Raw genomic sequence first — 144,179 nt, 5'->3', positions numbered from 1 at the left:
TAGTGGTTTCATATACTGGAAATGTAGTAGTTTAACTGTTTGTTTGGGGAGGGAGAGGCAGGATTGGGGTTTAGTAAATTATGATCCCTTAGGCTGTGGCTCAGGAAATCATCTAAGCACACACTTGAAAGCACATGATGAATAGGGATTCTCTTTTTGATATATGTTGGAACTATATCTTGCATTTAACAATTAAGGTGATACCCAAAGATCATGGGAAGACACTCAAGATTCCATTGAACAACACAGATATGTAACACTGGAGATTATTGTTACAGAATATGGAAGATTGGATAATGAGGTCAGCAATAAAATAGCAAGAGCCAAAGATGTATTCTGGAAGAAAATATGTATCTGGATCATACATCTGAAGACAAACTTCCAACTCTTAAACTTATAGTGGTCTACATTAAATTATGGCTTTGAAACATGGATATTAAAAATAATAAAGAAATTAGAACTCTTCAATTTATGGTGGTAGATTGACCAAATAATCAATAGAAAGATATTGGAGAACATTGAAATTCAACAAATGCTAGCCAGAAGTTTGACAAAACAAGATTTGATTGCACGCCACAGAACTTCAGTCTCTTGAACAATGGAAGAGAAAGTTGATTGTAGAATAGAAGTAAGAAAAAAAATCTTGTTGGGATAATATGGTATCCTGTGTAGATCAGAAGAATTATTCATCCATAAAGATATTAGCATATGATTGCACCATGGCTGAAAACCTTTAGTAACAGAAATGGCACATAAGAAGGCAGGGACCTCCTCCAAATCCTGTTTTGAGAAGGAATTTAATCTGTGGACCTGAATCTCCTTTCATTTTACACAAGTGTAAGTCAGGCGTTATTCCATTTCAGTCATTGGAGATAGCACTGTAAAGGAAAGCAGAAAGAATATCAGTTTTGTATTTGTTATTAGGATGAATAGCAGAAACTGCAAGGCTCAGATCTTTGGCCAACCATGACATCTGTGTTTTCGCATTTCAGGATAAGGAAATGTACCAGCCAATTTATAAAGCTTAAATCCAAAGTACCAAAATCTGTAATGATTTAAATCCAGGGCAGAGGTGAAAGTAAATGGGTGCATCTTGGTGCTCAGCTCCAGCAAGAGCTGGCTGACCTGCAGCAAAGCCAGCAGGGAGCTATTTAAACATCTGGCAGGGACCTGGGTTGCAATAGGACAGCACCTGTAAGAAATTTTAAGTTACTTTCAGCGTTGATCCAGGGTAACTCTATTGACATTTTTGCAATCAGTCCCAAATGTAGCTAAACTTTTTTAATTAAGGAAAATGTGCACATGGAACTGCTGTTACAATTAACGAGAAATTAGCACAAATTAAAAACCAAAGGCCTAATGAGAAGATGCTGCCAAGATAAACAAAGAGCTACTTTCTTTTCTGCAGTGTCATAAGTTTTTCATTAAGTTTTTCCAAAACAAAGCTGAGAGGGAGATGACAGGCTTTCGCATAATGCACAATAATAAATTATGTCATATTACAGGACATATTTGTTAAACAAAAGTCTATACCTGCACTAGTGGAATCTAAATAGCTATGTGGGTTTCAAAACTAAAGCTTCAAAACTAAAGATTCACTTTAATCCTGATATTTGTTCTGCTAAGTCAAGGTCTGTATGCTGGTCCTGCACCTTTATGGCCAAACCAAAACATGACAATCTGTCTCCTCAGCCATGGTCCAAAGGCAAAATTCAGAGGGATGACCTGACAGTTCAGAATAAGTACCAAGGGACACTCCATCTGTGGTACAAACCTGCCATTTTTAAAAGCAATTTCAGCTACCATTAGCACAATTGTGCCATGTGGGGATGTGAAAATGGGGAGTGGGGTGGGCAAAGGGGCAACTGCCCCAGAATCTAGCAATGCAAAAGAGCCCAGGGCTACTGGCTACTGCTTGATACTACTGCAGCAGCAGTGCCACATGTAGCCCTGGGGCCCTTTACATCACTGCTGGAGCTCCACGTAGCCTTTATGGGCAGCTAATTCCATATTTTTTCACTATGGGGTATCTTGCACCTTCCTATGAGTCATCTGATAGCGGACTGGAATGCACTGGAATGATAGAACCATTTCTGTGGCAAGATATGTTCTTCAGAAAGGGCACAAGATGTACAAAGAAAAAAAATGATGTGCAACCATTTTAGAACTCATTATCTCAATAAATCCATAAAGAGATTAATAATCCAAGTAGAAAAACTAAAATCCAAAATTACAAAGTTGTCATTCCATACTTAAAAATATGAAAATACCCTTCCCCTAGAGATCTACTAAAGATATATATTTGGGAGCATCCTAATAAAACTAACCTTTAGTGTCACAGTTGGTGGGTCTTGCTCCTTGCACTGAAAGTATCTTGTTATGTTGACATTTTTTCTAAGAGGGTTTTGGAACTTGGTATGTTCTTAGGGAACGCACAATTATATGTTCTAAGCAACATGATAGGTCTGCTAACCAACTCTCCATCTCAAAGGGCATCACATTCATTCTCATATAACACGAAGGGGATCCTTATGAATGAATCCATACATTTTAAGGAAGTAGAAATACATAAGCTAGATGTGAACAGAGTCTACAGAGAAATACAGTTGTTTATAGCAGATGCAATAAAAGCCTAACTACAATTCCTCTCATTTCTATGCATTCTGTGAAAAGAGCAGTGATGTTTTCAGGTGGAAAGATCATAATGATCTCCTAAGGACGTGTGTAAGGCTACTACAGGGCCTTTTATCACCTCGCTCTCAAACACGAAAGATTTGACATCCTCACTAATGCTAATCCAGCATTTGGAATAGAAGGATATCAGGGCACAGGGTGCCCGAATAGTCCTTATGTTCCTTTTCACCTTCCATGGGCAAATTGAATGTTTTATTAAAAAGCATGCTGAAAAATTATTTTGCCTAGCTCCATAATCCAGAGTGCATGTTGTTATAATACTGTGCCCTGTGCCTGCCATCATTCTGTATATGGAACATTCAGTGTTCTAGTGTCATATAATGTTCCTTCCATTTTCATACAAATACTGTCTTCAGTATAAAAATCCAACAATTTTTATAACAAATAGTTGATGATAATATGGTAAAATAGTTGTTGTAATTAAAAACAATATTAAATTAAAATCTCCATCATTTTGGTTTCTTGTTTTGAAAAGTAACCCACATGCCTGGGGGGAGGAAGAGTTGCATCTACTGTTGCTTTTTACTTGCTTTTTTCTTCATTGTGTTCTAGCTTGAATCAATATATGCTTTAAGAACAATTAATTTTTATTACAAATAATTATGAAAACAGTTTTTCTTCTTTCCAATACAATTTTAGTTAAAGACATCCAACAAAGATGTTTCTAACCAATATTAGGTACCTGTATCCCAGCTGGTGGGGAGAAAAATAAGATATCTTCTGTGATTTTTCTTTTCTATTTAAAAAGAAAAAGCCTCCTTCTTTCATCTTGGGATGCTTCCCTACAGAGCTGGCATTGATAATCCTGTGGCCACTGGTTTTATTTTTAAATGATTATTTGTGATTTTCTATGTGTTTGCTGAAGAGAGGAATCAGATAAACCATATATTGTATGCATAGAACCCAATATTTCATTCTTGTACTTCTGGAGTGACGTGTCTGTATGGATATTTGGTTTAACTTGCAGGTTTCATTTCAAGTTAAAAGCAATGACAGATTATTTGCTTTTTGTCTCCTCTCTTTCCCTACTAATATTATTTATTCCTTCTATTGCGGGAATGACTTCTTTGTTTCGGTCTTCACCGAGAAGTCTGGAGGTGTGCCTAACGTAGTGAATACAAGCAGAGAGAGGATAAGTTTAGAAGATAGGATACACAAAGAACAAGTTAAAAATCACTTAGGAAAGTTAGATGTCAGCAAGTCACCAGGTCCTGATGAAATGCATCCCAGGATACTCAAGGAGCTGATAGAGGAGGTATCTGAGCCTTTAGCTATGATCTTTGAAAAATCATGGAAGACAGGGGAGATACCAGAAGACTGGAAAAGGGCAAATATTGTGCCCATCTATAAAAAGGGGAATAAGAACAACCCAGGAAACTACAGACCGGTCAGTTTAACGTCTGTCGCAGGGAAGATAATGGAGCAGGTAATTAAGGAAATCATATGCAAACACTTGGAAGGTAATAAAGTGATAGGGAATAGCCAGCATGGCTAAATTTGTTCTTTTTGTGAAGAACAAGTCGTGCCAAACTAATCTGATAGCTTTCTTTGATAGGATAACGAGCCTTGTGGATAAGGGAGAAGCGGTGGATGTCATATACCTAGACTTTAGTAAGGCATTTAATAAGGTCTCACATGATATAACTTAGATAGGGCCACGATAAGGTGGGTGCATAATTGGCTGGATAACCGTAGTCAGAGAGTTGTTGTTAACGGTTCTAAATCCTGCTGGAAAGGGATAACAAGTGGAGTTCCGCAAGGGTCTGTTTTGGGACCTGTACTGTTCAATATCTTCATCAATGATGTAGATATTGGGATAGAGAGCACGCTTATTAAGTTTGCAGATGATACCAAACTGGGAGGGGTTGCAACTTCTTTGGAGGATAGGGACATAATTCAAAATGACCTTAGCAAGTTAGAGAAATGGTCAGAGGTAAACAGGATGAAGTTTAATAAAGAGAAATGCGAAGAGCTCCACTTAGGAAGGAACAATCAGTTCCATAAGTACAAGATGTGAAGCGACTGTCTAGGAAGGAGCATGGCGGAAAGGGATCTAGGGGTCATAGTGGACCACAAGTTGAATATGAGTCAACAGTGTGATGCTGTTGCAAAAAAAGCAAATATGATTCTAGGTTGTATCAACAGGTGTGTTGTAAGCAAAACTCGTGAAGTCATTCTGCCGCTCTACTCTGCACTAGTTAGGCCTCAGCTGGAGTACTGTGTCCAGTTCTGGGCACCACATTTCAAGAAAGATGTGGAGAAATTGGAAAGGGTACAGAGAAGAGCGACAAGAATGATTAAAGGTTTAGAGAACATGACCTATGAAGCCAGGCTTCATGAACTGGGCTTGTTTAGTTTGGAAAAAAGAAGATTAAGGGGGGACATGATAGCGGTTTTCAAATATCTAAAAGGGTGTCACAAGGAGGAAGGAGAAAATTTGTTCCTCTTAGTTTCTGAGGACAGGACAAGGAGTAATGGGCTTAAAGTGCAGCAGGGGAGGTTTAGATTGGACATTAGGAAAAAATTCCTAACTGTCAGGGTGGTCAAATATTGGAATAAATTGCCAAGGGAGGTGGTGGAATTTCCCTCTCTGGAGATATTTAAGAACAGGTTAGATAGACATCTGTCAAGGATGGTGTATACAGAGCTTGGTCCTGCCTTGAGGGCAGGGGGCTGGACTCGATGACCTCTCGAGGTCCCTTCCAGTCCTATTATTCTATGATTCTATGAAAAACCAGGCCCTGTTATACTGCAAGAAACAGCACAAACCCATGGAAAGTATGGCATCAACCTCAGCAAGTTTAAAGTTTAATTTAATTTAATTTAATTTAATTTAATTTAAATATAGAACCAACACTTTTTGTGTCTTTTTTTTTTTTTGTCTGATTATGGCTTCTAAAGCCATAGGATGAAAGTTACCCAGATCAAGGAGCCAGAGACGAGAACATTTTAAGCCGAAAGACTATGACACTCTCTCCCAAAGACCATATGTTTTACTCTTCCACACATACTTTCTCTTCACTAGGAAAGAAGGTTGATTTTAGCTCAATCTTAGCTAGTGTACGTCAGTTGAGCTAGACATAGGTCCAGACAAGGCCAATAATGAACATTCTAAGGTTGATAAAACTACTGAATTGGACAAAGTCTATTGTTTTACAGTATATAAATACAAAATGAAGTTTAAATTTCAAAGTGTATACAATTTTGCTGTTTAAACAGTTTTTAAATACATCTATAGTTTGGAGAGTTTAATACAGTTTGCATTTATTTAGAGGGCAGTAAATACGGGTGGATAAATTCCAAACTATTACAGGAAAGTTTGACCCCTTACAAACTGTTTTAAACTTGTGGATGCATTACTGATAAGTCACTTTCCTGCTGTGTGGAGAAAACCATAGTTACTTAGTCATCTGAGGTCTGGTTCAGTTGAAATGTAAAGATGTAGATTTTTGGAAGATAAAACATTTGAGACATTTCTATCAGTAAAATTTCTTCATGCAAATATTGTTGACAAATGAATATGCATGTGCTTTGCTGAAGTGAATTCATTTAAACATCCCTGCTTCTTTTTTTGCACTATTCACATAATTAGATCAATGTTTCTCAATGAGTGTAGTCCTGAGCAGCGTTTGAAGAAGTAGTTGGGATGGAGCAGAGATAAACTGCTCATTCTCCAGACTCTTAGTTTACAGTTGATTGGGTATTAAGGTAAGTCTTTAGCTTTTATTACTGGGGGAAAATCCCTTCAAAAGATAACCAGAGAGCAACCAATACTTGAATTTACAGAAAGAGAGAAACAATAGCTCTAAGTGGGATTTCCATGGAGGATGCTAATGATATATGCAGTACGCAATGCTGTTGTAGTTGTGTTGAGAGAAGGCTGGTGAGGTAATACCTTTGAGGGATACAACTAGGGTGCGTCTAGACTGGCAAGATTTTGCTTTTGCACAAAAACTTGCCAGCTGTCTACACTGGCCACTTGAATTTGCGCAAGAGCACTGACTTTGTAATATACAAAATCAGTGCTTCTTGCGCAAATACTTTCACACTCCCGCTCGGGAAAAAGCCCTCTTGTGCAAGAATACTTGCTCAAGAGGGCCAGTGTAGACAGGGAAGAACTGTTTTGCACAAAAAAGCCCCGATGGCTAAAATGGCGATTGGGGCTTTCTTGCACTTTTTGTGCAAAAGCATCCGTGCCAATCTAGATGCGCTTTTGCGGAAATACTTTTAATAGAAAAACTTTTCCACTAAAAGTATTTCTGCAAAATCATGCCAGACTAGACTCAGCCCTACTGTTGGTGAGGGACAAGCTTTCCAGTTTACACAGAGCTCTTTTTCAGACTAATGATTTTACTGCTCATCAAGGCATGTAAGAAAGAAATGGCAGCATCATTTTATGAAGATGTCAGCAACTTACTCTGTATGACTATCCATTTGACCAGGCCAGGTTTGAAGGGAGGTCATTTTTTTTTCATTTTCCTGAAAGAGGACCTATCTTTCCAAAGTTCGGAAAACAATTAATTAGCTAATGGCTTGGTTCACTATCATAGGCTGAACTCAGACAACTGGCCCATCCAGGGAAGGTTTCTGTACTGCAAACTACCTGAAACTTGTGCTCCATTCAAGACTTTTGAGCTAAAGTACTACTGAAGAAGTATAATTAATTTTGTAACTGACATATGGTGCAAGGTTTTCCCTGACCCTCTCCTGCATTTATTTTCTATTAATCTACATTGTTTCTGCAATGTTCATTCACTCTCTCACATTTCATTTAGCTATTTTTATTCTCAATAACCTTTCACATGGCTCAAAATAGTCTCAACTGAATGAGAAAGAAACAGCAATTTATAAAACATCAAGGCACATTCCATGCTTCTTCCACATACATTCAGCAAAATCACTCTTTTCATAAGTAGGTTCCTTTGAAACCTTTGTTATCATATAACATGCTTGCAGAAGTCCTACTAATCAAGTCACAGATTTCATCCACATATAATTTACTTTCCATCTGTGGTTGTTTTTATTGACATACTATGGTTGGCTTTTGCTCATTAGACAATGTACTTAAAGTCCCTGGGATCCTATTATATTCTCTGTATTTCAGTTCATATTGTTTTGAAGGATATTTTTAGATATACTTCTGGAATCAGATTCACAACTACTGCTTCATTTTATTTGTGGTAGCCCCAGTGGTCTAATGGATAAGGCATTGACCTCCTAAATCATTGATTATGGATTCACCTATCTGGGGTGATCAGTTCTGAGCTTTGCTAATAGAGAATTTCATGAGGGAGTTCTCCAGGTGAAGGAGGAGTGATTACTGGACACTTGCCGTAAGTGGCTATCTGTAGTGTTTGTAGGCTGGTTGCCAGAAAGATACTGTGTGTTGAGCTTTAGTTTGTTTGGAGATTCATGTGATGAGCTGTTTGTTTGAAGGATCATGTGCTGAGGCCAGCAGCTGAAAGCTGTGAGCTTCTTAATGAGGTTTTGAAATCTAGAACCCTGTGTTCATTGGTCAAGCCTCAGCCAGTGGGTGGGGTTTTCAGGAATGCTAGGACTTTATAAAGCCTGCAAGTAAGCAACCAGGGAGCTTTGTGACCCGGGGCAGCTAACAGGGAGTTCATGAGGGAGTTGGAAGGGGGCTGGATACCTGTAGCATTCTTTAAAAATTTTAAACTAAGCTAAAACCAAAACCAAACCTGATTTAATTAAAAATGCTATCAAAATTATGTGAGAAGATATGGGTAGTCAGCACACAGCCCTGCTTCTACATACAGAAGTCAGGTGGCTATCACGAGGAAAAGTGCTGGTTGGATTATTTGAATTGCGTCATGAGCGCTCCGCAAATCTGATGGATCACAAATTCCAACTGTCTGATCGTTTAACAGACTTTTTGTGGTTATCTAGAGTTGCATATCTTGCAGACATCTTTACAAAACTAAATGAAGTAAATCTGTCGCTGCAAGGAAAGAATGTAAGTATTTTTAATGCAAAAGACAAAATTTTGTCATTGTCATGGAAGCTACAGTTTTGGATCTCATCTGTAGGATGAAATGATTTGGATTGTTTACCAACTCTGAATGATTTCCTTGAAGAAAATGGATACAAACTTGATGAAGATATTCGCAGCAACATTGCAGATCATCTCCGCGATTTATACACGAACATCATTAAGTATTTTCCAAACATCAATGACAACAATAACTGGATTCGAAATCCATTAAGTTTAACAGAAAAGCCAGTCAGTTTTTCTACACAAGATTATGAAAACCTAATTGAAATTGCTTCAGATGGCCAATTAATACAAAAATTTAAAGAAGTTTCTCTGATTACATTTTGGAGTGACTTATGTCAAAGTCAAGAATATTCATCTTTATCAAGATGTGCAATTCGTCAGCTGTTACCCTTTGCCAGTACATACTTGTGCGAAACTGAGTTCTCAAACTATGCAGCAATGAAAACGAAATACAGAAATCGACTGAATGCTGCGCCAGATATGCGAATCCAACTTTCTAGTATTAAACCAAATATAAAAAGAATTTGCCAAGAAAAGAAGAAAAACCACTCTTCGCATTGAAAACTCTGAATATAATTCATATTATTTGATAGTTTTATCTTTTGTACATATTTAATATGATTTTTGTTGAATTGAATTGAAATGAATGGTGATCTCATGACCATATTTAACATCTTATTACTACCAATTGTGGTGTACTGGCAGTCTGTGTGTGTTTGGGTGTGTTCTTTTTCTTTTGCTCGACAAACTTAATCCCTGGCTAGCGGGTTCCTTGAAATTTTTCTGAGTTTGAAAGGATTCCATGGTCAAAAAAAATTGGGAAACACTGGCATAGAGAATAAGACAGAAAATATCTTATTGTCTCTATATAAAACCATGATACGTCCACATCTTGAATACTGTGTACAGATGTGGTTGTCTCATCTCAAAAAAGATATATTGGCAGTGGAAAAGGTTCAAAAAAGGGCAAGAAAAATTATTAGGGGTTTGGATCAGATCCCATATGAAGAGAGATTAAAAAGACTTGTACTTTTCAGCTTAGAAATGAGGAGTCTGAGGGATATGATATAAAATCAACACTGGTGTGAAAAAAGTGAACAAGAAAAAATTATTTATTTGTTCCAATAATATAAAAAGTAGGGGTCATCAAATGAAATTAATAGGTATCAGGTTTAATGCAAACAAAAGGAAGTTTTTCTTCACACAGAGCACAGTCAACCTGTGGAACTCCTTTGCCAGAGGATTTCAAGATTAGGAATTTAACTGGATTCAAAAAGAGCTAGATAAATTCATGGAGGTTAGGTCCATCAATGGCTATTAGCCAGGTTGGGTGGGGGTGGTGTCCTTAGTCTCTGTTTTTCTGGAAATGGATGACAGGAAAGAGATCACGTGATGATTACCTGTTGTGTTGACTCCCTCTGGGGCATCTGACATTGGCCACTGTCAGCTGACAGGATATTGGGCTAGATGGACCTTTAGTCTGACCCATTACGGCCATTCTTATGCTTGTATTATTTACAGGTTTGTATTAATTGTAGTATAACGGACAGACAAACAATGTATAGGATTTTTTCTAAAAAATTCCAAACCCTCTATTTGGTTCTCTACACAATTGTAGAGGACTTGCAATTTATTTTGAATGGGTGAACTCCCTTTATTCACAGTGAGATGTAAGTTCAAGGTCTGAGGACCCTTTTTATTTCAATGGAATTTTTGGATATTTGGATATAAGATCAAGAACACATATTCCTGCGCATCCAGAAATATAATCTACGCTATCATGTGCCGAAAGTGTCCGTCTGCTATGTACATTGGACAAACATCTCAGACACTTCGCCAAAGGATTAATGCCCACAAAACAGATATCAGACAAGATCACAAAGAGAAAACAGTTTCTTGCCACTTTAACCAGAAAGGACACTCTCTAAATGACTTAGCCACCTGCATTCTGCTACAAAGACCTTTTACATCTGCACTTGAAAGGGAATCCTCTGAACTGTCATTCATGTTAAAATTCGACACTTACCAACAAGGACTTAACAAGTCTTTGAACTTTCTCACCCATTACCAAGACAGTTTCCCCAATTATCACCTGTAATACCATTAACTCACAAACATCCCACTCTCCCTACTTTTAATATCAGCAATTCACAGACACTTACCTTCCTTCCTCCCCCTTCCCACCCCCCCGCATCCCCCTTCTGTTCTGCAATGTGATTTGTCCTTTTCATATTTGTTCATTTTTTTTAAATTGTATCCTTTGGTATATATGGTTGTGACTACTTTCTTCCACTATTTGATCTGAGGAAGTGGGTCTGGCCCACGAAAGCTCATCATCTAATAAACCATCCTGTTAGTCTTTAAAGTGCTACACTGTCCTGCATTTTGGATATTAGAGAATGAGTCTTTAAACCTGTGGCAAAGACAGCCACACTAGACAAAGGATTGTGGTTTTCCATCTGGTACATTGAGAGACAATGAGAATACAATTTAGAAAGAAAGCATGTATGCATGTATGTATGTATGGACTGAGCTGTTCATCTCATCCAGATCTCATCTTCTATGTGGTGAGTGACTAAGCCAATCCTTGATTAGCAAATCTGATGACAGATGTCACATAAAATCCACCTCCTTTGGGTGTTTCACATTCTTTTTGGATCCTATGTTTTTCTTGTAATGTCTAGATACATACATTCTTCAAGCATTTGAGAGCTTGTACAATAGTTTGCCGCTAGAACAAGCTAGTCTAAGCTATGATTTCACATTGGCCTTTAAGATATCTTTGTAACACTTATACTGACCAACAATAGAGTACTTTCCACCAACAAGCTGACCATAGAAGGCCATCTTCAGTATCCATGTATTATCCATCATTATAACATGACCAGTCCAGTGAAACTGTTTCTTCATAAGCATTGCTTCCATGCCCATGACACCACACAGCTTAAGGACCTCCGTGTTGGGATTTTTATCCCACCAATTCACATGAGCAATTTTCCTTGAGGAAGCACATATGGAACTGATTGAATTTCAAAACATGATGGCGAAATATGGTCCATGATTCTGAGACATACAAAGAGATATTCAGGACATCTGCCTGGTAAACTGTTACCTCCATATGAAATTTAACACAATTGTTATTCCATAAGTTTTTGGTCAGTCTTCTGAAGTCAATATTGTCTTTAGCTAGTCAAGCAGATATATCAACATCTTTATGCTGGAGGACTGTAAGCTTCCAAGGCAGCAAAACTTATCAAAAATTTTAAGGATTTTTTTAAATGAAATGTCATATGATAACTAAAACTGAATACCCACCAACATTTGTTTATCGATGTAGTGATTTCTGTGCTTTTCCCATATTAGTTCAGCAAAGTTACTTACAAAATGCAGAACACTCTCTTTCTGAAATTTGCTCTTTTGATTCTTTCATAATAATTTCCTTGCAGAATTTCTAGTTATCTATTATATATTTTGAAGAGTTTGTTTGTGGATTTGTTTGTGCAAAATTAAGTCATACTTCATGATTACCTACAGATACCAAATTTTGAATAAACAATCCTGCCAGTTAAATTAGCTGAATGCACTACTTTTTACACCAGAATATGCTGGGTGAAAAGTTTAAATAATTATTTTTTGCTTTTCATTGAAGAAAAAAGCCATGACTATTATGATTAGAGTTAATAAAAATATTTGCTAACAATATTAAAATTGAGTCACTTATGCAACTGACATTTTAGTGCAAAGAAAATTTTTACTATTACAAATCACAAAATAATTCAGATTAGTTATAGAAAGAGTAATGGAAGCTTTACAAGTTTCCGATTCAAATTTACTATGTATGGTAATTATTCAATAAAATTAATAATGTTCCAAGTTGAAATCCTACAAATTTAAAACTTTTACTTCCCTTTTGCAAGCACATTAATAAAAAAATCTATTACATATATTTAATTTCTTGAACTTTCCTATAAGTGTAATCTATGCAAAATGACTTTTCCCGGTCAATGACAGGCCTCAACTCCTAATTATTAAAATTTGTTAGCTCAGCTGACAACATATTTTTCAACTAAGCAACTCTTTTCAGTCAGATAAAATTATAATTCATCCTGTACTAGCTTTTATTAGGATATCGAAAGTGTTTTAGTATGGCAAAGTTATTATCATTTAAAAACTGGCTAATTAGCATGTACAATAATTTCTTTTTATAGCATTTTTAATAATGTGTGCTTGTCCATATTAACAGTGTAACAGCTCCATATTACAAATTGAGGCAATGTGGTACCATTATGAGATATCATGTAAAATCCATGTAATGACCTATTCATAACACAGATGAATACTATAGCTCATAATACTTCAGAAGAAGCTTTAGCTATTATGGGTTTTAATATTCTATGTGGCAAATTTTAAAGTCTATCAAAATTTCCTATGCACAATAGAGACTCCATAATCTCCCATATAAATAAATTATATTTTGAAAAGTCTCTAAACACATGCTTTTCAGAAATGGCTGTTATGGTTATTTATAAAAATATGTACTCTCAGCATGTGGAAATCAGAGACACTAGAAATCATAAAAAAAAATTAGAGCTGGATTTAAAAAGCAGTAGGACAATTTTATAACCCAAACTAATACACATATATGTAACAGTTGTCACACTAAGATAAGGTCACCACATTATAGCAGAAGTGTACCAGATGATTTATAGATTTTAAGGACAGAGGGGACCATTAGAATCATCTTGTCGGACTTGCATAACACAGGTTATGGCACCTCCCCCAGTAATTTCTGCATCATACTCATAAATATCAATGTGAGATATAACATGTATTTTAGAAAGTTATCCAGTGTTGATTTAAAGATTTCAAATGATGGAGAATCCACCACGTCATAGGTAACTTGTTCCAACAGTTAATTAGCCTTGCTGTGACAAAGTTGCAATGTATATCTTCTGAATTTGTCTAGCTTCTGCCTTCTGGGGTTGGGTGGAATTATTTATGTCTCTTATTGTGAGATTAAAGAGCCCTTTATTAGCAGAAATATTCTCCCCATGTAGGTACTGATTAACTGTGATCACCTGTTAAATTTCATTTGGGTAAATTACACATGTTGAGTTTCTCACCATGAGGTGTGATTTTGAATGCTTTCAACATCCTTTTTGTAATGAGACTACCAGGACAGGTCGGCTGCATCTAGACTGGCATGATTTTGCGGAAATACTTTTAACGGAAAAGTATTTTCCGTTAAAGTATTTCCACAAAAGCGTGTCTAGATTGGCACGGATGCTTTTGCGCAAAAGCATCTGTGCCCAGTATAGATTCGCTTTTGCGCAAGAAAGCTCCGATGGACATTTTAGCCATCGAGCTTTCTTGCGCAAAAAATTAAGGTGCCTGTCTACACTGGCCCTCTTGCGCAAGTATTCTTGTGCAAGAGGGCTTATCCCTGAGGGGGAGCATCAAAGTATTTGCGCAAGAAGCACTGAATTCTTACATTAGAACATCAGTGCTCTTGCGCAAATTCAAGCGGCCAGTGTAGACAGCTGGCAAGTTTTTGCACAAAAGCGGCTGCTTTTGTGCAAAATCTTGCCAGTCTAGGTGCACCCATAGTGTACAAGAGGAGATGGACTTTCAAAGGCTAGATCTCTCTGAGGGTGTCCACCTGAGTTTCAAGATGATTGTAATGTATAACTTACCCTTCTACAAATCAAAGGTTTGTGTGGGTTTCTTATTACAGCGACTTGTGTTTGGTGAATTCAATGTCCCTGTAGATCATAGAATACTAGAACTGGAAGGAACATCGAGAGGTTGTCAAGTCCAGTCTCTTGCACTCATGGAAGGATCAAGCACAATCTAGAAGATCCCTGGCTAATGTTTGTCTAACCTGCTTGTAAAAATCTTTAATGATAGAGATTCCACAACCTTCCTAGGCAATTTATTCCAGTGCTTCACCACTCTAATGGGAAGTTTTCCTAATGTCCAACTTAAACCTCCCTTGCTGCCATTTAAGCACATTGGTTCTTGTCCAATCATCAGAAATTAAGGAGAATAATTTTTCTCCCTCCTTTTTGTAATAGCCTTTTAAGGACTTGAAAGCTGTTAATGACTCTTCTAGATCTGCACAGAGTTTGTGCTAATTGTAGGTTCCATTCATAAGGCTGAACACATACTGCATCTGATGTTTGGATTCAGAGTGATGGTGAGGGAGACTTATATCTCTGCCTCTGCCATGTAATGATCATTGACACTTTTATTTTGAGGTAGTCATGCATTTGTCCCACTAGTGAAATGTTTTGATAACTTGTCCTAGAAATTGACAGAACCAGAGAGCTTCCAGTAATTTGTTCAAGGAAGGTGTCATTCATCTGACTGACAACTTTACTGAAAGACAGGATTTTATCATTAATCTTTTGTCCGCTGCTACTGGTATGGTTGGTGTTAAATACTTTCTCCATAAGCTTTGTCCTCACAGGTCACCAGGGCTCACTTATGGTCTGCGGCAGAGGAAAATGAGAGGCATATATCTAGAGCTCCAGTTGTAGAAGTTGTGAGTTGAATTTGAATTATGGAAACATACAGAATTTTAAAGATCATACATATACTGTTGTTGTGCAGCAGGCAAGGAAAAAGGTCTTTAATATAATCAAAATGTCTACTGTCTTACACAGTAGGGTGATTCTTGCTGATTGATAGTTTGGTTTGATAAGTACCTTGAGTTGCTGTTGCTGTGAAGATGCTACTCTTAAAGAAGCTATTTGGTGAATTTGTGAGAGGCCTCCAGAAGAAACAGTAGTGTGCAATTTAATGTTCCTACTTATTGGAATGTGCTCATCTTTTGAAACTAAGGTGCCCAACTAAATCATGCACTTCTCCTAGATACCCAGGTGACAACTGTGAAATTGTAATCTTTTTTACTCCAGTACTGGCCTTGTCACAATTATCTGTGTCTCTGTCAGTTGGAGATTAGATTGCTGTTATGTGCTCTGCATACCGAGAACACTTGGAAACGGAAGCTAATACAAAATGAGTTGTCCACTTAAATAAGCAGAGTTTCATGTTAGTAGTACATTATGCTAGTGCTCTGGGATCCACTGGCTGCCAATAAGTTTCTCGGTGTATTTAATCTATAAAGTCATAAATAGTATTAGATCCATTTACCCGAGAGGCCTCACCTCTCTCTTTGTCATAGTGCTGTAGTTGGTGGAGATGCCTCAGCTGGAGCTCTCTGATGAAATGGCAGCAAGCTGCCTATAGTGTGTTCTTATGAGGGGTTCTGGAGTTTGAAAGAAAGTCTGTCTGCCAGAATCCTGTTCTATTGATTTTCAAGGCACGTGACAAGATTCATCCGTTTGACCCAGCATGTGGGGTCTGAAAAGACTGAAAATTAGAAAGATCATGTGGTTTGCTGTGTAGAAAGTATGTTATATCAGGAAGAGCGGCCTACTCTAACTGAGGTTTTGACATTGAACTATACCCTACGTACCCACAGCTTGGTATAGACACCTGCTAACATTTTTAAAAATTTGAAAAATTAAATTAATAAGACTCTGCAAATTATAATAGAAGGGGACTTGAGGGCAGGCTCAGTTTGAAGTAGCACAGTGGCCATGACTACTACTTATGTCCTGGGGTTATAATAGTGCTATGTTAATGAGCCACATTACTGGGATGAATTATGCACTCACTCACTCTCCCTTACGAAATTCCCCTAAAGGAGATTTATGTATCTGGTGTTTGCAGTGGTTCAGGGATTTGGTCCATAGTAGCTTCTTTCTATTTACTTATACTAGGTCCTTTGTTAAGCTTACCTTTTTAGCTATTCTTAGAAGTCTGTGTGGTTATGGAGATCTTGACAGTGAAAAGCTGTTATCATCATCTAAAACTTCACATAGTGCAGGTGTATGGCATGCAAGCTTCACCTCATTAATTTTTCAAATAACCTCCATTTAGAGCTGTAATTTATACAGCAAAATTCCAGACCTGGGCTTCTACTGAGCTGACCCAGTTGTGTCAACATTTGCAAAGCTATGTCGTGGTTTGGTGATGTGGACATATGTTCATGGGTAACTGAGGAGTTCAGAAGATCATTTCCATTTGTTACCTACTATAAATCATTACATGAGTCAAAATTTTGTGAGGTTATGGGCTTATGGTTCAGAAAAGGGCAACAAAAATGATTAGGGGCTTAGAATGGGTCCCATATGAAGAGAAATTAAAAAAACTTGGCCTTTTCATCTTCGAAAAGAGGAGACTAAGGGGGGATATGATAGAGGTCTATATAATCATGACTGGTGTGGAAAAAGTGAAAAAGGAAAAGTTATTTACTTGTTCCCACAATATAAGAAGTAGGTGTCACCAAATGAAATTAATAGGCAGCAGGTTTAAAATAAACAAAAGGAGTTTTTCTTCACCTAGCACTCAGTCAACCTGTGGAACTCCTTGCAGAGGAGGTTGTGAAGACTAGAACTTTAACAGGGTTCAAAAAAGAGCTTGCTAGATTCATGGAGGTTAGGTCCATCAATGGCTATTAGCCAGGATGGGTAGGAATGGCTCCCTAGCCTCTGTTTGTCTGTAAATGGGTGACAGGAAAGGGATCAAGTGAGGATTATCTATTGTATTCCCTCTCTGTGGGGCATCTGGTATTGGACACTGTCTGCAGTGTCTGGGCTAGATGGACCATTGGTCTGACCCAGTACGGTCATTTTTATGTTCCTATGTAATACACTAACCCACAGTGATAAGTGCTAGTTTGCTAGTAGTATTAAAATAAGCAATAAGGAGCATATCTTGTACTTGCCCAGCTGTTTGGTTCTAAATGGAATTATTGGTAGGAGTTTTGTCTAAGGGAAAAGGTGAAAATAACTCCCTGGTCAGCTGAAATGTTGTTCAAACAATTTATGTGGTTCTCTTAATTTCTTAGAAAAGAACAATACACGATGTATCAGAAACTCTATAATGTGTCATGTTTTCCTCTTGTTTCTACATGTTATTGCAGTAGGTAAATATTTTATCTCCATTCTTTCACTTACCATCCTATGGATTGCTTTCAAAGAGATGTCAAAAACCCAGTCTATCACACTGAATAAGGGTATGTCTACGCTACAAAGTTAGTTCGAACTAACAGACGTTAGTTCGAACTAACTTTCATAGGCTCTACACTAGCGCTCCGTTAGTTCGAATTTAATCTGAACTAACGGAGCGCTTAGTTCGAACTAGGTAATCCTTATTCCACGAGGATTAAGCCTAGTTCGAATTTACTAGTTCGAATTAAGGGCTGTGTAGACCCTTAATTCGAACTAGTGGGAGGCTAGCCCTTCCCAGCTTGCCCTGGTGGCCACTCTGGCCAACACCAGGCAAACTCTATTGCCCCCTTCCCGGCCCCGGAGCCCTTAAAGGGCCACGGGCTGGCTAAACAGTTTGTGCCAGTTGTAAGGCTGCCAGCACCCGTGCCAGCACACCCAGCAGCTGATACCCATGAGCCAGCCACCCGATGACACCCAGCCCTCCCCCTCTTCCCGGGACCAGCCTGGCGGCTCCCAGGACCCTGCCCGGGGCCGCAAGAGGTGGGCGCCTGCGTGGTCTAGTGCGGAGATCGTGGACCTCATCGAGGTTTGGGGGGAAGCCTCCAATGTCCACGATCTCCACACTAGCCACAGGAACGCAGCAGTCTACGGCCGCATGGCTGCCAGCCTGGCCGCCAGGAGCCACCAGCGCAGCCGGGAGCAGGTGCGCTGGAAAATCAAGGACCTGCGGCAGTCCTACTCCCGGGCCTGCCTGCCAGGGGCTGACCCGGAGGCGTGCCCCCACTTCCAGGCTCTGGACCACCTCCTGGGGGCTCATGCCGTCTCTGCCCCCCGGGACGTGATAAACCCCGGGGCAGAGGGACCGCTCCAAGAGACGGAGGAGGAGGAGGAGGAGGAGGGCTCCGAGAGCCAGGAGTAAGCACTAAACTTCTATGTGTTCAATTGATATTTTTGTATCAGATCCAAATGAGAAATTACTTCCATACAAACCAGAAAATTGTCAATAAGCACAGAATTTTATTCACCTTCACTGGACAGTATAATTTCTTAAATATTTCAAATATTGCCTGATCACAGTAATAAATTGTTTATCCTTTTGTAACAAGGAAAGGTGCTTTAACTGATTTAGAAGTTGACTCGGAATGAGTGTTGGATAACTTGTTAATACAAGGCACGTATGCAAAATTAAGCTGAATGATAAAGAACATTCCTAGACAATTTCAAATGCCTGAGCCAAATGTGTGAGGTATTAATGTTACCTAATGAGAAATTCTATTTGCTTAATTAAAATACGATGCTTGTGTGCTAATACAAATGAGAACAGCCAATATGTAGCTAGAAGGCATAAACAAAAGGGGATTACTTTACCTCAGAAAACAGTTACCTTAATTACGGCACTCAAATTCTGAATTATTTTCATATGAGAGAACTTTATATTAAGAATTGGAGTTTGCATCGTATTAATGAGATTTATTTAAAATATTAAGCTTCTCATGCAATGACAGTGTATTTTCATTGCCATTCTACTCAATCTAAAAAATGCTGCTTAGGAAATTTTATTAGTGATTTTTTAAAATTATGCTTTAACTTTTATCTAATTTACTTATACAGCTACTCATAGTGATTCTCAGGGGACAAGAAAGATTGTCCTGTAATTTACTCTAATGAGACCAATAATAGAATGATCAGTGGTCTGAAAGGGACAAATTAATCCAAATCTGCAGTCTGGTAATCAGCAGGAAACACAATGATTTGTCTTTATATAGAAAGTAAAAGTATGGTCCTTTAGACTCAAATGGACCCTTCTGAAGCATCAACATGGAGAGGAAAACATATTTTGGCATCAGCATGTCAGTGGTTTTGATGTTCAGTATGAGAAGGTATTTCTTCTGAAAGTGACAATTAATTTCATACAGGTATACTATATATACTATATATTTTTGTTAGTCTCTAAGATGCGACAGGACTACTCATTTTTAAAGTTGCAGATTAGCATGGCTACCCCCCTGAGACTTTATATATTTTTCCACTGTGAACAAGTACTGGAGCTGTTAAGAACCTACATCACCCTGTTTGTGAACTTGTGTATATTCCCACCTTGGGAAATGTGTAATGTTCTTACAAATGCTTATAGAATAATGCTTTCACATATATGCTGTGTTTTTTTCTAGGAAATATATTTATTAGTTGTCTTGGAAGAAGTGAATGAATACTTAGGTGAAAGAAGAAATGAATGATTATGCAGGATTCAACAATTCAGGGCTTGAGCTAAGAGTAGGAGAATTGTCTGATTCTACCCCAGGGCAGGTAAAAGCCTTTCATCCTATCCATGAGGGGCAGCTAGCCCTGCAACCATGACAGCATGACTAGTGCCTCATGCAGACTCTGGATCCCACTGATATGAATTAAAGCTGCTGAAAAACACTTTGAACTTTAGGCAACATACATTTATAAGCCTACATATCGATTTAGGAGACTAACATTGGCTAGATAACCAAGGTTAGAATTTTAACTTTAAATCTTTTTTTAAAGTCCATATCTGTTAGAAAACACTCCTAAAATGGTTTAGTGCTGCTTATCCCAATGAAGATTACTTAAAAACCTTTCTAAATATGATCTGTGTTAGTGTGTTTGCATCTATTCTCAACCATTTAAAAATGGGTTGTGCATACATTTAATTGAGATTAAGTGATGAATATAATTGAATACTTTAAATATGGTCACTAACATTAAGGTAAATCATAGATTCATGGAATCATAGAATACTCAAAATGGAAAGGACCTCAAGAGGTCATGAAGTCCAGTCCCCTACACTCAAATCAGGACTAAGTATCATCTACATCAGAGGTGGGCAACAATTTTTGATGGGTGGCCACTCCAAGATTTTGGTAAGTGATCAAGGGCCACACTTTTCTGTGGAGGGGCTCTGGGGTCTGGGATGGAGGTTAGGTGCAGAAGGGAGTTTGGGGTAGGGGATTGGGATTCAGGAGGGATTGTGAGATCTGAGAGGGAGTTTGGGTGAAGGAGGAGGTTATGACCTAGGGTAGAGGATTGGGGTGCAGAGTCTGATGGGGGTATGGGTGTGGGAGATGACTCTGGACTGGCAGAGTGATGTAGCAGGGGATGGAGGGTCAGGGGAGAGGAAGAGTTGTGACTTGGACATGAGGAGGGTGCAGAGAGAATTCTGGGAAGAAGTTGGGGAATGAGAGGGGTTGGGGTGTCAGAGGAAGACTCTGGCTGGGAGCAGCTCCTGGCCAGCAGCACTCTCAGGCAGGCTTCCCTACTAGCAGCCCCAGACTGATTGCTGGCTGGGCACATGGCTCTCTATGAGGCAGGACAGGGTAGAGAGGGAGAAGTTTTGCGTACTGCCCCTACCTCACCCAGCAAAATCTATAAGATCCTCTTGGCCAGATACTGTTGGCTGTATCTTGCCCGCCCCTCATCTAAATCATCCCTGACAGATGTTTTATCTAACCTGCTTTTAAATACCTCCAGCGATGGAGATTCTACAACCTTTCTACTCAACCTATTCCAGTGTTTAACCACCCTAACAGTTGGAAAATGTTTCCTAATGTTCAACCTAAACCTTTTTTGCTGCAATTTAAGCCCATTGTTTCTTTTCCTATCATCAGACCCCTAGATCCCTTCCTGCAGTACCCACTGGTCTGGCCCATGAAAGCTCATCACCTATTAAACCATCTTGTTAGTCTTTAAAGTGCTACATAGTTTTTCCTTTTGTTTTAGCAAGATCGGACTAACACGGCTACTTCTCTATTACCTTCCTAGACAGTCACTTCTCTTTTTGTATGTGTAAAACTGGTTGTTCCTCCCTAAGTGGAGTACTTTGCATTTGTCCTTATTAAACTTCATCCTATTGCCTCAGACCATTTCTCCAGTTTGTCCAATCTTTTTAAATTATAACCTTATCCTCCAAAGCACTTGCAACACCTGCCAGCGTGGTATCATCTGCAAATTTAATAAGCGTACACTCTATGCCAATATCTAAATTATTGATGAAGATATTGAACAGAATTGGTCTCAGAATTGATCCCCATGGAACCCCAATTGTTATTCAACCAGTTATGTACTCCCCTTATAGTAGTCCCATCTAGTTTCCCTAGTTTATCTATAAGAAGGCCATGGGAGAAAGTATCAGGTGCTTTACTAAAGGCTAGGTATACCATGACTACACTTCCTCCTTATCCACAAGGTGTGTGAGCCTATCAAGGAAAGCTATCAGGTTGGTTGGGCATTATTTGTTCTTTACAAATCCATGCTGGCTGTTATCTATCAACTTCTTATCTTCCAAATGTTTGCAGATGGATCCCTTAATTATTTGCTCCTTTATCTTTCCTGGCACAGAAGTTAATCTGACTGGTCTGTAGTTTTCTGGGTTGTCCTTATTTTCCTTTCTAAAGATGGGCACTATATTTGCCCTTTTCTAGTTTTCTGGACTCTCTCCTGTCTTCCACGACTTTTCAGAAATGATGGCTAATGGTTCAGGGTCTCCTCTGTCAGCTCCTCGAGCATTCTAGGATGCATTTCATCAGGCCCTGGTGACTTAAAGACATCTAACTTTTAAAGTAATTTTTAACTTTATCATTACATTTAACTTGTTCTTTTTCCTATTTTAACTTCTGATCTGACCTCCTTTTCTCCAGCATTCACTATTATAGGTATCCAATCGCCATCAACTTTCTTGTTGAAGACTAAAACAAAGAAAGCTTCAGGGGGTAGCTGAGTTAGTCTGTACAGGATAAACTTAAAAAACAACAAATGGTCTGGTAGCACTTTAAAGACTAACAAAACATGTAAATGGTATCATGGCATTTAGCACCTCTTCCATTTCCATGTTTTCTGTTATTGTTTCTCTCTCCTCATTGAGCAATGGGCCTACCCTGTCATTGGTCTTCCTTTTGCTACTAATATATCTATGGAATGTTTTCTTGTTACTTTTTATGTATTAGTTAGATTGAGCTCCTTTTGTGCTTTTTACTTTCTAATTTTGCTAATACATACTTCTGTTATTTGTTAACAACACTATAAATGTCATGTCAGAGTCTGTCATGGGGTTTTCCATAGGCCTCATGCCAGAGATAGTGAACAGCTATGCTACCCCTGAAGCAGATTATGACAGATAATATCTACCTATCTCAGGGTTTATGCTGGCTCTGGTTGCGATGTATCTTGTACTTCCTGCTGAGGTGCACATACCCTGGCATTTAATACAAGTGTGGTGCTTGGAGTCTGGCTGGTCTTGCCCACATGCTCAGGGTCTAACTGGGGTTGGGAAGGAATTTTCCCCTGGACTTAGAATGGTAGAAGTTTATCACTTTCCTCTGCAGCATGTGGCATGGGATCACTTGCAGGTTTAAACTAGTGTAAATGGTGCATATGCTATAATGTGAAGTTTTACTATCATGTCAGTAACTCAGCCAGAGGTTAGGGCAAAGAGAATGTGTGTGTGTGTGTTGAGGGGGTATGTGGGACTAGAAATTACTTGCCCTCCCTACTCCAGAGTTTACGTGAGAATAGGGGTGTGGCTGCTCCAAGCCCCACTGGGAATTTATGGAGGAGCAGTGGGACTGATGGGGGGGAGGGGAAGAAGAGGAGGAGAGAGTGAAGGTGCAAAGCCTGAAGAGGATAGTGAGGCGGGGAGTATGTAAAGGGCCAATGGATGGGCAGCAGAAGCAACATATGAGGCAATCATATGACTTCCCCAAACTTACAATTATGTTTCCCTCTGCTATTAACAGTTACGAGTCACCTCAGGGTTAGGGTCCATTACAGGAGGGCGTGAGTGAGGTTCTTGGCCTGCAATGTACAGGAGATCAGACTAGCATCAGAAATCATACTTGGCACATGGAATAACCTCAGGACCATATAGGTAGTATATTGATTGTGTGCGTGTGGGTCACATAACCAAAGGGACCTGCATACAAGACCCACAATGGTAAATAGGTTGAGAGCTACATGACTAGATCACAATGATCCCTTCTGACCTTAAAGTGTATGAATCTATGAGTGTTGTGGGGAATAGCTGCAAGCCATATCTCATTCCCTGCTCACTCTACACATAGGTATAGGAAGGGATGTTGCAGCCCCCACAGCAGCTGTCCTCTCCATGCTGTTGTCTTCAGTCTGAGTAAGGGAAGGTCTTATGCTTCCTTATTGGGTTTCATGGTCTTACAGGCTGGGCAGCAATGGGTCTTACTCTACCAATGCTGGAAAAAAAAATCTAAGCAATGATTTTTGCAGTAGTGCAGAAATGTTTTTATCATGCAATGCTATTGGGTAATTATTTTCAGTACTGATATAACAGACACACTGCTGACAACTATTGTCAGAAACCCATTACTGTGCAGGTGAGTCCATTGCCAGATTTCTGCCCTGAAAGAGAACTGCCTCCATCAAAGAGCACCTACAGTACTGCCCAGCTGTGTGTATTGCATGTGCTTTTAGTTGCAGTAGAACATGAGCCCAGAAGATTTGCAAATGCATCAAAGTCCATTTGAAACAAAACACTAACAGCCTTGTATTACCCGATCTTTAAATGAACATAAGTCTGTAACTGGTTCACACTCAGTGCAAACTTTTCACTCACTTGATATGATAATTACCTCTGGCTTGCATTGTTTTATCACTATGTTCTCAGAAAACAATCTGATTATTGCTTGTAGACTTTTAATAAATAGCTGCACACAAGGATCCATTGCATTTTAGAGTTCCTAGTCCTACACACTGTAACTCCTGAGTGTGCTCACAACTGATCTCATAGGTTGCGTTTACACAGCACCATAACTCGAAATAAAATACGCAATTTGAGCTAAGCAAATTGTGTATCTTATTTCAGTGCTATTTTGAAATAGCTTATTTAGTCATTTGGCTACACAGAGCCAGATTTTGAAATAAAGCACTATTCCAAAATGTCCCTTACTTCTCATAGAAAGAGGTTTACAGGGACATTGTAATAGCGAGCCCGAAATAATGGGATTGCTGTGAAGACGTGGGATAGCTATTTTGGGATACTCTGGTATCCCAAAATAATGTTGCAGTGTAGATGTAGCCATAGGGACCATGAATAGAAATAAGTACTTGTAATAAAATGGTCATGATAGAGTTAACTGGGGTTACCCATAGTATTATGAGATGAAGCCCTACTTCACTGCTTTCTGGCTTTTTCTGTTAGTGGGAATTCCCCGGCCCCACTCTTTAGTGATTCAGTAAATAAAACAGCAAATTCCCACCCTTCACTCTAGGAAGTAGCCTTTACTTTTGTTCAGTCCTTTTACAGAATTACTATAGATGGAAGTAGGATTATTGGAACAGGCCATGTTTGTGCTAGAGTTATGGAGTTCAGGAAATTATTATTTAATTTCAAGTAAAAACTTACTCTATAAAGTGCTACCAGACCATTTTTTTGAAGTTCTCTCAGATGAGGCATAAGATTGTCAATGTAAAAATATGTATTACATCAAATTTTAATTAATTCTGTTCATTTCTTGTTCTTTAACAATCCATACAATTTGTGCTAATTCCTATTCAAAAAGAAAAAAAACCCTTCTAAACCTTGTTGTTCAGTGCATCTTAAATATGAAGGAAATAGATTTTTTTCCTGTCTTTTTGTATGATTCCAAAAGAAAAAGATCATCTTCAAAAGTCATCCTGCAGAGTTTGAAAACTGACATTCCCCGATGTTGTCTTGAAATATTGAAAATCATTACAGGCTCCCTACACTAGGTCAATATTGTCCACAGGATTCTAAAATACTTTCTACCCACAAACCTCTGCCAACTGGTTTCCTTTTATATAGAATAGAATCAAAGCATATATACCTTTGCAAATATTTTCTTTCTTTCTTTCTTTCTTTCTTTCTTTCTTTCTTTCTTTCTTTCTTTCTTTCTTTCTTTCTTTCTTTCTTTCTTTCTTTCTTTCTTTCTTTCTTTCTTTCTTTCTTTCTTTTCATTCAACTGCAGTTTTAAAATCATCCCTGTCCCTCTAGTTATATGACTAAAATAAGTTAATATAGATAGTCTATTTACAAAACACACACACACACACACATATATACTAGAAGAACAAATATTGTCCTGTTGTGATTGATTTGATAGTTTACAGTATGATCTGAAATTGACATTAAATGACTAACCTGGCAGCATATAAGATGATACCAAGTAACTGAATGTGACGCAGGTTGGGTTCATTTTTGTTATTTACAGGAATAATGCCTCTGCTAGAGGGATTAGACTGGTTACTGGCAAAGTCTCATTTGTCTTTATAGTTGTGAATCCCCTTAATCCTTGCCCTTAAGTCCTTTGTGCTTGATTTGGTATTTCATGTGACCTGTCTTTTTGTTAGGAGTTATTTTTATGAGCTATTAATACCAATTTACTTTTTAATTTACTTTTCAAGTAACTTACTTTGAATTTTGTACAAACAAAGCCAGACCATAATTTCATATTTTCAACTAATCCAATTGAAATGTATTTAATATAGATGATATTACCCTTCTTGGCTTTTTAATCATACTTACCATGTCTTCATAGTTACAAAGTTCTGTATTCATATTAATTAGATAATTCCCCTGAGCAGAAATCAGAAAGGTTTCAGTTTTCAGTGCAGCATATTAGGGTAAAATCTTGGTCCCAGTGAAATCAATGGGAGCTTTACTATTGGCTTTAGAATTGGTTCCTAAATGTAGCTCTTTCTCTACTCTACAGGAGGTTGTGTGTCTTTAGATTCAGAGACTTTGGATAAATGGATATATAAATATGTATGTGGTTCTACTTGGAAGGAGTTAAGAGGTGGCTCCATACCAAATAGATGACCAGCTATACACTTTCAAAAGTTGTTTCAAAAGGCACCTTGCAGACCTTGAACTGCAAGACACACAATATATCTAGGGGCACTTGCTGATTCAGTGTGCTGCCACATCATTTACTTTTGAACACTAGGACTAAAAGTCATAACATAGTCTATCATCTTGGAATTTTCATCCTCTCACGCACATTTCTTATTAACTCTAAGGAAAGTGAATGTATAAGTGTTCAATTGTATTCTTGATAAAATAGACTCTTTAGGATAGAGTCAGAAAGTTTGTTTTGTATTTATATGATTATTTTCCTTACAGTCACCCGTAGGATTATCATGACTTGTTCTAAGCATACTATTATTGTTCAATATTTATAAATTGAGGTAGTGCCCAGATGCTCACAGGGATCACACTGTGATAAGTGATATACAAATACACATGCAGACATATTTACCATCTCAAATAATTGATAATCTAAGGCCCTGCAAACTTCCACTGATATTTAACTTTACACACTATGAGCAGTCCCCCTGAAGTTAATGAACTGTTCACACAATGGAAAGTTAGGCATGTGTAAGGGGACTGTTAGTTCCTTACTAAAACTCAGTGGGAGTTTTGATTGGCCAGCTCCCAATACCAAAATGGGAAGGGTCCATGAGAAATCAGGGCCCTGAGACTGACAGACCCCAGGGACAATGGAAAGAGGCAAACACTCCAGCTCAGCCTGACTGACAGGTTGGATGGTCCAATGAGGAAATTAGGAGGCCAGGTCCATCCTCCATGTGAGCTGGGATTTTCTGGGTCTCTCTGAGAAAAGGAGAGAGAGCTAAGAAGTAGACCTGCAGTGTCAGAGCCAGACACATGCAGCCCAAGGAGTGCAAACTGTGCTGAGGGGCAGTCCTGCAGTGTCTGAACCAGACACACACAGCCCAAGGAGCGCAGACCCTGTGGTGAGCCGCAGACCTACAGTGACCTGAGAGCCAAAGGTGTCAGAGAAGCAACACAAGTAGCTGGAGGCTGGCAAAGCAGCATAGTCTGCAGCTGGGTGTGGTGAGCAGCTGGGACCAGCAAAGTGTGAGGAGAGTCTCTGGGCAGGGAGACACCACCAGCCAAGAGGTCCCACAGGCCATACTTGGAGAAGGATTGTAACTCCAACTGAGAGAGGGGTCCTGCCACCTAAAGCCTGAAGTCGTGTGGTCACTGCCAGAGCAAGTGTGTCCAACCTGCAGCCCCCCTGCAGCACAGCCAGAGCCTGAGAAAGAGCCTTGGGACCTATAAGGAATAGACTGTGAACTGTCCTTACACTCTGCACACTGCTGTTTGTGATGTCCCTGTGCTTTAGAGCAGGACTATGTGTTCTCATTTAACCTTACTCATTTTTTCCTTAATCTTTTCTTTTTAATCAGTTGCTGTTTAATAAACTGTATTTGCTTTGAACTGTATGTAATGATCACTGGGTCAAGAAAACATCCAATGTGAAGAGAGCACCCCAGAGTGGGGACACCCTAGCCCCTGCCCCAAGTGACTACAAGGTCGGGGATTAAGCCCCAGAAAACCTGGGCCCAGCCTTGTTGGGATTTCAAGGACTCTGCTACTCAGGAGAGTGGAAGGGGAGCCCTCAGGATCAGGGAGGCCTTTGGGTAAAAGAAGTGGGAGCAGGGACTCAGATCCTTTCACTGGTCCTTTTCATCGGGGTAGTATAGAAGCCAGAAAAGTTCCCCACAATAGCGGGACCATTTCCCCGCTAACTCATGTGTATAAGATTTTGCAGGATTGGAGTCTAAGTATGTAAGAGACATATAAAGGATGAGAAAGGAGGAGTCAATCAAATGTATACAATTTTATACAAACAGAAATATACATACGTACATAAGTTTTTAAATGATAAAATAAAGTATCAAATATCATATCTGCTCCTCTTTCTACCCACCACTGTCAGAGTCCTTTAAAGGTGACACAGCAGAAGTGGATCTTGAGAGAAGGGATTTGAAAGAGGAAATAGCCTTGAAATGATTTCAGGGAGGGTGTAAAGGCCTATCTGAAAGAAGAGGCTGAGACATAAGTTGGAGAAACTGAGGAATAGACAATAGAGTTGTCTTAGCGGATGGTAGCATAGCCATCTTTGGCTCAAAAATGTGTCTCTTTCAATGCTAGTATTCACATTACAAAAGTACTGTATTGGAGGGCAAAGTGTCATCATATAAGGAGGAGTTATCAAATATATTAGCAGGCTGGGGGATATCTTCCCATGACCAAGAGTAGGGTTTGTCACAGACCGCTCTCATTGCCTCAGTCACTTTTTTTCATTCACGGTTTTATTTACGATATTAGTCTATATGGAAAGTAAAACATAATAATCATTCTAAGAACATTATTGGATTTGGATGTGAATGTTTCTCATTTTCCTTTTTGGCTGGATCACAACGCTATTTTCTCTCCATGTTCATTTTTTAATATCAAATTTTTATTTTCATTTCTTTTTCATGTGATTGTTTTTTGTTGTCCAAACCAATTTTATTTATAAAGTGGCATTCATCAAAATAATAACAAGCTAAATGTGTCCAATGAATGTAATAGAGCTAAGAGAAAACAAACAGTGGGATCATTATACACTTTAAGCACATTGAGGGCACGTTTACACTTCAGGGCAAAAGTCGAATTAAGATACATAACTTCAGTTATGTCTATTGTATATCTGAGGTCAAAATTCAGCTTTTGGCACTGTCTACATAGCAGGAAGTTGAAGGAAGAACACTCTTCCTTCAACTTTCCTTACTCTTCATGAAATGAGGGTTACAGGAGTTAAAGTAAGAAGTCCTCCAGCTCTAAATTAATTTGAAATAATGGCTTGCTGTGTGGATGCACACTATGATGTTTTGAAATGATGTCAGTTATTCCAGAATAATGCTGTTGTGTATACATACCCTTAGAAAGGAACATTTTGCTTATTTCTGTTATGAAACAGTCATTTTCTGATTTGTCGGGCTGGCAGAGATCACAGTTTTAGGCTTATCAGTTACAGTTCTCACTCTCAGCCAACAGACTGTCTCTTTGATCATTTGCTGGAACTTTTGAAATATTAGTGCAGACAGCCCAGAGGTATTCTGGTTGGTTCACATTGCCAGCTTAAAAATATCTTAGGCTCCTTGCTTAATGGTGGCACTTCAGTAATAAACAAGAAGTATGACAAATGCTTATGTCTGCACAGAAGATCTACTAAGTAATGCCTCTGTTTTACTGTCAGTAAACGTAAGAGTGAGTGTAAGCCTTTCATTACACATTATTTACCAGTTCTAGGCAGTCATAAAATACAGGGGCCCCAGAAGGAATAGGTACAGCGACAAGAATATTTAAACAACAAATGCTATTACCTCAAATAGATTTTATATCAATGAGTTTATGAAGGATCCTTCAATGAACTGTCTTGTACTAATATTTCAATTATTTTTATTGGCACCTGCCGAGTGCCATAAATGTAGAAAGTGCTTTACACAGCACATATGGTGATAAGAGGCAAGTCCTGAAGCACTGTCAGTCTAACTCAGACAAATTCAATAATGACCAATAGTTAAGATTCATATTTAGAAGCAGAAGTTGAAGAGAGCACTGAACGGAGAAAGAATGTTTTAAAGGTGTGCTTTGGATAATAACAATTGTTAACTCTGTATGGATAGTTATTAGTCAGATTAAATACCACCTGTAGACAGAAATAAGGTATTTCAATAGAATCCTGATTGGTAAAATGGCACATAATACTGTAATAGCTGTACATTTTGATGTAGAGTCCTATGGCATTAAAGATTGACAAACTTACTAGGGCATAAGCTTTCATGGTCTGCAGCTCACTTCTAGGACTCCTTGTTGTTTTTGCCGAAGAAGACTAACAAAGGCTACCACTATGAAGCCTTTTGATGTACAGGTTGAATTTCACCTTTGGTGCCTGGTGCTGAATCGGAGAATTTTCCAAACCACCAGAGGTCAATATTGCCTAGCAGAATTGCAAACACTTCCACTGCTTACTGGGCACTTAGAAGACATTTAGTGGTTAATTAGGGCTAAATAACAGCATAGAACACTGAGAGTCAGGACTGGTGGCTGTAAACAAAGATTGTGGAAGTGTGGGAAACTTGGTCATACCCATGATAAGTGGACATCCAACTAACTAAAATCATGCTAGAACATGGATGTTGCTGGACCCGAGAGTTCCAGACTAAAGAGTTTCAACCTGTATTTTCCTCAAGTTCCTGAGCCCTCTGTATCTAAACCTTCTGAGTCCTCATTAGGCTGGCTTCTAGCTTCCCAGAGGCTAGTTCCTGCACATATCCACCCCCATGTTCCCTGCTTCTGTGTAATAAGTCAGGTAATCACATTCCCCTTTAAAGTGTTCACCACTGTTTCTCCTGGTATAAGTATGGCAGGAAGCCAACACTTCCAAGACTGAATTTAGAAAGGACATGTAGTCTAGAAGCAGCCACCCAATTCTTGTATAGAAGAATATTCCCCTTCTCTCTGAGCAGATTTTGTGAAAGCAATTCTGGAGATTATCCCTATCATAGGGTACGTCTACTCTAGCTCGTTAGTTCGAGCTAGGTAGGGTAATTAGGGCAGGCGGAGTTGCAAATAAAGCCCAGGATTTAAATATCCCGGGCTTCATTTGCATGTTCCCGGGCACCGCCATTTTTAAATCCCCCTTAGTCCGAACTCCATGCCCGCGGCTACACGCGGCACGGAGTAGGTAGTTCGAATTAGGATCTTTAATCCGAAGAGTGCGCTTTCTCGGATTTCCTGCTGTGTAGACAGTGCCAAGAGCCAAAATAAGCTATTTCGACTTAAGCCACGCAATTGACATAGCTGAAGTTGCTTATTTAGGCTTATTTAGGCTTTAGCCCTGCTGTGTAGATGTGTCCTTACTGTTGTAATCCTCATGCTTTCCTACCCCTTTCCCTCTCTGCCAAAATCCCTTGCCTATAGAAGTCAGTCCCTTGTTTATTGCCATTCTATGTTAAATCACATTGATTCCTTAGACAGGAGTCTGTGATTAGGTGAAAGACCCATGTACACTGGTGACTCTCTGTGTAAATAATTGCTGTCTAATCTGCAGTTTTAAAATTAACCTTTATTTAGCATACAGTAGTCTGAGAGGATTCAGCCCCCAGATCAGCCACAGGAGTGAGGTTGCCATTTGAATGAGGACCCCAAGAAACACACAAGGAATAATTCAATGTTTATTTGCAATGTTATTAACAACCAAAACAGGGCTACACATTCTACAATGTAATGAAGGAGGCAGAGCTAATACAGAATATCCACTGCTTGCATTATTCCTCTCCTCCCTTGCAAAGATACCAGACAATCAGGGGGTTGTTAGCATGTCAATCACATCTTTCTCTGCTAGGAGTTATCCTTTACAACATTGATGCCATCTCTATTTCATTGATATTCACATATGTCTTAGCCTATTTTTCCTTATCTAAGCTTCTACCTGTTATAACTTTGGGGCTGACACTTTTATTTGGTTATTTACTTAGTGACCATATTTATATTAATTAGTTACCATGGTATTTTTGTGGAATTTCTGCAGATAATGCATTCCAGCTTTGGTTATAATTATTCCTTAAATTTACCCAATCATACAAATAACCTTTATTTTCTGATTTCATATTGGGGAGAGACCTTATTGCCCTCTCTCTGAATTGTGAGGTACTACTACACTCTCTTAGGTGGGCAGAGACAAACCTGCCCCATCTCCTTCACCACAAATACTAGGACAGGAAAGGAAGTAGAAAGAAGAACCCTACCCCAGTCCAGCACCTGAGTGGACCAATGCCTTGCTTTCAGGAGAAGCATATGAGGACCTGAGGACCTGCCAGAGCTATCTGTGACTGACTACCCCAGACTGTGGTAGGAAGTAATCCAGGGGGAACAGACTCTAGTCTGGTACTGCTACTGGAGTGTGAGTCAGAGTGTAGTATCCGGTGTTCCCAATGACCCAATGGCACATCACCCTAGCACTGTTAGGGCCCTGGGTTGGGTCGCAGTGGAATACAATGAGCCTGTCTCCCCCAACCCTCCTGTCACCAAATGGACACCTGGGATGGCAGCCTCCTCATAATAGTCCCTAGACCGGAGTGGGCAATAATTTTTGAAGGGGGGGGGGGGGAGTCACTTCACAAATTTCTGAAGGGCCCTTGGGCTGCCCCAGAAGGGGTGGGGCCAAGAGATGTGCCATGTTCTCCCGCCTACAGACCCTGATTGGGTTGTGTGTTGGGAAGTGTGTAAAGTTTTTGTCCCCTAACCCTCAGTGCCTAGAGAGAACCACCATCTGGTTTGAACAGCTGGCAGTTCACTCTAGGTGCCATGCACTCCTGGCAGTGGGAGGAGACTTTGTGTGCTTCTCCCACTCCCAGGCCAATCAGGGCCTCGGGGCAGAGAAGCGTGTGAAATCTTTGCTACCCGCACCCACCCTGCAAGGTTTTAAAGACCGGGCAATTCCCTTTGGTACTGCATGCCCCTGGCAACGGGGGGGGAGGAAGGGGAGAGGAGACTTTGTATGCTCCCCCAGCTTCAGGTCTCAATAGGCCTGAGGGCGGGGGAGCGGCAGGGTGGCTGCAGGCCAGATCAGCCCAATCTGGCACATGGAGGCTGTCTTGCCCACCCCCACCTTAGACTGAGTTGGTACTCACTTCTTGCTTGTGCCCCTAGACTGCATTGGTTCTCACCCCTTGCGTGTATCCCAAGAGTGAATTAGTGCTCACCCCTTGCCTGAGCCCCTGGAGTGTTTTGGCACTGCCTTAAACATAGGCCAGATTCTAACTGTTTGTGGCTTTGCCCTACCCAAATGGAATCAGAGCCCGGCTACCGATTATTTGTAGCTGTCTGCCTTAAACAAGTGACTGCGAGTTCTTTGTGGCTCTGTGCCACCAAGAGAGCCACAGGTTCCTGACAGCCTGCTAATTATACACTGTTAATTGTTGTCTGCCCTGGCCAGGTAGGGTACGTCTAGACTACAGGCTTTTGTCAACAGAAGTTTTGTCGACAGATACTGTCGACAAAGCTTCTGTCGACAAAGAGCATCTAGACTACATCCAGTTCTGTCAACAAAGCAAGCCGCTTTGTCGACATGACAGTGTAGACGCAAAGGACAGTGTAGATGCAATAACGCCTTCTGTCGACAGAATTCTGTTGACAAAAGGCATTATTCCTCATAGAATGAGGTTTACAGCCGTCGACAAAACTGCTGAGTTCTGTCAATGTTATGTCACCAGAACTCAGCGGCAGTGTAGACGCAGGTATAGTTTTGTCGACAAAAGTCCACTTGAGGCTTTTTGGCCACAGCAGGCTCCCGCCACCTGCCACCATCTTTATTTCTGCAGCTTTCATGGCCATTCTGGATGGCTCCCCTGCCCAAGTCAGCACAGGGAGCCAGAAGGAGAGGGCTGTTTTTGGGGATGTAGGGGCAGCTTTCAAGCCATGGGGGCGGGGGCTTTGCGAGCTGCACCGGGGAGATGAGCCGCATGTGGCTCAAGAGTCTCGGGTTGGCCACGGCTGAATGAGGGGGCTGTGATCCCTGATCACTATGCTCACCAATCCCCCTTTCTTTGATGGCTTTTGTGGCCAGAGAGTGTAAGAGTGTAATGTCATTCTGTCGCCTGGCAGGAAAAGCTTTTTCATATATATAGAGAGATAGCTATATTAATCCTGTGACTTTCTGCTACCTGCCTGTCAGTTCATCAGGTCAGGCTACACCTAGGCCTTAATTAGCACTGGTAAGCAAACTACCTTACAGGCCTACTTGTATTACATCATTAGTTAATATCTTAATAACTTCCATATATACAGTATTGTGATGGATAGGAGGAGTGCTGGCCAGTATTTGGTGACTAAAGGGTTAAACTCAGATAGCTAGCAAGGGTGTTGGCAGGGGGCCAGAAGAACCAATGGAATACGGTACTGAAACATGAATTGGATATAGATAACCTGGTCTGCTCTTCCTTTGTGTGAGTTCTAAGTTAAGGGCTAGAGGGAGCAGATGCAGTACTCAGACTTACCATGCCTATAACAAATATTGGACATGGGACTGATGTGGGTCTTGAAGTATGGATCAGCATGGATCATGAGTAGAGTGAAAGGTATATTTAGTTGCAATCAGGGTATTTTCCTTTTGCCTTGGTTATTTGGTTAAACTTCTCTTTGTGAATCCATGCCCTCCCTCCCCCATTCACTATCTACGAGCGTACCCAGAGATGTTCTCTGTGTTTTAATTTGTATTACTTAGTTGCTCTGTAGCACCTAGCAACCAAGTATCCTTTATCAAGTATATCTTTTTGTTTTGTTTAAAAAATCGCATTTTTAAGGCTATGATTTGATTCTTGTGTTCTGGAAAGAAACAGGAGGTGTGTGTGTGTGTGTGCATGTGCGCGTGCGTGCCTGCTTGCCTGCCTAAGACTGAATAGTCTGCTACCAGAGACTGCAGTTTGTTTTCTCTTTGTTTTTTTAGCTCTCCTTTGGTAAGGCTTGGAGGAACCACACTGGAAGTCCAAGTGCTTCCTTCCTTGATTCCAGCAGAAAGGGGTTTTCTTTTGTTTCACTTGGTGGTGGCAGCTACCCTCCTCAAAAAAAAAAAAAAAAAAGTTAGTGAATCTGTGACTCTGGGGAGATTTTGTAAGCAGAGCCTATCCAGGCAATGTATTTAATGTCTCTTGTGGACCCCCATCTTCTGCACTCAGAGTGCCAGAGTGGGGAACAGCCCTGACATATATATGTAGAAGGCTCAGTACTCATAATTAGCAGGTTGTGTGATTTAATCTCATCTTATGTGTGTATTGTTATGGTAGAGTATGTTTTCTCATTAGAGCTAGTATAATTAGATTTTGAGGAGATTCATTTCCCTGTTTCATTTCATTTCATAAGATCTCCCCCACTCCTTGTCCCAACAGATTGTGTGGTGCTGTATTATAATCACATTTCATAGTGGCATTATGCAAAATATTTCCTTATGCAAAACAGTGCCTAATTCTTTTAGCTATCTGGTCTTTAATGGGATCTGAAGAGAAGATAGGGTTACGCATATACAGAGGGTAAGGGATGTTTCATTAGCCCTTGGGCTCCCTATTTCATCATCAGCTGTTTCTTCCACAGAGCTAAGCATGACTGAAATGAATATTCCCAGATACCGTTACAAATGATGGCTTCTACTATAAACATTTGTTTCTGAATCCAATTGAATTCCACAGTGGGGCAAAAATCTTAAATCTGCTACAGATGAAAGCTAGGGTTTTAGCACAGAGAATTGCAATGTAACGAATTAATTTTGCTCTCTGTACAGAAAAATCTAATTTTACCCTTCCTACGGTTGATAAGTTTCCCCATTGGTGAAGATAAAGATACTCCCCGTCATGCTTTAAGGATTCATTTTACTTTTTATTCCTCTTTTTTTCAAAGTAAAGCAGAAAAGGTTCTGGTAGTCTCACAATGTTTGATTCTACTCGGTATATTAGAATGACTGAATGACTACATTAAGCAATTTTAGATACTGAGGAGAGAGATTTTTAGAACAGCAAATTAGATGTAACATTAAGTATATTGCAGTAAAACTATGTGTTTTTTTCACAAATAAGGTCTGATTCTGTCCCAATGCCACTCTACTGAAGTCACTGTCGTTATATACAAGGGCAGAATTTGTCAGCTGCAGGAGGCACGTTTAGAGTACTTATCCCTCATGATGCTGCTTCATTACTTCATTCTCTTTGGCTAGCCAGTTCTTCCTTTGGCTTCTGTGTTTATGTACGTCTCCACTTCAATACTCCCATTCCTCTGGCTTCTCTCCTCTGGGATGACCTGGCTTGGAAGTAGGGAAGTCTCCTTGTTTTTTCCCTTTTGCACCTGCACAAGGGCCAATGGCAATCTGAACCCATTTTTGCACATATAAACATTTGGTACATTTTATAAATTGGTTTAGGCTAACTTCCTTGCATTTTGTGGCTACACTGACTGAAATTCTGTCTGCAGAATTATATAGACAGTATAATAAAGCAGATGAGATGTGTAATTACTATATAAAATAAAACAGTAATTCTCCTGAAACAATAATCTGCCTTGGGGTATAGTTTAGGAGGAGACTGGATTGTCTGTAATTCACTCCAGTGTAGATCATTAGGTAGGTAGGATTATAACTAACTCATGTTGTTGTTGCTCAGAAAAAGTGTTTTCTAGTGATTTTAAACAGTATTCACACATAATTATTGAATGTATTCATCTTTACTCTTACCATGTAGCAAATCTGCAACAATCAAAAATCATGAAAAAGATTTCATGGAAAAAGTATTTTGTCTTGTTTTCTTTTCCTTGAGTTACTGCCACCAGTGCACCAGTGTTGGCTCAAATCATCTGTCACAATCTTGATTCCTCACAAGCAGAAGAAATTAAATTATGGTGAATAATGAAAGAAACTGAGGGTATGTCTACACTACAATGTTAGTTCGAACTAACGGACGTTAGTTCGAACTAACATTCATAGCCGCTACACTAGCGCTCCGCTAGTTCGAATTTGAATCGAACTAGCGGAGCGCTTAGTTCGATCTAGGAAAACCTCATTTTACGAGGCTTAAGCCTAGTTCGAACTTACTAGTTCGAATTAAGGGGTGTGTAGCCCCTTAATTCGAACTAGTGGGAGGCTAGCCCTCCCCAGGTTTCCCTGGTGGCCACTCCGGCCAACACCAGGGAAACTCTATGCGCCCCTCCCGGCCCCGGATCCCTTAAAGGGGCACGGGCTGGCTACAGTGCCCGTGCCAGGTGCAAGCCTGCCAGCACCCAGCCAGCAGACCCTGCACCTGGCACGGCACAGAGCCACCCACCCGATGTCCCCCAGCCCACCCCCTCTTCCCGGGACCAGGCTGGCGGCTCCCAGGAGCTTGCCCTGGACCGCAAGAGGCGGGCACCTTCCTGGGCTAGTGCGGACATCGTGGACCTCATCCACGATCTCCGCACTAGGCACAGGAAAGTGGCCGTCTAGGGCAGGAGAGCTGCCAGCCTGGCCACCCAGGAGCAGGTGTGCATGAAAATCAAGGGGGTCCACTGAGACCCCCGACCCTGAGCCCTGAGCTTACAATGGCCGTCCTGGGTCAGACCAAAGGTCCATCTAGCCCAGTAGCCTGTCTGCCAACAGCAGTCAACCCTAGGGACCCTGGAGGGGATGGACCGAAGACAGTGACCAAGCCATTTGTCTCATGCCATCCCTCTCCAGCCTTCCACAAACTTTTGGCAGGGACACCACTCCTACCCCCTGGCTAATAGCACTCCATGGACCCAACCTCCATGACTTGATCTCACTTCCCTTTAAACTCTGTTCTAGTTGTAGCCTTCACAGCCTCCTGCAGCAAGGAGTTCCACAGTTAATTATTTGCTTTGTGAAGAACAACTTTCTGTCACTAGTTTGAAGCCTGCTACCCATTCCTTTCCTTTGGTGTCCTCTAGTCCTTCTTTATGGGAACTGATGAAGAACTTTTCTGAATGCACCCTCTCCACCCAACCCCTGCTTTTAGAGACCTTTATCCCCTCCCCGCTCCATCTCCTCTTTTCTAAGCTGAACAGTCCCAGTCTCTGTAGCCTCTCTTCATCTGGGACCTGTTCCCAACCCCTGATCATGTTAGTTGCCCTGCCCTCTCCCAGCCTTTCTCTTCCCCTCTCCCACCTCCTTTTCCCAGTCTCCCCCAGTTTTGTTCAATAAAGACAGAGTCAATGTTGGAAGAAACGTTATCTTTATTTTGTACATCAATAAGAAGGGGGGCTAGGGAAGGGTAAGTGGAAGGAGGTGAGGGAGGAATGGGGTACGAGCCCCCGATGGGGAGGACTGGGCTGGCTCTGCGGGCTTCTGGGGGTGGAAGCTCTCCTGCAGCCCCCCAATTGCCCCCTCTCTCCAGATGGCAGCCTGCGGCAAGTGCAGCCAGGCTGATGGCCGAGTGGTGTGATGTGCCCAGTGTGGGTACTCCGGGCAATCCAAGCCAGGACTGCTTTGCAAGCGGGGCACCCCTTAGAACTGTCTGTCCGGGGTGGGGGTCAGGACCCTTTAAGCGCAGCCCTCGGCTAGCCTGAGACAGCATCTCCATGCTCTAAGTCCTCCTCTGATGCCCTGCCGGCACTGCTTCCGGCCATCCTTAAGCCCTGTTCAGGGTCCACTCAATGTGGACATGCTAGTTCGAATTAGCAAAACGCTAATTCGAACTAGTTTTTAGTTCTAGACACGTTAGTTCGAATTAGCTTAGTTCGAATTAACTAATTCGAACTAAGTTAGTTCGAACTAACATTGTAGTGTAGACATACCCCGATTGTTGGAGCACAAATTCCCATTAGGAATGAAACTCTCAATATGATACTTTAAAGTGAATTCAGTGCTTGTGAAAACTACTTTACTCCTTTTCAAACAGGACAGAACACAGATTTATATCAGGGCAGGTGCAGGTACACCTGTGCAAACTCTGTCTATTCTGCCGCTGTACTTTAACTGATCAGGAGCCCAATTCAATGAATGAAAAGGGAATTCAACCTCTGGTGTATTTGGCCTTGGTCTCTCTACTGAGGCTGCTAACAGGTTTTCAATTTGCGTCAACTGTCACAATTGTTTTTGTGATGTCAAACTATGCTTTGAAGAGCATTAAACAGGGCCAGTGTAGCTCGCAGCATTTCTGACCCCTGCTGCTACTGGTACAGGGAGCAGAAGGGAGTGGGGCACATATTCTCTAGAGACTAGCTAAGCTGCAGCCACATAGCTAGAGTGCCTCAGACTCCAAGCCCTGGCTGCTTCTGTTCCCTGACTGGTGGGTGGGAGGGGGATGGCTGGTCCAGTGGTTTGCAGTCTTGATCCAAGCAGCTAGTGGATCATGGCTCCCCCCTTACACAGTGTAGGGATGAAGGGGGGTGACAGTCATAGTTTTGCAGTATTCAGAAAATGATCAGACTCCAGGTAGCTGCCAGTCTGTCCCCTCTCTAATCTGGGAGCATAGAAGGGAGAGGGAAAACAATATGAAAGCAAAACCTCCTCTCTTCCCTCCAAGGATTTTGGCAGAATGGAAAATAAGGGCTGAAATACTGTTGGGAAAAGTGTGTTGATCTATAGATCTGTGAAACTAAGCTAGGTGGCATGTCAGTGTTATGATAGCTGTGATATCTTACATAGATTATATTTGATTGATTTGATGTTCTTGCAGTACAGGCAGTCCCCGACTTACGCGGATCCGACTTATGTCGGATCCGCAGTTACGAACGGGGCTGCCCCAGAGTACACGGACTGCGGGACCTCGCGGTCCTGCCACCCGTGTACTCTGGGGCTTTGCTCTGCGTCTCCCTGGTCTGCAGACCAGGAAGACGCAGAGCAAAGCCGCGGAGGGGCTCGGGCAGCGGGGCAGCCCCGCTGCCCGAGCCCCCCTCCCACCCGCACGGCTTTGCAAAGCGCGGGGAAGCCGGTGGTGGGGCAGTCCAGGCGCGCCTGGGGTGCCCCGCTGCCCGAGCCCCCCTCCCACCCGCGCGGCTTTGCAAAGCGCGGGGAAGCCGGCGGCGGGGCAGTCCAGGCGCGCCTGGGGTGCCTCGCTGCCCGAGCCCCCCCCCCCGCGGCTTTGCAAAGCCGCGGGGGGGGGGGGCTCGGGCACAAAGGCACCCCAGGCGCGCCTGGACTGCCCCGCCAGCTTCCCCGCGCTTTGCAAAGCCGCGGGGGGGGGGCGCTCGGGCAGCGAGGCACCCCAGGCGCAGCTGGACTGCCCCACCGCCGGCTTCCCCGCGCTTTGCAAAGCCGCGGGAGGGAGGGCGGGGGGGCTCGGGCAGCGAGGCACCCCAGGCGCGCCTGGACTGCCCCGCCAGCTTTTCCGCGCTTTGCAAAGCCGCGGGGGGGGGGGGGGGGCTCGGGCAGCGAGGCACCCCAGGCGCGCCTGGACTGCTCCGCTGCCGGCTTCCCCCAGGCTTTGCAAAGCCGCGGGGGGGGCTCGGGCAGCGAGGCACCCCAGGCGCGCCTGGACTGCCCCGCTGCCGGCTTCCCCGCGCTTTGCAAAGCCGCGCGGGGGGAGGGCTCGGGCAGCAGGGCTGCCTCGCTGCCCGAGCCCCTCCGCGGCTTTGCCCCAACAGATTCAACTTAAGAACAAACCTACAGTCCCTATCTTGTACGTAACCCAGGGACTGCCTGTATTTCAGTTTTTGGATGGTAAAAATGCCATGCAAGACCAATTGTTTTTTTTTTTGTCTCTTTGTTTGCTATTATAGCCCCCTTAATGGCCCTAGGGAACATTTTTTTTTAAAAGTTAGTGAAATATGTAAATACAAATATTAGATGCCATTCAGATACCTATTAACTCTGTAACTTTTTCCTAGTGCAATATATTGGGAAAGCATGTGTCTTCCTTGAATTCAGATTTTGACTCAAAGTGTGTGACATGGGAGTCATTATTTATTGTGAAAACTTACACTATGTCACAGGCATCTGATAAGCTGAGTAATTAAGCTAAAAAATAAAACAATACAACTTTGCAGCCACATTTAGGTGGTGTTAGGCATTCTCCCGTACTATAGTTCCCATCTGCGATGATAGTCCATGGTCATAGTTAGTATGAGGTGTCATTAGAGGATATTTTGGAACAAACTGAGAAATTAAATAGTAATTAGTTACCAGGACCAGATGGTATTCACCCAAGAGTTCTGAAGGAACTGAAATGTGAAATTATAGAACTACTGACTGCGGTCAGTAAACTATCATTTAAATCAACTCTTATACCAATGTGACGCCAATTCTATAGCTAAAGTGACACCAGTTTTAAAAAAGGGCTTCAGTAATCCCAGCAATTACAGGCCAATAAACCTGACTTCAGTCTCAGGCAAATTGATTGAAACTATACTAAAGAACAATATTGTCAGACACATAGATGAACATAATTTGCAGGGGAAGAGTCAACATGGTTTCTGTAAAGGGAAATCATGTTTCACCAATCTACTAGAATTCTTTGAGGGGGTCAACAAGGATGAGGACAAGGAGGATCCATTGGAAACAGTGCACTGAGATTTTCTGAAAGCCTTTGACAACGTCCCTCATTAAAGTCTCATAAGCAAAGTTAAGCAGTCATGGGATAAGCAGGAAGGTACTCTCAGGGACTGGAAACTGGTTAAAAGCTAGGCAACAAAGGATAGGTATAATGGCCAGTTTTCAGAATGGAAAGCGGTAAATAGTAGTGTCCCCTGAGGTCTGTTCTGGGACTAATCCTAATCAACATATTCATAAATGATTTGGGAAAAGAGGTAAACACTGAGATGGCAAAATTTGCAGATGATGCAAGAGTTAAGTCCCAGGCAGACTGTGAAGAGTTAGTTACAAAAGAATTTCTTACAACTGGGAGTCTGGGCAGCAAAATGTCAGATAAAATTTAATGTTGATAAATTCAAAGTAAGGCACATTGGCAAACATAATCCCAATTATGCATATAAAATAATGCTATCTAAATTAGCTGTTGCCACTCAAGAAAGAGATTTTGGAGTCATTGTGTACAGTTCTCTGAAAATATCCATTCAATGTGCAGTAACAGTGAAAAAAGTGAACAGAGTGGTGGAAATCATTAAGAAAGAGATAGATAATAACACAGAAAATAATATACTGCAGCTATATACAGTAAATCCATGATATGCTCACATCCTAAATTCTGTGTGCAGATGTGGTGGTCCTATCTCAAAAAACATACATTGGATTTGGAAAAGATATGGAAAAGGGCAATAAAAATGATTAGGGGTATGGAATGGTATTCTTGCAAAACATTTTGATTTTTATGAAACAATATTTTGTCATAGAAAACTAGTTCATTAGAAAGTATTCAACCAGCTCTCCTGACTAAGTTCACTCATGCCTATATCACTTTCCAAGCTGCTTCTTAACTCAGGAAAATGACTTTTTTGCCTTCTCTTGATGGCAGACCTACAAAGAGTGACAGAAGAGGTGACTTATTTATTGGCAGAGATTTTTTTCTCCTTCTTTTTCTGCTTGATCCTTGCATCGATGCCCATTTTCATAGCTTTCAGAAGCCAAGCTCTAAACAATAGATCACATGTATGGTAATTCAGGAGGATAATCTGGGCCATATGAAGTAAGGGAGCACATATGGTGAATAGTTAATGAAATCTGAATCTTGAACATGCACACTGACTTTCAATAACATTCCAAGAGGAGCTAGGCTGCTTAGTGCTTTTGAAAAAATTAGTAACCGTAATGGGATATACTGCCTCCCTAAAGTGTAGAGGGAGCAAGAGGAATCCATTCCAGGGAGTTCAACTGAGCAAAGGGCCAGAAAGTGGCCTGGTAGTAGAAATGAATGAGGGGAAAAATCCCAAAATCCAGAATCAGGGCCCTGGTAGATTAGATTAGGCTACCATATTTTCCCTCCAATTAAGAAGAGGAATCTAGTAGTGCAGCTACACTGCATGGCTTAACTCGAAATAAGCTATGCAAATTGCGTATCTTATTTCAAAATACATTATTTTGAAATAGGGAGCGTCTACACATCACTTATTTCAAAATAAATCACTCTTCCTCCGACTTCCCCTACTTCTGGAACTATGAGAGTTACAGGAGTTTGAGTAAGGAGTCCTCCAGCTTGACAGTATTTTGACACTCTTTTGAAATAACTGGCTGCTGTGTAGACGTAGACTAAGTTATTTCGGAATATCACTAGTTATTTCGAAACAGTGTTGCAGTGTAGACGTATCCTAGAAGAGGGCAGTAAAGAGACTGCCTTCACTCTTAGAACAAAGGAGAATTTACAGAGAAGAGGGAATGGGCAGTGACCACTTCCCAACATTAATTATGTAGCAAGGGAAAAGAAAATATTTAAGACAATAATAACCCTACTTGAATGCTAAAAAACAGCAAATCAGAACCTTTAAGCACAAAAGTGAAGAATATGTATGACAGATTGCTGGCTAAGCCAGAATTCTGCCTGGCTGAAGAGGCTGATGGCCACAGCTGAGCAAGCCCAGGCCTGAAGGGCTATTAGAAACAGCTGTGGGCCTCACTGGGTGAGGGCTATATAAGGCAGAGGAAGGAAGCCAGGAGAGGGCAAGGAGCCAGAGTGTAAATGAGTGTGCTCCCAGGTAGATGGAGGAGTTGGCTGACTTGACCGTAAACTTTGTAAATAGAAACTGGTGGGCACTGACAATAAAAGCACAGGTGACTGCACCAGAATGGTCTCTGGCTGATTTGTGGACCAGAAGGTGTCCCAGACCAAAAGGTGCCCCAGCCCAAGGGACCTGAGCGGGGACTCTGCCACATGTGGTACCAGGAGTGGGGTGCAGCGCCAATGAACGTGATTGGTTGCCCAAAAATGGAGGACACCCTGCAGTGGCTGGTCAAGCAAGTGCAGCAGGCCCTGAAAAGCTTCCAGCAGTCCCACCACACGAGAGGCAGGCTTTGCTAACCTGATAGGCAGAGCAGCAGCAAAGTCTGTAGAAATTTATAAAAGAGCAGTGCAAGGTGCAGCAGCAGCTCCTGAAAACTTGGTGCATCCTGGGGAAGGGGATGGTACCCGACAGCCAGGCCTGGGACTCTATAAAATGGGGCCAGCAGATGACCCAGATGCATTTTTGAGGACATTTGAGTGGGTAGCCATGGGTGCTGGATGGGACAGGGCTACCGGGGCCCTGCATCTGGCTCCCTGCCTGGCAGGAGAACCTCAAGTGGCCTATATGGCATTGAGGGATGCCAAGCCTGTACCTATGAGGCAGTAAGAGCAGACATTTTGGACCAGATGGGTCTGTCCACAGAGAAGTACCAGCAGAAGCAGGGCTGGCCTTACCATGAGGCGAACTGAGGTGGCTGCCTCAGGTGCCAGACTGTGGAGGGGAGAGGGCGGGCACCACTAGGACCCAGAGTGTAGAAAATTGTGTCTGCATCTGGTGCATATGTATTCTCTTTGCTCTAGATGCACAGAGATGGTGGAGTACATGAAAGGAGTAGAACAGGAAGAAGGCAGAATTGAGACCTTTCAAAGTTTTGGCCCAAGTGAAGAGCCATGGGGGCATCATTTGAGCTCCCCACCTCACGTGCCAAAATGTTGTGAGCCGGCCCTAGGCAGAAGTTTCAGTCAGTTTAGTGGACAGCAGCAGTAAGACCCCAGGCATTTGCCCGTAAGTTGCTAGACTGGATAACCTGTTGGCTGAGGCCAGAGGCATCGAAAGTGCAAAAAATACTGGATTTGCTCATTCTTGAGCAGTTGTTTCAAGCCCTTCCAGAGTATCCATGTGTGGGTCAGGCACCACCAGCCTGACACACTGGATGCAGCAGTCAGGTTGATGGAGGAGTATGTCGAGGCAGGGGTTCCCTAGAGAGAAGACTGACCTTACAGGGACAAGGAACCAGTGAGGAAGCCGGAGGAGCCCCTTTTTGGGAAAGGCCCGGAGAGGAAGGAGTCACCTCGAGGATCACCTGTGGGGGCTGGTACAATGACTTTCAGGCAATGTGGGAGGCCAGGGTATAGAAAGCGAGACTGCCCAAACAATATGGATTGTGGACATGTGGGGTTCTCTGGATTGACTCAGGTGGGACAGCTTGACAGGAGGCAGAGTCTGCCCACTGTCCAGATACGGGTGGAGAGAAAGGCCCAGCGAGGGCTAATGGACTCTGCATCGGCCCACTCGCTCATGCAGAAGGAGCTGTTGAGGCTCCCTGGAGTAAAGGTGGCACTAGGATGTGTCCATGGGGACAAGAGGTCCTACCTGGTAGCCCAGGTGCCTCTGGAAGTGAGAGGCCGGTTCCGGTGGAAGTGGGTGGGGGTAATGGACCAGATATCATACCCTGTGGTGGTAGGTCGGGACTGGGACCAATCTACCACAGAGAGCAAGAAGAGAGCCTCAAAGAAAATCAAGAGATACCCCCAAGGGAGACAGAAGCGTAGCCATTGGTGCTACGGGTGTGGGGAACTAGGACACATAGTTGGGCGGTGTTCCAACCCAGTGGGGACAGAAAGGTGGGAAGTGAATCTGGTGGTAATGGGTAGCCCTTCTCCCTCCCAGGGAGAAGAGGCACAAGTGGATCGCTCCCCAGAGCAGCTCCCAGAAGTAGAGACATCAACTCTGGTTGGGGAGGTGAGGGAAACTGAGGCACAGATAGTTCCATACAAAGTGGGGCCAGACCTTGATCCCACAATCCAGGTTGGAGTGGTATCAGAGGAAGGGCCCCAATGAGGATGAGGGGGGTGTAAGCACCTGTGGGCAATGCCTGAAGTATATGAGCCAGGCCCTTTCCCCTGTGAATATTGTGAGGAAGGAACAAAAGAGCTTCCTGGAAAAGCCCTGAGGGAGGATTTGGTCACAGGCAGGAATTTGTCCAGAAGGGACCCCCTTGGTAAAGACCTGAGTGGCCCAGGGTGGGTGGAACCCAAGAGCAAGGGACAGCTTCCCAAAGAGGACCCCAAGAAAAAAAAAGGGAAAAGTCACCCCCAGGGGCAGAGAGCGTTAGAGTGGCAGGCCGAAACTGGACACTTCATAAAGGGGGAGGAGTGTGACAGACTGCTGGCTAAGCCAGAGCTCAGCCACTGTAGCCTGGCTGAAGAGGCTGATGGCCACAATTGTGTAAGCCCAGCCCTGAAGGGCTATTAGAAACAGCTGTGGGTCTCACTGGGAGAGGGCTATATAAGGCAGAGGAAGGAAACTAGGAAGGGGCAAAGAAGATCAAGAAGCCAGGGTGTGGCTGAGTGTGCTCCCAGGTAGATGGAGGAGCTGGCTGACTTGACTAAACTTTGTAAATAGAGGGTGGTGGGAACTGACAATAAAGACATGGGTGACTGCACCAGAAGGCTCTCTGGCTGATGTGTGGACCAGAAGGTGTCCTGGACCAAGGGGCCTGAGTGGGGACTCTGCCACAATGTGAATGACCAGGGAACAAGGATATTGAGGAATTCTGTGATAATATTACTAAGGAAATTGGAAAGACAGCCTTCTAGCTACTCCTAGGATACCAAACCTAAATAAAGATAGAAAAAGTGTACTATATTGGAACAAGGTATGTAACAAGATAATTAAAGAAAGGAACAATGCATATAACTAGATAAAAACTGTACTGAATAGTGAGGACTTCATGACAAATAAAAAAGTGAAAGCTCATAAGTTGTCTCTTTGTTTAACAGAAGTTGGTGCAATAAAAGATATTACCTCACCCACCTTTGTCTCTAATATCTCTGGATGAACATAGCTACACCAACACTGCATATAAAAAATGAGACGTTTGCACAAAGATGCTAATAAAAGGGAGAAAAACAAAGCTGGAGGAAATATGGTGAGTAAGTAAATAAAGATATCAATACATCTGTGGCATACAAGCAACTTCAGACAATGAATGGAACAAAGAGTAAGCAGAATCCAATACCAAGCTTACAGTAAAAGGCTATAGAGAAATAAGCACCAGCAAAGAAAAGGCACCGTGTTTCATGAAGAGTTTTCAGTTTAGGGTTTTTTTTTCTTTTGCTTATTTTTCTGACTCCTGCCAGTTTTAAGAACATTTTTCCTGTGTTAATGAAACAAACAAATAAAAAAATTGTACATCACAAATCATACAGATGTGTGCTGCTGTGAATGGAGATCCATGTGCACTTAATTTTACCCAGTCCAATTTGTGGCACCTTCAGACATTCAAATAAAACATGATAGAAAGTAAATGAAGTTGACAGCTGTTTCTTGTGAATAATGACAACTCTGCTTTATCATCACTGGGTTTTTGGTGTGTCATCTGTATCATCTGTGGAGCTATTCCTGATTTACCATGGTATAAGTAGAAAGAGAATCAGGGCCTCTTGTTTCAAATGACAATATTTTCCCCCTACTTTCCTGAAAAAAGTTAACAGAAATTACGTTTTCTACACTTTTTGTCAAAATGTTTCCCTTTTACATTCTCTTCCATTCTTTTTCTTCTCCTACTCTTTTTCATTTTAGCAAATACACAGGCTTTTCAAAATGCACTGGTTCTGTCTCTTCTTTCAGTGCTATGGCTGAATTATACCATTTGAAACCACAATAGCAACACACAGGGTATGTCTACACCTGTAGCCTATTTTGGAATAGGGCTGCAAATGTAGGCATTTGGAATTGCAAATCAAGCCCGGGATTTAAATATCCAGAGCTTGATTTGCATCCAGGGGCAGATGACCATTTTGCGGGGCCCTGGGCAGCATAATTCCGCCCCCCCTTTGCCATGGCGTATGCGCAGTGACGCCATGCGCATGCGCAGTGGCGCCACGGCGCATGTGCGGGGCTTTTTGAAGCACAGGGCCCAGGGCGGCCGCCCCACTCGCCCTGCCCTATATCCACCCCTGTTTGCATCTTCCCGTCCGGGTGCCATTTTTTGAAATTTACAAGCCCAGAATAATTGCCCGCGTCTACACACGGCAGTGAAACAGGCGTTCAAAATAAAGCCCTATTTTGAACTACCTGTTAAACCTCATTGCAGGAGGAATAACAGGTAGTTCAAAATAGGGCTTTATTTCGAACGCCCATTTCACTGCCGCGAGTAAACGCGGGCAGTTATTCCGGGCTTGTAAATTTCAAAAATGTGGCCCGGCCGGGAAGATGCAAATCAAGCGTGGGATATTTAAATCCGAGGCTTGATTTGCAATTCCGAATGCCTACATTTGCAGCCCTATTGCAAAATAGGCTGCAAGTGTAAACATACCCATACTGTCTACAGATTTCATCCACTGCTTTGCTGTCATGCTGGTCTTTAAAATCAGTGGCACAACCCTTCCTCTAGTTATTGTTCTGTTTTTAGCTGAATTGGCATTTGCAACTGCACTTGAGTCTTCTTGTTTTGTTCAGTACCCTTTTCAAAGTTGGTGAAATTACTTTTAATTAACTCTACTGCTTTCTTTAATAAGTAGCCTTGATTAGCTCCCAAGGCCCTTATCTAATCATTCTGTGCTGGATTGCTGCTTCATTGTGTAGTTTGCAGAGAATAATTTTAAAATTTAATTCAACACATTTGTTTCTTAAAACAATATTTTAGTAATTCTGTCAGCTTTCTTGCAGCATGTTACACATTTAAGGTCATGCCTACTTTAAAATGACAATTGTGAACAAGTCCTTTAGCTAGATCTCTAGGGGCATGTCTACAGAGCAGAGTTATTTTGAAATAATTAGCTTTATTTTGCAATAACTATGTGAGTGCCTACACCACAAGCCTGTAATTTTGAAATAATTTTGCAATAATGGGCTTATTTCAAATTCTGTAACCCTCATTTTATGAGGAATAATGAATATTTTGAAATAGCTATTTCAAAATAGGGCATGTGTAGACAGAGCAGTGGGAATTATTTAAAAATAAGTGTCCTCCAGGGCTTCTCACAGGTGCTCCGCTAGCCACTCTGTCCATACTCATCAGAACTCTATAGTTCCCCTTCCCCTACAGCCTTTAAAGCCACAGTAGAAAGGGCTTGTGGCCCTGACAGCCCTGTGCCACATTGCAGCAGCCATCACAGCCATCCTTGCTGTTATGAGTGACCACTGTGCTCTGTCTGAGCTCTCCACAATTGCAGCCAAGCAGACAGCCAACTCCCAGGACCCTGCCCAGGGATTAAAGATGCATACGCCTTCCTGGTTTGGTGCAGAGATTGGACCTCACTGAGGTCTGGGGAGAGGAGGCAAATCTCCAGGATCTTCACACCAGGTGCAGGAATGCTGATGTCTATGGCTAGATGGCTGACAGCCTGGGCCACAAAGGCCATATGCGCACCCAGGAGGAGGTGCACAGGAAGATTAATGGGGTTCAGGTAGGCCTTTGCCAAAACCAGGGAACACAGCTCCCACTCCATGGCAGCACCACATACCTGCCCTTATTATGACCAGCTCCACCACATGTTGGAGGGGGAGGGGGCAATTCCTCCTCTCCCTCCTTGTGCACTCTGGGCTGGAAATGCCCATCATCACCCTCCTGGGGGTTAGAGCCGGTGTGGAGGAGGAGAAGAGAAAGAAGAGGCAGAATCAATGCCTGCCAGCAAGGAGGTCATGCTCACCCTGGAGCCAGTAACCCCTCCCAGGATGTCTCCCAGACTTCATCTTAAGCCAGAGAAGGCCCATCAGGTGAGTGCTGTTACTTTTCCTAGACACACACAAGTGGAGGTGGCAGGTAGCGAGGGGCACCAGTCTGGGGCACAAATCCCAAGGAAGCTGCAATAGAGAACCCTTGTGCTTTCTCCTGGCACCAAGGTGGGACACACTCCCAGGACACTCTCCTACCACAAGCCACCACTAGAAGAACGCTGGAGACATGGAGACACAGACACACAGAGGAGTGTCACACATGGCACATGAGCATGCCCACTCTCTCATGGCATCATCCACTCTTGGGGACAGCACAGCGAGGCAGAGGACACCGAATTCCTGCCAGGGGAGCCTTCTGGGAGAGAAAGGAAGTGGTCCCCAAGAGCCCCTTTCCTCCTGCAGGCAGGGATAGAAGTCCTCTCTCTGTGTGGGATGCCTTCACTGTTGGACCTGGTGTGTGCACAGCACAGAGGGAGGCTGAGCTCCCCCTCCCACCTGCAGGATCCTGGCCTGGCCTGCACCTTCCCATGCCTGCTTGTCTCCAGGGCATGGGGGTAGTGAGGGTCAACCCAAGACATCTGTGTCCCTGCAGGAAAGGGCCCACTATCTAGGTCTCAGGTGGCACATTGCCTTTGTCTGACCCAAGAACTTTTGGTGTTGGCTCAGAGATGAGGGTTAGGCTTCATGCACAATGTCTCCTGGGATGACGGCCCTTCTTTGTTCTCCACAGCTGAATCAGCTGCAAGTGGGATGTGAACCACATCTCCTGCTCTATTCTCCTGACCCCACATAACCCGTAGGCAAAGGTGAGCCCATGAAGACCTGCAGCAGGAGCACATCACCTGTCTGCATGCCCTGCAGTGCTCCCTGGACTGGCAGGACCACAGACTGGAGGCAGAGCTGGAGCTGCACCAAAACACTTGGCAGGAGTTGCTGCAGCAGGGCCAGACCATGTGCACAGCTTTCACTGTCGCCCTCAATCACCTGGTGGCCACTCCTGCTTCTGCTTTCCTGCCTTTTCCCCTTATCTCCTCCTGTGGCCACCAAGAGCCTCACACAATAGGCAGTGGGAGCAACCAAGGCAGGCACCAATCCTAGCCCCATCCCTGACCCTCTATTTCCCTTTCCTACTCCCCCTTCCACCTCCCTCCCACTTCCCAAGTTCTTGCCCCATCTCCACCAGTTACGTTTACCCTAATTAAACAAAACCAGTTTATTCTTTCAAAATGAAAAGTGTGGTTTATTGTGTCTACTGGGGAGAGGGAGGGGGGAGAGAAAGGAGGAAGGAAGAGCAGGGGAAGGGAGGGGTGAGAGAGGCCCAAGGGAGACTCTCACAGCAGGACCTGGCTGAATCTCTTCCTCAGGGCCTCCTGGATCTGCAAGGCCCCCCGATGGGCCTGCCAGATGGCAGCAATGCATGGGTGCTCAAAGGCCCTAGAAAGCCTCTCGGCCTCTGCCCCCTACTCTGGCAGGAATACTTCCTACTTATGTTCACAAAGGGTGTGGAGGACACAGCTACCACTTGGGGGACAATCCAGTCGCTGAGGTCCAGCCAGTTGAGAAGGCAATGGAACCTCCCTTTCAGATGACCAAAGGCCCTGCTAAGCTTTCAATTGAAGCATTCCTTGCTTTGGTCATTGTGTCCAGTGTAGGGGTTCATTAACCAGGGGAAGCAGAGGGTAGGCTGCATTCCCCACAATGCACATGGGCATGTCCACATCCCCAGTCCTGATGGTGGAGTTGGGGAAAATGTGCTGGCGTGTAGCTTCTGGAACAAGCTGGAGTTGCAGAAAATGGGACGCCATGAGCCTTCCCTGACCATCCAACATTGATGTCCGTGAACTGGCCGTAGTGGTCCATGAGGGCTTGCAGGACCATCGAAAAGTACCCCGTATGATTGATGTATTTGGATGCCCAGTGGTCAGGAGTCAGGATGGGGATGTGGGTGCTGTCAACAGGGGTCCCTGTTGCACAGGTTGATGACCTTGTGCAGCAGGACAGTGTTGATGACCCTCACCACATGTACAAGAAGACAGAATCACAGGGTTGCCAGAGCCCTCAGGAGGTCCCTGAGCCCAGTTTCCTCCCCGTCCCAATTTGCCCCAATCCCCTAGCAGGGCTTTGTGAGGGGAAAGACTGAAAAATCTTCCAGGGAAGGGGCTTCCCCGACCCCTCTTCCCTAGGGTACCCCATTTCAGCAGGTCATGACTCACCCAGGATGATAGCAGGAGAGAGCCATACCTGCATGAGCTCGGCCCTGACGGTTGAGCTCCCCATGCTAAACTGGTCCCTCAGAGACCAATAGCCGGGGCAGATGACTATTTTGTGGGGCCCAGGGCAGCACAATTTCGCGGGGCTCCCCCTTTGACACAGCGCATGCGCTGGGCTTCTTGAAGCATGGGGGCCGGGGCGGCCGCCCTACTCGCCCTGCTCTATATCCGCCCCTGCCAATAGCTGTCTGGTGTGGCGAGCTTCCAAATAGTGATGGTGACCCGCTTTTGGAAGTGGATGGTGGGTCACATGTGGGTGTCCCGTCACGTAAGGGCTGGGGCGAGCCACTCACACATCTCCATGAAGATGTCCTTCTGCATATGGAAGTTCTGAGCCACTGCTGGTTGTCCCAATGCTCCATGACAATCTGGTCCCACCAGTCGGAACTATAACAGAGTTTAAAAAAGACCTAGGTAAATTCATGGAGGTTAGGTTCATAAAAGGCTATTAGCCAGGGGATAGAAATGGTGTTCCTGGCCTCTGTTTATCGAAGGCTGGTGATGGATGGCAGGAGACAAATCACTTGATCATTGTCTTCTGTCCACCCCCTCTGGGGCTCCTGTCACTGACCACTGTTGGCAGACAGCATACTGGGCTAGATGGACCTTTGGTCTGACCCAGTATGGCCATTCTTATGTTCTTATGTTCTTAACTGGTGTCCAGTCGCTAGAAGTGGCGGTGCTCTGTGCAGGGGAGGGCAGGTGGGGGTCAAGCTGCCTGGAGAGAGGAAAGGAGGAGCCCTGCAATGAGCCATGAGAGCAGTCTGCAGAAACTGCACCAGGAGGTGCAGCATGAGAGGCAAGAGTTGTCAACTGGCAGGTCTGGCTCCATGACTGGAGTGCTGTGGTGTTCACAAGGGCAACCAGAGCACTCAGAGAAAAGGCTTTTCTGTCCCTCAGGAACATAAGAACATAAGAATGGCCATTCTGGATCAGACCAACAGTCCATCTAGCCAAGTATCCTGTCTGCTGACAGTGGCCAATGCCAGATGCCCCACAGTGAGGGAACACAACAGGTAATCCTCACTTGATCCCTCTCCTGTCACCCAGTTGCAGACAAACAGATACTAGGGAACTATTCCTACCCATCCTAGCTAATAGTGATTGATGGACCTAACCTCCATGACTATATATAGCTCTTTTTATCCTTCACCACATCCTTTGGCAAGAAGTTCCAGAGACTGACTGTGCACTGAGTGAAGAAAAACTTCCTTTTGTTTGTCTTAAAACTACTAATTTCATTTGGTGACCCCTTGTTCTTATATTGTGGGAATAAGTAAATAACTTTTCCTTATTCACTTTTTCCATACCAGTCATGATTTTATAGACCTCTATCATAACCCCCCTTCGTCTCCTCTTCTCTAAGCTGAAAAGTCCAAGTCTTTTTAATCTCTCTTCATATCGGACCCGTCCCAAAGCCCTAATCATTTTTGTTGCTCTTTTCTGAACTTTTTCCAATGCCAATATATCTTTTTTTGAGATGAGGCAACCACATCTGTATGCAGTATTCACGATGTGGGCATATAATCGTTTTATATAGAGGCAATAAGATATTCTCTGTCTTCTTCTGTATCCCTTTTTTAATGACTCCTAACAGTCTATTTCCTTTTTTCACTGCCACTGCACACTGAGTGGATGTTTTCAGAGAACTATCCACAATGACTCCAAGATCTCTCTCAAGTAGTTATAGCCAAATTAGTCCTCATAATATTGTATATTTAGTTGGGATTATGTTTTCCAATGTGCATTACTTTACATTTATCAACATGAAATTCATTTGCCATTTTGTTGCACAATCACTTAGTTTGCTGAATCTTTTTAAAACTCTTCACAGTCTGCTTTGGTCTTAACTATCTTGAGCAGTTTGGTATTATCTGCAAATTTTGCCACCTCATTGTTTATCCCTTTCTCTAGATCATTTATAAATAAGTTTAATAGGATGGGTCCCAGGACAGACCCTTGGAGAACACCACTAGTTACCTCTTTCCACTCTGAAAACTTACCATCTATTCCTACCCTTTCTTTCCTGTCTTTTAACCAGTTATCAATCCATGAAAGGACCTTGTATCTTATCCCATGACAACTTATTTTACTTAAGAGACTTTGGTGAGGGACCTTGTCAAAGGCTTTCTGGAAATATAACAATCACCTGAATCCCACTTGTCCACATGTTTGTTGACCCCCTCAAAGAACTCTAGCAGATTAGTAAGGCATGATTTCCTTTTACACAAGTCATATTGACTTTCCCACAACAAATTATGTTCATTTAAGTGACTGACAATGTTATTTTTACTATAGTTTCAATTAATTTTCCCAGTATTGATGTTAGCCTTACCAGTCTGTAATTGCCAGGATCACCTCTAGAGCCCTTACTGGCGTCATGTTAGCTGTCGTCCAGTCATTAGATACAGAAGCTTATTTAACGGATAGGTTACAAACCACAGTTAATAGTTCCACAATTTCCCATTTGAGTTCTTTCAGAACTCTTGGGTTAAAGCCATCTGGTCCCAGTGACTTGTTACTATTAAGTTTATCAATTTGTTCCAAAACCTCCTCTAATGAGACCTCCGTCTGGGAAAATTCCTCAGATTTGTCACCTTAAAAGAATGGCTAAGGTTTGAGAATCTCTCCAATATCCTTAGCCATGAAGAGTGAAGCAAAGAATTCATTTAGCTTCTCTGCAATGACTATCATATTTGAGTGCTCCTTTAGCATCCTGATTGTCCAAGGTCCCCACTAGTTGTTTAACTGGCTTCCTGCTTCTGTTGTAAAAACATTTTTCTATTATTTTTTGAGTTTTTGGCTAGCTTTTCTTCAATCTCCTTTTTTACTTTTCTTATAATGTTTTTACACATAATTTGACAAAGTTTATGGTCCTTTCTATTTTCCTAACTAGGATTTGATTTCCACTTTTTAAACAGTGCCTTTTTATCTCTCCCTGCTTCTTTTACTTGGTTGTTAAGCTATGGTGGCACTTTTTTGATTATGTGTTTTTTAATTTGGGGGTATACATTTAAGTTGGGTCTCTATTATAGTGTCTTTGAAAAGTTTCCATGCATCTTGCAGAGACTTTACTTTTTTCACTGTACCTTTTAATTTCTGTTTAACTAACTTCCTCATTTTTTTTAGTTCCTCTTTCTGAAATGAAATACCACAGTGTTGGGCTGCTGAGGTGTTTTTTCCACCTCAGGGATGTTATATTTTATTATATTATGGTCACTATTTCTAAGTGGTCCAGTTAGATTTACAACTTGATCCAGATCCCGTGCTCCACTTAGGACTAAATCAAGAATAGACTCTAACCTTGTCGGTTTCAAAACCCAGAGCACCCAGGGGCCAGCCAGGAACCGTAGATGGTGCGCGCCCCCATGGACTAGTGCGGAGATCATGGACCTCATTGGGGGGAGGCCCCCAACGTCCATGATCTCTGCTCTAGGTGCAGGAACGTGGTCGTCTATGGCTGCATAGCGGCCACCATGGCCAGGAAAGGCCACAGGCGCACCCCAGAGTAGGTGAACGAGCTGTGGCAGGTATACGCCAGGGCCAGCAGGGGTGGCGCCGCAGCAGGGACTGACACCTGCCCCTACTTTCCCGCCCTCGACCGACTCCTGGGGGGTGGGGCAGTCCACGCCAGCCTGGGAGGTAGCGAGCCGGGACCAGAGGGCCCTGATCTGGACACACCAGAGAGGACACCACCAGCTGTCCTGGCACTGGAGTCAGCAGGGTCGTCCAGGGAGGCCATACCAGGTAAGTTCCAGCACTGTCCCCTACCTGGGGGGTGGAGGGAGACCAGGGACCACGTGCGTGGGCCATGCCTCCCACGGATCATGCAGCCACCTGTGCACGTGCAAGCATGTGTCTTGCCACCCTTGGGCAGGTGGCTCCAGCTGTGTAACACCCAGGGGCCGTGGCCCAATAGGCACATGCATGTGTGAAGAGACCTGACACGCTCCTGACCCCAGGGCGGGACCCAGCAGGAATCTCTCCCTTCACACGCCCCCTCTACACAGAGGCAGGGGACATCTCGCCCCTGCTCCTGCCACACTATACACAGCACAGGGACATGGGTGCGGTCTTGGGGCAGCTCCCAGTTCCGGGGAGAGCCAGACATCCTGACCATGGCCTCTGTGCAAGCACATCAGCTCTGACGATGCAGGGCACGGTTGCCCTCACATTGCAGGGTGGGGGGGGAGGGGGGTTGGGCATCACCCACTGCATCCCCAGGGAGAACTGACCACTTCTTTCCCTACAGCTGCACCAGCTGCTTGTGCAAGGTGCACCACCCCACCTGGGACATGCTCCCGCACCCGCGGTCTCCACAGGACCACCACCACGTGGCAGGGGTACCAAGAGCAGCACCTGCAAGCCCTGTGAGCCCTGAACTGCACCATCCAGGCCTGGATGCAAGAGGACCTGCAGCCCCACTGGGAGCAGCTTGCTCAGGACCGAGCCATGAACTCTAACCTGCAGGCCCTGATGCAGAGCATGCTGCTCTGTGCCGGTCCTGTGCCTGCTGCCTCCACAACTACTGTTCCTCCTCCCACTCCTGCCCCCCTCCCATCTCTTCTTCCTCAACCTCCACACCCTCCTGCTCAACCTCCACACCCCCCACCTCAACCTCCACACCCTCCTCCGCATTCCACCGGGGACGCCGAGGCCTCCTCCCCCGCCATGCTGGGAGGTAGTTGGCCCAGCAAGACCCACAGCCCTGAGTGCTGAGCTTCCCCTCTCCCTTCTTCCCCTTGCTTCCCCCTTCCAGCTCCCTCCTCCCAGTTTTCCCCCTCCCCTCTCCCACCCTCTCTCCTGCCCTCTCCCGCCTCCTTTCCCCCGTCTCCCCAGAGTTTCATTCTCCCTCCCCAGTTTTGTTAAATAAAGACAGTTTATATTTTTGAAAATATGTGTATTTTATTTGACATCAGGAAGGGGTGGGGGCTAGGGAAGGGTAAGTGGAAGGACGTGAGGGAGGAATGGGGCACTAGCCCCAAGTGGGGCATACCGGGAAGACTGTTAGCGCTCCTCAGAGTAGAAGCTCTTCTACAGGGCCCCCTGGATTCTGACAGCCCCTCGATAGTGCTCTTGGATGGCAGCCTGCAGACAGTGCAGCCAGGCTGCTGGCAACGTGTCCACAAGATGCAGCAGAGTCCCTGGAGGTAGGTCTGGTTCCATGTTTCAGAGTGCCGTGGTGTCCCGAGTGAGGGCAAGCAGAGCACTCCAAGACACAAATGCTTTGCTGTCCCTCAGCAAGGTAGACCAGCAAGCAGAGAAACCTGAGAACTGTCTGTCCAGGATTGGCGGTAGTGGCCCTTTAAACACAGACTTCGGATAGCCTGAGGCAGCAGCCCCACACACTAAGTCCGACCCTGATGCCCTTTTGGCACTGGTTCCGTCCAGCCTTACCTTCAATTCAGGGTTCACTGAATGTGGACATGCTATTTCAAATTAGGAAAATGCTATTTTGAATTAGTTTTTTGTCTAGATGCATTATTTTGATTTATCTTATTTTGAATTAACTAATTCAAAATAAGTTAATTTGAAATATCGCTGTAGTGTAGATTTACCCTTTCTTTGCAGCCTTAATTTGGCCTCCAGAAACTCTTTCCTGTGCTTCCCTATGTCTTTGGTATTCACAAGTACCACAACCACCGGCTCCTTCCCAGCACTACACTTAAGTCTTTCGAGTTGTCTCAAGAGATCTGCAACCTTTGCACAGGTGAGGCAAGTCCCCATATGGTTCTCCTGGTCATCACAAACCCAGCTAGCTATGTTTCTAATGATTGAATCCCCTATTACTAATACAGGTAGTCCCCGGGTTACGTACAAGATAGGGACTGTAGGTTTGTTCTTAAGTTGAATTTGTATGTAAGTTGGAACTGGTACATATTGTAGGGGAAACTCTAGCCAAACATTTCTCCAGAGCTCAGTTTTATTCTCCCACACCTCACTTCCCTCAGTCCTTTATTCTGAAGCTGAGGTGTCTGCTGAGAAAAGCCGCTCCGCGTCTCCCTGGTCTGCTGGGGCGGGGGGGAGGCGCTAGCTTCGCGTCTCCCTAGTCTGCTGGGGGGAAGCAACTAGTGCGGGGTTGCCTCACCCCGTTTGTAAGTAGGGATCCGATGTAAGTTGGATCCATGTAACCCAGGGACTGCCTGTACCTGCCTTTTCCTTATGCCTTTCAAGGATGGAGGCAAAGGAGAAGAGTCTGTATCATGACTGTATAGGGGTGTCTCTTTAGGCATGCACCTCAGGCAGGAGCTACGGGAAGTGAGTGTTGTCCTGATGCCCTGCCTGAAGAGAGTCTTGATGGCTTTAAATGTGATTCAGCATCCAATGACCGTGGATGCTCTACTTCAAAATAGCTCAGTGCTATTTTGACAAGCATTTCCTGTGTAGACCTGCTATTTCAAAATAAGCTATTTTGAAATATAAATTTTGAAATAGCTTTTTCCAAAATAAGCGTGCCATATAGACATGTCCTAGAATTGGTAAACGTAGTATCTCTTTGGTATCTTATTGACTCAAATGGCTGTTATTCGTAGTGTAACTTTCATTTTAAAATATAATTTGATAAGCAACTTTAATGTAATTGGAAATCATCAATGATTACATTCATGGTACATTTCTCTGGATATTATGTTTAATACAATCTCTCTTTTATTACAGAAAGTTTTTCCTGTGGGGTGAGAGAGTGACATCATCACATCACTCCATGTTGCCCCACCCCTCCAGCCTCAACAGAGTCCCCAGAAGGGGAAAAGATGGCCATTGCTTAGGGTTCTCCGCTCCCCTGGGGGTGCTTTGGGCTCCCTGCTGGCACCTATCTTCCCTGAAGGAGGCCTAAGAGGTGGCAGCTGGATGCCCCTATGCTCAGGGATCCAGCGGGGAACCTACGCCTCCGGCTGCTCAGGCCAGGCGTGCTGGGGCTCCTGCGTGCCTGGAGCTGTGGCCTGGAACCCTCCTCCACCTTCTCCTCCCCTGCAAGATTATCACACCAGCACTGGCTTCTTTCAGGGAAATGGGGAGAGGAGAAAAATCCAAGGTTCTGCACTGGAGGTGGCTTGCGAAGAAGTGAGCACGCTGATGTGGGGAGGGCCTGGGCTGGCTGCAGCCAGAGGGTGGGGATGAGAGGCCAGGGCCATGGCTGGGGGTGAGAAGAGGCCGGGGCTGGCATGGCCCCCGGCTGCTAAGAGGAGAGCCTGGCTTGCTTACCCCCAAAGGGGGTTGGTGAGCGTAGCGAGCAGGGGTATTTATAAAGTATTGTCATTGCCGGTCTACCTTTTTGTCTTATGTTTCATAAAATCACATTTCAAAAGGTGTCAATTTTGTTTCAGAACAAAAAATCCCTTTACTTTGAAAGCTCAACATTTTTCTTGAAATGGAATTAGTTTCCAGCCAGCTGTCCTTGACATCAGTGAAGTTACTCCTGATTTATGTCACGTTAAGTGTGAGGAGAATCCAGCCATGAGAATGCTGATCTGTGCGTGTGAATATTTTACCAAAGAGCAAGGGAAAGAGTTGATGGATATATAGGGAAAAAGCTAGTTGCTTTAAATACAAGTGGGTGAGAGAATGGGAGTATGTAAAGCAGGGTTTTTTGGTTGGGTGGCAACAGAAAGAAGTCCAGAAGCTATAATACCAGTCAACTATTTTCAATACAAACAACATGGACTAATTTCTCTGCTATAATAAATCAATATATCTCCCTTGACTTCAGTGTAGCTATTATAATTTACAGTAGTTGAGAAGTGGACCACATATGTGTTCTTATCTTTATTCTTTATGGCTAAGACATATTGTTTTACTGAAAAGTTTCAGACTGGAAAGAAAATATAACTATTAATTGATCCACATTTTTTTGTGTTGGTTCAAGCATTCTTTTTAATTAGAAGAAAAGTAGTAGAATGAATTAATTTGTAATAGGTATATTATATAATTGTTGCTCTAAATTACACAATTTCTATCTTTTCCAAGATATTAGTTAATTAAAAATAGTAAAGATGGAAGGGTAATCCTAACAAGAATGCATAATATGGAAATCTTGGGAAAACAAAGAGATACTTTTGTCAAATACATTCCCACCAATATCAAAATAAAGATAAAATTATTGTATTTGAAATTGCTTGTGTGTAGTTTGTTGTTTTAGACATTTAAAAGGCCAAACAAGAAAATATTCAAATATATGAACACTAGAGTCCTAAAGAGATTCCACTTTAAAAAATCAAGTTTCAGTCTGAATATATTTTATATGAAAATGTGGATACAGGCAACTCTGAGATAAAAGAAAGTCAGTTATTAAGTTTTTGCAGTTTGAATCCTTTGTGTATTTAACAGCACTCTTTGTATAGTTTTACTTTTTTTCCTGTGTAGTCACCAGCATCCACTAAGGGTATATCTACACTGCACAGCTATTTTGGGATACTGGAAGTATCTCGAAATAGCTACCCTACATCTTTACTTATTTTGAAATATTTTTTGAAATAACAGGTGCGCTATTTCAGCATCCCGGTAATTTTTGTTCCACAAGGGTTAAGGGATGTCGCAAAATAGCTCATTATCTCAAAATCTGGCACTTTGTAGATGCACCAAATTTCAAAATAGCTTATTTTGAAATTCAATTGAAATAGGATACGCAATTTGTGTAGCATAAATTATGTATCTTATTTCAAGTTTAGAGTGCTGCGTAGACGGACCAACAATCTCCCTCAATAGAGAAGAGAGATACATTTTTTTAAATAGGAAAAGGTGATAGTAAAACTACAAACTACTTTTAACTTGCTATTTCACAATGACTAGTGTTGAAGTTGTCAGTGTCCCTTTAAATTGATATTCTTACTTCTGAATGGATGTTACTTAGATCTTAAACCTATTTGTATTTAGAAGTTTTATTGCCATGCAGGTATAGGTCACATTCATCTGATGCCTTGATTTATCAGTCACCTTGGATCATTTTACCTTTTATCTGTCTACTAAATCATCTCCATTAACTTATTTTAACTTCCAAACTGAAGAGAATCCAGAGGAGAGCCATGAAAGTGATGGGGCCTGATAACAGGGCTGGGATTATCTCCAAGATTTTTTCCACTGGGCTTATCCAGAACACCTTGTCCAGTTCTGGAACATGACATCCAGTCAGTCCTCTGAGAGCCAAACAACTCAGTTCATTTTCACCAGTTAAATCCCTTTATTTGACATAGGGCAAAGCTATTATGAGTTGATTAGATGTAACAGTAGGGGGTGGATATAGGGGATATCACACATCCAAAGTTACACAGACACTGTCTGCCTTCATATACATTTACATCTTTTATTGCATTACATTACACATTTGGGGATTGGCTGGTCACTTTGCAGGAACCAATCTGTGTGCAACATGCTTTGTCCTTGCTAAATCTATTCCTTACCTCCTGGCTACAATCTTAGGAAATGGTCCTGGCTGTTCTGTCTCTAAAAGACAGCATCTTTTTCAACCTAATGTTCTCTTTATCTTCCTAATTCTATCCTAGAGAAATGTGTCTTCCTTCAGTTAATTACGCATGTCAGGCAAGGCTTCAGCTACAAACAGTCTTTTACTATGTTATGGGTATATCTACACTAGAATTAGAATGGTGTAATTATTCAGGCTTGGGTTCCCTTCTGAGCACTGGGGGTACGTCTACACTTGCTCCCTAGTTTGAACTAGGGATGCAAATGTAGGCAACCGAAATTGCTAATGAAGAGTGGATATAAATATCCTGCGCTTCATTAGCATGATCTCGCCGGCATGTTACTCCGCTCAACAGCTGTTTCGAAAGTGAAAGTGTGCGCCGGGACGCGTTAATTCAAACCAAACTCCTTGGTTCAAACTAACATTACTCCTCATTTTTTTTAAGAGATCATGCTAATGAAGCGTGGGATATTTACATCCGCTCTTCATTAGCAATTTCAATCACCTACATTTGCATCCCTAGTTCGAACTAGGGAACAAGTGTAGATGTACCCCCATGGGAGAAGTAATGAAATATATTTACTGAACTTATCTTACAATACTTTCCCAGTTTTCCAAAACTGTCCACTTAGTCAATGGTCTCTTGTCTCTGAGCGGAATTGTCCAATGATCTGTTACATAAATTCAAATCCTTGATAAATCATGTAGCAGCTGAAGAAACCGTCCAAAAGGAGAAGAAAAATAAGCCCAGAGAAATCATAGTTTAAATAGCTAAGTATTCCACACAGCCACTTCAGCACCACAGATGTTAGCATTACAATATGAAATGATTACACACTTCATATGCTGTGATGTTGATAAGGTAAACTGAAACCAAAACCAAAACAAACAAACAAACAAAAGACCCAAATCAGATTATATACCTTGTTTTAGGGACTCAGTAGGTCCCCTCTAGACTGCCAATCTCATTTCTGTGTGTACACTTAGGCAGAGGAAGCCTTCTCCAACATGAAAACAGAGGAGAGTAGAATTCTTCTTCCATGAAGGAGGTTGTTTATGAGACAAACACTATGTCTTTACCCCTGTGCTCTACTCCACTTCTGAAAGAGCAGTCTGCTTGCTTCTGGATCAAATTCAGAGGGGAGGGATTCCAAAGAGTAGGGGTTTGGTTATGATCAGAGAAGCCCGTTTCTGGCAAAGAAACAAACAAACAAAAAGGAGTTAAACTAACGGAAGGTGTAAGAATGTTTAGCAAAAGACAGAAGGAAGATGGAGTGGAGGAGAAAGTAGGGAAGATGCACAGATCAAGGACTATGATTTTCTCCATTACCAAAACATATAGCCTTTCCAGTGAATCTCAGGTAACTCTGATGCACAGTAGTCTTCTGTCATGCTGTTTGAACTTTGACTTCAAGCCTGAAGTGAATTCCAAAGTCAAGGATGCTGCACTGAGATAACCTTTGCACAAACCCCATGACTTAAAAAAATCTGAAGGGTATTATCTCTGAAGTGTCAGTAAATGTTAAACTGCAGATGCAGACCACACAAACTGTCTCTCCGATATACAAGACCACACCCCAAAGACTATTTTTTACTTACTTTCTCTTGGCAACACTAATTTTTGTGTGTGTCTTACAATGTTTGGGTTTTCTTTTTAAAGACCAGTTTCTGGAATTTTCAGAAATTTTCATTACCTGAAAATGTCAGCTTTTTGCTTTTTGTTTGTTGCAGAGAAAACACTGAAAATACTAAAAACTGAAAAAAAGCTAATGGCTCAAAAACCAGAAAGAGACTGATAAGACTCAAAAACTATTATTTTTTAAAAAATCTTATGATTTTTAAGACCTCGCTCATGCTTTTGAACACTTGGGGATAGTAATACCTCATTCTGCAGCTAAGGTTGCAGAAGCATTAACATTTCATATCTTTGAGGGGCAGCTCTATGTATGCCATGTAAGCATTTACACCTGCTCTACAGCTTTTCATCACCAACCATGTCCCCTGGTGATTTCCTTCTTATGTTTTTGTAGGAGAGGAAGAGATTTTTTCCATCTGATCTCAGAACTTTATACTGGAATTTCTGTCTCTTTTCAAAAGCATACAACATTGTAGCTGCCTTTTTATTTGCTCTTTCTGATGGAACCAGTAGCCAAGCACTGTAGCTATAGCTTCTATTTTTAAAATGTATATGTAGGTCTTTTTTAAAGGGGGTCTTATGCTTTTTTAAGGGGGGGGTCTCTCTCTAAAGTTTCTATTCTCTGCTCAATGACTTCTATATTCTGTCTGTGGATCTCTTTGCTGCATAGCCTCTTACCTATGTACTGTACTCTAATTATATAGCAGCATTCATGTAAAGTATATTTAGACTGCAGCTGGGAGCAGCTTTCCAGTGTAGGAGACAGACGTGTTTGATTGAGCAGAGCTATAGCATCCTAAATATAGCAGTGTAACCAGGGGTTGCTTGGGTGGCAGCTCAAGCTAAGCAGCCAAAACACGGGTCCACTTGGACTCCCTGGGAATGGATGCTGATGGCTCTCCTGAAATGTTGCCTGATCTATCTTTAGCTATACTGCTATTTTCAGTGATATCGGGAGCAGCACTAGCATGTCTGTCTCTCCATGTTCAGAAGCATGCTCCCCAGTGCAATGTAGATGTACCCTTTGAATGGATGTGAAGATTTTTCAGAACTTTCCGGATGTCATCACACAATGTTATGCTAGTTTCCCAGGCAATTAGATCCACGCTCAGAATGTAGCTTGAGGCAGAGGGTGGATACAAAATAGTTCCTGCTCTTTTGTCCTTGGTACCTAGAACATTTTGGGGATGAAGTGACACAAAAACAATGCATGCCCTGTCTGTTCATCTGTTTGACAGGCATTTGGCTTAGATAACAGATAAATGCTCCTCTCCTGCCTCAAGTGCCGATTGTCAAATTAAATATGAGCCATTATATCAGTTGTCAGCTTAGTCTTTATTCCAGCAAATGACAGGTATGAACAGCTACTGCCATTTTTTTTCACACCCCAAGAGCATGTGATGACATGGGGCTCATATAGAATGAGATGCAATATTCCATTGGGAATAGCATTCAGTGTGCAAAAGCTGTCACAGGCATGAGAAGTCATTACTGATGTGGCTACCTAAGTTGCACAGTGAGATTATGGGTGCTGTGGGAGCTCAGCATGACTGCAATGAAGCCCATTTGAGAATAACGCAGTGCAACATTTTTTTTTTCTGATACTTTACCCATGGTATTTCACTTTGCTTTATAGAATAACTTTTGAATAACACAGAAAATCAAAGTCCTCACCACTTGTAGTCATTATAAAATCCCATAGTACTTTATAAAGAATAAGGTCTTTAGCATCTGTGGCCTGAATAAAATCCATTTGGAATAATTCTATTCTGCCTGGCAAAATTCCTCTTGTACAGGTTGTACCTCTGAAAACAGGCATTGTCTGGGACAGCAACATCCATGGGCTGGCAGGACCGCAGATACTCCTGGACCAGGGATCTTAAGGGCAGGAGGGACAGCTGGGTCTGGGGAAAACAGGATTGCCAGCTCAGCCGGAGGCAGTACAGAACTGCGGCCCCTGCAGCCCGCAACAGCATGGGGCCAGGCTGGATTCCCCAGCAGCTTGTTCCGGAACCCCATGGCAGCTCCTGGGAATGCAGGGCTGAGACCAGAGTCCCATGGCAGTGCAGGGCCAGATTCTCCTGGCAATCACCAGGAGCACAGAACCAGAGCCCTGGAGCACAGAGCTGGGACCAGAGCCCCATAGCAGCCCCGTGAAGATGGGGCCAGTCAGGATCCCCATGGCAACCCACAGTAGCAGAGGGCCAGGGCCAGACTCCCACAGCAGCCCTTGTCAGCACAGGGCAGAAGCCCCACAGCAGGCCCCAGAAGCACAGGGCCATAGCCCCCCACAGCAGCCTCCTGGAGCAGGGGCTGGGAGTGGAGCCCTGCGGCAGCCCCTGGGAGCAAGGGGCCAGCAAACAAGCAGTCCAGTCAGTCTGGGGGGAGTGCCTGCTGGAGCTAGTGGCAGGAGACTTCCCCTGGTCCAGCAAATAATCTTGTTTGGGACTGGTGAGGTTCCAATGGTTCTGGTCCAGGGACGTCCAACCTGTAGTTTCAATTGCACATTACATTCTTTTTTCAACTATTTCTGTAAATTGTACCCAAATGTTCTTTTATACTGTTGAACAATATATATATTCTGGGTCAGACGTGTACATAAGAAAACCCATACTGCGTCAGACCAAAGGTTCATCTAGCCCAGTATCCTGTCTGCCAACAGTGGCCAGTACCAGATGCCCCAGGGAAGGAACACAACAGGTAATCCTCATGTGATCCCTCTCCTATCACCCATTTCCAGACAAACAGAGGCTAGGGACACCATTCCTACCCAGCCTGGCTAATAGCCATTGATGGATGCATTTCATTGGTGGATAAAGTGATATCTATGAAAATCCCAGTCCTGCTGCTTTGGGGAAAATGATGTTTTTGCCACTGATTTCAATTGCAGTAGGATTATAGCAAATGTTTGCATAGTACTTCTGGAGGATAAGAAATGCTTTCTAAATGCAAGGTAAAATGGCAAAGTTTAGATTTTGAAAATAATTCTCATTAAAAATTCAGGATGAAAAGTAAAAATATCACACATTTTCATCACCTCACAAACTGGAAAAAAAAAAAGGAAACTTTGATAATCTCATAATATTTTGTCTAGATGTTGACCTTTTTGCTTTTACTCTTTTTTGTCTAAATTTAGCTAAAATTTAACCAAAAGCTCTTTTGATTGAAATAAACCTCAACCCCAGAAAGACCTCACGTCTTGATCTGAAGACATCAAGAGAAGGAAATCATTGTATTTGCAGAAGAACACTGACAATCTTACATTAGATAGTCAGTGTTCTTGCGCAAATTCAAAGCGGCCAGTGTAGACAGCTGGCAAGTTTTTCCGCAAAAGCGACCGCTTTCGCGGAAAAACTTGTCAGTCTAGACGCAGCCTTTATCATTGTATCTAATTCCTATATAAAAGAAATAAAATTCAATAAATACCAGGCCCACTTCAGCTCTAATAACTGAGGGGTATGTCTACACTACAGCACTAATTCGAACTAACTTAATTCGAATTAGTTAATTCAAACTAAGCTAATTCGAATTACTGCATCTAGACCTAAAAACTAATTCGAATTAGCGTTTTGCTAATTTGAAATAGCATGTCCACATTTAGTGGACCCAAAACCGAAGTTAAGGCTGGCCGGAAGCAGTGACGGCAGGGCATCAGGTTAGGACTTAGAGTGAGGAGCTGCTGCCTCAGGCTAGCCGAGGGCTGTGCTTAAAGAGACCCAACCTCTACCCCGGACAGATAGTTCTCAGGGTTCCCCACTTGCTTGTCTACCTCGATGAAGGACAGCAAAGCAGTCCTGTCTTGAAGTGCCCTGAGTGCCCTCACTCGGCACATCATAGCACTCGGCCATCAGCCTGGCTGCACTTGCCGCAGGCTGCCATCCGGGGAGGTCAATCGGGGGGCTGTCAGGATCCAGGAGGCCCTGCAGGAGAGTTTCCACCCCAAGTTGCCCACAGAGCCACCCAAGTCCTCCCCTTCGGGGGCACATGCCCCATTCCTCCCTCACATCCTTCCACTTACCCCTCCCTAGCCCCCATTCCTGATGTAAAAAATAAAGGACACGTGTGGTCAAAAACAGAAACTCTCTTTATTTAAGAAAACTGGGGGGGGGGGAGAGGATTAACCTTTGGGGAGACTGGGAAAAGGAGGTGGGAGAGGGGAAGAGAGAGGGTGGGAGAAGGGAGGTGGAAAGCTGGGAAGAGGGAGCTGGAAGGGGGAAGCCAGGGGAAGAAGGAGGAGGGAAGTATAAAACTATGTGTACAGATGCGGTCTCCTCACCTCAAAAAAGATATTTTGGCCTTGGAAAGTGTTCAGAAAAGGGCAACTAAAATGATTAGGGGTTTGGAACAGGTCCCATATAAAGAGAGGTTAAAGTGACTGGGACTTTTCAGTTTAGAAAAGAGGAGACTGAGGGGGGATATGATAGAGGTCTCTAAAAGCATGAGTGGTGTGGAGAGGGTGCATAAAGAAAAGTTCTTCATTAGTTCCCATAATAGAAGGACTAGAGGACACCAAATGAAATGAACAGACTACAGGTTTAAAACTAATAAGCAAAAGTTCTTCTTCACACAGCACATAGTCAACCTGTGGAACTCCTTGCCACAGGAGGCTGTGAAGGCTAGAACTATAACAGAGTTTAAAGAGAAGTTAGATAAAGTCATGGAGGTTGGGTCCATGGAGTGCTATTAGCCAGGGGGTAGGAATGGTGTCCCTGGCCTCTGTTTGTGGAAGGCTGGAGATGGATGGCATGAGACAAATCACTTGGTCATTGTCTTCGGTCCATCCCCTCCAGGGTACCTGGTGCTGGCCAATGTCAGCAGACAGGCTACTGGGCTAGATGGATCTTTGGTGTGACCCAGTATGGCCGTTCTTATTTCTTATGTTCTAAGCTCAGGGCTCAGGGTTGGGGGTCTCACTGGACCAACTTGATTTTCATGCAAACCTGCTCCTGGGTTCGCATGCGGCCTTCGGTGGCCAGGCTGGCAGCTATCTTACCCTAGACGACCGCATTCCTGTGCCTAATGTGGAGGTCGTGGACGTTGGAGGCCTCCCCCCAAACCTCGATAAGGTCCACGATCTCCACACTAGACCAGGCGGGCGCCCGCCTCTTGCAGCCCCGGGCAGGCTCCTGGGAGCTGCCAGCCTGGTCCTGGGAAGAGGCAGAGGGCTGGGTGGCAGCGGGTGGCTGGCTCATGCCGTGCCAGGTGCAGGGTCTGCTGGCTGGGTGTTGGCAGGCTTGCAACTGGCACAAGCACTGTAGCCAGATCGTGCCTCTTTAAGGGCTCCAGGGCCGGGAGGGGGGCAGAAGAGTTTCCCTGGTTTGGCCCAGAGTGGCCACCAGGGTAACCTGGGAAGGGCTAGCCTCCAACTAGTTCGAATTAAGTGGCTACACAGCCCTTAATTCGAACTACTTAATTCGAACTAGGCATTAGTCCTCGTAGAATGAGGTTTACCTAGTTTGAATTAAGCGCTCCACTAGTTCGAATTAAATTCGAACTAGCGGTTTGCATGTGTAGCCCCTATTAAAGTTAATTCGAACTAACGGCTGTTAGTTCGAATTAACTTTCTAGTGTAGACATACCCTAACATATTCTGAAATCTTCTGGAAAGTCACTAAAGGAACACTGGTTAGGTTGAATGTATAGTCGTACCTTGTTAATAATCCTGTGGTAAGGAAGACCCCCGTCAGGACTCCTGGTTTCTATCTAAGCTCTGGGAGTGGAGTGGTGTCTAAGTTTACAGCAAGGACAGATATGTCCGGGTTGTATATAAAAACATAAGAAATGCCATATTGAATAAAAGCAGCGATCCATCATCGTTGTAGCCTGTCTTCCAACAATGACCAATGTCCGGTGCTTCAGATCTAATGAACAGAACAGGTAATTGTCAAATGATCCATCCTCCATTGCTCCTTTGTTTCTGACTGAATTATCAAAATTTTGTATAATCTACAAATTTTGCCACCTCGCTCTTTACCTCTTTTTCTAGATCATTTTGAGCATATTAAACCACATTGGTTTCAGTACAGACTGCTGGGGGATGCCACAATTTCTCCTCTCCATTCTGAAAACTGATTATCTATTCCTATCTTCGTTTCCTATTCGTATCTTCTTTTAACTGGAGTGACTGGCAATGCTTTTAGGATCCTCTAACAATCCTTAATTTAATTTAATGACAAGCATTTTGCTATCTTAATCATTCTGCCTCTGTTTATAAAGAAACTCACTGCCCCAAGGGCGGAAGTTGAGAACAGCACAGAATTTATGTTCCATACACTGTGTTGCAAGTCAAAGTTCCATCTAAGGCAGGAGTGTGAGCTGATCTCTGGTACAAAATTCGAGGGGGGTAGGTGCCCCCTTCTCTAAATGGCACCGTTGCCATCATAGACAATCCTATTGTAACATCCTCTCCATAAACATAACAAGCTTAGTCTTCAATCTGTTTGTGTGTGTGTGTGGTGGTGGTGGGGGGGGGGGGGTTCCAAACACACACTGCTCTTTTGGAAGGCTGTTCCAGAACTTCACTCCTCTGATGATTAGAAATTTTGAGACTAAATTAGTTGCTGTCCAATTTATAGTCATTTTTTGGGGGGGGGGGGGTATATACTGGAGTTTAACTTAAATATCTCCTTACCCTCCCTGGTATTTATCCCTCTGATGTATTTATAGAAAGCAATCATATTCCCCTCAGCCTTCTGTTAGTTGTGCTAACCAAGCAAAGATCTTTGACTCTCTTTTAATGAGGTAGATTTTCCATTTCTTGGATCATCTTAATAGCCCTTTCCTGCACCTGTTGAATGCACCTTTCTGAAACATGGGGTTCCAGAAATGCAGAAAGTATTTCAGATGAGGTCTCACCAGCTAAGTTCCTTCTAAGCTGCATATCTGCGTGACCACGTGGCTGTTTTCCAAGGCTTGCTCAGAGGGTCAAAACTCCCATGCAGACAGGGAGCTCAGTTGACTGGCAGGAGGGCGAGGTATCTGTAAGCAGCAGCAGCCAAACAGCTGAACTGAAGAGCTCTCAGAGCAGATAAGCAGACAATATAAGCAGGAAAATGCAGGACAATGTAGCACTTTAAAGACTAACAAGATGGTTTATTAGATGATGAGCTTTCGTGGGCCAGACCCACTTCCTCAGATCAAAATCTAAGCAGGGAATAAGAGGCTGGGGGAGCGAGTGAGTAAGTAATTAATTGGCTTGGGCACGGGAATCAGAGGGAGGGGAGGGGAGGGGAGGAGAGGAGAGTTTGGAGAGTCCAGTCTGCCTGAGGAGAGAGAGCTAGAGAGGCAAAAACCCAGCAGTCTCTTTAACCCTCCTGGGATGGGAAGGGGGAGTTAAGGGGCTGACTGCATGGGGTAGGTCAGGGAAAGAGGGGGTGGGTGGGTGCTGGCATCTGTCCAGTGAAGTGGAGGCAGAAGGCAGTCTGGGGTTTCCTGACTCACTTGCTGCAGTACTCTGTCTGGTTGGGTTGGAGGGAGAGGGAAGTAGGCTGCATGGGTGGTTTGTGTGCCAGGAGGACATTTGCATGATTACATTTCAAACAAAGTTTACATTGGTGTTAATGGCTTAAGATAAGAAAGATTCTTTTAACAGATATTTTTGGGTGTTGCAGATATCTAAAACTCTGATATTAATGATTTTTTTAAGATCCTGTGTTATGAATGCAAGGTAAATTGTACCGTATTAAGGTTAAATCTTTGCTACGTGGTAGAGTGCTGGCTCTTATGAGTCAGAAGTAGGAAGGACAAGATGTGATGCTAGTTTTGTAGGCTGAAACCTTATTTGCAAGTCTACAAACCCTGAAGCCATGTGTTAATTTGTTCTGGGGCTTCTACTCTTTCTTGAGTGGAAGAAGGATAATTCCATACCTTTGTTCAGCATCTTTGTAGTCACTCAGGGTACCTCACCATAACTAGACACAGATGTCTTGCTTTAATATATTTTCTTCCACACATATGGACTGCTTAAAATATATATATTAAGCAGCCCATATGCATGGAAGAAAATATATCAAAACAAGACACCTGGGTCTAGTTGCGGTGAGGTATCCGCACATATGGATTGCTTAAAATATATATATTTTTTCTTCCACACATATGAACTACTTAAAATAGTTCTGTCTTAAATGACATCATTAAATTGGATATCTTTCAAAAATATATGCTCCATCTCAACCAGAAGTTAATGGCCTCTTGCTCATGCACAAATTGGTGGGTGAAATTCAATGGCCTGTGTTATACAGAAGGTTATAATAACTAATAAAAATATTCCTTTCTTCCCTTAAAAATATACAAAGCTATGACAATTTAGGACCAGACTGTGACAAATTCATGTGTGGCCATTCATAAGTATAAAGCCAATCCTATGAGCCCTGGTCTACACTAGGAAGTAATTTCAAAATAACTCCCCTTATTTTTAAATAACAAGTGAAGTGTACACACTACCAAGCCCGCTATTTCTTAATAATGGATGGGTTATTTCAAAATCTGTACTGCTGTCCTCAGGGAATAATGCTTATTTCAAAATTGATATTTAAAAATAGTATTAGCGTCAGTGATCTGGTGCTTTTAATTCAAAGTAATTGGCCTCCAGAGGCATCTCACAGCTGCACTTGTGGTCAGTCTGGCCACACCTGCCAATTCCACTGCTCCCCATCCTCCTGCGGAGCTTAAAGCAGCAGGTTGCAGGCAAAGGGTTTGTGGCATGTGGAAAGCTTTGACAGCCTATATCATAAATCCTCAGCAGATGGAGCCATGGAAGACCCTAGAACTCCCCCTGAGCCCCCCATGGCTCCCAGCACTCCCACACCACCCTGGGCTGCTACTGGCAGGTAGGCAGAAGAGCACTGTTCTAGACTTGTGCAGAGATCCTGGACCTCACTGAGGTCTGGGATGAGGAGACCAACCTCGAGGATCTCTGCACCAGGAAGTGCAACTCCAACATTTATGGCCAGATGTCCACCGGCCTGGCTGACAAAGGCCATACCCGGACCCTTGACCAGGTCTGGATAAAAATCAAGGAGGACTGGAAGGCCTAAAATAAGGCTAGGAGCAGAGTGGATGCTGTGGGGTGGTGCCTCACATGTGCCACTACTATGAGCAGCTCGATGCCATCCTGGGAGGGGCCAGTCACCCTCCCTACCCTGGTCATAGTTGAGTCTGGCCAGGACATGCCTGGCATCAGCCTCCATGAAGGCAGGGTTGTGGAGGATGAGGAGGAGGAGGCCAGCCAGGTGACCTTGCCTACAAGCCAGGACCTGCTCCTCACCCTGGAGCCAGTCCCTCCTCCCAGGATGTCTCCTAGACATTGGACAAACCTGGGGAAGGCACTTCAAGTGAGTTCTACAACTTTCCCTATATGCACGCAGGGGTAGGTGATGGGCTGTGAGTGACTATGCACTTGTCGCTTGGCCTACTTGGCCTGGGGGGGGGGGGGAGGGGCGGGACTGCATAACAGCCTACACATGTAAGTGCACATGCAGTGCTAGTCTGGAGCATTCAGCTCCATGACACACTCACACAGGAACCCCTTGCTCCTTCTCTCAAGGTTCCTGGAGAGGCCTGACTTACTCTGGCCTCTATGGTGGACACCTTTCCACCACAAGCCACCACTGTGGAGTCTGGGGTCATCGAAACACACAGCAGTGCTGTACACAGTATAGGCTCATGCCTGCACTCAGGCAGCATCTGCTCCTGGTCAAGCATGGCAATGTGGAGGACACAGATCCCCTGCATAGATACCTGCCAGGCGGGAGGAAGAGGAAGGGATCCCAGTAGCACTCTCTCTGGCAAGTGGCCTCTGCCTCTCACACACACCTCCTCTCATCTAGTGGGCTGGGACAGAAGTTCTCTCTCTGAGTGACACCAGTGCTGGACTCAGTGTGTGTGGGTCACAGAAGAAAGCTGAGCGGCCCTGTTCCCCATGCTGCCCGCAGGTTCCTGGCCTGGCTGGCACTTTCCTATGCCTGTTTGTCCCCGGCCTATGGGTGTAGTAATACTCTGCTGGGATATCCATGCCTCTTAAAGAAAGTACCTGCTGTCTGGCCAACATATGGCCTTGCTCAAAGCACATCCCCATTGTCTGAACTGAGACCTTCAGTGTTGGCTCAGAGATCAGGGCTGGGAATCATACACAGTGTCTTCAGGGATGACTGCCCTTGTAACTTTTCTTCACAGCTGGGCCAGCTGTGATCGTGGCATATCCACCGCCTCCCATGACATTTTCCTGACTGTGCAGGATTTGCTGGAGGAAATGCACTGGGAAGACCTGATGCATGAGCAGATGGCCTACCTGCAGTTCCTCATCTGTATTGCAGTAGTCCGTAGTACCAAACCAAGAACTGGGGCTCTATTTTGCTAAGTACTTTACACACACCTTGGCTGTGTCTACATTGGCATCCCTTTCCGGAAAAAGGATGCTAATGAGACACTTCAGAATTGCAAATCCACGGGGGATTTAATTATCCCCTGCGGCATTTGCATTTACATGGCTGCTGCTTTTTTCCGGCTCGGGGTTTTTGCCGGAGAAAAGCGCCAGTGTAGATGTGATTCTCCGGAAAATAAGCCCTTTTCTGGAGGATCCCTTATTCCTACTTGAAAGTCTACACTGGTGCTTTTCTCCGGCAAAAACCCCGAGCCGGAAAAAAGCAGCAGCCATGTAAATGCAAATGCCGCGGGGGATATTTAAATCCCCCGCAGATTTGCAATTCCGAAGTGTCTCATTAGTATCTCTTTTCTGGAAAGGGATGCCAATGTAGACACAGCCATAATGAAAACCTCCCTGTACCAAAGAGGTTTATGATTTAAGTATAAATCAAGAGACACCAGGCATAGACAATATACACTTCCCCTTTTCCTTCACTTCAGTTGATTTTATACTTTCATATTTTCGCACAAGTATGTGTCAAATCCATTTGGTTTCACTTGGCTTTTTCGAGAGACTCATGGGAGTCTCTAGTTTCCCCATTTATCACCTCCAATACCATTAACTCACAAACATCCCACTCTCCCTACTTCTAATATCATCAATTCACAGACACTTACCTTCCTTCCTCCCCCCCCCTGCATCCCCCTCCTGTTCTGCAATGTGATGTGTCCTTTTCATATTTGTTCATTTTTTTTAAATTGTATCCTTTGGTATATATGGTTGTGACTACTTTCTTCCACTTTTTGATCTGAGGAAGTGGGTCTGGCCCACGAAAGCTCATCATCTAATAAACCATCTTGTTAGTCTTTAAAGTGCTACATTGTCCTGCATTTTGCTTCAGCTCTTTGTCATTGTTCTTAATAGTAAGTACTGTTGCATAGATGCCTTCGCACGAGCTATTACTTGATTTTACACATGGATTTTCTGGAAATACACTAAACTGTAAGGTCCTGCCAACCCATGACTTACTTAGAGGCTACGTCTACACTGGCCCCTTTTCCGGAAGGGGCATGTAAATTTCACTAGTCGTCGTAGGGAAATCCGCGGGGGATTTAAATATCCCCCGCGGCATTTAAATAAAAATGTCCGCCGCTTTTTTCCAGCTTTTAAAAAAGCCGGAAAAGAGCGTCTAGACTGGCCCCGATCCTCCGGAAAAAGTGCCCTTTTCCGGAGGGTCTTATTCCTACTTCGAAGTAGGAATAAGACACTCCGGAAAAGGGCACTTTTTCCGGAGGATCGGGGCCAGTCTAGACGCTCTTTTCCGGCTTTTTTAAAAGCCGGAAAAAAGCGGCGGACATTTTTATTTAAATGCCGCGGGGGATATTTAAATCCCCCGCGGATTTCCCTACGACGACTAGTGAAATTTACATGCCCCTTCCGGAAAAGGGGCCAGTGTAGACGTTGCCAGAGAGTGACAAAAAACCCTGCTGACTGCATTGCTGGGGGGAGAGGAGGCAGTTGTCTTTTAAGTCTCTTCATTACTGATGATTTGTAAATTACTCTCTGAAGCTTTGTAATTGTTTCAACTGCATTGCCTTTTAAACTCTGCAACTGGTTGTAATCTTTGTTAAACCTTCCAACTTTGTAACTCTCAGCAACTTGGCTTTATAAATTTAGAAAATTACTGTGAGCTTGGTGATTGTTGAGACTTGCAACTTGTAATCTTTGTAACTCTCAACCACTTTGCTTGTAACTTGCTCTAAACTGCTTTCTCCCCTGAGATATGAATGTTTGTGTGAGAATGGAGACTATTGTGTGTTTAGGATTAGAAACTGCAAGGCTGAACAAGTGGAGCCAGGTGATGAGTCATCCAACCAATTTAAGGACAGTGCTGCTCTGCATATGTCTATGTAAATGTGTGAGTGCCTGAGGGCAGGAAAATGTATGTGAATGAATGAAGGTGTGTGTATGTGTTTGTGTGTGAGAGAGATAGCTGGTTCCTCTTTAGTTTAACCAAATAGTGCATATAGTGGAGTGTTAATTCCTCAAACAATTAACCCATCCTAGTGTAACCCTGGGTGGTCTCCAGTGGGAATTTTTTGAGTAACAAGTACAAACTGTTTTTGGATTCCTTAATTTATCTTTAGTTTGAATTCCGAATATGGAGTCATAAGTGTTGACCAGTGATATACCTGATCTGGGTATATGGTTTGGGATATAATACATAATCTATATTGTCCTGTGCTCACTTGCTCAAGTGATGAAATATCAGGCATCCCGGTCTCCACCTTGAGCTTGAATCCAAGATCTGGGTAGGTTGTATGTAGCCACAAAGGGTACTTGCCTGAGTAAGCACAGGGCACAGTCCAGCTCCCAATGTGTAGATCACATAGCTTTCCCTCCCAGTTTTTGCTAATGCGAAGCTATATATTTGCTTTCTTTTCATGATCCATTTTTGATTATTTTCAGTTAAGTCACCAGAAAATCTGTTCTTTCCAGTGAAAGTGAGACATATCCAATCTTGTCTTTGAGCCACAAACTAATCATTGGTGAGAGTTGGTAAGGAATATAATTTTTACTTCCACAAGGTTACATAACTGTCAAGAAGCATTATATGTCTGAAGAGAGTGGAAAGTGGAGATTCCTTCCTGTGACATGTCCTATACCTGATACTGCTTGAGGTAAGTGTCACTTGCAGATGGATCAATGCTATAACTAATATGGCAAATTCTATATGCCAATGTTATTGACTTTCTATGGTTCAGTGAACTTACTTTTAGAAAATTTCTGCCTTCAAAATATGACATATACCCACCAGAAAGTAATGCAAACATTAACTTTTATAAAATATTATGGAGGTTCACTCCATTTAAGAATGCCTGTCTTTAAACAAGACCCTTTGAATGCCCAAGGCAAAAAAAGCTTGAGGACCAAATTTGGTCTTCAACTACATATATATACATGCGTGCTCTGTGCACACACAGACACACATGTGCTATTTTGAAAGCTGAACATGGGTATCTGTGCCCAGAAGTTGGCTAAATACATTTCAGACTTCTACATATTCCATGAAGCTGGTGACTTTGTTCACCAGACCTGAAATGGCTTTTAATCCCAGGTAATTTGCCATTTGAAATTGTGCTTCAAAATGTATAAAGGAATGCAAAATTTAGGTAAACTTACCATAAATCAAGTTAAACTGATGTCTGAAACATGATGTACTTACATATGGGTAATATTTTATCTTCATTCAACTACTGAGACTCCAGAACTTTGTGAATTTGATGGTGATCAATCTGCTGCTAAAATTAAAACATATTATGTAATTATGAGGGTACTTAAACTATTCAGAGACATATGACAGTAGTAAATTCACAGGAACAAAATGAACATTAGCAGCAATCAGAAAGCTGAGGTACACGGGAAGTGCAGAGATTGAATGGTAGGGTTCAGTAAAAGTTTCATTCTATACCAAGAAAAGTGGTGGTGGAGTGTGTCATATTTAAGAAATATATTTTAGTGTGGCACAGAATGATGTTAAATTGAGGACTGTTAGGAGACAGTGACTCAGAAAGAAATAACTTAAATCATGATTTCCAAACGGCCAAGTTCTGAGCTTTGCAGAACACCTGCCAACATAACTAATACTGAGGACAAAAAGCCTGTGGTGTCAAGTCCCTTGAGAAGATAATAATATATGTGGCCTATTCAATAAGCTCTTAGCCTGAGGTATTTCCACTCTGCAAAGGAAATAAACCTTCCTTTTCTTTTTTTTATGTTGTCCCTCTTTATCTTGATATGTTTGGTTCTATTATTCTCAAAGAGATTATAGATTAGTTTTAATAGGTTTTCCTTCATTACATCCAATCCACTTCTCTGTGGAAGCCTTTGAAGGGAGTTTGCATATGAGGAGAGATTAAAGAGAGGAAGAGTAATGAATATGGAAAGGATAAGCGCGAGAGAAGATAGTACAGTTAGTGCGAATAATAGTTCATGGTATAAAGCAGGACATTTCAGCACTCTTGATTATCCTTTATCATAACACAAGAACAAGAAGACTCTTGATGAAATTAAAAGTTTATTCAATTAAAAGAGATATGAAAGGAAGAAATACTTTTTTTACATTATAAATAAATAATGAAATTTACTGACATAGCAAGAAATTATGGTGACTTCTGAGTTGTCAGGAAGTTTCAGGATTTTAGCAGTGGGCTTTGGGAAGAAAAATTAATAGATTTGGACCCAGGATATTATATTTTAGTCTAATGTACTTACAGAATGGCTAATTCTTCAACAGAGATCCTAGATGGCAAAAAGCCAAGTGCAGTTTATATCTTGCTTGCAGGATTCCAAGATGTTTCCAGCTACATAAAGCAGGCCAGTTCCCTCAGTATCTGCTCTCTCTCCTTTGTGCCCTCACTCCTGGAATCCCCCCTGTTTAGGTAGCATGCTAAGGACAGGCGTGGTTATGGCCAGAATTGCTATTACTCCAACAACTATAAGGAGGCTATTGTAGCAGATTTACGTAAGAGAAGTCTTGAAGTCACTCTAATTTACAACAAAGACATAACAGGTTCATAGATCTTTGGCTGCCCCTGTGGATTCATGTTATGGGTATTGTACACTTCAAGCCCTCCACCAGAACCAAAGATCAAACCCACTTATTCTTCCTATTTCTTTATTAAAAAAATACTACTGTTAATTACCAAAGGTTTCCAAATGTAAGATGGGTCTTCAACATCACTTGGTCCTCTCTTGTTCTGCATATTGATCTTGTTTTGGGCTTGTCTATAAGGGGACATTGACAGAGGCACATCTATACTGGAGGGCAAAAGTCAGATTAAGATATGCAACTTCAGCTATGTCAATTGCATAGCGTAAGTCCAAATAGCTTATTTCAGCTTTTGGCGCTATCTACACAGCAGGACATCGAAGGAAGAACACTCTTACTTTGACTTCCCTTACTTCCCATGAAATGAGGGCTACAGGAAATGGAATAAGTCCTCCATCTCGACATTATTTCTAAATATCGGCTTACCATGTATACACATTGGCTACGTCTAGACTGGCATGATTTTCCGCAAATGCTTTTAACGGAAAAGTTTTCCGTTAAAAGCATTTGCGGAAAAGAGCGTCTAGATTGGCACTGATGCTTTTCCACAAAAGCACTTTTTGCGGAAAAATGTCCATGCCAATCTAAATGTGGTTTTGCACAAGAAAGCCCCGATCGCCATTTTCACGATTGGGGCTTTTTTACGCAAAATAATACCGAGTTGTCTACACTGGCCCTCTTGCGCAAAAGTATTTGCACAAGAGGGCTTTTGCCCGAACGGGAGCAGCATAGCATTTCCGCAAGAAGCACTGATTTCAGAAAATAGGAAGTCAGTGTTCTTGCGGAAATTCAAGCGGCCAGTGTAGACAGCTGTCAAGTTTTTGCTTTTTTTTTTTTTTTTTTTGAAAAAAGCGGCAGCCATGTTTATACAAATGAAGCGGGGGGATATTTAAATCCCCTGCTTCATTTGCAATTCCGACTTGTCTCATCTGCATCCCTTTTCCGGAAAAGGAGTGCAGTGTAGACACAGCCTAGCAGTATACGTACCACTATTGCTATGCTGGTCAGTTTCCCCATGGATAAATTTGGCCCAAAGGCTTAAGGATCAGCTGTTAACAGTTGATCAAATATGATGGCACTTTGTTACCATACAACTGCTCGATATTCAGCTCAGTGTGTATTTGGGGCAACCTGCAGGGCCTTTTCTGTGCAATTCTTCTTACTCTTGAACATAGCACAAAAAAATCATGTATAGCTTTTGTTACAATATTATTGCAGCAAATACAGGAGGAAGCTTTAAAAAGGATTGGACATTAGTATGACTAAGATTATCATCTGCCTTTACACTAGCTGACACTGATTATTACAATATCAGTTCTTATGTTTTAGTGTTCATAGTTAAGAAACACATACGATTTGTTATACGTCCCCACACTGGACAACAAGAGGTCAATCCACTTTCTGGGCAGAGGAAGCAATGCCCCCTCACCTATGCTGGGTATGCTCCAACAGTTGCTGCAGTATAAAAGGGCACAGTGCAGCTCATTCTAGACTGATTGCTGGAAAGGCAGGATGCATCTCACAGGCTATATTCTGGGAGCAGCTGGAACCTCGCTCAGATCGCAGAAGCCAGGGATGACAAGATCCAGGAAGATTCTGGATTTCTGCTGACATGGGTGCCAACTCCATGGGTGCTCTGGGGAAAAATTAGTGGCTGCAAAGCACCCACCAGCAGCCAAACTCCCCCTACCCCTGCTCTCTCCCTCATGCCTCTCGCCTGCTGCTGACCCCGCTAACCAAATCCTCCAAACTTTTTGGCTACGTCTACACTGGCCACAATTTCCGGAAAAGGGATGCAAATCAGGTAAGTCAGGATAGGGAAATCTGCAGGGGATTTAAATATCCCCCGCGGATTTAAATAAACATGTCCGCCGCTTTTTTTCCAGCTTGGGGAAAAGCCGGAAAAAAAGCGTCTAGACTGGTGCTGAGAGGGGCAGATGAAGTGCAAACACTTGACAGCCTCCTGGCCAAACCTGTCAAGATCACCTGTCAAAGGTTCCAAGATCTATCAGTAGATCCTGATCTACTGGTTGGTGACTGCTGTACAAGAGCTTTTCTTCACTACTATTTTCTTTTTACTTCAAATTAATTGACAAATAAATAACACAAGGTAAAAATTCTTGTGTAGACATACCTTTAGAATTCACCTTCACTAGGGAAAAAGGGTCGTTCCTATCTAGTCTATGTCTATACTACAAGGCTTTTCTGCAAGAGGAAATGCAAATGGAGTGTTCATTTGCATATGTCATGCTCATATTTGGATCTCTTTTGCACAAGAGGTTTTTGTGCAAAAAAGAGCTGCATAGACAGCGCCTTTTTGCACAAAAACCCCCTTTTGCAGAAGAGCCATTCTTCCTGAAAAAAACAAACAAACCCTTTTTCGAAAGATCCTGCACTCCTCAAAAAATGAGGTTAACAGGAGCTTTTGAAAGGTTTTTTTTTTCTGAAAGAACTGCATCTAAACACGGTTTCACTTTCAAAATACTCGTTTTCAAAAGAACGCGCGGCTGCCATTATGCAAATGAAGCACCAGAAATTCAAATTCCAGCTTCATTTGCAATTTTGATCTGTCTAATGTGCATCCCTCTTTCGAAAGAGGGATGTATTCTAGACCTGCCCCTAGTGATTACAAGATAGTTTGTAGTTTTTCAATGTATTAGTGGGTCAAGGTAAAGGCACAACTGACTTGTCCACTCTAGGATTTAACAACACGTTACTTACCACATATTAGTTAACATATGGTAAGCACAACTTTTTTTCTAGTGAAGAACAGGCATTAGACACCACTGCTGGGAGTAAGGGTACTGGAATGAAGCAATCATTTGATTTATTTTGGTATGGTACTACCTACATTAATACACCATTAGTTCCTCTTTTGGGTGTACTTTCCACTTCTGTTGCATGTCACAATTTTAATAAGTGGAACAGCTATACATTTACCCTATACAGGCAGTACCCGGGTTACGTCAGTCCGACTTAAGTCAGACCCCTAGTTACTAATGGGGGGGGCAGCTAGTGCAGGGTGCCTCCCCCACTGTCACCGCCTTTGGCGGCGCGGGGGGTGCTTCCCCCCAGCAGACCAGGGAGACGCAGAGCGGCGGGACCGTGGCGCGTCTCGGCGGTCCCGCCGCCCACATTCTCCGCGGCGAGAAAAGCCGCTCCGCGTCTCCATGGTCTGCTGGGGGGGGGGGGGGGCGCAGCTAGTGAGCCCCCCCCCCCCCCCCCCAGCAGACCAGGCTTTTCTCGCCGATGCCTGGGGTAGAGCAGCTGGGAGGCTGCCGGGTTGGTCCCACAGCACCGAGGTGCGGCGCTACTGGACCAACCCAGCAGGACCCCAGCTGCTCTGCCCCAGGCGTCCCCAAGTCAGCCGCTGCTGAAACTGACCAGCGGCTGACTACAGGAAGCCCGGGGCAGAGCAGCTCTGCCTTGGGCTTCCTGTAGTCAGCCACTGGTCAGTTTCAGCAGCGGCTGACTTGGGAACACCTGGGGCAGAGCAGCTGGGGTGCTGCCGGGTTGGTCCCGCCGCGCCAAGGGTCAGCGCTACCAGACCAACCCAGCAGCACTCCAGCTGCTCTGCCCCAGGTGTGTCCGATTCAGCCGCTGCTGGTCAGTTTCAACAGCGGCTGAATCTGGACGCCAGTTCCGACTTACATACAAATTCAACTTAAGAACAAACCTACGGTCCCTATCTTGAACGTAACCCGGGGACTGCCTGTAGTTTGGTGATGACCACTACTACTACAAGTAGTAATGCTTTTCATTAATCAGATATGGATAAAAGAGTAGTCTGGGACAGTGTTCCCTCTAACCTTTTCCATCTACATGTGAATTTTTTCTACCCATGTGTGGAATAATTTTTTTATGTGAACCAAGGCATGTGTGAATGTGTACCACTATTAGAAACAAATAATTAGCTGTGGGCACTCTGCTAATCAGCTGGGCAGCATTTTAATCTCTCCTGAGAAGCTCCAGAAGTACACAGCTTATAGGAAACACTGGGTGAAAGTTATTGTAGTAAATCATTTTTTGTATTGTTTTTAGCAGCTGACTTTGCCTGTCTCTTGGTCTCCTGTAATATAGAAGCACTATTGTTTATCAGAATATGTCTTTGTGCATTTCCATGATTTTTTCAGAAGTTTGTTTAGTAGATCTCTGTAATTATGATGAGAGGTTGGCAGAATTTCTTTTGCCAAAAAAGGCAGATGCAGTTTGACCAAAACATATAATGAACTCATGTTAATTTTAATAAATTGTTGGACTGAGACAAAATAGATTTTTGGAGGGGAGGAGAAATGCCCCAAACAAATAATCAAACAATTAATTTTTCAAACTAGATTCAAAAGGGTTATAGGCACCATTCACAAAAGGAAGTTAATGGTAGTGGTGGCTTCCTTATGGCCTTGATGCCAGTCATTAAGGTATTCACCTGGGATGTGCAAGACACAGATTCAAATACCTGGCCTGGAGTACAGACTTGAAGTCAGGTCATCTTCACTCCCAGGCCAGTGTGCTCACCACTGGGTTATGGGGTACACTGCTGAGGCTTTATTTTATTAATGTGTCCTATTAAATCTCTCTCATTTTGTTCAGTATGACTTTCTAGCCTAGTAATTAGGGCACTCATCCGGGTTCCAGTTCCTGCTCCAAAAATTGTTTAATTATTTATGCAAAGTAAAATTAGAAACCTATTTGGGAGAGTGCTCTCTGCTTTCTGTAGTGCTTAGTCTCTTCTCTTCCAAATCTGCACTGGCATTTGGAGCTGGCAAGGCAAGGGATAGATAGCCAGCATAAAGCATTTCCTTAAGAGCTGAAGAACTACAGTGTCAATGTATGCATATAGCAATGTAAATTCCTCCTGGGGCAATGGGCTCCAATCACATTATCAGCTCGCTGCCCACTTAGTATGTTGGAAGGAATCCTGCCTAAAGAGAAAGAGAGAGAGAGAGAGAGAGAAGGAGGACACTGATTTGAATCAAGTCCCTGAAACTGTAGACAGGGAAATCTTCTTGGCAGGAAGATTAAGCCACTAGGAGTAAAGAAGAAGAGTCATATCCAAAATACTTGTATCTTTAGTCAGTCTGCTAGAGCCATTTTGCCAGGAGTCCTGGGAGTCTGAAGCTCTTTTAGCATTACCCAATAGTGCACTAGCCTAGGACCTGGGTATTTTTCTGAATAATTGCTAAATATAGTTTTTGGCTCCTGATTGAGATTTCAATTTGTGTAGATACTTACTGGGTCTCATTCCTTATGGAATCTGGATATCTCACAAATAATAATGACTGTATACACACACCTCTCATATACAAAGGGATTACCCCTACTTTACAGATGATTCTGTAAGGCACAGAAAGATCAAGGTTACATGGTGCACAGTAGGGCCAGAAAATGAACCTAGACCTCTTGAGTAGTAGTCCAGTGATTTAACCACAAAAATCAGCCCCTCTTCTAGCATTTTTGGCACAGCCTGTTGTAGGCAATGAGATGAAGGGCTGTGGAATGTTGATTATGGGCATCAAAGGATTAACTTTTCTTTTAATTCGACAAAATAATTTAGCTTTGAGTCTAGCCCTGTAAAAGTTCACTGAAATACTTGAAGTGACATTGCAACACAGCTCCTGGTGTCTGTTTTTACCATAACTTTGAAAATGAATAAAAGGTGATTTTGGGGATTTAGTCCAATTTTTTTAAATAAATCACCTTGGAGCTAAGACTAAAACTGACATTTAAATCCAACAAGATTTCTAAGTTTTTAAATGATTTATTTGGAGAAAAAAAAACCCAGTGAAAATGAGGTTTTACAGTGGAGTATATCTTGTACATTTAACTACGCATTTGCTACTGATTACTTTTAAAAACTGCATATAACATCATTCCTGAAGCTGGATTAGCTAAAATATTCTCTTAACAACCCAATTTTATAGTAGTTTGTGCCCTTCAAAGGATAGAAAATAGATACCGAGTGCCAGCTTGTTAAAAGCACTTTATAAAATACTAGCTCATTAGACAGCTTGATGAGGTATAAAGTCTGACCCCCTCATAGTTTACCATATTTACAGTGCTCTTGTTTCACTGTAAAATCTGATGTTTTTCATTGTCTGATTCTGATTAGATTTTAGAGGGGATCAATGGAGATAATTCTGTTAATAAAAATGCTATTCTGAAAGTGGCAAACATCCCTGTTTCTGTTAATTAGTACCTCAGTTTCCATTAAAACAGAGAATCAAGAGAAGAATGTGTACCTAGATACTTCATAAAGAGTGCAGTGAAGTCATATGACCTGACTTCGGACGACACAATAAAGAATTATATGCAATTTCCTTTTGGTGACTCGGCTTCTTAGGCTGTATATTAGAGTTCATAGACTCACATTCTTCCTAACATACTCACTGAACTTCAAAAAGTATGTCTACACTATAGAGTTTTGTCAGAAAAATGGCCATTTTTCCAACAAAACTTGAGGAACGTCCACACTGCATTTGTGTTCTTCCGCAAGAAAATCAAAAGAACAGAGGGGCTTTTCCGGCATTGGGTCATCCTCATTCTACGAGGCAGAAGCCTTTTTGCAAAAGAGTTCTGTCAGAAGAAGAGGAAAAAGCACAGGGGCCATTTTGTTCATAGTAATCACAGCTTACATGAGAGAGAGTGTCCATTCAGTCTGGATGCTCTCTTTCTAAAAAGCAGATTGCTTTTTTTATGCACTTTTGCACTGTGGACGCTCTCTTTAGGAAGTTTTTCCAGGCGTTCTCTTCCGAAAAAAGCTTCTTCCAAAAGAAGCCTGTAGTTTAGACATAGCCAATGAGGAGAAAGATACTATAGTAAATTGTATTGTTCCTTAATAACCCACAGTGTTCTATGATCAGACTGATCTGAGGAAAAAATGTATCCTATAGATAATATGAGGGTCTCGCTGGAACAAACAACTAAACATCCAGACTTGAAGGATGTCAATCAACGGGAATCTATTCTCATTTTTTCTAGAGTGCATATCATCATAGTCAGTTCTTCATATCTGGCAAAAATTTATTGGAGTCAGGTTGGCATTTTGCCTGAGAAAATCCTGAGTAAAATGTCAATTTTAAAATAATATAGAAAGCCCTCCTTAATTTTTGGTGAATGAACGGAAATGGGAAAGTGATTAAAATGCACTTTGATGTCATGCTGAGCTATAGCTTGTGTCCACCATTGGACTTTTTAAATACGTATTAAAGATGAGTCATAGCAAAGGGAGATACGTGAGTTTAAACATCTGGATAACTGGGGCATGGAATTTAGATCAGGCAATGATGCCCATGATGTGAGAGAAAGCAGGAAAAAAAGGAATATACTTCTTGACATTTTAAATTGTTTAATTTAAGCGGTAGCTGGAGTTGCTGAGTATTAAGTAGATGTTAGAAACTGGTATTTTTACTGTGTAGGGCATTAGTGAGAACATTTCAAAAATATTTTGTCCAGTTTTGACATGAACACTTTACATAAATGTTGACAAATTAAAATGGTTTGGAAAATAGCTATAAGGTTAGGGGGAAAAGTAAATTATAGTGAGAGATTAAAGGAGTTCAGTCTGTTGAGGTTATCTAAAGAGGAGGATACAAGATAACTTGGCCACTGTCTATAAATACCTCTTACATCCAGAGTAGCCTGCCAGCTCCACTGCTTCCCTTCTCCTGTGAAGCTTAAAGCAGCAGGCTTCTGGAAAAGGGCTTGTGGCACATGGAGAGATTTGCGAACTCCATGCCATACAACCTCAGCAGAAGTTGACACTTTCCAACAACAAACTGCCACTAAGGAGTCTGCAGTTATGAAAACACACAGAAGTTTAGCACACCTTACAAGATCATGCCCACACTTAGCATCTGCTCCCGGTCAAGTGAGGCAATGAAGAGGAAACTGATCTCTTGCACTCTCTCCAGCAAGTGGCCTTTGCCGCTCACACACATCTCCCCCGACACCCGCCTTCTCCAGTGGGCAGGGATGGAAGTTCTCTCTCTGTGGGATGCTGCCAGTGATGGACCCAGTCTGTGCAGGACATGGAAGGAAGCTGAGCTGCCCTGTCTCCCCCTACTGCCTGCAAGCCTTTGGCCTGACCTTCCCATGCCTGCTTGTCCCTGGGCCATGGGTGTAGCAATGCTTCCTGGGCTGTCCATGCCCCTGCAGGAAAGTGCCTGCTGTCTAGACAACAGATGGCCTTGCTTGAAGCACATCGCCATAGTCTGAACTGAGACCTTCAGCGTTGGCTCAGAGACTAGGGCTATGCTTCATGCACAGTGTCTCCTGGGAGGACTGCCCGTGTAACTTTTCTTCATAGCTGGGTTAGCTGTGAGTGTGGTGCACCCACCCTCTCCCGTGCCATCTTCCCTACTTCACGGGATATGCAGGAGGAAACATACCTGGGAAGACATAATCAGGGAGCAGATGGCCTGCCTACAGTCCCTGATCTGGGGGCTTGATGAGCACTGGGAGTGGGCCACTGACAGGGAGCAGCAGAAAGTCACCTGGGACCAGGTGGCATGCCAGCATGAAGCCATGTGCTCCTCCCTCACCTCAGTGATGGAGCGCACAGCTTTGTGCATGAAACAGGCCACCAGCCACCTTCCTGCCCCTCCCCGCCTGTGGCTTCACTTCCTAGCCCTCTCTCTCTTCCCTCCTCCCTCCCCCCGGGGCCATGGCGGCCTTAGAACATGGGGCAGTGGGACTCTTGGGAAACCAAAGCCCCCTGAGCTACTTGAGGCAGGCGCCAGTCCCAGCCCCATCCCTGAGTTCCCTTTCCCCCACCACTTCCTTCACCTATTCCAGGTTCTTTTCCCAGTCCTTCCTCTGTTGTATATCCACCCAAATAAACAGTTTTGTTTTTTCACGGAAAGAGGATTTTTATTTGCTCTTCAGGGGAGGGGGAAGGTGGGAAGAAAGGGCAGGGGAAGAGAGGAGTGGGGGAGGAAAGGCACAGACAAGGAATGCAGGGTCCCCTTCTGGAGAGGCATGGGGGAGTCTCACAGTTGGCCTTGGCTGAAACCCTCCCTCAAGGCCTCCCTGATGAGCACATCCCCTTGATGTGCTCACTGAATGGCACTAGTGTCCAGCTGCTCATAGGCCCTGGCTGGCTGTTCAGCTTCTGCCCACTATACTGGCAGTAAAGTCTCACACAGGTTGTAGAACACATAGCAAGTGAGGCCACCATCATGAAAGGGACATTGCACTCGCTGAGGTCCAGATGGATGAGGAAACTCTTGAACCCCCCCTTTAAGTGGGCAAAGGCATAGTCCAATACCATGCGGCTGCTGCTCGGTCTGGTGTTGAAGTGCTCCTTGGTGGGGCCCAGGCTGCCTGTGTAGGGCTTCATGAGCCAGGGAAGCAGGGGGTAGGCTGTGTCACCCAGAATACAGATGGAGCATGTCCACGTCCCTGACTTAGATGGTGCAGTCAGGGAAAGAAGTGCTGGCTGCATCTTTCAGAACAGTCATGAGTTGTGGAAGATATGGGCACCATGTGCCTTCCCTGACCACCCAGCATTGATGTTGGTGAAGCATTCCTTGTGATCCACAGGGGCCTGTAGCACCATGGAGAAATACCCCTTCCTGTTGATGTAGTCAGAGGCACAGTGGTCAGGAGCCAGGATGGGGATGTGTGTGCCATCTATGGCCCCTCAGCAGTTGGAAAAGTCCATGGTGACAAAGCCATCAATGATGCTGTCCACATTCCCCAGACTGACAACCTTCTATACAAGCATGTGGTTGATGGCCTTGGCTACTTACAGGAGCATGGCCCCGACTGTGGATTTCCCCACACCAAAATGGTTCCCAACCGAGCAGTAGCTGTCCAGCATGATGAGAGTCCACAGGGCAATGGCAATCTGCTTCTGGAGGGGGGTAAAGGTTGCATGTGGGTGTCCTGTCACGTGAGGGCAGGGGCGAGCCACTCACAGAGCTCCAGGAAGGTGGCCTTCCACATATGGAAATTCGGGAGCTACTGCTGGTCATCCCACTGCTGCAGGACGATGCAGTTCTACCAATCTGATTTCCCACTGCCAAAAGCAGCATTCTACAGTGTCCAGAAGTTTGAGGGTCATTTGCAGTGGCAGGAGCGCCACAACCTGGGTGATGAGGGTCTCCGGTCCGAACCGGTCATCTTTCTGCTGGAGCAGCATGTGGGTAGTCTGGACTAACTGCACCATGAGGTGCAGCATGAGCGTTGTGAGCTTGGCACTTCTTTGCAGCAGCTCTGATTCCATGTTGTGAGTGCTGTGGTGTAAACAAGGGGGACCAGAGCACACCATGTCTGTTTTGTGTCCTGCAAGAGGGGAGGCAATGGTGTGTGAGATGCAGCCGTAAAGAGGAGCCCCTGAAAGCCCACATTGTAGCTTTCGATCAGGCAGCCATAGGAAGGCTGCTTCCAGGGCTCTAAGTCTGAAGCAGGTTCCGATATGTGTGGATGCACTATTTCAAAATAGTGACCATATAGCTAACTGATCTGGACAGTGGCAAAGTTTCTCCTGGCATAGGTTTCCATGGTTGCATAGGATCACTGTTATGGATCTTATGACATGGATATCTGGTCATAAGATCCATAACAGTGGAGAAAAGGTTGTCATAGCAATCAACTGATCCCTGCTTGCTAAAATGTCTATTTTGAGGAGGCTGCTGCCTAAACTAATTTAGAGCTATCAATAGATACTCTGTCCTTAGCTGCATCAAGTACAGCATTGTATATATGCTGGGATCATAATGTTTTCTATTTCACTAAATTATAAATCCTGAAAACTCAAAATATAACCTTTCTGGCAGCTGAAGTTGGCAATGAAATGAGTCAGGTTCAATATCTAGGGTTCCTTTTCAACAGTAAAGTGCAGAACTGGCTTGAGCCCTCACGTGAGATAATTGCACACCACCCACAAGGTGGATCTAAGAGGCAATGTCTCCCCTCTTGCAAGGACAGAGCCTGAGTGTAAAAAGGAAACATTTAATAAAAAAGAAAGAAGTAACCCAGCACTATTTTGGGAAAATATAACAAACAAGGTTCATAAGCAATAAACCATGAGCAAAACCCATACCCCAGAATACTTTGGGTAGTGTCTTATGCCTCAGGTATTAAGTCCAAAACCCCAAAGTTCTTTTATGGCATCCCTCCTTTCTCTCACACTCCCCCACTGCACACCACTCACAGTTCTTGTCAGTGGAGGTCCAGAGTTCAGGGAAGACCAAGAGTTCAAGGGTGCATTTGCATGAGCTCACTCCCAACCCTAGTTCCAGTGTAATCTTCCCCTGACCAGCTGCTCATCTGAAAGGTCTTAAGGTCCTACACTCAACACAGATGTCCGTTCAGCAGGATGGGTGTGCCAATGCAAATAAGATCAACTCCTGATGGCCAATTCCCCAGATCATCACAAGATGCCAGGGGACAGCTCATTCATACCTCACTTACATAAATGCATATACATAAATGTAAGGCTCTCAGGTATTAGAATAATTCCACTGTGCAGTAACTCTCTGCTGCTCTTCAATCCAGCATAAAATCAATTTTTTAGCATGCTTCTTGCAACTTTTTGTGATACAAAAATACTTTCAGTTCCATGGAGTACAAGAGCTGTGAGTCCAAGAAATATGTATTATTTTTTGCAATCCTTTGGGGATTTATTTGGCTGGGCAAACAAATCAGGTAGCTTGCCTGAAGCTTAGACATTAGCTCATCTCCCTGTAAAATTCAGTGGACACACATTGCAAGTATGACTGCAAGTATGACTGTGCTTACAGTGAAAAATGGGTTACGTGATTTAACGTATGTCTTAACAAGTCACTGTTTTGTCATGTAGGTGCCCTCCCTGGTAATACAACATGATTAAACAATTAAACACTAGTTCCTGCAAAATATTCAAAAGGTACGTCCTCTATCCTTGTTTCTGGCCAGGAAATCTGCCACTAATTTACATGGCAGCTCTCTTAGTTTGAAATGGAGGTAAAGTGATGGAAAGTAATGTTCATTATAGGGAACACTGAAAAAGTTTTGTTGTGATAATGCTGAAGAGGCTCTTCTGTATGGTATTTTAACAATGTCATTTTTTATGTAGCAGTCTCAGAGAAATATTGTGCAGAGACCATGCAGCAAAGATCCCCCAAAATGGCGCTTCTGGGTTTGGCATTTATTTTTCTAGGCTCCTTTTGGAGCATAGTGTCTACTGCAATCCTTTTAATGCTCACCGAAAATAACTTTCTGACAATATTTCAGTATCTGTCCAGCAAAATTCAAGCATCAGACAAATATGACAGATGCCACTGACACTGTATGATTTAAACTGAAAAATTTCCTACTGACATGTTCTTCACCTAAAGGTAATCCTTCTGCTGTTTTACAGTGGAAAGTTTATTAATAACAGAAACACATCATTGGACTGAATAGACTGGTGTAGTGGACCTCCCCCATAATTATGAAACAAACTTATGGACACAAATATGCATAACTCGAAGATGCTTTGGACAAAATATCTCATGTAACCTATCAGTCTTAATGGATCTGGATGAAGCTGGATCTGTATATCTTATTTTGGTGTATGTATCATTCTTGTGCATAAATATATGGAATATGGAATGGATTATGGTTTTAGATGTGGAAATGAAAGTCATCACGTGAGTTAGCCTCCATGTCTAGAAAACCTGTAAACAGCCTTCTTTGTCTTTTAAGTCTTAGCAGTGGTTGGTCCTAGAAAGTCAATTGATTGCCCCCCCTCCCCCAACTAGTAGGGTCTGACATTTTGTGATTTTTCCATGTAAAAGTGGAATGTAGAAACAGAATTTCTACCCTAAGTGGAATTTATAAAACAATGGGAAGCTAGCAGTTTCTTTGTCTTTGGATGGCATGAAATGCCCAAGAGGATAACTAAAGACCCTAGGGAAGAGGAGTCTTCCATGGTTTGGAGGCTTGGCTGGAAGAAGAGCAGTTTTAGGGTAAATTTGTATTGAGGTTTTAGTTTTAGAATTAGCTAAGCATTTTGGTTATGTTAAATTTGTAATCTGAAGATGACAGAAGTCATGACCCTAAATATTGAGGCACCAGCATCAGTTAAGATCGATGGCCATGACCTACCTAACAGAGAGCTTTACACACTTGAGTAGTATTATCAGGCAAGATGGAGGCGTCAGAAGTGATATCCAGAGCAGACTCAGTAAATCCAGAAATGCCTTCATAAGTCTGAATGCTGTATGACAGTTATCACAGTACAGCATCCAAACCAAACTGAAGTTTTATCAGAGCTGTGTTTTATCAAGACTATTATATGGATCAGAATGCTGGCAGATGACAGAGTATGACCTCAATAAATTGTTGACTTTTCATACCAGAAGTCTTCGGAGGATCCTCCATATTTTTTGGCCAAGAATAATTTCAAATCAGGACCTGCTTGTGCGGTGTAAACAAGATGACATGGCTGCCATCATTATGAAAAGATGCTGGAGGTGGATTAGGCACATGCTCAGGAAAGTTGGAAGCTCCATCACAGAGACTACTGTGCACTGGACCCCTGAAGGGAAGCAGAAACAAGGACAACCCAAGACAACATGGTGACAGACTATTGAAGTAGAAATGAAGAGCATGAATTACACTTGGGGCACTATTGAGAGGCTGGCCAGAGACAGACCGAAGTAGAGGACCTTTGTTGCTGCCCTATACGCCAGTGGGCTTGAAGGACGATGATGAAATTTGTAACCTACTTTGCTCTGCCTGTACTCACTTATAACCACTTAAAACCTACTGCCTGTGCTTAATAAAGTCACTTTCATTTAATATGAAGCCCAGTGTAAATAATTGTTACTTGGGGGAGCAATCAGTGTGTACATCCTCCTTTCATTGTTAAAGGGGCTTACCTAAATAATTAATTTGGGGTTCTGATCCCATTTAGGGAGTGGTATCATGGGAAGCTGGCCCCAACACTGTATTTTCTTGGACCTAAAGAGTTTCAGTGTCTATACTGCTCCTCAGGGGGAGAAGTGCGGTGATTTCAGCTCTGTGCCATGACTAAGGGAGATCAGCTGATCTGGCCCAGCAGGACAGAGTTGAAACACAGGGATGGGTTGACCAAAGCTAGAATTAATATCTTTAATTTCTCTATGGAGGCAGAGGTTTGGATAATAGACTATACTTACTAAAATATATAGTAGCCCAATGTCTGTGAGTCTGTAACTCTGTAACGTTACAGACTCGCCTCTTGCCTCCCGCTGCATGGGGAGCGCAGACCCCAAACAGCCGCTTGCCGCTGCTTGTTCCCCCTCTGTGGCCCAGCTGAGCGGAGCAGCACTCAGCCGAGTGCCACAGCAGGAAGGGAAGGGAGGCGGGGTGGTGACGTACACGGCCCGAACCCCTAGCTGTATTCATCACCGCCCCGCCCCCCCTTCACCTTCCGCCGTGGTGCTCGGCTGAGTTCTGCACCATTCTGCCGGGCCACCGCGGGGAAGCAAGAGGCGCAAGTGGCCATTTAGGTTTCACGCTCACCGTGCTGCATGAGGAGCATGGAGCCCAAACAGCCGCTTGCGCTGCTTGCTCCCTCGCACGGAGAGCGTAGAGCCCAAACAGCTGTTTGGGATCTGTGCCCCCCCGATTGAGAAGCAGAAGGGAGAGGAGAAGAGAAAGGGAGATTGAGAAGCAGGAGGGGGGGGGGGAGAGAAACAGAGACGGAGAGAGAGGCAGGAGGTGGAGGAGAGCTGAGAGAGAGAGGGGGAGGGGAGGAAGAGGAGGAGAGAGATGGACATGGAGGAGAGTCCTGAAAAATCCCATTGCATGACGGGTTATTGGCTAGTATACTAATAGTTGGAACAAGTGAGCACTGACCTGAGGGAGCTCCAGGGCCAGCTCTGGCTTGGGGACACAAACTAACTCCACACCTCTGTACTATGCTGCCAGCTAGTGCAGTAGGGAGCATGCATGGGGGAGGCAGCTGATTTCCAGGAGAAGAGAAGGAATCCAGGAAAGCAGCGAGCTACCCTGCTCCGAGTGGGGAAGGCCAGGCTCTGTGGGGTTGGAGCTGGAGCTGCAGTGGAAATGGGGGCAGCGCCCTGGAGCCCACTCCCTGCTATGGGGATTGGAGCAGACAGGGCCCTGACACTGTACCTTTTTGCTCCGCTGTGATATGACAGAGGCTGCTGCTGACAGGTGCCATCACGAGCTCCCAAGCAGCATCAGCACATGAATCAAATCGATTCCCTTCCTCCCAACCGCTCTTGAGATCCTCATCCTGTCCTTGGGCTACTTCTTACCCCCAGTCCTTGCTTATGTGCTGCCTGCCTCTTCTCTGCAATACCTTACCTCCTTGTTCATCCGTACTCCATCTCCACAGCCCTCCAGATGGCTTGCTGCGTAAATGCGGATGAAGGTAAAATCTGGCTAGCAGATTGCAGATCAGATGACACATTGAACCTGGTAGATGTGGGTTGGATATGGATCCACATTTTTGTATCCATGTAGGGTTCTTGCTATCTAAGCAAAGAGTAACTGGGTTTGGAACCCTTTTCAGATTCTGTTCATTTGCTTCTCACTGTCATGAGGTGAACTGTAACCCAGGGCTCCCTCTGGGCTGGAGTTCTGGGGGAGATGTACGAGTCTGAGGGATCATCACTGGTCCTGGTGCCTAGGGCAGCTGAGCCATATGGTCCCATTTCCCAGAAGAGGTAACAAACCATCCATGCTCAAGTCATATACCTGAAAGACGAAGCAAAAGTACAGAGCTGCAGCCTACTTAAACCAAGGGATACGTAAGAGCACACAGTCCCTGGGCAGTGGGACACAAGCACAGCAGCATGTGTTCCACCCAGGGAGAGCTGTACCAGGGCTATGGGTGACATATGGCCTTTACATTTTTCTCATGACCAGATTGCAGTTTGTCACATAATTGAGTCTGACAGACCATGAGATCTAGATCTGAAGGATTTGGATACTTTGGGTAAACCAGTTAAAAAAAGAAAAAGAAAAAGAAATGTCACATTAAGCATATCTGCTTCAACAGCAGAAAGTCATCCCAGAGTGTGTTTTAGTATGCCTTACAGTGCTGCTTGAGGTGCGTACCAATAACACATCCTGTTGCTGCTTGTTGTCACCCTTTTTCACCCAAGTGACTAGTCAACATTCATGATCTTGTTTCCAATAGAAGGCAAAATTTATGATATCCTGATATGGCACTGATGCAGTCATGTTATGTACACAGCATGTACCCAAAATCTCATTAATCTCTGAGGATAAAACAAGAAGCAATAGGCTTAAATTGTAGAAAAGGTGGTTTAGGCTAGACATTAGGAAAAGCTTTTGAACTGACAGCACGTTGAGCTCTGGAATAAGGGTATGTCTACACTACCCCGCTAGTTCGAACTAGCGGGGGTAATGTAGTCATCCACAGTTGCAAATGAAGCCCGGGATTTGAATTTCCCGAGCTTCATTTGCATGAAACCGGCCGGCGCCATTTTTAAATGCCGGCTAGTTCGGACCCCGTGCCACGCAGCTACACGCGGCACGGACTAGCTAGTTCGGATTAGCTAGTGGAACAGCTAATCCGAACTAGCTAGTCCGTGCCGTGTGTAGCCACGCGGCACGGGGTCCGAACTAGCCGGCATTTAAAAATGGCGCCAGCCAGCTTCATGAAAATGAAGCCCGGGAAATTCAAATCCCGGGCTTCATTTGCAACTGCGGATGACTACATTACCCCTGCTAGTTCGAACTAGCGGGGTAGTGTAGACATACTCTAAATTACTAGGCCAGTTGTGGTGATTTTAAAGAGCAGGTTAGATAAACACCTGTTGGGATGGTATAGATAATACTTTAGTCCTGCCATGGGTCCAGGGAAGTGGATTAGATGACTTCTTGAAGCCCTTCCAGGCCTATAGTTCTATAATTCTGTAATAGGAGGGAGAACCACTTAACCATCAAATTGTGTCTGGTCTTTATACAGGAGTGTGGGTGGATGCAAATAGCCTTCTCTCCTTGTCTCCATAATAAAGGTCAGGCATGAGCAGTTGTCTCCTTTTAGTGCTCCAGGGATATACAGTATCCCACAGCAATTCACCTTCGCCGCAGCTTTCAGATCCATCTGGCTGCTCCGGGCGGAGTAGGATGGACCAAATAGATATGCACTCCCTTGTGTAATGGAGAACCAAGTATGGTGTTTTGCCTCTCTGTAGTCATGAAATTTTACTTCATCCCCAGTGTTCCTCTGTGTGGAAAACATAAAACCTGATCCCTCACAAGAAAAATAATAAAGCAGGTAAAACTGCAAGACCAAAGATCTGGGAAAGCAATATTATTGTACAATGTAGCATCCTTGCTATGGACATCATTGTGTGTGTGTGTGTGTGTGTGTGTGTGTATGTAATAAGGGTTCAGCTCTGATGAATTAGAACCAAGATCTGTGGCTCTAAAAGTATTAAACGTCTGTTGCTTGTGTTAAAGGACCAGATCAGTTAGCTTGAAGGCCATAGCAGACTCATAATAACCCTCTTTATGTGATCCAGCCTGGAGGGAAGTACAAAAAACATGCAATATTATCATCAACACCTCATAAATATAAGTTGACTTGTAAAAATGTGGAATTAAATATGTCTAGCTAGAGAAAGGGGCTCAATTGACGATTTATTCAATGAACAGTTTAATTTTAATATTGTCTTAAGGGAGTGGAAAATTTGGGGAAGGGATTATATTACTTTTAATTTTGTTCATTTTATTTTGAGGTGCAGGAAGGAAGAAGTTTTGCAAGTACTTGGAGCACACTCATGGGAGTCACAAAGTAAAAGGATATTCCTGGCTCTAACAGCAATTTGTTCTTTGGGTCTCAAGTTAATTCAGCCAAGATTTTTAAAATTTGGTATCCTAAATTAGGCACATAATTAAATACTCTGGTTTTTAATTAAAGTCAGCGAGAGCCAAAGGTGCAAAGCCTTTTCGAGAGTCAGGCCACTGATTTAGGAATTGTAATATAGTTTATGTTTCCAGCTTGGGTGCCTAAGTTTGAAAATACAGCTAAGTGCAAGGCTCAGTTAATCAAAGTCTGCAGAGCACTTCCAGTTCCTAATAAAGTTAATGCTGTGCAAATGCATGCCAGTGTCTTTTCTTGAGGCATGGAAAGGCTCCAGCATTAAGACACTACACTGTTAAACATAGCAATATAGATAAGGAGGCACATTTTAGGCAAATAGAGCCATGTAGGAATGATTCAGGAATGCCTTTAATGGATTCACCTCCACTATATCTACACTGCTGAATATAGCAATGGTACTGGGACTACATGTGCATGCACTGTGCAAACTGCCAAAAGAAGTGTGCAATGTAGATGTACCTTTACAGGATAATTTGTGTTATAAGGATACAGTGATATGAGTGATTTTTGTAACATTAAAATGATCACACATCTGTAGCACATTATTAAAATACACTATTACTAGATGAAGCTCCTTTGATGTGGTAAACAATGTCTATGACATTATTCAACAGCCATACATACTATGTTATAGATAACAATTAGTAGTAGTATCCAGTGGAAATCTGCCTGCAATGAAAAATCCACTAAGATAGTATAATAAATTCCCTCAGAGTTACTGCATTTTATTTCTTTTTTTCAGAAACACAAGTCTCTTTGTTACTTCAGCCAAATAGTGCTTTTGGCCATGTATTGTCAGTGAATACTCTCAAAAGTACCCTTTGGTGGATAGTAAGAAATTGAAACAGCAATTCACTCATTGAGTAATTATTGCTCTGGATAGACTCTGTAGTATAGTATAGTATAAACACCAAACTATACGCTTTATTTATAGACCGCTGGTTACAGTGACTCACCAACTGTTCCAATGCTTATTGTGTTGTTTGGCATTTTTTTAATTCACTGCTATTGCTGGAAAAGAGTGAAAACCATCTTAATACAAATCTTATGAAATCTAAAAACCTTTATATTTATAAAGGATACTGGTCTCTCTCAGGAACCTAACTGATGTTACCTAATTATCAAAGAGTAATACGCAAGGTTAAAAAGAATTCTCCACATCTATTGCACAAAAGGGCATGTGTGGACGCCCTTTCCAAGCTAGCCTTGTTCCTGGTGTCCGTCCCTATCATGGCAATTTCTTTCCTTCTTTGCCACGACAGGCAATGTAGATGGGCTAATTGCATTTGTCAAGCAATTGAACCCACTTGACCTTCCGCCTTGTGCTGCACTCCAGAGAGTTGCACAAGAAACCCCTATGGGAAAAAGCACAGGTGCTCTGATGGCCATCTATGAATGGCCATCAGAACTTTCTTGCACAAGAGCATCCATGCAGTGTGGACACTCTCTTGTGCAAAAGCACATCGCTTTTGCATTGTTCTTTGAGGTGTGAATGTGCTCTTGCTCAAGAAGGCTTCTTGCGCAAGATGCATGTAGTGTAGACGTAGCCTGAAATAATGGGAGTTTTTCTGTTGACATCAGTGGAATCAGTATTCCATCCTCTGTCTAGTCATCTGGAGCCCAACTGAGTTCTGAGCTCTTCCCTGAGATGCTGTGTGACCTCAATTCATACCAAGTTCAATATTTTTCTGAGAACTCAGTATTGTAATATTTACTGGGAATCATCAAATTGCATAGTTATAGGTAGTCATACAAATTTTGTTTAACTGTATGTATAGACACTAACCTCTTGGAAGAAATATTGTTTTAAATTGGTCAGGATGCTACCTCAATGAAAGTTCACTTTGTTAGAGTCTCTCTTTGACTGGATAATTTCTTAGCCACACAGCTGCTCCCTGGAGAGTATTCTCAGTCATGCAAAAATCCAAATAAAAATAAAAACACATTTTTTTACACAGTGTAAACATATGGTTATTTTTCGTTGAAAAATTACCCTTCTTAAAAATTTTTTAAAATTGTCAGTATTCACTCAAAGGAAAAATTTTCATTATTTGATCACATTTTTAATTATAATTTGTCAAACATTTTGGGTTTTCTGTAAACTGATATTTTTATTAGCTACTTTGATAGCAGATTAATAATAGGTTTGATAAAACTTTGAAAAAAATCAAGAAATGGGTCCATTTCAAACTTTACAATGAAAACAGCTTTGACATGGTTTTGCAAAATTAGGTTTTCAGATTTCAACCATCTGTAGTCAACATCTTATAGAAACTTCCCTGGAGGTACCCAGAACTTCACAGGCTCAAACACCTGACAATGCAATTGCCACTGCACCTGCACTTGAAAAACAACACTGTGCAAACACAAAGGCAGATTTTTGTTTTGGTAGTTCCGGAAATGTGTAGGTGTCCCTTAGTACATGTACTTCCTTAGTCTATTGTTGACTTTTCATTTAATCAAAAGCAGATGTCTGTATGCATAGAGCAGTTTGGATTTTTTTAAATTTCTTTGCTGCAAGTCTTCCTTCACAAAGTTAAGTCTTTAAAAGCTTACCCCCATGTAATGAGAAAGTGTAAGAATTACATCGTCTACGTAACCTCCTCTAAAGTAAGTTGTGTAGTCTCTTAAAGGGACAATGCATCCAATTTTTCTAGACTGTATTTGATGAGGCTGAACAGTACAGAATGTATATTTTTAGTGGAAAACGGGGAGTGGGAGCGTCTTCCCTGTAGAAGAAGTAAAAGTAGATAAAACTAGAGTTTAACTCAAGAGTGGCTGGCAGGCTGCAGTTACACACAGATACTCAGGGTGTGGCTTGTATGCTGAAAGGCTGTTTGTGAGTGGCCCAGGTGGCACCTATTGTAGCAATGCATTGCGCCCCAGAATGTCACATTATGCTTATTACTTTTACATACTTATCATGCCCATCTCCCCAGCACCCTATGGGTATTAAAAAAAACACACCTTCTATCCAAGAAACTATGTCATAAATGTAAAGAAGACAGAGTGCCTGCTGCAAGAGTAAAGTGCCAGCAACAGCAGCCACAACAGAAGAAAATATGGAAGTATAAATTGTAAGAGGAGCATACTTTCTGAAAATGAAAACCTTTATTTTTTGTTTGTAGAGGTTAGCCTGTGTATGCCTTTCATTCTGTAATGTGAAATTGTCTAAAGATACTCCTGCAATGAGCAATCACATTCTAACCTCTTTTAAGGGGCAACCTTTTATGTATGGACCATGAAGAAAGTAACTTAAAAAAAAAGGTTTCCTCTGCCCCTGCCGAGGTTTGAATTGAAATCTCTTCTTGCATTTATGGAACCACAGGTGAAATATCAGTGTTACACTCTGGAGGCCTGTGACATCAGCATGGAACAGGCTCAAGGTGTCTTGGTAGGAGTTTGTTTTCAGAAAAACGATTACAATTTTTTAAGCTATGCTTCTATAGCCATCTTCCAGTTTTTAAATATTCTTACCAGAAAAAGTCTTGTTTTATTATCCCATGATATCTAAAAGTTCTTCCTCAGTTGAAGATTTTCAGTGGGAGAATTCCCTTCAGAAAATATGTAATGAGTATTGTAGAGAATGGAATTAGACAGTGAGGAGAATCTTTTTAAACTATGGGTGATTGCATTTGCCAAAATATATCTCAATGGTGAAATTTTATTGGACTATTACAAACACAAGGCTCCTCATGTCAAATAATTTTAAAAAATACTGGATAAATTTGAGCCAAGTGCTGCTACTCTTACTCACCAGTGGGGCTATCTAAAGAATGTGATACTACTCAGTGTAAGACAATTGCCCTTTCTAAGCATTAGTTGGGCTTAGGCAGGTTAAATCAATGACACAAGAGAGGCTAACATTTTATTTTTCATGGCATAGGTTGCTTACACAGATCATGAGAAAATTCCTATCCCATGTATAAATGCTGGAGGAAGCATGTTCGACTAGACAGATGTCACGTGGTTTGATTTTAGATGCAAGGAAAACCAGGACAGTCCATTGGAACTTAACTACTTTTTTATTTATTACAAGCTTTAAGTAGTTAATATAGTTGTTTAAGTTTTACGAGCCCTAAAAAAAATTACTACACAATTTAAACCTTCAATACTATAAATTCTGAAAACAATTAATATAGCACAAAACAGTACAAAAGCAATTATTAGAAGATATTACATTATATATTAGTAGAAGATATTATATTACAATAATTAAGCCTCGTTCACTTACACTTCACCCATATGCCACCTACAATACCAGGCAGGAGGTTCGTGGTCCCTTTGACTCCCATGCTTTGGGATGCCATGCACTGCCACAGCCGGTGTGAAGAGTCTTTTACTTCTAGTTACAACCTGTGGGTCAATCCTGCTCACTACCTCGCATCGATTCCTCTTACTAATCCCATTTTATAGCAAAGCAAGACTTGGTCATTCTCCTAATATCTACCAATTGATTATGTATTGTGAAAGATATCTAAAATGCCCAATGCCCTTATTTGGGGCACATCCTGCTACTCAGGATGTTGGAAAACGTATGTGCTTGTGTCAATGGTCCTACTGGCCCCGGAACATGTGTGGGGAGGTGAACCCTCCTCAAGGAAGCGGGGAGCACCTCACCCAGGGTTATTCTAGCCCCGCTTTAGTGGTGGCGGCCAGGCCTGGACGATGGGGCCTATAGCTGGCATCCAGCCAGGTGGCTCACCCGGGGGCCCCTTGCACATCCTTCCACCAATGTCACCCTCTGAGACACCCGACCCTCAAGTCTTAGGGTAATGGGTCCTTTGCTATCAGTCTTACTTACCCAAGCGAGCCCACGTAGGTTTTAGTCCCTTCATCTTCTTCATAGAATCATAGACTAATAGGACTGGAAGGGACCTCGAGATGTCGAGTCCAGCCCCCCGCCCTCAAGGCAGGACCAAGCTCCGTCTACACCATCCCTGACAGATGTCTATCTAACCTGTTCTTAAATATCTCCAGAGAGGGAGATTCCACCACCTCCCTTGGCAATTTATTCCAATATTTGACCACCCTGACAGTTAGGAATTTTTTCCTAATGTCCAATTTAAACTTCCCCTGCTGCACTTTAAGCCCATTACTCCTTGTCCTGTCCTCAGAAACCAAGAGAAACAAATTTTCTCCTTCCTCCTTTCCTCCTAGATATTTGAAAACCGCTATCATGTCCCCCCTTAATCTTCTTTTTTCCAAACTAAACAAGCCCAGTTCATGAAGCCTGGCTTCATAGGTCATGTTCTCTAGACCTTTAATCATTCTTGTCGCTCTTCTCTGTACCCTTTCCAATATCTCCACATCTTTCTTGAAATGTGGTGCCCAGAACTGGACACAGTACTCTAGCTGAGGCCTAACTAGTGCAGAGTAGAGCGGCAGAATGACTTCACGAGTTTTGCTTACAACACACCTGTTGATACAACCTAGAATCATATTTGCTTTTTTTGCAACAGCATCACACTGTTGACTCATATTCAACTTGTGGTCCACTATGACCCCTAGATCCGTTTCCACCATGCTCCTTCCTAGACAGTCGCTTCCCATCTTGTATGTATGGAACTGATTGTTCCTTCCTAAGTGGAGCACTTTGCATTTCTCTTTATTAAACTTCATCCTGTTTACCTCTGACCATTTCTCTAACTTGCTACGGTCATTTTGAATTATGTCCCTATCCTCCAAAGAAGTTGCAACCCCACACAGTTTGGTATCATCTGCAAACTTAATAAGCGTACTCTCTATCCCAATATCTACATCATTGATGCTCAGGTTCTCTGTCTGGATACAGGTACAGGTGGAGGAGACAGGAGAAGTATTGGCACAAGCGCTTCGGGTCTTCATCACCATCAGTCACTCCCTCTGCTCAACTCCCTCTTCAACTCCCCTGTCTGCAGTCCCCTTTCCGCTTCGCTCCCCTGGTCGCACTGCTCTGGCTTTTTAAAGCCTGCTTGCCTAGGTCAGGCCTGCCCCCTTCTGAGTCACACAGGGGAAGGCTGAGCCTGAGGCTAATCAGAGGCAATCAAGGGAACAATGTCAGGCTCTCAGTCCCAACTGCCACAGAAGCTGAAATTGAAACTGCTAGCACTCACCTGGAATCAGACTCTCAATTCACACTTCAAACTGTAAAATTCAAACAGTCAGGCACACACACCACAGCTTGTACTCTCACCGGGTAGCCTCTTCGGTGGTGGGGTCGCTTTGCTCTCCCTCTTCAACTCTCCTGTCTGCAGTCTCCTGTCCCCTTCGCTCTTATAGAATCATAGAATACTAGGACTGGAAGGGACCTCAAGAGGTCATCGAGTCCAGTCCCCTGCCCTCATGGCAGGACCAAATACTGTCTAGACCATCCCTGATAGACATTTATCTAACCTACTCTTAAATATCCCCAGAGATGAGGATTCTACAACTTCCCTGGGCAATTTATTCCAGTGTTTGACTACCCTGACAGTTAGGAACTTTTTCCTAATGTCCAACCTTCTTGAAATGTGGTGACCAGAACTGGACACAGTACTCCAACTGAGGCCTAACTAGTGCAGACTTCTCGGGTCTTGCTCACAACACACCTGTTAATGCATCCCAGAATCATGTTTGCTTTCTTTGCCACAGCATCACACTGCTGACTCATAGTCAGCTTGTGGTCCACTATAACCCCTAGATCCCTTTCTGCCGTACTCCTTCCTAGACAGTCGCTTCCCATTCTGTATGTGTGAAACTGATTGTTCCTTCCTAAGTGTTCTTCTTTGACTCTGGTGAGTTCTTGATTGGTGACGGTGGGGTGGGGGACAGGGCCCTTAGGACAGAAGCTGGCGGCCTAATCGGTTTGGCAGTGGGAGGGCCCTGTATTCTGCTGACCATCTCTGAAATGTCTCAGTCCCCTGCCCTGGGTCACTTCCTAGCCTGTTAGAGGGTATGCCTCCTCTTCTGTGCCGCGGCGCCACCCTTGGGTCTTACCGGCACCTGGTGATTCCCTTCGTTGAGGGGCCCTGTGCCAGCTGACGTAGGGGCTCCCAGGCTGTATGCCCCTTCGGGGTTGTCCGGGCCACCCTCTGAGTTCCACTCAGGCACCTCGCTCGGCAACCTCGTCTATGCCGCACCTGTCAGTCTCTGTGGCAGTCCAGGTCCCAGCTCCGGATCCCTCGCCAGTTCTCCCCCCCGCTCTTTCTCCAGGCAGTTGCTTACCCTGTTGCCCTGCCTCTCCCGGCCACTCTTGGTCCCCCCGCTGGCTCCGTGGGGGTCCTCCTCCCACAGTGTTCTCCACTCCTCCCTCCTCCGCCAGCCATCCGCCACTTCTGGGCTGGCGTCGGCCACGCCTCCTGTGTCACTGCCCCTGAGTGTGCCGGCACAGCCTTTAAGCTGCCTGCAGCATATGCAGCAGCATCTGGGAGTGCCACGCTGCTCCCTCCCTCCCTGGGTGCAGCGTCTCCCTCTGTGAGGGGGCAGGGAGAGGCTGCTCCATCACAGCTTGGTTAATAGTTTTATGGCTGTCTCTTGAATTTTTGCTTATCAGAAATAGAATGTACCAGTACAAGGTTCCTCCCAATGTCCTTGGCGTCATTTAACTGTACCATGCTGTATTCGCATGATTGTGTAAAAAAACATTCCTGCCTCTCAAATTACCCCCTTTCTCCTCAGCCTTGCCTGCATGCTTACGTGCACTAGACTTGAGACAGGTCTGGGTTTTGCTTTGTTAGAGATCCACACTGTGGTCAAGGCAGACATTATTATTTTTGTCAAGGCAGGGCCGTCTAGGCTCCTCTACAACAGATCAGCACTCTGAGCTGAACTTGCACATCCCTGTTTATGTCTATGAGCATTTAAGATCTCTGACCTATTGTTTTATGCCAATGGTGTAAAGATTTCAGTTGCAAAAGGTTATGGAATCCATATTTGGCAACTATTATATAGCTATCATGTGACAGGGATATTCTGTGACCAATATCAGGTCAGGAAATAGTCAGGTGCTAGAAATACAGATCAGCACTTCTGTGTAGCACATCTTTATTACAAGGAGTTCTTGCACTGTGAGAAACAGTTACTACCATGTGAAGGCAATGCCACTGCATAAAGTAAATTCATATTGCAAAGATCCAAGGTGAAGTTTTTCTTGGGATTTCTGTTGAGAATTTCCTTTTCAGGAAGTCTCCATTTAATGATCACTACCAGGAACAGCCTTATTCTTAATTTCCACTATTAGGTCATGTCTACACTAGGGCTGTGTCCAGACTCAGGGGTTTTTTCGGAAAAAGTAGCCTTTTTCTGAAAAAACTTCACCTGCGTCTAGACTGCAGCCGCGTTCTTTCGAAATTAAATCGAAACAACGCGGCTTTTCTTTCGACGGTGGTAAACCTCATTTCACGAGGAAGAACGCCTTCTTTCGAAAGTGCTCTTTCGAAAGAAGGCGTTCTTGAATGTAAATAGGGCTTCTTCGAAAGAGAGCATCCAGACTCACTGGGTGCTTTCTTTCGAAAAAGCGGCTTGCTTTTTCGAAAGTTCCGCGTGCAGTCTAGACGCTCTCTTTTGAAAGAGGCTTTCAGTCTAGACATAGCCTAGGAAACTATCTTGAAAAGTCTACATTCGATTTAATAACTCCCAATTTTACACAATCGAAATAGAGTGTCCCCACTGTGGGGAAGCCTTGAAATTAATCTGAGGCAGGCTCTGTTAATGTGGATGTTCTACCTCAACTTAGAGCCCCAGAAAGTACTGGGGAGAAATTAGTTTGAATTACTCTGGAGAGAATTTATTTTGAAAATAAATAGCATTATTCCCCGAGAAAAGCAGGAGTACAGATTTTGAAATAAGCAGTCCCTTATTTCAAAATATGGGCTTGGTAATGTAGATGCTCTGCTTAAAAACTCGACCTAAGGAGGGTTATTTCAAATTAAAGCCATAGTGTAGACCAGGGCTTAGAAACTGAACAAAGCAATAGTTTCCATAGCATAAAGATTAGTGAGGATTGAGAAGGGACAGGAAGATTATTATTAATGTACCTGTTATACAGTGCCATAAATGTATATGAAGTTTAATAAATTACAGAGAAAAGACACAGAGGTCTGAATTCACTCTCATTTACACTGGAGTAATTCAGCTATAATACCACTATAACTAGTGGGATTATACTGAGTAAGTGAGAAGATGGTCAGACACATGCTTAAGGTAGAGGGGAGGAATCAGATTTTGTCCAGGTCTCATAATACATCACAGCGCCTTCAATAATTTTGAGGGATAATTTTAAGTGAAGATCTTTTGGAAGGGAATAAATAATAATAACAATAATTAATAATAAATAACTACTAATATTGAATAATAATTTGGTATTGCAGTAACACCTAGAAAACCCAATCCCCATCTCTGAAAATTAGCTTGAACTTGCTATAAAATTGTTATTGCTGAAATATTTTAGAGAAACTTTTAAACCATGATACTACAGAGTCCATGATTGCACTCAGAGTAATAAAGCAGCAAAATCAGACTTCAGTGTTAGTTTCAGTAGCCTGTTAAAAGAAGATAATTTTCTGTATAAATACCTGATTGAATTACTGGCAAATTGCTACTCTACAGTGAAAATGATATTGAAGGATGGTAGACAGACGCCCTTTTTGTTTGCTATTAAGTATTATCTGAATTGGCCTGCCAAGTGATTGCCTGTTAAGTTACTTTCCAATCTAAATAACTGTGAGTTTCAAGATGTGATAAATGAGTAATATAATTTTAAGGAAAAAAATCTTTCTGCTACAAAATATAGCACTTAGCAATACCATTTATTGCAAATAACTTGTTTGATCAAATGATAATGTACTCTGTCGTAAATGTGTATATATATACATATTTCACTAAGTTTTTTCTTCCTTTTTGTAACTACAATTAATACTAGCTAAGCCTTACTTTTAATTGGTATTTCATTTATTTTCTTTGTGAGGTTTGATAATTTGAACAACCCTTATAGTGAAAAAACTTAAGAAAGTGATACACCCTTTTTATAAGATAAGGGTAATATATAAGGGCATATAACTAATATATAGAGCCCTTATAGCGAAAAATCCTCCAAGACCCTTATAGTGGTAACTTTTTGATCAGTGAGGTAGGCATTTTGAAATTGTGCATGTTTATTTAATTTAAAAGATCTTGCCTTGTAGTGTATGGGGGGGGGGGGGGAGGGAATCAGAAAAAAATTGAATTGCAGTACATTTTACTTTTTGAGCTGATCTGCATTTTTTTACTGTACTCAATTTTTTTGCATTTGAACCCAGTTTTTCATATCTATTTCTACAGTGTAAAAATGAGCAGCAGAATGCTTCCCAGGGTAGAAATAAAATATCTATCTTCCATTCTGCAAATGAGAATGGGACCATTACAAGAAGTGCCATTTCAAGGACTCCTTGGGTTAATACTGTATATGTGTGTCTGGTTTTTTTTTTTTTGGACAACAGGAAATCTCTTTGAAATTGTTTCCACATGGATATGTTCAGTTTTGAATGGGGGGGGGGGGGAGCAAATACTGCTCTCATTCCATCATTGCAACATGAAGTAAAGTGTTGCAGCATGAGTGTCAGAGGACAATGACACTGTTTTTATGAAGGCACTCTATTCATTGTAGTGTCTTAGAATGTTAATATGTCTCTTAGATTATTTCTGTTACTGGTTTTTATTAGTTTTTTTTTAAACACATACAGCTTATAGAGACCTATATAGGGGGAGGGATAGCTCAGTGGTTTGAGCATTGGCCTGCTTAAACCCAGGGTTGTGAGGTCAATCCTTGTGGAGGCCATTTAGGAATTTGGGGCAAAAATTCGTCAGGGATAGTACTTCGTCCTGCTGTGAAAGCAGGGGACTGGACTTGGTGACCTTTCAAGATCCCTTCTAGTTCTAGGAGATAGGTAATCTCTATTTAAAAAAAAAATCATTAATGTAAAGCTCAACAGCTGACAAAAATGAACATACACAAAAAATGTTACATATGCAGTAATTTACTGCTAGGAATAGTAAATGTAGTACAATTTCTTCTGGCAACAGAAGATTTCAGGAAATTAGGAGTAGATAAAAGAGTTTTCACCTCTAGATCATTGGTTTAAATCTAGTTCAGGGTTGCACTACTAATTGACAATCTTGAGAAAGATCATTGTTGTGGCCAAAGGTGAACTTGTGCTGTATCTATAAAGAAGACTTCAGTTTCGAAGAATATCAAGTCATCAGTGATTTAGAGTCTGTGAAACCTGCAGCTTCTGCAGAGTTGCCAAGTATGCATCTTCCATATTTATAAGTATTTGCTCTGTGTGGCAGCAGAAGGATGTCTGCTTGCACAGAAAGCATTAGAAAGGCTCCTGTCCTGATTAGATGTACATGTACAATGCTGCTGGGATCCCTCAGGGGATTCATTCCCTCTAGAATCCACAGGGATAGATTAGATTAGATTAGATGAAATCAAAGCGGCAGCATTGAATTCATTCCTTGAGAATGAGCTGTGTTCTGCTTTCAGGATGGGATTGAAACGTAAACTATATCCCCATCCAACTATCTGTCTCTTAGCAATTAGAGATGGAGCCTCAGATTGAAATAGGAGCCTCACCCATGAGATTTATTGTTATGTTGCCCACAGAGAACACATATGGGTATTAGTCTAAGACCCAGTTCTTTTCTGGAATGAAGGAGCTGTCCCCTGAACAGTTTTAAGATATTTTGAGTGAAAATGTGCCAGTTTTTAGTGCAATGGGTCTGATCCAGCTCCAGATGCCATGCAGGGGAAAAGGAAGTCCCATCCTCTCCAGCAGCTGGGGAAGCAAAGAAATCTGAAGTGGACATTGCTTTTGAATGCAGAATTCTCCCAGAAGTAATCAGAGCAAAAGGTAGTCTATGTAAGCCCTGCCAGAGATACTGACCTGGTCTATTTTTTGCCTGCCCTAAGAGCCTCCACATGACACATTCCTAATTTTTTCCCCTAGATGTATACATTTGGCTGTATTAAAAAACATTCTTATGCCCAGATTACTCAGTATCAGTGATTAGTCCTCTTCATTATTTACCATGTCCCCAAGGTTTTTGGTTTTTTTCATTCTGCAAATTTTATTGGTGTTCATTTTATATTTTTTTCTTCTGGGTTATTGACACAAATGTTAACTAGCATATGGTCAATAACCAGTTCCCACAGAATCCCACTACATTTGTACCTGTTAGCCCATTTAAAGTTACATTTTGAGACATATCAGTTAGCCAGTCACTGGAAATCCCTCTGAGATTTTTTCCACTTGGCTTATTCACAACACCTTGTGCAGTTTTGGGACAATACTTCATTGAGTTTTCTGGGATCCAAGAAACTGAGTTCAACTCCAGATTTCATCACTCCCATTCCTTTATTTGGCCTACAGAAAAGCTACACTTAGTTGATCAGAGTTAAGCATATGTGGTGTTGATAGGGTGTACCACACATCCAGTTTCACTTACATATTACAATTGCTTCAAATGTTTTTGATGGGCCTGTTTACTTCTCAGGAACAAGTCCTGTTCAGACCATACATCAGGTCTTCTCAACTTTGGAAGCCCCGGGGGCCACAATGATACCCACAGCACATGCCGAGGGCCATAACTTCAGTGTGGCTGCAAATATATGCAAAGAGATTCTTTCACACTGACGGGCATGAATACAAAGATTAAGGCAAGACTACACAACACGCAGGCCCCATTTAAGTCAGTTCCGCTGATATTAATAAAATGCAATAGTTACCCGATTTCCACCCATATGATAGCACTCTTAATGAGCACTGACAGTTCAGCAACTTAACTACTAAAACACATATCAACAGAAGACCATTATATTGATTAGTACAAGTCCCAGCACAGAACTTTCTCACCCTGGCCTCGCTGCCTGGCTCCGCCGCTGCCTTGCTGTCTCACTGCCCAGCTCTGCCACTGTCTGGCCACATGCCTCTTGCTGCCCCCAACAGCCCCTGCACACGCGCCAATGTAGCCAGGGTCGGGGAGGCGCTGACACTGTGGAAGATGCGGTAGGAGTGCTTTGCCACTGACTTTTGGCACTCCCTATCCCCCTGGCTGGCTGGCTGGCAGCTCCCACACACGCGCATGAGCACTCGGCTCGTGGGGAGGCACTGCCACTGTGGCAGATGCGGCAGCGTGCTCTGCTGAGCCTCTTGCTGCTCCCCCCTCCCACCGACTGGCAGCTCCTGAGCACGTGGCCTGGCTCTAAGCCGTGCAGCTCGGCATTGCTGCTGGAGCCCTAGCAATGAGCCCAGGAAGCAGCTCAAAGTGCCATGGGCCACATGCAAAGGGACAGCCGGCCGCATACAGCCCACAGGCCACATGGTGAGTAGCCATGTCATACATTGTCCACTTTCAACCTACTCTACATCCTTTGTACATTACAACTTATCTTGTCCATCCTTATCTTGTTAATAGTAAATGACCCCCTGGGTGTTCTTGCTCTTATCTAGCTGTCTCAGACATTTGCCTTCATAGCCTACTGACCTATATTCTTATCTTATTGAGCACAAACATTCTTTTTTCAAGCTAATGATCTGTTTACCTCTATACCTCTATCCTCCAGGAAAGAGGCCTCCCTCCAAGTGTTAATCACTCATGTCAGGCCAGGCCTCAGCTAGATTCACTCACTTCTATCTTTCTGTTGTTTATCAGTATTTATCTGCATGATATTCCTATCTTTCTGTGCTATTTTTTCCCTAAACACAGTACCCACCAACACATGCCTAGGACCAAAGCAGCTGTAATTATTCAAACTATGATTAATATTAAGAGTAAACAATGAAACAGGGTGTGCAAGCTCATTTCCCTTGGCACAGTCCACTAGGGTATAATCCCACATTATAAACTTGCTTTGCCTTTAAAGTAGCCTTCTGTACAATCATCTTTGTTTTTACTTTAATTACAATATGAAAAACTAGTAAAAAATAGAAAAATCTTTCCATTTATCACCATAGGAAATTAAAGACATGAAACAGTACACAGGCCAACTAATATAACACAACCTGGCTTCATCCCAGAAACAATTCTCTTCAGCTACCACACAATACTTGTCATTAGGACAGGCAGGGTTTTTTTTTGCTTTACCAATCTTCCAGTATCAAAACTGTACTGTGCAGTTTGGAGACTGTTTCCCAGGTAAAATCATGTGCCAGCAGTTTTGTTTGTAAGACATTACACCTGTACATGTAAGTGTCCCTCAGGTGCAGACAGTGATACAAGTCTCAGGCTTTCTAGACTTTGCACTGTATTTCAACAGTATTTGAGGAGGGAAAAACAAACTATGAAAATTGATGATACTATATATATATTTGTTAATCTCTAAGGTACCACAGAACTACTCGTTGTTCTTCCAAATATGAATTGTAATGCTTTCCACATTTAACTTTATGGTATTGGACCCTTGTTAATTTTCTTTTCCTGTCTCAATTAGTATTACCTCTCTTATACCAAATTTTAACTTTTCTGTGCTGATAAGAGGGCAGCCTTCTTTGGTATATGTCCTTTAAGGGCTCTCTGACTTTATAAAGAATATATTTCCCATATTATGCACAATATTGTTTTTGCCTTTTAACTTTCATGATAGGAAATTAACTTTGTCTTGTGCATTAAAAATGTACAGCATTGTTCATATAAAATAGTTACATGCTCTTTACAGTCACATTTTTTCATTTGTTGATTGTCATATGCTAATTCTTGCTGAAACACTTGCTCATATAATAGATGCAGTACCTTGGCTGCTAGCATGTGTTGAAATGCCTGGCCATGTTTCTGCAATGTCTCTTGGGGTGTGTCTAGACTACATGCCTCCTTCGACGGAGGCATGTAGATTAGCCAGATCAGAAGAGGGAAATGAAGCCGTGATTAAAATAATCGCGGCTTCATTTAAATTTAAATGGCTGCCCCGATCTGCCGATCAGCTGTTTGTCGGCAGATCGGGGCAGTCTGGACGCGACGCGCCGACAAAGAAGCCTTTCTTCATCGGCACAGGTAAGCCTCGTGAAAAATAATCGCGGCTTCATTTCCCTCTTCCGATCTGGCTAATCTACATGCCTCCGTCGAAGGAGGCATGTAGTCTAGACACACCCTTGGTTTCAGAAAAACGCACCAATCCCAAATAGCTCAGCTTCCATGTCAAACTCCCTATAGTTTTGTTGCTGCTGCTCCATTTTCACAGGCTTATATGTTTTAAAAAAAGTTACTTTTTTTGGCTATAACATTTCATACTTTTTAACAATTTTTGACCAAATTGTCGTGAAATCAGATTGGTGAAATTCAGTAACTCTTGGCACATTAATAAGCCATAGGCAACAAATGAAACCCCCCTTCAGAGATGCTGGCTCCTGGGCCTGCCACTTTCACCCAAGGTCATTCCCATACTCCAGCCCTTCTGTCCCATCCTCACCCATCAGAGCCCTGGGCACTGGCACACCTGCCACAGCTGCTCCGGGCCTCTGGCTGGTCTCTACTGCTCTGGGTCATCTTGAGCACCTACCAGCTTTGGGGGAGAGGCAGAGCCTCATGGAGAAGCACGAGTAGGGACATAGACTTGATTTGGGGATTCTCAGCAGCCCCTGGCCTATTATAGTCCCCACCCTTGAGAGAATCTTTTAAACATCCAAATAATTTTAAACATACAGTAGCCTGGAATATTTAGTTCCTATAAACCTTGCATAAATACACATTATGTATTTACATTTCTTTTCAATATTTTGCCCAACATCCCTCGTGTTGCTCTAATTACTTGTTACACAGCTGTACCCAGAGCACATTCCCCACAGGTGCTTTGAGGCATCCAAGTTCAAATGAAAACACCTCATTTGGTTTTGGGGATTTTGACTAAACTGTTCGTAGTTGAATGATTCACATAAGATCAAGTCTCCCTGCCTAGAGCAGTCAGTTACAGTTGATTTACGAACCATTCATTTGGGAAGAGGAGCCATTTTCCTTCAGAGTGGTGGTAAAGACTCCTGAGGACAAAAAGCACAGTGGTGATATTTGTCACTACCTGACTGCCACTTGCATAATTTGTTTGACTACCAGTGTCCTACTGCAGCAACTTGTACCGCTATATCAAGGTTTTATTGTCAAACCAAGCATCTTGTTTTTCTTTTCTTACTTAATGTTACATCTAATATCTTAACTACATCAGCTTACTTAATCCTTTTGAACATCTGCAAAAACACTCCCTTTAACCCCTCATTGTCTTTGCTTAAATCTATTTGTTAACTCCCAAAGTGATACATTTCTCTGTAAAATTCTCCCTGCAGGCTCTGAGCTTATCTTTGGGCTTTTTTTGCACTCATTCTTTAGCTACAATTATTGTTCTCTCCTAGTCACACATGGATCTTATTCTTTAAAGTTTCAATGGCTTTCAACACACCTGGGTTTTGCTTTGCCACACATTCTTTTGAATAGGTATCCATAGTGCCTCCCTCCAGTCCCCTTATATTACTGCATTTCACTTTAGGAGAGGCTTTGGCACTATAACAACTTTGCATCCCGTTTCTTGCATTTCTTGTCTAATACAGGTTGTTCCTCCAAACACCTGGCACTTCCTGGTCCAGCGACATCTGTGGTCTGGCAGGAGCATGGATGCTCCTGAACCATAGAGGCTGGAGCCTAAGAGCAGGAGGGCCAGCTGGAGTGGGGCAACAGGATCGGCAGTGAGCTTGAGTCCCTGGCCGCCTGGGACAGACCAAGGCTGGAGTACTGTGGCAGCCCCCAGGAACATGGTACTGGGTGCCTGCTGGAGCAGCCTGCCAGCAGCAGGTGATGAGCTTATGGGCTGGTGGCAGGATACTTCCCATGGTTCAGCAAATTCTCTCATTCAGGACTGATAAAGCCCCTACAATGCTGGACCAGGGAGGTCCAACCTATGCTTTTTGCTGGAGTTCTTTTCCTACCTAGTTCCAGTCTGCTCCTATCATTTTCTCTGGAGACATAAGGATCTCCTTCAGATCTAATCCACTCCTTCATGCCCTAGAAACCTCCTTAGGTTTAAACTTTTCTAATACTATTGCTAAGCTGCTAGGCTGAGATCCTAGATAGAAAAGCTAAATGTATAATAAAATATATGTTACTTTCTCCAGATGAATGGATCCAGATCTGAGTCATGGTATAACTAATGGGATTCGATCCAAGATCTTTTCCATTTGTCTTATCCACAACACCCCGTCCAATTCTGGAAGAACACTTCATACTATTCCCTAGGATCCAAAATAACTCAGTTCAACTCCAGATTTCATCACTACTGTTGTGTAGTACCAAGTCAAGTGCTTTACAGAGGTCAAAATACGATTACCTTTATCAACCAAATTTGTAATGTCATCAGAAAAAAATATATCAATTAGTTTGACAGGATTCATGTTCCATAAACTGATGCTGATTGGGATTAATTACATTACTCTCCTTTAATTCTTTATTAATTGAGTCCCTAAGAAAAGTCATAGGAAAAAAATAACTTGTCTAATTACAAGGGACTGATAGAGCTAGTCCAAGTCTGAAGAAGAGGACATAATGTTCTTGTGTTTCTCTTCCCCCCACCCCATAACTGAGAGCCTAATTCTGTGAGTTTTGGCCCGGTTGCATGTTTCATTGAGGCTCTTCCTCATTTCTCATTGACTTAATAAGGAGAGATGATAAACATTAGTACCTTACAGAAAATACTCAGCACATCACAAAATCTAACCTTGGTGAGCATTTCTTTTAAAGCCACTGAGCACTTCAGCAGATTAAACTCCTGACATATATTTGTCCAAGCATTCTTTTATCTGTAAAGATTAATATAAATTAATCCATGTGTAAGTAAAACCTCTTGCAGATAACGTACAGATACTGCAGTCTGAACAGAAGGACGTATAAAAGAAGTTATTAATGCAGACAAATGTTCCTGTTAAGAAGGTTTACAGAGGCTGATAAATGCTACTGTGCTTTTAAAGATATGCTAAAATGCTGACAAATGCCAAGTGGGTGATTTGCATAAAGATAAAGAGAAGAACTGTGAAGTGCTTCATACTCTCTTTCTACAAAAAGAGCAGTGTTAACAATAGTACTGTAGTGTTAACTTGGCAGCAGATGGCATGCTTAAGGTTATCTGGGTTCTTTTAATTAAAACACTGTATTTAGATGCTCATATTTTTTTAAAACAAGACTACCATTCTGACTCATATTTTCCACTTGTGGTTTCAGCATACAGCTGAGTTCATTTAGATACTTCCATCAAATTTCATTCACTAGTTTTAGAATGGCAAAACAGAGTTTTCATTTTTAAAAGAAAGTGTAAGATGTTCTTAGTACATGTACAATTACAATATAGTGAAATTTCACTACTCAACACTTTCTATGTAAAAAGGGGAAGGGGGAAAGAAAAAGTTATGGATTCAAAAATCGGCCATACAAGTGGGTGCTACAGACTGTATCTAAAATCCTGATATAGTCCCTGTAATGGATAGGAGGACTGCTGACCAGCACCCAGGGACTAAGGCGTTAAACTCAGGTAGCTAAGGTGTTGGCTTGGGGCCAGGAAAAGAAATCAAGATAGAGGGTTGACATTTTAATTGGATATACATGCCTTGCCCACTTTCTTTGTGTGGGACAGTTAAACCAGAAGTTGAGAGATACAGAATGATTGAAACCCAGGCAGGACTACCATGCCTCCAAGGAATTTGGAATTTAGAAGGGGACTGAACCAAGAAAAGATTGGAAGTAAGTAAAGGGAAATATCCTAGTCGTGATCAGGGTATTTTCTTTATTTTGTGGTTTGGTTTGAACTGCTCAGTGTGAACCTGTGCCTCCACTCCCCATTTACCATCTAAGCATTGTTTCCAGAGATTTTTTCTGTGTTTTAATTTGTTTTCCATCTAGCAACCAAGTATACTTTATCAAGCATGTCTTTTGTTTTGTAATAAAATTCACTTTTTTAAGATGATTTGATTCTTGTCCCCTCGGAAGCACAGGAGGACTGTCTGTCTGTCTGTCTGTACCTGCATGCCTCAGACTGAGAGGTCAGGTATCAGAGACTGCAGTATGTTTTTCTTTTTCTTTTTTCACGCTCTCTTGTGTCAGAATAGCATGGGGTACCTCTGGGGATGAATTCAAGTGTTTGCCCTGATTTTAGGGATAAAAATCAGGTGATGGTGGCAGCGACTTTCCCCCCCGCAAATCTGTGCATTTGTGATTCTGGGGGAAGTTTATGTAACCAGTGCCTGTAGTGGGAAGATATATTTCAAGTCTTTGTGGGCCCCCACCTTCTGCACTCAGAGTGCCAGATTGGGAAACAGCCCTGACAATCCCTGTATATGTGCATGTGAGTATTATGATTGCTTTTCTCAGTACTTAATGTATTTATCCTCACCACACTGTTGTGAAGTATTTTTTCAAGTTTCATTTGTTTCACAGAACCTCAGCTTCCTTTTCTTATTCCATAGGTGGCCAGATAGCAAGCATGAAAAATTAAGACACATTTTTCTTGGTGGGAGTATGGTTGTGTACTCAAGACAAAGCCTCTGATATGAGGACATCCGGTCACCTTATTATTCCATGACAGTACCGATAACAGTTGAACTGGATTGGATTGCATACTGATTTTCCCATCTCTAGCCCCACTCCAGAGCAAAGATTTAAAACATAGAATCATAGAGCTGGAAGAGACCTCAGGAGGTCATCAAGTCCAGCCCCCTGCCCAAGGCAGGACCAATCCCAACTAAATCAACCCAGCCAGGGCTTTGTCAAGCCAAGACTTAAATATCTCTCAGGGTATGGAGATTCCAGCACCTGCCTAGGTAACCCATTGCAGTGCTTCATCACCTTCTTAGTGAAATAGTTTTTCCTAATATCCAACCTAGAACTCCCCCACTGTAACTTGAGATCATTGCTCCTTGTTCTGCCATCCGTTACTACTGGGAACAGCCTTTCTCCATCCTCTTTTGAACTTCCCTTCAGAAAGCTGAAGGCTGCTATCAAATCCCCCCTCACTCAAGGACCATGCGCAGCTTGACCTGCTGTTCACAAACAGGGAGGAACTAGTAGGGGAAATAGAGGTGGGTGACAACCTGGGCACCAATGATCATGAGATGGTAGATTTCAGGATCCTGACCAAAGGAAGAAAGGAGAGTAGCAAAATACACACTCTGGACTTTAGGGGTATGACAAATTCTGTCGACAAAACTTATGTTGACATAGAGCATCCAGACTACATCGCTTTGTTGACGAAGTGATGAGTTTTGTTGACAAAGAGCGTCCAGACTGCAGGATGCTCTATCGACAGAAGAAGGCACCTGGAAGTGTTTCTGGAAGGTCACAGGGACAGCCATAAAGCCCAGGCACTGCTGCATGCTCTCTGTAGAGACACGTACTTAAAGGGATACTCCTGGACAGCCATAGCTCTGCTCCTGCTTCTGGCTTGCCTACCTCATACAGGGAAAGCAAAGCTGCTGCAGTTTTTCTGCCTCTGGTTGCCCTGCTTTGTCGGACACCACAGCTGCTTATTTTCTGGTTTGTCCCTTTGTCTGTTTGTTTGTGTGTTTGCGTCTGTGTTTGTTTGCTTGTTTATCTGGGTTTTGGCTTTTTTGGTTTTTGGTTTCTTTGTTTGTATTTTTGTCCGTTTGTTTGTTTCTTTTGTTCTTTTGTTTGTGTGTTAATTTGACTTTTTTAGCCATGGAGCCTGAGCTGCCACAGGGGAGGCGATGGTCCCACACCATGCTGCTGGAAGCTCTGCTGCACGCTCAGGAGAGCATGACCACCTAGGCAGCAGACCTGGATTCTGAGCCCAGCTTTGAGCCCCTCGCTCAGGCTGCAGCCCTGCTGCCCTTGCCCCCCAACTTATTCCTGGAGAGGCGAGTTTGGAGGCTGGACACCAGTTCCGACTGGTGGGACCGGCTAGTGCTGCACAGTGGAACGACGACCAGTGGCTCTGGAACTTCCGGATGTGTAAGGCCACCTTCCAGGAGCTCTGTCTGGCTCGCCCCTGCCCTGCAACACCAGGACACCCGCTTGCGGCCTGCCATCCCCCTGGAGAATCGCATCGCTATTGCTCTGTGAAAGCTGGCCACCCCCGACAGCTACTGCTCCATGGGGCATCAGTTTGGCATGGGGAAGTCTACCGTCGGAGCCATCTTGATGGAGGTAAGTCACTCTCAGGGGACACTCCAGGGGGGCAGTCAGGACCAGCACAGGGAATTGGGGATGGGATGACAGTGTCAGGCCACAGTTGCAGGTTGCTGAGAGGCCTGCAGCTGTGAGGCAATCATGGCATCCCCAACCCATGCCTGCCCCTGGCATCAGTGCCTGCAGGAGCAGGTACCTAGCAGTCATGAGAGTGCAGGGGCATGATGGCCCTCCCTGAGGGCGGCCATCAGTGTGTCCCCTTTGCCCCCGGGCTGTGATCAGCATGACATGTCACAGTACTGTACCATGCACTTTGCTCCCACCTGCCCTGCCCTGTGTGTGTTGGACCCTCACAGCACTCACTTGCTGTTCCCTCCCCAGTGCCCGAAGTTTCCTTGGAGGCCTCCTGCGTCTGGGCATCTGGCTCCTGGGTGCTCCGGAGGCTGTCCTCCTCCTCCTCCTCCTTCTCCTCCTCCTTCTCTTCTTGGAGCTCTGGGTCGTCTGGCAGGAGTTGCAGCGCTCCTGCATAGGGGTCTCCATGGCAGACTCCACAAGCCTCTCAGGAGGCAAGGGTTCCTCTGCCCCCAGGATTCTGTCCAGGTCCTCATAGTAGGCGCAGGACTGTGGCCTTTCTCCGAAGCGGGAGCTGCACTAACGGGCCCTGATGTACCCCTGCCTCAGCTCCTTCACCTTGGCTCTGACTTGCGGTGCCATGCAGAGGTGGTAGCCTTTCCTGGCCAGGCCATCTGCCATTCTGGCATAAATGTCCACATTCCTGTGCCTGGCCTGTGGGAACTGAAGTGCCTCCTCCTCAGCCCACAGCTCCAAAAGGGCTTTAATCTTGGGGCCAGCCCGCCGTTTAGTGCCCCGGGGTTCCTGGGTGGATGTTTCCCTGGAAGGGCCAGAGGGTTCCTGGGGGGCTTGTCCCTGTGACATGTCTCCCGACTGCCCCTACTGGGAAGAGCTGCGTAGTCAGGACCCTGGCTGGAACTGTCTTGCAGCCAGACTGCTGATTCTGGTGCCTGTGCCTTTTAAAGATGGCTGCAGGCAGGAACAATAGAGTTGCAAGCTATGGCAAGATTGTCCACCAGGGGTCTTTCCTGGAGGCTTTTTCTGTCGACATAACTTTTCCCTGCATCCACACTTCCCTTTTGTCGACATAACTACGTCAACGAAGGAGTTATTCCTCATGGAATGAGGTTTACAGCTGTCAACAAAACTCCTGAGTTATGTCGACGTTATGTCGACATTACACAATGGCAGTGTGGAGGCAGGTTTAGTTTTGTCGACAATAGTTCACTTTTGTCGACAAAACCCTGTAGTCTAGACACACCCTAGAAGAGCAGACTTTGACTTCCTCAGAGAACTGATGGGCAGGACTCCCTGGGATGCTTACTTGAAGGGGAAAGGAGTCCAGGAGAGCTGGCAGTATTTTAAAGAAGCCTTATTAAAGGCACAGGAAGAAACCATCCCAATGCACAGCAAGAAAAGCAAATATGGTAGGCAACCATTTTGGCTTACCGGGGACATCCATGGTGAGCTTAAACACAAAAAGGAAACTTATAAGAAGTGGAAACTTGGACAGATGACTAGGGAGGAGTATAAATATATTTCTCAAGAATGCAGGGGGGGTAAAAAGCAAAAGCACAATTGGAATTGCAACTGGCAAGATATGTGAAGGATAAAAAGAAAGGTTTCTACATGCATTTTAGCAATAAGAGGGTGATCAGAGAGGGTGTGGGACCCTTACGGGATGAGGGAGGTAACCTAGTGACAGATGATGTGGGAAAAGCTGAAGTACTCAATGCTTTCTTTGCCTCTGTCTTCATGAACAAAGTCAGCTCCCAGACAAATGCACTAGGCAATGCAGTATGGGAAGGAAGTGGACAGCCCTTGGTGGGGAAAGATCAAGTTAGGAACTATTTAGAAAAGCTCAACATACACAAATGCATGGGCCCTAAATTAATGCCTCTGAGGGTACTGAGGGTATGTCTACACTACCCTCCTAATTCGAACTAGGAGGGTAATGTAGGCATACCGCACTTGCAAATGAAGCCCGGGATTTGAATTTCCCGGGCTTCATTTGCATGAAGCCGGCCGGCGCCATTTTTAAATGCCGGCAGTTCGAACCCCGTGCCGCGCGGCTACATGCGGCACGGAGTAGCTAGTTCGGATTAGACTTCTAATCCGAACTAACTGTACTCCTCGTGGAATGAGGAGTACAGCTAGTTCGGATTAGGAAGCCTAATCCGAACTAGCTACTCTGTGCCGCGTGTAGCCGCGCGGCACGGGGTTCGAACTGCCGGCATTTAAAAATGGCGCCGGCCGGCTTCATGCAAATGAAGCCCGGGAAATTCAAATCCCGGGCTTCATTTGCAAGTGCGGTATGCCTACATTACCCTCCTAGTTCGAATTAGAAGGGTAGTGTAGACATACCCTGAGGGAGTTGGCAAATGTCCTTACAGAACCTTTGGCCATTATCTTTGAAAAGTTGTGGAGATCGGGAGATGTTACGGCTCCTTCCCCACTCTGGCATGATAAATGCAGAAGAGGGGGCCCACAAAAGTACCCCAAAACCTTATCTTTCCAGGCTTTGATAAAAAAAACTCCCCCCAAAATTTTAACAACTTAGATTTTGGGGATAAAACTCCACTGCCACCACCCAAGTAACAATAAAGAAACCAGGGAGAAACTAGTTGGGAAATCTCACCCCTAGAGTACAAACCAGGACACAAAAATTAACCAGTACCAGGTTAATAAAAAGAAAAGAGAAAGAACTTATATTATCACCACAATATTCCTGTTGCAAACATAATGACTAGATGGAAAAGTCACCGGTAACACTCATGGGGAAACTCCACCATGGGCCTAGAACTTAGTTACAAAGGAAAGCAAAAACATTTTTAAAAAGTGCACAGACATCAGATCTCATTTCCCAAACCATAAAAAATGGATTTATCTAAACTTTACCCTATTTACAGAAGAGTGATGAGTCTATTCTTGGAGGGAGACATTCTGTCTGACTCCCTCAATAGCTGGAGAGAAACTGCCCAGGACAAGGAGGGAGAAACCAAACATTCCTTTGTCCTAGTTTGAAATTCCTATCTACATTCCTATTGGCTGAATCTACCTGACTTAGGTAAGGTTAACCCCTTGGTTCCCAGGCTGCTGGCTAACCCCATGATCATGACAGGAGAGAGACCGGATTATTGGAAAAAGGCAAATGTAGTGCCCATCTTTAAAAAAAGGGAAGAAAGACAATCCAGGGAACTACAGACCAGTCAGCCTTACCTCAGCCCCTGGAAAAATTGTGGAGGGGATACTCAAAGAATCCATTTTAAAGCACTTGGAAGAGGGGAAAGTGATCAGGAATAGTCAACATCGATTCATGAAGGGCAAGTCATGCCTGACCAATCTGATTAGCTTCTATGATGAGGTAACCGGCTTTGTGGATATGGGAAAGTCAGTGAATGTGATATACCTTGGCTTTAGCAAGGCTTTTGATACGGTCTCCCACAATATTCTTGCCACCAAGATAAGGGAGTATGGATTGGTTAAATGGACTGTAAGATGGATAGAAAGCTGGCTAGACTTTCGGGCCCAAAAGGTAGTGATCAATGACTTGAAGTCAGGTTGGCGGTCAGTTTCTAGAGTGCCCCAAGGATCGGTTCTTGGACTGGTTTTGTTCAATATCTTTATTAATGACCAGGATGAGGGGATGGATTGCACACTAAGCAAGCTTGCAGATGGGAGAAGTAGATACACTGGAGGGCAGGGATAGGGTCCAGAGTGACCTGGACATATTAGATTGGGCCAAAAGAAATCTGATGAAGTTTAACAAGGACAAGTGTAGAGTCCTGCACTTGGGACGGAAGAATCCCAAGCTTGGTTACAGACTGGGGACTGAATGGCTAAGTAGCAGTTCAGCAGAAAAGGACCTGGGGGTTACAGTGGATGAGACGCTGGATAAAATGCACAGTGTGCCCTTGTAGCCAAGAAGGCTAATGGCATATTAGGGTGTATTAGGAGGAGCATTGCCAGCAGATCCAGAGAAGTGATTATTCCCCTTTATTTGGCTCTGGTGAGGCCACATCTAAAATATTGTGTCCAGTTCTTCCCCCGTCCCCCAAAAGGATGTGGACTCTATTGTGTGTTTACTTATGGATTACACTTATGAAGTATTCTGATTGAAGGATGTTATGTTGCATTTTAGGAAAAGATTAGTAGATAAATTACAAGGAGGCCTATGGAGCCACTTCAGTGATTGTGTGCAAATAATGTCCAATGCACACAGTTATATCTTCTATTACACTAAGAATGAAAAGTTCATTTTACAATCTCAGCAAAGTTATTGTAATCATTGTAGGAAACTGCAGATGCAAAGTACCAAGAGACTATCAATATAACAATGCAGGGGTATTACATTTTGGAGATTTTTATGACTTTATGACTTTCACATTCAATATAAAACCATCCTGTGCATCATTGGAGATGGAGTGAATTGGGAATGTCCATGTTATAAATTTCTTTATACTTAGAATAAACAGTCAGTAGCAACACTATATCATTTACCAGAATCTATTGATAGCTACACATTTAGGGTCTGATCCAGAAAAAACCTTTCTTACAAGAATATTCTAACTGAAGAAATACAGAAAATGAATATGACTACCTGTTTGCAAAATAATGGATGTGGTATGAGCTGTTGTCCAAGCACAGGAGTAAGAAAATTCAGACCTGTATTTGGTTCCTCTGTATATTGCGTATCAAGAAATTGCTCTCAAAGTGGGAGGCTGAGGATTGTCAAGCTTGAATGCACAATTGCAGAAGAGCCAATATCACCATGATCCAGTAGCCCCTGGCTAAGAGCATTGAAAAAGGCTCAATAATTCTAGGATCAACCTGGTCCTATTAGATGTTTCTTCTTTTGGAGTTCACTATTCTGAAATGTTAAAAATTGTTTTTTTTATTAACAAAGTTTCTATTCAGAGTAGAGAAAGCTTCTCTAGCTTTTTTTAAAGTACCTGTAGTTTTCTATTTTGAAATCTGCTTGTATATATATGCTTTTATGAAGTCACAGGTTCTGTTTTGTCTTCTTGATATTAAAAACAAAATACAGGACTATGTAGCACTTTAAATACTAACAAGATGGTTTATTAGATGATGAGCTTTCGTGGGCCAGACCCACTTCCTCAGATCAAATAGTGGAAGAAAATAGTCACAACCATATATACCAAAGGATACAATGTAAAAAAATGAACACATATGAAAAGGACAAATCAAATTTCAGAACAGAAGGGGGGTGCGGGGGGGGGGGGGGAGAGGGAAGGTAAATGTCTGTGAGCTAATGGTATTAGAGGTGATAATTGGGGAGGCTATCTTTGTAATGGGTAAGATAGCCAGAGTCTTTCTTGAGCCCCTCACGTAGAGTGTCGAATTTTAGCATGAATGACAGTTCAGAGGATTCCCTTTCAAGTGCAGATTTAAAAGGCTTCAGAAGCAGGATGCAGGTAATTAAGTCGTTGAGACAGTGTCCTTTCTGGTTGAAATGGCAAGAAACTGTTTTTTCTTTGTGATCCTGTCTAATATCTGTTTTGTGGGCATTGATCCTTTGGCGAAGTGTCTGAGACATTTGTCCAATGTACAAAGCAGACCATTTCAACCAGAAAAGACACTGTCTCAATGACTTAATTACCTGCATCCTGCTTCTGAAGCCTTTTAAATCAGCACTTGAAAGGGAATCCTCTGAACTGTCATTCTTGCTAAAATTTGACACTCTACGCGGGGGGCTCAACAAAGACTCTGGCTATCTTACCCATTACAAAGATAGCCTCCCCAATTATCACCTCTAATACCATTAGCTCACAGACATTTACCTTCCCCCCCCCCCCCCCCCCCCCCCCCCGCATCCTCCTTCTGTTCTGAAATTTGAATTATCCTTTTCATATGTGTTCATTTTTTAAATTGTATCCTTTGGTATATATGGTTGTGACTATTTTCTTCCACTATTTGATCTGAGGAAGTGGGTCTGGCCCACAAAAGCTCATCATCTAATAAACCATCTTGTTAGTCTTTAAAGTGCTACATAGTCCTGTATTTTGTTTCAGCTACACCAGACTAACACGGCTACATTTCTATCACTATTCTTGATATTAAAAAGTTATTAAACACTTACCACAAACCTAACATGATGTAGATAATGTAAGAATAAACATAGTATATTTTATAGACCCTTATCTTTTATTTTTTGTGCACAAATGCAGTTGAATGGGTAAATCTCATATTAAAAATTTCAATTCTGTGTTTAGATCTCAAGCCTGAAAACACGCACATGCTTAGTTTAACTGATGATTGTCAGGAGTCCTAGTGAAGTAAATGCATTATCCAGGTGCTTAATGTGAATTATGTGCATACGTGTTTCCTGGACTGGGCTGCAAGACTTACTAGCCAGCAGATATAAAGATACAGATGAAGACACACATTATTTCATTATCCCCCCTAGACAGAAAAAAAGAGTAGTCTGCATATCAAAGCTAATCTGCATGTGCCATTAGTTTACACTTCTCTTCAAACTGTGAAAGTTAACCACTTAACAAAGTAAATTCCCTGTCAAGTCTCTCCCAATATATATATATAACATTAATTTATGTTAACAGGGACTATAAATTCTTTTGAAGCCAAGTATGCAGTTTTCTAGTCTAGTTCAGTTACTTTTACTGTCAGTTGCTAGGTTTTTTTAGTGGATGCAGTATTTTGGACTGTTTGGCTGCCATTGCCCATGTTGCTTGGGAATTCATGAGGAGATTGACCCTCCTGATCTGCCCCACCCCTTTCTGAGTCCCGCACATGCTGCTTGTCTCCTGTCGTGCCCTCTCACCTTAGAAGACATTTTCAGCATGCACAGAATTCTTGACCAAGGGAAGCAGAATATTTTTTCAGCACAAAATGTGCTGCAGTCCCACTTCTCATCCTCCAGAGGCCACAGTGGTGTCAGAACAGCCTGAGTTGAGTGAGGCTGGTGGTCCATGCAGCCTCACATAGCTAGCCATGTAAACTGGGTGATGGGTGCATTTTTTCCTTAAGTGAACAATCCATCCCAGATGAGAAAGGGATCTGCTGCATGTACCTAATATTGCATTCTTTGTGTCACTCCTACTGACTAAAATGGGACTTTTTGGTTGTACAAGCAGATTGGGCTCTTTAAGCCTAAAGAAAAGCAATTTAATATTTTTTCAGTGTGATTTATCAGTTCTTGTTTTGATGACAGTCTTAATACACACCTTGTAGCATTCATGATTTTTGTCACTTGGGTAATAAATAGTGTTACATTTTCTGTAACATGCTGCTACCTTGCAATAGTCTCACTTGGTAGGTATCTCCCTGTTGATTATTTATTCTTGCTAAAACCTTGTCACAGACCAACACATTGGGCCATTGTCTCTTGACAGATTTGTGTGTAAAGTCTAGGAGACCTATGCAATACATCACGAACAAATGTACTACTACCTGAAAGTAAAATTACACTTTTAATTGTGGAGTGTCAATGCTGCACACATACAGCCTTACAATATGTAATGGTTGTAGCCCACAGGGCTAACCTTCTCTTTCTTTCTTTTTTTAGATATTCTTTCCTTATAGTTTTGATTATATGTTTATTATAATAAGTTATAGCAGGTTTACATTGGCAGCTTGGCTGTAACACCAAAGACTTACAGGCCATGTCCTGTATGTTGAGCTAAAGCAAAGTTAGTATTTTTGTCTGGGACCTTTCACTCAGATAGCACAGTTAGCTCACGTATGTTTTGGACCTTTCGTCTAGATAAATGGTTGTAAGATTGAAGGACTTTTCATGGTATAGGTGCTTCCAAGAATACCCTCAAACTTAGCAGGTACATCATTACTTTAAAAACCCTGAAATAACTGGTTGAATGGGTAGGACGGAAATAATAAATGTGATAGAAAACCACAAAAGGCCCATGGTAACAAACTGACCCATATGGTAATAAGTCGAGATCAGTGATACATTGACCTACTGGACAAAGACATTTCACCATTAGTAAGGTGAGTAAATACAAATAAGGAGAAAAGGAAACATCCCCTACTGAATATGTATCAAACATAACAATATCAGTGTAACATATGATAAAAGTGGTATTCCAGCCTAGGAATTGTTGGAGAAGGAGATGCAGTCCTTGGGAGGTGCCAGAATGATGGCCGCTGGTAATGATGGGGAAGGTGCAGGTGATGAGGAAGATGAAGGCGAACACCTCGGGTTGTTCTAGAAGGAATGGTGTGAGTATATGGGATGGAAATATAAATGTACATTCCCTATTTATCTTATGAAAATGGGATGTTTGTGACTGTGCTAAATTAATTAATTAATAAACTATATTTGCAAATAGCATGAGTTCTTATAGTGTGAGTGTTGCATCTGTGCACATCAGAGTTCCCAACCATTGAATAATTGAACACTGGGCCTGATTCAGGGACAAAGAACCTGTCAACCCTAAAGGTGGTAACTGAAAATTTATAAGCAATCTTAGATCAGGCAACACAGTAAAAGTACATATTTAATGTAGTTTTCTGTTTTCTGTAAATAACATTTGTTTGAAAACTGTTCTCGGCCTATCAATGTGGGGGGAGGGGACTCTACAATCAGTAGATTTAACACTCTGAATTAACTCCAGATGTTGTGAGCCCATGAAAGTGACTCTAGGCCATCTGCTTCTCAGCCAGGGCCATGTCCAGAGAAAGGCAAGATCTGATTACAAATATGTGATTTAATTTTTTCAATCAGTTAAGAATGATAATGGGGTTAGATTCAAATTCCCTGCATGAGTTTAGGAAAAGGTGACCTTCTTTTGTGGATGAAATGCAAACCTTGATACATTCATGAGACTTTGCCTAGATCTCCCACTACATTCTGTAATGATCCCCTCTGTACAAAATTTCTCCTTTGAGGAGAAAACAATACTGATATGGTGAAGCAGAGTCATTCATAGAAGCCGTCTTATTGGAATTTGAGAGAGCATATGGGAAATGTACTACATGTACTGGGGTGGGGACTGATAAAGAGAATACTTTGGACAATTGTCCCAGGACCCAGAAATTCAAAGGGACCAAGAGTCAGCCATTGTCAGACCTCCAGACCCTCCCTGTGGCACTGACAGCTGGGGGAGGGGCTGCACTGCGATTTGGGAGGTGCTTAGGGCTGACTGACCTTGGCTCCACTCCTTCTGCCCAAAGTCCCATTCCTTCAGGGACAAGGAATCTCCCCCTACACCTTGTCCCAGGGTCTGTGGTGGCTGTCAACCCTGATGTCTGAGACCTTCCTACCCCAGAGATGAAATGTCCTATGCCTTGAAAGCAGCCTTGGAGTATCCAGACAACTGCCACTCCTGGCCTCCTCTCAATGGCTACTGAAACCAAGTGTACCAAGAAGCTACTAGAACTAGTGCTCCAGCCAAGGCACCATCCAGGAGAGCTCTGACAGGAGGACTGCCTAGCTCAAGTGATTTGTCTAGCTATGCTATTTAAACCAGGAGGAAAAACAGGAAGCTTGTCTGAGCAATAAGGTGGTTTGCTATAGTGGCTGCCTTGGATTCTACATGTGTCTGCCTTCTGCACCTAACGTTATTCCAACTCTGCTCCTGGCTCCTGCATTTGCTCCTGTTCTCACTGTGCTCCTGTTCATGCTTTATCTTTGCCTCTCCTCCTCAATTCTTTTCTCCATACTCCCAGGGACCAGTCCTGGCTGCGACCCCGGCCTGTGACTTCTGATCCTGGTTCCATCTTGACCTTTTGGTTCTGGCATTGGATTTCAGCATTGATGCTCAGCATCAGTCCTGGTTCTGACTGTGGCTTGACCTCTGACTCTGGTAACATGCAGTTACCTCTGATGCTGACCCTTGGCTTTGTTCCCTCACCTGAATGTCTGCTCTGCCCAGTAAACTTGAATCCAGCTCTGACTACCAGGCCAGACTAATTACATCCTGACCCATAACAACAGGATCCTAGAACGTGGGCTACTTCCTAAGTTCTTACACCTACACTACAGCCCATTAGATTGAGCCATATGAGCCTGAATCAGCTGGAACAGGCCATCTGCAAATTGTTAATTGAAATGTAGATGTACCTCTTCTGTATTCGCCTTGGAACAGGGAAGTACAAGATTATAGACAGAAGAAATTGTCAGTAAATAATTCTTTATCGCATTCAGCTCTCTGCTGCTTTAACATATCTGGCTGCTATTGCAGGCTACTATGACAAGCACTGCACTGATTTTGGGGATTGCTACACTTTAAGGGAAATGATACAAGTTAATAGAGCTGTAAAATCTTGGAAAATGCATCCTTTGTCTCTCAGCTCATGGTTGATGGGAGTTGAGATAATCCAACCAACAGCACAGTGAAATCTACAAGTGAGTCATCAAAAGAGAGGAAAAGAAGTAAGGAGCTTTATCTGCAGCAAAGAATTTATGGATTAGAAATTAGGGAGAAAATCTAACTATGGGTATGTCTACACTACAGCACTATTTCGAATTAACTTAATTTGAAATAGTTAATTCAAATTAATCTAATTCAAAATAACGCATCTATACACAAAAACTATTTTGAAATAGCGCATCCACACTGTGTCGACCCTGAACTGAAGTTAAGACTGGCCGGAACCAGTGCTGGCAGGGCATCAGGTTAGGACTTGAGTGCGTGAGGCTGCTGCCTGAGGCTAACTGAACTCTGTGCTTAAAGGGACCCTACCCCCCACCCCAAACAGACAGTTCTCAGGGTTCCCCGCTTGCTTGTCTACCTCGATGAGGGACAGCAAAGCAGTCCTGTTTTGGAGTGCCCTGAGTGCCCAAACTCAGGACACCACAGCACTTGGTCACATGGAGCCAGAGCTGCCCCTGGGCATGCTGGTGCATCTCGTGGGGTCATTGATATCAGCCTGGCTGCACTTGCTGCAGGCTGCCATCTGCGGGGTTCATCGGGGGGCTTTCAGGATCCAGGAGGAACTGAGGGAGAGCGTCCACCCCAAGGAGCCCTCAGAGCCTCCCTGGTCCTCCCCACCGGGGGTCTCATGCCCCTTTCCTCTCTCACTTACCCCTCCCTAGCCCCCTTCCTGATGTCAAAGAAAAGACACATATGTTCAAAAATAGAAACTGGATGTATTGAACAAAACTGGGGTGGGAGGATGAGCCTCTGGGGAGACTGGGAAAAGGAAGTGGGAGAGGGGAAGAAAGAGGGTGGGAGAGGGAAGGGGGAAACCTGGGAGGAGGGAGCTCGAAGGGGGAAGCAAGGGGAAGAAGTGGGAGGGGAAGCTCAGAGCTCAGGGGTCTCACTGGACCAACCTGACTTTTATGCTAACCTGCTCCTGGGTTCGCATGTGGCCTTTGGTGGCCAGGCTGGCAGCTATCCTGCCATAGACGGCCGCGTTCCTTCATCTAGTGCGGAGATCATGGATGTTGGGGGCATCCCCCTCAAACCTGAATAAGGTCCATGATCTCTACTCTAGACCAGGAAGGCGCCCACCTTCTCCAGCCCCTGTCAGGCTCCTGGGAGCTGGCAGGCTTGGAGCTGGCACAGGCACTGTGGCCAGGGTCTACCCCTTTAATGTCTCTGGGGCTGGGGGAGAGGAGAGTAAGTTTTCCTGGTTGTGCCCAGAGTGGCCACCAGGGCTCACTAGGAAGGGCTGGAGGCCCCCTTTTTCGAATTAAGTGTCTACATAGGACTTAATTTGAAATAGCTATTTCGAATTTGGTGTTACTCCTCATAGAATGAGGTTTACCAAATTCGAAATAAAGGCTCCACTATTTCGAATTTATTTCGAAATAGCGGTTTGCCTATGTAGATGCTATTAAAGTTAATTCGAAATAACTGCTGTTATTTTGAATTAACTTTGTAGTGTAGACATACCCTATCAGAATAAATAAGGAGTGGAGTAGTATGCTCTAAGCAAACTTGGTTCTCTCTCAATGCAGAGGACTGGACAAGATGATCTCCTGCGATACCTTCCAGCCTGCATTTCTATGGTTCCATAATGTAAGCAATTTATATAAAAGTATACATCTTTGAAATATAGACATATTCTGTTTAAAATACACCATATTCCAAAATGATATAACTATTGAGACACATCAGATAAAATTAGCTAACTAAGCCCTGGTCTACACCAGAGCGTTATTTTGAAAAAACCCCGCTTAGGTTGAATTTATAAGTGAAGCATCCACACTACCAAGCTCATTATTTCGAAATAAGGAGCTGCTTATTTCAAAATCTGTACTGCTTTTCTCAGGGAATAACGCTAATTTTGAAATAGTTATTTCAAAATAGCATCAATGTGCACACTCTGGTGCTGCTATTTCAAAATAATTACTCCCTGGAGTAATTTGAACTAATTTCTCCCCAGCGCTTCCTGGAACTATAAATTGAGGTAGCGTGTCCACATTAATGGAGCCTGCCTCAGATTAATTTCAAGGCTTCCCTGTAGTAGGGAAACGTTATTTTGATTTTGTAAAATAAGGAACTATTAAGTTGAATTTAATTATTTTGAAATAATTTCCTCGTGTAGACATGCCCTTAGTGGAATAAAATCCAGTACAAAGTGTCTCCAAACCAGGGAAGTACCAAACCAGGGAAGATAAAGTAAATCTAGGCATTCCAGTGGGCAAAAAGAATCCTAAAATGTGACATTGACATGATTAGCCTGTCTTAGCTTCTGACGGATCAAAGTTAATCTATGAATTCACAATGAGCAGAATAAAGTAAGCAAGATTATAAAAATAACATGAGCTCTATCTCTCTAAAACAGCTGGGTGAGAAACTTTATTTTGCCTCTTGCTTATTTAAGGGTAACTTGACAGACTTTTTGTCTCTCCATGGCTGAGACTGGCTGTGTCAGGAGTCTTATATATATATACCCATGGTGCAAACACAACTTGATGAAACATAGTTTTCAAGCTCAGTCCTGAGAGGAGCTGAACACTAATTGAGTGCACTCAGTCAGCTTCATCCTTCTGGAGCTTTGGGACTGGGGGTCCTAGCTGGGGGTGAGGGCCAGTGGACTCAATGGAAGTGCTCTGCACCTCTGGGGAGAGGTTTCAAAAGGGGTGGAAGCTTAGATGGAAGGGATATGGAGGTCCTTATATAAAACCTAGACCTCCCCAATGCAACATGAGACCATTGCTCCTCATTCTGGGTATGTCTACACTACCCTCCTAGTTTGAACTAGGAGGGTAATGTAGGCATACCGCACTTGCAAATGAAGCCCGGGATTTGAATTTCCCGGGCTTCATTTGCATAAGCAGGGAGCCGCCATTTTTAAAACCCCGCTGGTTCGAACCCCGTGCAGCGCGGCTACACAGGGCACGAACTAGGTAGTTCGAACTAGGCTTCCTAGTTCGAACTACCGTTATTCCTCATTTCACGAGGAGTAATGGTAGTTCGAACTAGGAAGCCTAGTTCGAACTACCTAGTTCGTGCCCCATGTAGCCGTGCTGCACGGGGTTCAAACCAGCGGGGTTTTAAAAATGGCGGCTCCCCGCTTATGCAAATGAAGCCCGGGAAATTCAAATCCCGGGCTTCATTTGCAAGTGCGGTATGCCTACATTACCCCGCTAGTTCGAACTAGCGGTGTAGTGTAGACATACCCTCTTTCATTTGTCACCACTGAGAACATTCTGAAAACCCATTCAGGTAGCTGAAGCCTGGTATCAAATCCTCCTTCACTCTTTTCTTCTGTAGATTAAATAGCCCAAATCCCTCAGCCTCTCCTCATAAGTCATGTGCTCCATAGTGGAGCTCCACACTGCATGGAGGCAGTTGCAGGATTATGAGTCATTCAGGGAATGGACTACGTCTACCTTTGTTTTTGCCCGGCAGCTAGAACAACAGAGCCTAGAAAATGGACGCCTTTAGGATCTACCACACCTAATTAATGAATATTTTATAACAAAATAGTCACAATTCAGTTTATCACCTTTCTTTATGTATGTTCACCAATAAGGATATTCTTATGGCTACAGCTTAGGCACAGAAACAACGGAGTGTTTCTTTCATCCTAAAGATGCAAGAAAATCGAAGAACAATTTTATAGCCAGGATTCAGGAATAGCTCTTCTTTTTGATCACCCGCTTTGGGGGAGGTAGCTCTGTTGTGAATGTTCTCCTTACATTGTCTTTGCAATGTACATAGACCCACGTTGGGGTGTAAGAAGTTAGATTATTCAGGCCTAAGACAAAGTTCATTGAAGTCAATGAAAAAATTGCCTTTAATATGCTTTGAGTCAGATTCTTTTCCCCACTTTTCTACTCTGACCACAGCTCAGGCCACAGTCTGACACTGAAAATGCTCGACTTCAGAACCTCTCGAACTTCCTGGTGAGCAAGGAAACCTGATATCTCCCTCTCCCCTCATAAAACTAAGTTCTGATTAGCTAAAATACATTCAATAGATTTTAGTGAACTTGTTGCTAAGGGAAACTTGGCTAGATGACAAGAATCCAAGCCCCTATGTGGGTTGTATATAAAATAAAATGTATCAGGAGAATTCAGTTTGGGCAAGACCTGATAGACATACCGTTCTGCACTATATTGAGAGGTCAATATTAGAGGAAATTATTAAAAAATTGAAATGGGACTTTTGTTACTATTTACATATAAAAAGCATTTTAAATGCTACCAACAGTTTAACTCCAGGAACTCTACATCTGTACATAGAGTGAGACTTTATATAGCATTATATGCTGCTAAATAGTAGGGCTCAGTCCATTTTAGCATATACTTTAATGCATAGCAGGCACCCCCATTTTCATTACTAACAATTCCGTTTCCACTGTTTCTGACTGTGAGAGAAGGGAGTTTGAAATTGCAGTGGCTGTCTGTAGAGCATATTAAACTGAAATAGTGACTGGAGCAGAAGGGATTGGATGGGGAGATGAGTAGAAGGGGGTAACAGTTTATTTCTTCAATACAAAATGTTTCTCTTTCAAGTTGAACCTGAGTTTTAAAACTTTAAACTACAACGTCTGTCTGAAGTTCATTTTGTTAGAAACAAACAGTGCAGAGTTATGGCAATTTCAGGTGCTTTTTGCTCACAATCATGGCCAGTGTAAATGATTCTGTCAGCAATGAGACTAGGGATGCTTGCTAGAAATTAAATAAAATCTATGCTAAAACACATCGATCCCCACTATTCCATGGTTGATAATGTTATTCATTCATTCTCTGCACATCAGAGCTTCATGCTCATTTGTAAAATAATTGTGAAATATATGTAGGGGTGCTAGTGAAGTACACAAATTGTTCCAGGCATTTTAAAAGTTATGGCTTTCTGAGTTCTCAGTGCCCCTCTGTCATGTATTGGCCAAATCGGGCAGTCTCTGGGATAAAGGATAAATGAACACAAATCATACATCAGAAATGGTAGCACGCAGAAACCTGTAATGGAACATTTTAACCTACCTGATCACTCAATCACAGATTTAAAAATAGCTATCCTTCTACAAACAAATTTCACCACCCAATTACAGAGAAACTGCAGAACTGGAATTCATCTACAAATTTGACAATTATGCTAGGCTTGTGTAACACAGTGGCTTACCACCAAGAGCATCTCCTGCTAGTCACACAGGGCTCGTCTACATTGGCCCCTTTTCCGGAAGGGGCATGCTAATTTTTCAGATCGTAATAGGGAAATCCGCGGGGGATTTAAATATCCCCCGCGGCATTTAAATAAAAATGTCCGCCACTTTTTTCTGGCTTTTAGAAAAGCCGGAAAAGAGCGTCTACACTGTCCCCGATCCTCCGGAAAAAAGCCCTTTTCCGGAGGATCTCTTATTGCTACTTTGAAGTAAGGAATAAGTAAGTAAGAGAGCCCATCAGATGTGTCATCTGAGGCTGGGGAGGGCTCCACATGTGAGTGCCATCATGCTCCCCTTATGTGTATGGGGGGGGGTGGAGAGGGAGCCCAGGGACCATGCGCCTGGGCCTTTCCCACCATGGAACAGCAACTGGGTGTCATGCAGGGGCCCTGGCCCATTCCCCACATGCTGACCTTGCCTTGCAGAGGAGTGCTGGGTTTCACCCACTGTGTCCCCAGGGAGAACTGACCACTGCTCTTGTTTCACCCAGCTGCAGTGCCTGGGACTGCAGAGCGCACCACCCCACCTGCAACAGCCACCCGCAGATGGTCCAGCAGGTGCACCAGGAACCAGGAGGACTACCAGCGGTGGCACCTGCAGCTACTGGGACAGCAGCTCTGCACCCAGGAGCACTGGGTCTGCAAGGACCTGCAGCTGCGGCAGTGCAGCTTGCAGGCACTGGAGGAGCAGGGCCGTGCCCTCAGAGGTCACCTCCAGACCCTAGTGGACAGGTTCCTGCCTCCTCCTGCTCCAGCCCCTGCGGCCGCCACAGTTCTCGCTCCTCCTCCCATCCCTGCTCCCCCTCCCACTTCCTCCACACCCCCTGTCCCTCCTGCCCCACCCTCCATACCCACTCCCCCCCGATACCCCCGCACCCACAGTGCTGTGAGATGGGAGAGCCAGCAGGACCCCAAATCCTGAGCTTTCCCTTCCCTTCCTCCCCCTTCCAGCTCACTCCTCCCAGGTTTCGCCCTCCCCTCTCCCACCCTCTCTCCTGCCCTCTCCTGCCTCCTTTCCCCTATCTCCCCAGAGTATCATTCCCCCTCCCCAGTTGTGTTAAATAAAGAGAGTTGTTCTTTTGAAAATACATGTCTTTTATTTGACATCAGGAAGGGGGGCCTAGAGAAGGGTCAACGGAAGGATGAGAGGGAGGAATGGGGCACAAGCCCCTGGTGGGGAGGACCGGGGAGGCTCTGGGGGCTCCTCAGAGTAGAAGCTCTCCCACAGGGCCCCCTGGATCCTGACATCCCCTCGATGGTCCTCCCGGATGGCAGCCTGCAGACAGTGCAGCCAGGCTGCTGGCAATGTGTCCACGAGACGCAGCAGAGTCCCTGGGGGCAGGTCTGGTTCCATGTTGCAGAGTGCCGTGGTGCCCCGAGTGAGGGCAAGCAGAGCACTCTGAGACACAAATGCTTTGCTGTCCCTCAGCGAGGTAGACCAGCAAGCAGAGAAACCTGAGAACTGTCTGTCTGGGATGGAGGGGTCAGGTTCCTTTAAGCACAGACCTCAGCTAGCCTGAGGCAGCAGCCCCACACACTAAGTCCGACCCTGATGCCCTTTTGGCACTGGTTCCGGCCAGCCTTACCTTCGATTCAGGGTCCACTCAATGTGGACGTGCTATTTCAAATTAGCAACATGCTAATTAGAATTAGTTATTAGGTCCTGAAGCACTAATTCGAATTAGCTTATTTCAAATTAACTAATTTGAATTAAGTTAGTTTGAATTAGCACTGTAGTATAGACATACCCTCAGGGAATTAGCACCCACATCTGGCTGGTGTCTCACCTGCTGTTACTTGTTATTCTCCACCCCTCTAGGTCAGGGCCCATGTGTCTCCCAGATTGTGATGCCCTCCTACCTGGGTACTGCCCTACCTCAATGACCCACACTCTGGAATCCTCAATCGCCTTATGCCCACCTTTCCACAATGACCCACTGCCAGTCTAGCTTACCTGAGAGCTTGCCTGGCTAGAGCTTCCCCAGTTCTGCCTGATTTTCCCCTGCTCTGATCTAAATCAGGAAGCCTCTAGTTTCCCTACCATCTAGGGCCCTCCTGCTCCCTAGCCAGATCAAGAGTGTTTCTCTCCCTCTCTTCCTCCTGGAGCCCTTATTTATACAGCCCAAAGCTGGGCCCTAATTGGCTGCTATCTGCTGCAGCTGCTTGCCCCATGGCTCCAGTCCTCCAGCCCTCGTGAGGGCTGGGTTTTAATCCCTTAAAGAGACAGTACAGGGCAGACACCCCATCACAGCTCGAATAAAGACGTTAACTGGTTAACACACTACAAAACCATTTTTCCTTGCCTTTGAAATCCACATTTCCAGATGAAAAGCTAAGAATGGGACACATCCAGTCCTATTAATTAGCTAAATTTACACAGGTCTTACAACTGACATGTGCTTTTTTTGCTGTTATATGTCATGTAGCGGGTCCTTTTGACCACAGCCTCGCGCGTATTGCCCATACTGCCACACTAAAGCCCCTCACAAGAAAAACACAGGCTGCTGAGGTAGATCCAGAGACAGAACTTGAAGTCCCTCGGGTGCTCAGCACTGTTCTCAGGAAACGGAACTTAACTTGGCAAGCACCTGGGCCAAAAAGATAAGAGCAGGGACACAAGCTCTCCCATACACTGAGTTAACGAGCACTAAAAAACAGGACAAGATAGAAATAAGAGAAATGAGCTGTCATATACATCTGTTAACAAGCACCTGGAGCAGGGAAGCAAAAACATAGCCAGCTTTCACGTGTGCCAGTCATGTCTTCATCAGGCACTGACCACAATGCCTTGAGGCAGATGTCATGTCACAAGGAAGGAACCCTAATATGGTACCGGATATCAAATAACCCTAATATGGTACCAGATGTCAAAATTATAGTATAAAGCACCCTATGCTCGGGGAGGTTCCGTATAAAAAAAAAAATAGATGGCACGTATCGTCCACCCTGGCTGAGGGGTTGATCACCCAAGGCTGCCTCCCACCCACGAAATCACAAAAGGGTGTATGAATCTGGAGTATGCTACGCGTTATTTTGTGTCTGTGCATCGTAATCATGTCTGGGTGTGTTAGTATTGCTTACTATATTGTATTAACCATTTCATATTTAGAGGTTGTTAAGTATATGTAGATTAATGACTAACTCCACCAGCTGTTCAAAGATAACCATAGAAGGATTGGCTACAGGAGGAGTTTTTATTATTGCTGTATTGGTTTTATTTGTTATATTCTTTTTTTGCATGCTGCGCTGTCTAAGACGAATCAGAGACAGTGATTTAATATAATCAAATTGTAGTTAATAAAGTTTGTAATTGGTTTAGTGCATTTAAGTGTCGGGCCTTCTTCCTTCGCAGCCCTAGTCCCTAGCCACAAAAAACCACCCCTAGACAATCCTCGAACCTCTGGTTCATCATTATATACATCTTGTTTTTTCTTACTTCCACTCCAATTCATCTCATGAAGTGAGTCTTACCCACAAGAGCTCATGGTATTATATATTTTTCTTAGTCTCTAAGGAGCCACAGTACTATTAATTGAGTTCTCAATATTTAACGTGCACTGAACTTCACCTTAGTTCTTTTTCTCTGTGTCCTTAAAAGCTTGATTACTATTGTTGTTTGATAGGTTTCTGCAGGAAATCTGTTTCTCTACTGCTTCATAAAGGAGTTCACATATTTGTCTGATGTGAACTCTACCAACCTTATCCCATCCTTATTTTGTGCCTTATATGTTCTCATCTTATGAACAACAAAGAGTCTGGTGGCACTTTAAAGACTAAGGTTGCCAGGTGTCTGGTTTTGAACTGTTCACTCCAGTATTTTAGCTTTCTGTCAGGGAAACAAATGGAGAAAATACCGGACATATAAATGTCCGGTATTTTCTAATTAAGTAAGTTTTATTAATATCAGGAGTATCAGTACATAGTTGCATACTGCCTGGCTGGTAGACATGCTCACGCTGCCAGCCAGGCAGTACGCAACTACACAGTAGAGAGGAGGGGGAGAGTGAGGGGTGGCGGGGCCAGGGCTGGGGCAGGATGGAATCCATGGGGCCGGACTCGCCCGTGCAACCCGCTGGGACCTTGTGCAAGATGGGCAGCAGCCCAGGACCTGCATGCACCCAGGTCTACTCCGCTCCCTCCGACCAGTTTCCCCCCAGCCAACCTCACTCCCCTCCACCCTCTCCTGGCTAGTCCTGCATCTCGCCAGCTGGTCTTCCCCTCCCCTCCCCCCCCCAATAGCCCCCGGCCAGCTCCGTTTACCCTAACCCCCTCCCGGCCAGCCCTGCTTCCTACCAGCTGGTTCCCGTCCACCCCGATCTCCCTGGCCAGCCCCGCTCTCCCCAACCCCCTCCTAGCCAGCCCTGCTTCCCCCCCATCCACTCTGCTCTCCCCAACCCCCTCTCGGCCAGCCCTGATTCCTGCAGACCAGTCTCCCCCTCCCCCCGATCTCCCCTGGTCAGCCCTGCTCCCCCCGAATCCCTTCCGGCCATCCCTGCTCCCCTCCTGTCTGGTACCCGCCCCCTTTCTGAGATCACATGTGGTCAGTATTTTTTTGAAACCCATCTGGTAGCCCTATTAAAGAAACGAGGTTTACAGGAGAAGTTGACAAAGATGTTCCCTGTTGACCGATCCATGTCTTGACTGCCACGCTGTGCCAATGATCAGCTGGGCCGGCACAGCGCAGCGGCCATTTTTATTTTAATGAAGTGGGGGATATTTAAATTCCCACTTAATTGACTATGTAGGGTAGTCTAATTTACATGCCTCTGTCTGCAGAGGCATGTAGTCTAGACATACCCTGAGGACTCATCTAGATGACGCTAGAGTGTCGAAAAAGGATATGCAAATTATGCGGGAATTTGCATATCTTCTTCTGATCTCACTTTTGAAAGCAGAACTTTTGAAAGTGAAAGTAGTTTAGATGCAGCTTTTTCGGTGACCCCCCCCCTTTGTCGAAAAGCCACTCTTCTGCAAAAAATGAGGTTTACGTGGCTTTTCGACAAAGGGGGGATTTGCTGAAAAAGCCACGTCTAAACTATTTTCACTTTTGCAAGTTCCTCTTTCTACACTTTTGCATAGTCTAGATGATCCCTGAGTGTCCTTTTCCTCTATTGATTCCCTCCCCTTCCTGACAGTATTAATTTTGATGTCAGATGCTGCCACAAATGTGTGGAGAAATAATAAAATAATTATGACATCACGATGTTACAGAAACATTTTAGGGGGTTGTCTCACAAAAAACTTATTTGAGTTACTGAGGTTTCACACTCTGGGGGATCCTTTCAAGGGCTATGTATAATAGGGGTACATCTACACAGAGGCATTAATTTGGAATAACTGATGCCTACACAGCAAGTTATTATTTTGAAATAATGTTGAGATAGAGGACTTCTTACTTCAGCTCCTGTAACCCTCATTTCATGAGAAGTAAGGGAAGTCAAAGAAAGAGTATTCTTCCTTCGTCTTCCTGCTATGTAGACAGTGCCAAAAGTCAAACTAAGCTATTTTGACTTTAGCTACGGAATTGACGTAGCTGAAGTTGCATATCTTAATTTGACTTTTGCCTGCTATGTAGATGTAGCTTAAGAGTTTGTGTGACTGCACTCTGAAATTCCCTACCAATCTTTGCACCCTGTAATTAACATATTTATATTGCAGTTGCTTGCTTCTACACACCCCAACTGAGATTGGGACCCTGTTGTGCTAGAACATCTTTGTACACATCTCTTTAGTGTATACCAGTTTGTAGCGAAAACATGTAAAAGGTTTTTTTACAAATTCTAGAAGTGGCAAATGAATGTATTGAAACAAATCATGACATGCTTTTGTGACAATCAGACACTTCAGATAGTGAAAAAGGGGTTGAATCAGCAATTTTACTGTATTATAAAACAGTATCAAGTAAGGTATTTTATGAAAGTGTATAATGTTCTGAAACTTGGCCATCATTAATAGGAATGTATGCAAACAATGGTGATAAATCTAAGTATTTAAGTATGTAAAAACTGTGCTAGGAACCTGCGATACAAATTTAGCTGCACCTCACAACAGGTCAGTGAGCAATTAGACTGGGAGAAGCACCTCCTGTGCCAGTTTACACAAAACGGCTGTGTCTACACTGGCGCGATCTTGCACCAAAGCGGCTGCTCTTGCGCAAAAACTTGCTGCCTGTCTACACCGGCCGTGTGTTTTTGCACAAGTAAACTGATGTTCTATTGTATAAAATCAGGGCTTCTTGTGTAAGAACTAAGATGCTCCCTGTCACGGGGCTCGCTCCCCCTCAGGCTTACAGCCCTGTCATCATTGGGGTTGCTCACCCTGGCTCATCCCCAACACCTGTGTTCTCTCTGGTCCCAGCTCAACAGTCTTGCAGTTCCCAGGCCCTGAGAAGCCCAGCTCCAGCAGGATGGGGCCAATAGGGCCCAACTGGCTGCAAGGCAGGAGGGGGATTCAGGCCTGCCTCCTCTCCGGGTCCCGACCTAGGACCCTAAAGGCAGCAGAGTGATTGTGCTGCATGGTTGGTGGGGATTCTCCGTAACTCACCAACCCTTGGGTGTGGGAGCGACTCCGCCTCTGGTCCCTGTCCTGGGCCGCTTTCTCCTGCTCGCATCCACCGGCTTGGCGTCTAGTCAGCCCCGACTTGCCAGAATACTCTGAGCATTGGCTCGGCAACCGCTCGCTCTCCGAGCTCTACCTCCACGTCCCGGAGTTTGTCCCTGCTTCCTTCCTCCTCCCCTGGGGCCAGGTGCCATTTAAACTCCCTGCCAACTGTGGCCCTGCTTCGTTCCTCCGGGCATGGGCCGATGACAGCAGCAGACGTCTCTTCCCCTCTCATCCTCCGTTCGGCCCCGGGTTACCACCAAGCAGGCTGGACAGGCGTGCCAGGGGGGCATGCCGGCGCCCGGGGACATAGCATTCCCCGCACCTCCTGACTTCTCTGGCAGGCTCCCGGTGGCCCATTCTCCGCCTAGCTCATCTACTGGCAGCCGGGAAATGTGGGGAGCCGTAGTCTCCACGCGGCTGGAGCTCGGCGCCCCATCACACTCCCGCTCAGGAATAAGCCCTTTTGTGCAACTGTTCTTGCGCAAGAGGCCAGTGTAGAAAGTCAACATGAATTTCTTATGCAAGAAAGCCCTATGGTTAAAATGGCCATCAGAGCGTTCTTGCGCATGAGAGCGTCTACACTGGCATGGAAGCTCTTGCGCAAAAGCACATCTCTTGAGCAAAAGCACATGCCAATGTAGATGCGCTCTTCTGGAAGAGTTTTTGCAAAAGAACTCTTCCTCAAAAGAGTTCTTGCGCAAGAAGCTGCCAGTGTAGATGTAGCCAACTAGCTTCCAGGTATCCAGAGAGGAAGAAACAATGGTGGAACATTAAAGTTAATGAAAAAGTATTGACACTGAAAAGGACCCCATGTCTTGGAAAATTAAGAGAGGAGGAAATTTCCTTCAGTAATTACCATGAGTCATAAGGGCAGGAGAAAGAGGCAACAAAAAGGAGAAAAAAGCCGTTTAAGCCTTTTAAAAAGAGGGGTATGTCTGAAGTTTAGTACTAGAAACTGTGGGTCAATCTTTAAGCTGAGAGGTGGCACTGGGAAAATGTTCAGAGACAATATAACAAAATATAACAACTAACAGAATCTTCCAGATAACAGGTCCTGTTTCTCCTAGGGTTCTTTAATCACCCTGACATCTGTTGGGAAATCAATGCAGCAGTACACAGACAATCCAGAAAGTCTGTGAAGAATGCTGGAGACAAATTCCTGGTACAAATACTGAAGGAACCAACCAGGGGCCATGTGCAGCTAGACTTGCTGCTCGCAAACAGGGAGGAATTAATAGGGGAAGTAGATGTGGGTGGCAATCTGGGAAGCAGTGATCATGAAAGGATAGATTTCAGGATCCTGATGAAAGGAAGAAAAGAGAGAAGCAAAATACACACCCTGGACTTCAGAAAACAGACTTTGATTTCCTCTGGGAACTGATGGGCAGGATCGCCTGGGATGCTATCATGAAAGGGAAAGGAATCCAGGAGAGATGGTTGTATTTTAAAGAAGCCGTATTGAAGGCACAGGATCAGACCATCCCAATGTGCAGTAAGAAAAGCAAATATGGTAGGCCACCAGCTTGGCTTAGCAGCAAAATCCTGGGGGAGCCTAAATACAAAAAGGAATCTTACAAGAAGTGGTAACTTGGACAGATGACTATGGAGGAGTATAAATATACTGCTTGAGCATTTGGGGGTGTAATCAGAAAGCCAACCGCAATTGGGATTGCAGCAAGCAAGGAATGTGCATGGTAACAAGAAAAGTTTTTACAGGCATGTTAACAATAAGATGGTGATCAGGGAAGGTATGGGACCCTTACTGGATGAGGGAGGTCACGTAGGGTATGTCTACACTACCCTCCTAGTTCGAACTGGCGGGGTAATGTAGGCATACCGCACTTGCAAATGAAGCCCGGGATTTGAATTTCCCGGGCTTCATTTGCATAAGTGGGGAGCCACCATTTTTAAAACCCCGCTGGTCCGAACCCCGTGCAGCGCGGCTACATGGGGTACGAACTAGGTAGTTCGAACTAGGCTTCCTAGTTCGAACTACCGTTACTCCTCATTTTACAAGGAGTAATGGTAGTTCGAACTAGGAAGCCTAGTTCGAACTACCTAGTTCGTGCCCCGTGTAGCCGCGCTGCACGGGGTTCGAACCAGCGGGGTTTTAAAAATGGCGGCTCCCGGCTTCTGAAAATGAAGCCCGGGAAATTCAAATCCCAGGCTTCATTTGCAAGTGCGGTATGCCTACATTACCCCGCTAGTTCGAACTAGCAGGGTAGTGTAGACATACCCCTAGTGACAGATGATGTGAGAAAAGCTGAAGTATTCAGTGTTTTTTTGCCTCTGTCTTCACAGACAAGGTAAGCTCCCAGACTACTGCATTAGGCCACCCAATATGGGAAGGAGATGGGCAGCTCTCAGTGGAGAAAGAACAGGTTAAGAACTATTTAGAAAAGTTAGACATGAACAAATCCATATGGCCAGATTTAATGCTGAGGAAGTTGACAGACGTCATTGCAGAGCCACTGGCCATTATCTCTGAAAACACATGGAGATTCCGGACAACTTGAAAAAAGTAAATGTAGTGCCCATCTTTTAAAAAGGGAAGAAGGACAATCCAGGGAACTACAGACCAGTCAGCCTTATCTCAGTCCCCAGAAAAATCATGGAGGAGATCCTCAAGTAATTCATTTTGAAGCACTTGGAAGACAGGAAAGTGATCAGAAATAGTCAACATGGATTCACCAAGGGCAAGTCATACCTGACCAACCTGATTGCCCAATTACCTTCTAGTATGAGGTAATTGGCTCTGTGGTCATGGGGAAGTCCGGAGGATGTGATATACCTTGACTTTAGCAAAGCTTTTGATATGGTCTTTCAACGTATTCTTGCCAGCAAGAAGGAAGGATGGACTGAATAAATAGATTGTAAGGTGGATAGAAATCTGGCTAAATTGCCGGGATCACTGAGTAGTGATCAATGGCTCGATGTCTGGTTGGTAGCTGGTATCAAGCGGAGTGCCCAAGGGTCAGTTCTAGAGCTGGTTTTATTCATCATCTTTATTAATGAGGGAATGGATTGCACCCTCAGCAAATTTGCACATGATACTAAGCTAGAGAGAGAGGCAGATACATTGAAGGCAGAGCCGGTCCAAGGTACAGGTGAGGCGGGCTACCGCTTGGGGCGCCCCATTGTAGGGGGCACCGTGCGGGGCTGCCGGGCCGGGAGGGGGTGGCACCGTGCATGCTCTGCACGCCTGGGGCGGGCCATGCACACGCCGCGCGCTGAGGGTGGGGCCACGCATGCGCTGGGTGCCCAGGGGCGGCGCGCGCCCGGGGGTGGGGCTGTGTATGCATTGCACTCCTGGGGGCGGCACTGTGCTCCCGGGGCCCGGGGCACGTGAATGGCTTGGGCCAGCCCTGATTGAAGGGTAGGGAAAGGGTCCAGAGTGACATAGAAAAATTGGAGGAAAGTGTAGGATTGAGCCAAAAGAAATCTGAGGAGGTTCAACAAGGATCCTGCACTTGGCATGAAAAAATCCCAAACACTGTTACAGGCTGGAGTTTGACTAGCTAAACAGCGGTTTGGCAGAAAAGGATTTGGGGATTACAGTGGATGAAAAGCTGGATATGAGTCAACAGTGTGCCTTGGTAGCCAAGAAAGCTAATGACATATTAGGATGCATTAGAAGGGGCATTTCCAGCACTCCCCCGGGGAGTCATAAGGATCTTGTGCAAAAAGGGGTGTGAGCGTAAAATGGCTATGGCCACATGGCTTGTTTTGTGCAAAAACCCCTTGTGCAAAAACGGCTCGGAATAGATCATGCAAATGAAGCATGATAAAAATGCTAATCAGTGCTTCATTTGCATTGCCTCTTCCTGCAAAAGCCATAGCGTAGACATTGCCTGGGAGAAGAAGTGTGAATGTGGTCTTAAGTGAAAGCCAAGAGACAGATACTCTTTTGAGCAGAGTACAGGCTGGATGGATAGGCACGGTGAGCAAGAAACTGCTTGTTTTGTTCCTACTACATTCCCAAACAGGACTTTGTGTACTCTTTTTTATTAATAAACTGGATTACACAATAGAATATTTGACATGTATAACCAACTTCACAAAAAAAAACCCCAAACAAAAAACAAAATAAAACATGAAAGCTCCAAATATTGGCTCACAGCTTCAATCAAGAGGAATGATTTTCACTGTTCCTTTTGAGGAAAAGAGAAGTTAGTTGAGATGAACTGTTGTTGTTGTTGTTGCTATTGTTGAAGTATGCATGTTTGTTTTTTTGAGAGAGAGAGAGAAAGAGAGAAGGGCAGCAAAGAAGATGCACAAAAAGGGAGAGAAAAGAATAGCAGAGAGAGGAAAATACAGCTTCTCTTTCTGGGACAAACTTTATTTTACAATCTCTTTGTTGGAGAAACATAAATCCAGCACATGGCCTTATCCATTCCAAGACCTGGCCAATTTTTACCAACACTGGACTGTTTAAGGCATTGCTTTTTAGCTGACTCCCTGGTCATGGGCTCATCCTACATAGCCAAAAATGTAGTCTTGTGTAGCTAAGCCAGGTTATTTTCACAAAAGAAAAGAAAAGAAAAGAAAAGAAAAGAAAAGAAAAGAAAAGAAAGAAAGAAAGAAAGAAAGAAAGAAAGAAAGAAAGAAAGAAAGAAAGAAAGAAAGAAAGAAAGAAAGAAGATGGAAAAAGACACATGAGGGATGGGTGATAGCAGGAACCCAAGCTCATCTGCTAGATGTTACTGAAGTTTTAGCCAAAGCAGGGATAGAGATATGATCAGCTCTTTGGCTATGTCTACACAGCATTGTTATTTTAGAATAACAAAGAACACGTCTACACAGCAAGCCATTATTTCGAAATAATGGCGAGCTAGAGGACTTCTTACTCCAACTCCTGTAGCCCTCCTTTTATGAAGAGTAAGGAAAGACGAAGGGAGAGTTTCCTTCATTCAGCTTTCTGCTATGTAGTCAGTGCCAAAAGCCTAATTAAGCTATTTCGACTTCAGTTATGCAACTGATGTAGCTGAAATTGTGTAGCTTATTCTGACTTTAGCCCTGCTGTGTTGACGTACCCTCGGTGACCTAGTTTGGTCAGCATGCCTTTCAGGTCAGGATGACGTAGGCCCAAAAAGAGTCCCAAAATATCTTGCTCCTGTTCAAT

At 43.5% G+C, this 144,179-nt stretch overlaps 1 long non-coding RNA gene across 1 annotated transcript; it reads left to right on the top strand.

Moving 5' to 3' along the window:
• The first annotated feature begins 69,879 nt into the window (after window positions 1-69,879).
• On the top strand, window positions 69,880-133,494 carry LOC102459764 (uncharacterized). The gene is made up of 3 exons (XR_012902263.1): window positions 69,880-70,080; window positions 75,858-75,950; window positions 132,946-133,494. It is a non-coding gene; the product is annotated as an uncharacterized LOC102459764 (long non-coding RNA).
• Window positions 133,495-144,179: the final 10,685 nt, after the last annotated feature.

This window comes from Pelodiscus sinensis, chromosome 3 (genome assembly GCF_049634645.1).
Source record: "Pelodiscus sinensis isolate JC-2024 chromosome 3, ASM4963464v1, whole genome shotgun sequence".
Classification (NCBI taxonomy): Eukaryota; Metazoa; Chordata; order Testudines; family Trionychidae; genus Pelodiscus; species Pelodiscus sinensis.
Note: the sequence above shows the minus strand (reverse complement) of the source record. Positions and strands in the feature narration are given on the sequence as shown.